Here is a 144,179-nt window from a genome sequence, read left to right as displayed (position 1 = left end):
CAGAGATGGTTTGCAACTCAGATGGTGGATACTCAAGCTGGAAGTGTGCCAAAAAGATTGGTGGGACCTTCCCCCGTAGTCTCGTTGCAAGTAGAGGGGATCTATAGCAAAGCTTTACTTGACACCAGGGCTCAAGTGACCTTGCTGTACAGAGATTTATATGAAAAACACTTGAAACACATTCCTTTGCGCAAGTTGGAAGAGTTGGAGATTTGGGGCCTTGGCACCCAGAAGTTCCCATATGCCCATCAAGGTAGCCTTTGACCCTTCCTTGGCCCTGAAAGACAGACTTAATACGTTGGCAGTGGTCTGTCCCTGACCTCCTGGGGCAAAACAAAACTTGTTTATAGGGACTAATAATGACCTGGTACGAATATTGCTTACCCCATTAGTCATCAGGGGTCCAGCTGTTGAAGTGGACCCACAGTTAAGGGAAGTCTTTCAAAGGGTGGGTCAAGAACAGAAGGACCCAGCCGAGGGGGATGGGTGGGAAAACTGTGGCGACTGGATACTCAGGAGCGAGTGTTGCAGCCTGGAGAAAGAACGTGTATGAAGGCTATTGTCAAGTTGTCCTCGGACCAACCGGAGCCATTTGTGATGCTGGAAGGAGACCCTCTGGGAGAAGATACGGGACTAGAATTGGTTCCGGAGATAGTACCCACCAAGACGCTGTTGAGAGCAGGGGGAAGAGTCCCAGTCAGTGTTCGCAACGTCACCGGGCAACCTGTCAGCCTGAAGCCTCGGATGGTGTTGGGGCGAGTGAGCGTTGCCACCCCAGTGACGTTGAAGGACTTGGTCCAGAAGGATGAAGAGGAAGGCCAAAATGAAGGTTCTAGAGTCTGACACCCTGCTATACCTTTCAAGTGGGGGGGGGGGGGGGGCGGATAAAGGGCCAGCTGGTCAGATGGGACGAGATCTTCTCGAAGAAGGACTTTGACGTGGGCTGTGCTAAGGAGTGCTCAACACCGAATTCGGTTGAGTGAAGATAAGCCCTTTCGAAAGAGGGCTCAGCGGATTCCTCTGAGTGACCTGGAGGATCTCTGGGAGCAATTAGCTGAAGTCTGAGGTCATCAGAATCTAGAAGCCCCTATGCCTCCCCATTGTGGTGGTAAGGAAGAAAAATGGGATCATTCGTATGTGCATTGACTACCAGACTTTGAACCGGCGAACCATCCCTGACCAGTATACAACTTGGATTGAAGATGCGTTGCAATGCCTACCTGGAGCCAAGTGGTTCAGTGTGCTGGATCTGAAGAGTGGGTACTATCAAATACCCATGCATCCAGACGACAAGAAAAGATAGCTTTTATCAGCCCGCTGGGTTTCTTCTAATTTGACTGCATACCCCAGGGACTCGCAGGTGCTCCTGCCACTTTCCAGAGGTTGGAGAATACAGTGGGTGATATGAACCCGATTGAGGTCCTTGGGTATCTGGATGATATTGTGTTCAGTAAGACGCTGGAGGAACATAAAACGCGACTTGAGAACGTTTTCAAGAGGCTGCATGCAGAAAGGTTGAAGTTATCCTTAGAGAAATGTCAGTTCCATCAGACTTCGGTCACCTACTTGGAGCATGTGGTTTCAGCAGACAGGGTGGCCACGCTATTACTATGATTTGACTCAAGTACGAAGTCAGGAACTTCCCTAGCTGACAAAAGAAGATGTGAGGAGGGACCAGTGGAAGGATCCTCTGTGTGCCTTAGTCAAGAGGGCATTGGTTGCAGGAGACTCCAAGATGCACCGAAATGAAAATTCTGGGCCATAACCAAAAATGCAGGATGCCCTTGGCCGAAAACCGAAAATGACTTTTTTCCCCCCAAATGATTTTAAAATAGATAGAACAGGGGCATACACCAAAAACAGGCAGCAACCTGTAGCTGCCACCCTGTCGCAGTATATGCACTGTGACGGGTTGGCAAGTGATTTAATTACCAATGGTATTTGTATTATGCAGCATGAGGGGGTAATGTATTGCCACTGCTGGTCACTGATTCATTAGTGACTAACCAATGGCAGTTAATTAACCCCTTTGTGCTGCATTAGTGCAACCAGTATCAGTGTTAAATTAACCAATTAACACTGGTTGCACTAATGCAGCACAAAGGTGAAACTGCCACTGGTCGGTCACTAATGCATCAGTGACCAGCAGTGGCAATACATTAACCCCCTCATGCTGCATAATACAAATACCATTGGTAAGCTTGCCTCAGCATCCCCCCTATCCCAAGGATGCAATCTCCTTACTCTCAGCTCCTCCTGTGTCCTTCCTTTTAAAATACCCGCCTCTGGCCGGCGGCCCACCTCCCTGTGATGTCACTACTAATACGATGTGCATAAATGAACACACCGGGCGGGCGAGCGGCCGCTAAAAGCTATAACTATGCGAGCCCTTCACTTCCCTGTCAGAGGAGATACCCACCTGATAGGGAAGTGAAGCACTCAGTTACAGCTATTAGCAGCCGCTCGCCCGCCCAGTGTGTTAGTTCATTCATGCACATCGTAGTAGTAGTGACATCACCGGGAGGCGGGCCGCCGGCCAGAGGCGGGTCTTTTGAAACCTGCACTGCGCCCACGGCGGCCATCTTTAATATCGGCATCTTTAACCATTTTCGGCCGAAATGGAAGAAGCCCATTTTCGGCCGAAAATTTCGGGTTGCCGAAATTTCGGTGCACCACTATCCAAAATATTGCTGAATAATCCAGATGAAGGTGCCAAAGTGGTTCACAAGGATTGGGACACCGCTTGAAGGACGGAATTGTGTATCAGATGTGTCCCATTGAAGAGCCTGAAGGAGTTCAGTTATTCTTACCGGAGAAGCATCGACTGACTGTATTGACAGCCCTCCACGATGATCATGGACATCTAGGACCAGACAGAACCTTTAAATTGGTCAGGGATCGATTTTACTGGCCTTTCACGAGAACGGAAATCGGAAGCTATTGCCATTCATGCATTCGGTGTATTCAGAGAAAAACGCTGCCTAGCAGAGCTGCCCCAATGTGCTATTTAAGAAGTAAAGGACCAATGGAGTTAGTGTGCATTTATTTCCTGTGTCTTGAACCTGACCTGGGTGGGGTAGTAATGTCCTGGTTGTGACCGATCATTTTACTAGATATGCTCAAGCTTTCCTGACCCAAGATCAGCAAGCTAGTACAGTTGCCAAGACTCTAGTGGAGTTACAGTTTACCCCAGCATATCCATTTGGATCAAGGCCGGGACTTTGAGAGCAAGATAAGACGACTCTGAATTGCCGATTATACAGAAATCCAGAACGACTCCATATCATCCTCAGGGAGATCTGCAGCTGGAACGGTTTAATCGTACTCAATTGAACATGTTGGGGACTTTACCTCTGGAGAAGTATTTATAGTATATTTCATAAAAATCTTTACGTTTGATACATGAATATATTCGCTTCATTATATACATTTACAGAAATCATACTGGACGACTTGCTGAGGCTGGGTTTTCCTCCCATGGAGATGACACCTATCCAACACTTCTGCTTTTCTACCCCACAAGCGCTTTGTATTGCTCCCTCAGTTCCCGGGCGAGACCGTTTGAGTACTTTCCTTCTTAGCGCCATGTGGCGACAGTCTGAACAAATCAGTAAGTAGACCACCAATTGTGATAGACATTGTCATGCTCTGGCGATGATATCAGACACTTTGATATTTTACATTTTTTATTTTTTGACAGACAAATGATTGCTTCTGCTCCTGACGAGTGTAGAAACACGAAACGCGTAGAGCATTACAAGACGCAATCTTCATCAATAATATTCAAATATCATTTATACATGTCTGTCTCAACCATTTTCTTACCGGTCTTTGGAATTCTGGTATTTAGATCATTTGACACACTGTATACTTTCAATATGTCTTGGTCAGACTGGCATCATTCATGTATGTTCTTACATTTTTACATGTTTTATATTGTCATGTGTTATATTCAATAAAATGGATATTTATTTTTACTTCCTTGACTCTGTTTTACAATCAGATTCAGTTAAATGCCTCACTCAAAGTCCCAACCCTCCTCTTCCTTTTTACCTCTGGAGAAGAAACATTGGTGTGATCACATTGCAGCCGTGGTCCATGCCTACAAAAGTACTGTGAATGACTCTACTGCATATTCCCCATATCGACTGATGTTTCGGAGAGCGGATCGATTGCCAGTGGACTTGGCTTTAGGGCTATCCCCAGATCATACTTCTCAGGCTTCCTATCGTGGCTATGGGGATAGACTCAGGAAGAACTTGAAGTTAGCTTATGAGAAAGCTTTAGAAGCATCTACTGCAAGGGAGCAACGCAAGAAGAATTTTAATCTTAAGGTGAGTTCAAGATCTGCAGCCTGGAGACCAAGTGTTGTTACAAAAGAGTGCCAGGTAAACAGAAGTTGGCTGACCGATGGCGTTCTCAACCTTATATCATCTGCAAAAGGTTGCCTGGATTACCAGTGTATCAGATTCGTCCTAAGGGCAAGATTTCTCCATTAAAGACTTGGCATCGAAATCACCTTCTGCCCATTTCGGATGCTATTTGAGTACAGACAGATCCTTGTCCTGATGTACCTCCCCCTCTTCATTTGCTATCCAAGACTCAACGGATGCCAGGGCGCCCTGTCTCAGAAGCCAGGGGAGGATTATAGGGACGAGGAAGAAATTACTCTTGACTGGTTAGTGTAGCCAGGATCCGACTACCAATGTAAATATGCAGACTTCTCATTGCTGGAATTGTTCCTGTGCCCCTTTAATGCAGATTTTAAATGGGATCATCAGCTGGCAGGATGTGGAAGATTGGGATTGTGGGAGCTGTAGTTTCTGGCAGAGAGCTGATCATTGTTTGGATTATGGAAGACACTATCTTCCCAGGAGGCAAAGGGGGAGCGGAGCATTATGGGAGAATTTCTAAAACTATCTGCCCCACAGCCTGAAAACTCTCTTGCTCCTGGGAGTGTGACTGACAGCAGCCTGCTGCCTAGTGCACGAGGCCTGACCCACTCGCAGAACTTCGCCTCAGCGGAGCAGATGCTGGTTGTTGTACTGTGGATGCTTTCGTTGTATCAGAGAAAGGCAGAGGAGGGAGAGGGTCAGTTGGTTGAACATCCTGAGGTTGCAGGGCGCAGCCTGATTCCAGACCCCGGAGCGTGGGAGATCATGTTGCCTGTTCCATAGGGCCCTCACGGACGGCCATCCAAGTTGGAGAGAGGGTGCCTATGCCTGGCTCAGACCGCAAGTATAACATCTCATCTTTACACTAACCGCAGACATCAACTCTTAGGATTACAATTTAACATCTGATCCTCTTGTTATTTTAAACCACAGTGGAAATGATCTATGAGCGCTAACTGCCAGTGAAGAACATAGCAAAGCCTTGCTAAAAGGGAGGGACATTGATGCACAGTAGTTCTTAAAGAGGCCACGTCCTAGTTATTGCGATATTGCTAATTAGGATACTGATGGTATAAATTAGCTTAGAGTTCTTTTTCAACCTGAGTATTGCCTTATTATCCTACTATCCTAGGAAATATTCATTATACTTTCAGAATATAGAACAGGAAAAATGGAAGTCGTCAAATAACTATTAGCAGCGCAATTCTTCAATCTATGCATGATGACCGTGTAATACTCAGTGTGCAAAAAAAAAAAAAAAAACACAAGTGTGATCATACATGACCTGTGGAAGTAGGACAGATAATAATGATTGTACAAGTACATATAGTACCTAATAATGTGCAAAATATACCATAATATAAAGTGTAGCAGCTTAAAGTGCAAAAAATGTCCAAACGTATATAAAGTGCAACAACTTATAGTGCAAATAATGTCCGAATACATAGAAAGTGCATCAACATGAGTAATGATTGCAAACAGCTTAAAGTCTCTTCAAGGTGCAACAGTGCATATATCCTTTTCACAGGTGCAAGGTGCTGTATGCCAAAAAATTAATAGTGATGGGGACACCCTCCATGTACAGGAAATTGGGAAGAATGCACACTCACCAGATATTGATGATTTCTAATGCCGTATGGCAAGAAAGATCAAATAAAGCTTAAAAGGGATCATCCAGATCTGTAATCCAGCCGTCCGTTGGTTCTATAGGATGATGTATGGGGACACAAGAGACGGAATCCTCATAGTGTAGTATGTTAAAAAGGTTCCAATATTTATTTAAAAGATTATAAAAGTAAAAATGGTGGTATAGTAGCAAATGCCAGTATAAAACTGGCTCAGACATTACCCAGGAAACCGCGCTGCTCCGAGACTTCCTGGTGCGGCGTGCGTTCCAGGCAAGGTACCACAACGAGGCTACGTGCGTTCCAGCATGACGCGTTTTGTCATTGGAAGTGATGTCTTCGGAAGCTGAGCACGCCGTCCTGTAACTCATATCCAAACAGAGATCCTCCCAGAGGAGAGCCATACACTATATTTCAGGGGTCGGGAACCTTTATTTAATATTCATATTCATGGGCCGCAGCTATACAGCGAGTACATGGAGCCGTGTGAAAGTGCCTGGAGTCCGGTCGGGAAGAGAGCAGAGCAGGCAGGTATGCAATGAGGCGGGAGTGGTGAAGCGCCTGCAGGCCTGCGAGTGATGGAGGCGAGTATAGGCCCTGAGAAAATGGCAGCCGGCCGCTGAAGGCCTCAGAAGTGGATGTGGGAGGCATCTCCCACAGGTTCCCGGGTGTCAGAGGTGAAGGAGATCCTGTGTCAGGGCACAGGGAGTGGATGGCAGGTCTCCTTACTGGGCGGTGATTGCCAAGGCCCTCAGATGCACAGCACACGAGCTGGCGGTGGTACCGCGAGTAGGCCGCAGGGTCCGTAGCGTGGCAATCCGGTCACCCAGAGACGAACTGAGGGTAGTGGTGGGTAGCCCACAAAGTGTACAGTCGATGGGTGCAGAAATCTCCTTGGCATCGGGCACAGCTACGTGGATGGCACTGGATTGATGGAAGACGAGGCGGAGCTCTGGGACTACACGTCAAGTGCAGCTCACATCCGGACATGCCCCCCATTATTAAAGATTTGTCTGCTAGCCAGATGCAGCCATCAAAAGAGCCACGTCTGGCTCGCAAGCCATAGGTTCCCTACCCCTGCCCTAGACGCTCCATACAAATAACCAATCGGATTAACCTTGCGGCAATATCAACATCCGTGCCCAATACGCCTCTCCACCTGGACAGGCTGGCAACTGTGGAGACCACCATCCAGTACAGGGGAAGGAAGGATTTCCCCTGTTGAAGCACCGTAGAGCAAAGCCACCATATCAGGGACCCACTTGTATCCCGACTCAACAGGATCAGATTGTCTAGAGATTGAGGATTCTTGTCCCACTTGGCAAGAACCTCTTTGCAAAGGTCTCGAGTGGAACTGTGCAAACTGAACCGCCACAAAGGTAGACACCATCAGGCACAGCACCCGCATGCAAGTCCTGAAAGATGACCAACTGCTGGACAACAGGAGCCAAATCGCATTCTGCAGCTTTTGGAGTCCCCCCCCCCCCCCACCGGAAGAAACACCCTGGCTGAAGCCAAGTCCAGAGTCAGACCCAGATAGTCCAACTTGGTGGACGGAACCAGAGCGGATTTTTGGAAGTTCAATTTCCAACCGAACTCCTGCAGAGTCCGTACAGTAATTTCCAGGTTGTCCTTTAGAGCAGTCGGAGACTGTATGCAGAAGAGGGCCTCAAGCCGTGGCCTAAATTTTTGAGGGGGCTCAGCCGCAAACAGCACAGATCCTTGGTCCGGCAGATGCCCAAGGGGGGAGTTGGGGGCCATTGAGGCTGCCCCCCCCCCCCATAGCTCCCAACTCAGCCGCATGGCCTAGTAGGCCACGATCTAAATATTTAGGACACCCGGCCGGTCAGGACGTGAGCCCCAGCGGATCCGACCACCTAGGGCAGCGGAGGGGGAAGGGGCTAAAAGACCCACAGTGACCGTTAAGAGGGGCTGGGGGGGGAGGGAGGGGAACCCAGGGATCCAACCGTCCCAGAAAGGGGACAACGTCTACCCCAAAAGACCACCAGGGGAGACACTACTTACCACACCATGGAACCGGGTGGGCAGACCACTGCACCTCGTGAGACTTAACTCGCAGGCCAGCCCCCGTCCAGTGAGGCTATGTTGCGGCTGACCTAGCGTATAGCTGAGGCCTGCGCGTACTCGCTGGCCGTACTGGGGAGATCTTCAGGATCTAGAATATCCAGCCCGTCACCCAGTCCAGTAGTTGATTGTAGTTCTCACAGAAACAGAAAATAAGGAGGAAAAAATGTAATTTAAAAAAAAAGGAAAAAATGCCAGGACCAGAGATCCCAGCAAGAACTAGGTCCTTACTCCTCACTAGGCAGAAAAAAAAAAAACTTAATGTCTATAGCAGAGTGTGGGAGTGAGTATATCCCCTGGGACTGCCCCATAGTCATGGTAAAGCTTTTTCCTATATAATAAAAAGCTGCGCTACTCATAAAAAGTGCTGCGACCACACAATATAAAATATTAATAGAAATAAAGTCCATAAAGTCTCTGAATCAAAATTCCAAAAATGATGAATTTGTATTCTTATTGTTTCACTGAGTGTGAACGAACATCCACTAGTGGTACAAGCTGCTTACCAGAGTATAAAATATTGTGCCAAATTCAATCCAGAGTCTCCAATGGATATCCCACAGCCAGGTCGAAACTTCAAAGTATCTCCAATTCTCAAACAATACAGTAGGTTCGGCAGGCATAAACCATGTACATATAAAAGAAAATGGTATGGAATCCCATAGTGTTAAACTGGTATAAATTGAATACTGCCAATTATGTATGAATTTAGTGAAATTTATCACACCAAAATATGAAACATTCAGTGTGTGACAAAGATGCCAAGTAATATCAACACCACCGATAATGTGATAACCGCCACCAGGTGCGCAAACTGCTTACCAGATGTATATTGATACCGCATAAGATATTAAGTTTGAACTCCAAAGGATAGAAACCTCCCCTGGAAGTACAGACTGCTTACCAGAAATAAACTTGTTTTATGCTAATAGAAATAATAAATATCCATCCAGATGTGCACTGGACTCCACACAGAAACAGTGACCGCCACCCTGATCCACAAACTGCTTACCAGAAGTAGAATAAGTAATGTCAAACGTAGAAATCAATTCACAAAAGGTCTCATGGACTCAGATATCCAGAGTAAGGGAAGACTCAAATATCTCCAAATGGTGTTAGTTCAAATCCCCAGTAAAGGCATCAGGTAACAGGATCATATAAATAAAGATATAAAATACCCCATAGCGTAAAACTGTAGGTTTATTTAAAACAAAAAGAAAGCCACTTACAAAACATCAAAGGAAGAGGCGCTTGAGAGCAAGTATGGCAAGCCACCAGCCGGTCGGCTCTTCTGCCCGTCCTCAGTCTGGTTCTGGAGACGTCAGCATGCCGCGACCAACGTACGTTTTGTCAGATATGACGTTTTCAAGGTACGGGCGGCGTGCTGATGACACCGCTTATGTACATATACAACAAGGATCCGCCCAGTGTGATTTCCGGGATCAACACCATCGGCCATGATTGAATAGGCATATCTTGGGATGACGCCCTTATATCCTTCCACTACCACTGCCGATAACTAATCAATCACAAAAATATTGAAAAATGTATAAATTTACAAAGACATTCAGACAAAGAAAATATCAAGAACTTTAATCTGTGGTCAATCTATAATATGCTCATATCTAAAATATTAACAAGCTGCTGACATGACTATGCAAAACCATATATTATGCTGTGCAAAGCCAGATATTAATATGTCAAGCTAAAGCATATAAATCCAGAGGTACTAGCAAGGCAAGAACTTAATCACCAATATTATATGCTAAAATAATTCATGAAATATCCGGCTAAGATCAACATGCAGGATCATATATCATATTTGTGCAAAGCCAGATATTATCACCTCAAGCTAAAGCACAACTAAGCTTTTTCCTGCCTAGTGTCCTATTCCTGTAGGGGGCAGCATAAACTATTGATTAAGACGATTCTGGAGCTGGGTCTATCAATGAACCAAAGAGAAAATGTATTAATGAATGTAAAACAGCATTCATTTGCGTCTTTTAGATCTGTCTGAAGTTCAGCTTTAGGCAACAGGACCCATCACTACTCATGTAAACTGTGCAGTCAATCATCAGGCTATAATAGGGGGTTGTAGACACAGACACCTTAACAAAAGGAAGGGATGTCCTTGACAGCTTTCTGGGTACTCTTTATGGCATAGAAGTTAAAATACACTAGATTACCAAAAGTATTGGGATTGCATATGAACTCAGGTACTGATGTTGGATGAGAAGGCCTGGCTCGCATTCTGCACTCTAATCCATCCCAAAGGTGTTCTAGCAGGTTGAGGTCAGGACACTGTGCAGGCCAGTCAAGTTCCTCCACCCCAAACTCCCTAATCCAGGTCTTTATGGACTGGTCAAAATAATTTGGTGGAGGGGATTATGGCGTGCGGTTGTTTTCCAGGGGTTGGGCTTGGTCTCTTAAAACCCACATATACCCAGTGAAGTGAACAGCTTCAGATTATACACAGATGAAACAAATATCCCTGCATAAGTTTTATTTGTATATCTACAGTCTTCACAATTTTTAAAAAGTGAGCATTGTTTTAGAATTAATTTTCCTGTTCCAGCACTGGTAGTGGAATCTTGGCATACACTGTGTGACAGCTGAGGGAAGGCACACACCCCCTTCACAGAGGAAGGAAGAAACATGCAGAGCTGTGCTGTAAATAGACCAGCTCTCTGCTAATCTATCTCCATGCACCCACCTCAACACAAATTTCCAGCTGCATTTATCTCCTGTGTCGGGGCAACTTGTCAGAAGTTATCATGCTGATAAGAGTAGCAGAAAGACACAGGACTTAAGGCTTTGGCGAGAAATAAGTAAACAGTACAGATATATGTGCCCAGGTCAAATTTCATGAATGGGGTTTACATCCATCCACTTAAGGCATCAGCATGCCAAGACATTTTGGACAATTTCATGCTCCCAACTTTGCGGTAATGGTTTGAGGTTGGCCCTTCCTGTTCCAACGAGCAAGGTCCATAAAAACATGGATGAGTTTGGGCTGAAGGAACTTGACCAGCCTGCAGGGGACAAAGTACATGTAGCAACAAGATCAGAAAAGCACTCATTCGAGACAAGAAAACAAGGGGAATGCAGAGGGCGGGGAAGTATGTCTTGGGCAAGTGCTTGGAGCCAAGAAAATTGCCGGTTATTGAACAGCTTTCTTCTTGTTATCTACAATGTCGGGCGACCGCAGGGAGAGGGGAGGCGCCCTGTGGCACCTTAACTAGGCTTACAAAAACAAACAAAAACATGGAAAAAAATTACTACATGTACTTTGTCCTCTGGTCAGAACAAGAAAAAAAAAAAAAAAAAAAAAAAAAAAAAAGATTACAAAAAAGAAAAAAAGTTAAAAAAAAAAAAAAATCCTGGTCGCCGGTCTATGTGGTGGCTATGGGGGGGGTGGGGTTTACGACCCAGCAGAGGTGCCGATTGGCTGCCTTCTGGGGCGTAACCTGGGCGCAGGTCATAGCGCTAGGACACCCCCACTTTCGTGATATCCTGGCTGTGATTGGTCCGGTCTCCAGCCTGTACCAATCATCATCCAGGACATCCGATTGCTGACCCCGCTGACATCACAATGGGGGCGGTGCCGATGCGTGTGTCAGTCACGCACCGTCATCGCCCGATCTCCTTCCCGCCGGACGGATGTGAAGAGCCAGAAGAGGAAGACAGAAGGAGAGGAGCAGCGCCGTCGTGGACGGTTCCCAGAATCCCGCCGCCGTCAGAAGAAGAGGACTCGAGGAGAGGAGCAGCGCCGTGGACGGTTCCCGGAATCCCGCCGCCGTCAGAAGAAGAGGACTCAAGGAGAGGAGCAGCGCCGTGGAAGTCTCGCAGGCAGCCCAGGAGGAGAGCAGGTAAGTGATTGAAGCCGACCTGTGACCTCACCTGTGCCATGCCTGTACCATCACCTGTGCCATGCCTGTACCATCACCTGTGCCATCACCTCAAAGTCACGCAATTTTTTTACCGCGTTTTTTGCCGCGAAGCAATACCCATTACATTTTTCTTTTTGCGCCCCCCCAAAAAATTTTGAGCACCAGCCGCCACTGCCTTTACATGCAAAATACATGGGCGTCTTTCACAGTTCTATTGTCCCAAAAGCAACAAGCATCTAAAACTCCACAAGCAACAACTTCAAACTTTTACACCCAATCTCTATTGAGGCATGTTGGCACTGCCACTCCATTCTCAGGAGATCAAAGTCCTTCAGCAGGCTTTTCTATACCCTTTGTTTCTTCCAAGCGTGTCAGCTGACAAATCTTGGGAGGATTTATTTCCCTATCAGGTCTGCTTTGTTGAGTATAACCAGCCTGTTAAAAAAAAAAAAAAAAAAGATCCCAGCATTAACACAAGTGGGTGGATGCAGGGATCTTCCCAGCTGTGCTCTTGTATTCTTACAGCTGTGACCCCCCCCCCCCCCAAAAAAAAAAGTACACTAATCAGTGCTGCAGTCATTGGTTGCACGCGCTGTACAAATGCTGGTTTTCCAGAAGGAACATTCAACAGAATCCAGTCGTTAGAGCATGTTCTGGTGGAACAGACAGGGGTACATACATAACGAAATCAGTATGTGTATACTCTGCTTTAGAGATCATGCTAAGGGATAGGGTGACACTTACATTAGTAGAAGGTTCTTCATCAAGTTTCTTTTTAAATGCAAAAGTTAATTTGGTTTGATTGGATATAGGTTGTATTGTTTTTCCACTAATCACAGTTTTAGTTTCACATCAGGTCCACTTGCTTGTTGACTAGTTGGTTCATGAAGTATTGAGGTTGCAGTTTGTGATTGAGTAATGGGGGGGCTATTTAGATGCATGTTGGTATTGTGTTTGTACTTGTTTGGCTTGGTAAAAAAAAAAAAAAAAAAAAACTAGTGCGGGCCTAAAATGTGATCATTTTTTCCGATTTTGTGCTGTGGGGCTTCTTTCATGAAACCACACAGTATTTTTGGGACACCTTTTGTTGTATGTGCATCTAAACCAGGGCTTGACAAATTTGCTTTGAATCTGGGAGCCAGCATTTTTTAACTAACAAAGCTTTATTTTCAATGACAAAACCCCTGCTCTTATGTAGCTCTGATGTGTATCATTACAGATGCACGTTACAGGTTCACACAGGAGGTACTGGTATGCGAAGGGGGGGGGGGGGGGGGAGACCTCCACAACTTTAGCTCTTGTGCAGGTAAGCAGCAGAGCTAAGTTTTTTTTGTTTTTTTAGATACCGTTGTAACGTTAGAAAACCATACCCTGTGAGAAATCCATACCCACGTCACTTCCTGTCAGGAACAGCTGAGCAGCGTAGCAGTGCGCATGCTCAAAGCCCCGGATACGTCATTGAACAGCGGAGGAGCTGACAAGTGCACATGCACGGAGGGTATGGATTTTTCATGGTAGTGTGTGTAACGTTACACTTGCGGCGGTTACATTAAAACAGCTGGGCTGCAACATGAGTCATCTCCGCTCCTATCCCCGATCTCTGCTAGTAAATGTAAAAGCGGCGGCGGGTCTATGAAATGTAAATGACGGAGATCTCGGCTCCGTGGTCTGCTTTTATATTTACTAGCCGAGATCAGGGAAGTGACAGGGATAGGAGCGGAGATGACTCGTGTTGCAGACGAGCTGTTTTAATGTAATCGCCGAAAGTGTAACGTTACACACACTACCGTGATAAATCCATACCCTCCGAGCATGCACTCTTGTCAGGCCCTCAGCTGTTCAATGACGTAGGTGCTGACATGGGTGCGCCGGAAGTGAAGAGGGCATGGTCTGCAAACACGACTACTGACTGGTGCAATCCGCCGAGCTGTCAGCATATTTTTGGATATTCTGCTACTTTGGCAGGAAGAGTGCACATCCGCTCCTCCCCCCTTTTGTTACATTGGAACCGTTGTCTGGTCTAACCTGGTCCGGTATTCACTATCCCCTGAGGACTTTTCTGCCGGGTCTTTGTCCGGGGTTAGGACTATCTCCCGGCTGTGTTTGCAGACCATGCCATCCATTGTCGGTCCATGATTATGCCCCAAATCTGAAAATAGTGAACCTTCATAGAGGTCACCAGTATCTATGGTCCCCGAAGAAGCCCATAGAGTCGGCGAAACATGTTGGACCTGGGTGACCCCACAACTCTAGGATACGGTTCATAACTATGCATTCACATATATTGCACATTGTTTGTCTCTGATGCATTGCATCTGTGTCTCTTAATATTTTTGTATACATGTATCAATAAAATTATAATATTTTAAACTGGTTTTCTATTTATCTATTTTATGCCAATTAACTCCTGCCTATAAAGTCCCAGGTTGGGCGTTTCCTCACGATACACAGTCCCACACGTCTTTAGGGATGTGGCAGGATCTTTCTTGGCTAATTGGCATCAAGTGTCGGCACCCAATACCTTTTACTGTAGTACAGTAATTAGAGGTTTAAATCGGGTGTGAGGAAGCAACACTGCCCGGTGATCTTTGACTTCTCCCATGTTGTTCAGGTAGATCTCCACCTCTTTAACTACTTGCCGACTGCTTACAGTAATCCTACTGTGGCAGTGTGGCTCCCCTGGGTCTAGCGATGTAGACCTATGTCGCTGGACTCCCAGTGATTCCGGCGCGCTCCCGCTGTGTTTAGACACAGCGGGAGTCGAGCCGGCGATTGCCGCCTCCCTTCCCAGATCGTCCTGGAAACTGTGAGAAGACCCGCCTGCTTATGTAAACAAAGCAGGCAGATCTTCTCAGTGATAGACAGGAGGAGATCACAGGATTCAGCATAGCTGAACCTGCGATCTGTCTGTCACAGAACCCCCCCCACACACGTCAGTAAGTATGAGGCATACATTTAACCCATTGATCATCCATAGGGTTAACCCCTTCCCTGCCAGTGTCATTACAGTAACCGTGCATATTTTTAGCACTGATTACTGTAGTAATGTTACTGGCCCCCCATAAGTGTCAAAAAGGTCAGTGAGGGGTCCGATCTGTCCGCCGCAATCCCGAAAAAAAAAAAAAAAAAAAAAAAAAAAAAAAAATCGCAGATCGCCACCATTACTACTAAAAAAAAAATAAAAATGACAAAATCTTTCCCGTAGTTTGTAACACCTTACCTTTTGCGCAAACCAATCAAAATAAGCTTATTGCGATTTTTTTACCAAAAATATGTAGCATAAAACAAATTGGCCTAAAATATTAAAAAATTTTGCTTTTTAAAACTTTTTTTTGGGAATGTTATATAGCAGAATGTGAAAAATATAGTTTTTTTCCAAAATTGTTGCTCTTTTTTGGTTTATAGCGCAAAAATGCAAAATAGGGCCTGGTCAGGAAGGGGGTAAAATCTTCCAGGGCTGAATTGGTTAAGGTTGCCTACCCCTGATCTATAGGGTCAGTCATGGCAGTCACACAGGCCAGAATTTAAACATGCCTGCTTTTGTTCATTTTTATTATATTGTGAACTGATGGGACTTTACAAAATAAAGACAGGGTCCTTTGTGCGGTCCTAAGCTCACGGGAAGTGATAAGGACATTGCATTTCAAAGAAGATTCAGTATTTTGCTGAAATATTCTTAGTTTGAAAAGTGAAAATAAATGCAACACCCCATCTAATGACTGGTAAGCTGAAATATACTAAATTTTCCCATCTTTTATTTAGATTTGCTTTAAAGTGTATCCATTGTCAAAATGCAAAATCATTAATTTTCACATTTTAATTATTTCTACTCAAAATAATATTAAAGGGCAACTCCCACTTGTGGGGGGAAAAAAAATACCAAATAAAGAAAAAATATAGCGTATACAATTGGGACACAAATTATATTGTAATTGAATGTTATTAAAAATTACCTTTCCTTTTCAATCTGCAGCTGTTGTAATTTTCTGGAAATACAATATGGCTACCTGGAGCTATTCTGTACACAGAATGTGTACTGACTACACCCCAGAAACATTTCCTGCTTGTGTGATTGGCTCACCAATTTTCCCAAAAGTCTGCCCAAGATACAAATCAGATTTCTGGCATCCCCTGCAACAAAAATGTCATTTTTGGTGAGTTAAGGCCCGTACACACGTAGCGATTGTCGGCCGTAAATATTCGGCCGCCGAACGATCGGCCGATTGTCGGCTTGTTAGTATGATGCTTCGGACAACCGACTGCGACTTTTCGGCTGAACAGAATCGGGTGTGCAGGCTATAAAATTTTTGTTGGCCGTCACCAGAACGGCCGATTGTTCGCCAGTCAGTACAGAATTCGGCCGACTAACAGCAGATGAGCAAGACTGGGCATACTCAGAAAAGAAAAAAACACAGGGAAAGTTAACCATCACATGACATCACTTCTGCAGTCGGCTGTTGTTGGCCAACAAAATTCGTGTGCAGTCTTTAGCACTTTTCAACCGACAGGACAGCACCATACTCTCAAGAGGAACACATCTAAAGGGATGCAGGCCCAGCAGATTCCCTCATTAGTGCTCTGCAGCTGCCACAGCTGACAGATAATTATGAAACCACTCCCATTTGATCCAATCAGCACAGAGGCACAAAATTTCTTCAGAATAACAAAAGGTAGGAATCCGCAACAAAGTTTGTTATAATCCTTGTAATATACATAGATCACCCAGAAGGGAATGTTTTTTTCTCAACAAAAGTGGAGTTACACTTTAACAAACTTGAAGTTTGTAAACTTACTCCTTGAACACCCCCACACATTTTCTTCCTGGAGTTCTGTGACACACTCACTATGCTCTGAGTAGACACTGCTGTGTCACACATTTCACAGAGCCTGCCTTCTGATTGACAGAGGTACTAATGGGAGGAGTTTCAGGAAGCAAATTTAAGTAAAGAATCACTGCTGGCAAGCAGCAAGGTACCATGGGATATGTAAACCACAGAGAAGCTGCAAAGCACACATGGATTTCAGGACGTTGTGGGAAGAGGTGGCCAGCAAACCGGCAGAACTCACAAAATGAAAGAAGATTTTCCAATTAACTTCTTCAGATCCGCGCTATAGCCGAAGTACGGCTACAGCGCGGACTCGAATTTCCGGGAGGCCGTCTTTAAACGGCCTCCCAGAAACAGGCTCCCCGCGCGCTCCCACGCGCGCACATCGGGGAAAATCTGTGTTGGCCGGAGTCTTTGCTAAAATAAATATATATTTGGGGGTTCTAAGTCATTTTCTAGCAAACAATACTGATTTTAACTTGTAAACTACATGTGTCAGAAATAGGCTTGGTCCTTAAAGCGGTAGTATCCCGCTTTTTGACACTTTTACCTACAGGTAAGCCTATAATAAGGCTTACCTGTAGGTATAATTAATATCTCCTAAACCGGCACGGTTTAGGAGATATTTGCAGTGCATGCAGCCGCTCACGCGAGCGGCGCATGCGCTCTGAAGGTCCGGGGGGACCTTCAGTTTTCCTAGCCAGCAGCTTGCCGGAAAATCACTCCCGCGCGCATGCGTGGGAGTGACGTTATCGCGGCTCCAGCCAATCACAGCGCCGGAGCCGCCGAACCCGGAAGAGACCGAGGGATCATGGCGGCGCCCGCAGCGATGTCCGGGGGTCCGTGTCGGGCTTCGTTCTAAGGTAAGTAATGCATAATGAGCTAGTATGCTATGCATACTAGCTCATTATGGCTTTGTCTTGCAGGTTTTTTTTTTTTTCATTTTCGGGTTTACAACCGCTTTAAGTGGTTAGAAAGTCTCCTGTGCATTTTCTGAGCACTGCGCACATCTCAGCAGTTTTGCTATTATAGCATCAGCCATGATATTCTGCTTCCTGTGACAAGTGGCTTCTACACACTCCCCACAGGGGGGGGCTCGCTCGCTCAGCACCGCCCACTTTACAGAATGTCTCAGGTTATTTTCAATTAATGCAAGGTGTATTCTGACTGGAGGGGCAATGGGATGTAATAATAAAGGTAGGGGTCACCAGCGCTATGGATTAAGTGATAAAACTAATAGATAGAAATTCAAGATAAATTAATATAAATAGGTGTTAGCTGCCACCAACCAACCCCTGGACACCAAGGGTTAAAATGAGAAAAAAAAAAAAAAAAAAAAAAAGAGAGAAAAAGTTGGTAAAGGCGCTACCTATGAATAGATGCTAAAATGTTTCTGAAAAAATAAAGTCACCAAAATATACTAAAAACCGATATCGGGATTGTAAAGTGCATTAGTGTAACTAAATCATAAAAAACAAGGGGGTTGTTGGGTCGCACAGTCCCCCAATAAAGTGCTCAATAAATGATATGCCGTGAGGAAACCGGTGTGCAAATAAGCAATAAATTTAAACAAGAGTGCACAAGTGATAATACATTTTATTTTAAAAGTTATATATACTCTATAAAGTGTGGGTGATGAAATTAAGGTGCAATATATAGAGGTAAATTCAAATAAATAAATCTTGAGTGTATTTCTTTAAGAAAATATTGATAAATGGTGGGCAAAACAAATAAATAGTTCTAGAAAAGGGAGAGGTTCTTCCCTGAGGGCCAGTTCATACTCTTGCGAGTGCGGCGATCGCATGTAATACGGAGCGCACTGCTCCTACATTACATGCGATCGGATGTGCGGATGCAAATTCAGCCATACACTTTGTATGGCTGAAATTCGCACTGCACCCACACAAAAGACGCACATGACCCTTTTTTCCAGCCGCATCAGGATCGCACAGTGGTTCACACTTGTGCGATCCGATCCTGTGCGAACTGTCAGATCGCACTGCGATATGCGATCAAACTGGGGGTGTCATTAACATTTCATTGACACCCCCTGCGTATCGCATATGGCAGTGTGAACTGCCCGATGTGCATTTGCGATGCGGGAACAGGCTGCAAATTTGCAGCCTTCCCGCATCGCACAAGTGTGAACCGGGACTGAAGGTGCTATGTGCAGTGTCCGTGATACGCCACCAATTTTCCAGTGAATGAAAAAGTATGAAGGGAAGGGGTCAAACCTGTGTTAGCCACTAGGTGTCACACTTCCTATACAACCTGGTAATGTGCGGTATTGGACAGGCTGAAGAATCAAGGGGTCCCCTCCGTTCTTAGTGAGCTGATGTAATGGCTGATAGTCCTCAATCAGTCTGTATGCTCAAAACAGAAAGAAACCCCCATGAAGTAGCATACAAAGCGATCAGATAGAAGCAGTATAGACTCACAGTATGGGCTTTTCACGATCAGTGTAACAGCCGGGAAGCTTCCGCATTCCACGGCTTAAAACTCCAAAACCGGAAGGGACGTTAGACTCCACCCTACGCATTTCGTAAAACCAATAAAAACCAGCAAAAGAAAATTAAAAACTTTAGATCAAATGTCACCGGTACTGAATACAGCATAAAAAGGACACCATCACGTGCACTAGCACGCACGTAACATACGTTATTGAATGCCCTTGCCGGATTCAAAATATAGGCAGGGCCACCCGACCCTTGTATATAAGAATAAGTGAACATATTAAAAATATAAAGAAAGGCTTTGACAAGCACACCTCTCCAGACACTTTAAAGAAGTACATTCCCAAAATCCCTCAGGATTGATTTTCTATGGAATAGACAAAATCAAGGGGGACTGGAGAGGAGGTAATAAGAAAAGGATGATATCTCGTAATGAAACGAAGTGGATATATTTGATGAAGCCTCTTCGTCCAGACGGGTTAAATGTGGACATAGACCTGAATTGTTTCATCACAGACTTCGAATATACCCAAAAACCTTCCCTTTTCTTATATCTTTTATATTTTTAAAGGGTTATATAATAATTTTTTATATATTTTTTATGTGTAACCCTTATTGTGATTAGAATACGAGTCTCTCTCCTCCTTTTTTGGATTTTATACACAGTTTATATTTTGATAGCAAGTTAATTCTTATATGCAACTCATTAGATCTGTGCCCTCTCCATATCCCACATAAATGAATGTTATTAACAATTTTCTACCCCTGACCTGTCCCTTTATGACTATTTTTAATCCCATAGTCTTCTGTTTTTCAGCACAATCCTTCTCATACAGCATCATCGATTCTTTTTCACATGCTAAGACGTTTTTTTCACATCCAAAAGATAATTTTATTGCGTATATACATCTTTTGATAATTTTTTAATTTTTAGCTTATGAATTCCTTGGCGATAGAACACCAAAAGGTGTCTTAAGTCCTGGAATTAAATATATTTGGATCCTTCTTCCTTATTTGCCTGTTTTTACCGTAGTTGATCTATCAATACAACACCATTTTATTTTTATTTATATTTTTGTATTTTCACAATCCTTCTCATCCAGCATCACTTTCTTGTATTCGTTTATTTAACAATACATGTTGAAGATACCTTACAGTACACACATATGTCACCCATAGAACATAAATAGGGAGTTTTACTCCTTTATAAAATAATTCCAGTTCGTTTGAAGCCCACACTTTCTGTGAGTTTTTTAGATCATTCCCCTTTAACTAATTTTTTATTAGGGCTTGCTGATACAATTTGCAACTGATAATGCGTTATTCTGACCTGTTTTATTTAAATTTTCAACACTATATATGTATTTTTGGGACATTTTTATGTGCATTTTTATCTAGTTTTTTAATGCTTTTACCACGCTGGTTCCCTCCTTTTATCATTTTTATTTTTTTTATATTTTACATTTCAATTTTATTCTTTACTAATTTTTATCTTTAATATTTTACAAATTTATATTTTCATATATTTTTCTCTTTTTATATACATTTTTTGAATAATAAAGATGGATTTTTTGTTTTCTTTTTTCTTTTTACTTTTACTCGCCGTTATGGGCTGATCGGAAATTATGATAAACAGCCGCTTATGTCCTGTACATGAGCTGTCATTGTAGTTAGAGGAGGAATATGGCCTCTGACTAGCTTTGTGTGAGCTCCAATATGGCGGTGGGGGAAGCAATTTGGTTGCTAGGACACAGGCTAGCTATTTAACAGCCGGGAGTACGCACAATTGAGGCCACTCCAGCAGACGTCCGATGACGAAACGCGTAGGGTGCAGTCTAACATCACATCCGGTTTTGGAGTTTGAGCCGTGGAACGCGGAAGCTTCCCGGCTGTTACACTGATCACGACCAGCCCATACTGTGAGTCTATACTGCTTCTATCTGATCGCTTTGTATATTTCTTCATGGTGGTTTCCTTCTGTTTTGAGCATACAGACTGATTGAGGACTATCAGCCATTACATCAGCTCACTAAGAATGGAGGGGACCCCTTGATTCTTCAGCCTGTCCAATACTGCACATTAACAGGTTGTATAGGAAGTGTGACACCTAGTGTATAACACAAGTTTGACCCCTTCCCTTCATACTTTTTCATTCACTGGAACATTGGTGGTGCATCACGGACACTGCACATAGCACCTTCAGGGAAGAACCTCTCCCTTTTCTAGAACTATTTATTTGTTTTGCCCACCATTTATCAATATTTTCTTAAAGAAATACACTCAAGATTTATTTATTTGAATTTACCTCTATATATTGCACCCTTATTTCATCACCCGCACTTTAGAGTATATATAACTTTTAAAATAAAATGTATTATCACTTGTGCACTCTTGTTTCAATTTATTGCTTATTTGCATACCGGTTTCCTCACGGCATATCATTTATTTAGCACTTTATTGGGGGACTGTGCGACCCAACAACCCCCTTGTTTTTTTATGATTTAGTTATTAAACTAATGCACTTCACGCCACTTTACAATCCCGATATCTGTTTTTAGTATATTTTAGTGACTTTATTTATTCAGCAACATTTTAGCATCTATTCATAGGTAGCGCCTTTTACCAACTATTCTCTTTTTTATATCTCAATGGGATGTAATACACCTCTCCAGAGAATGCCTTGTATCCATTGAAAAAAAAAAAATACAAGGCACTCTGAATGGCGGCTATGCCTGATCGAGCGACCCCCTGTGGTCAGTGATCAGAGAGGAGCAGGACCTTGAAGATCATTGCTATCACATTAGCAGAGCTGGATACTACGGTGATTGTCCGCTTCCCCAGTGTTTCCCCCGGTATGAAATATGCATACTCACATTAGTTCAATACTTTCGCAAACTAAATGTTACTTTTAAAAAGGTCTACATCTACTACATGACAAAGAGTTGACAGGGCACTATGGGTTATCTTCTACGTAGCCTTTTGATAAAGTCACTGTTGGGGACTCATTTTAGTCCTGTAAACAGCTGGATTTTTTCAGTGTAACTAAAAATTAATCATGTCAACACCATTAAAGAACAAAATTCCACCTGCTGGTCGAATAAAAGACCACATGGTATGAAAGCAGACCTTGCACCTAAGACATGAAGGTGCAGGATTGGGGGCCAACCTGAGGCATGAAGGGGGGGGGGGTGGCCGGAGATGTTGAGGCATGAGAACTGCAGCCTACCTGAGGTATGAAGGCGTGGGAACAGGCACCGACCTGAGATGGGAAGGGGAAGAAATGCAAGGCTGACCGCAGAGGTTTAGGCGTGGGATTCGGGGGCCGACCTGAGACTTGACATTGTAGGAATGGGGGGGGCAGCCTGAGATGTTAAGGCGTGGAAATTAGAGCAGACCAGAAACTTGGAAGTTGCAGGCACGGGGGCCAATCTGACATTGCAGAAATGGGGGCCAGCCTGGGATGTTGAGGTGTGGAAATTGGAGACGCCCTGAAACTTGGAATTGTGGGAACAGGGGCCGACCCAAGGCATTAAGGAACAGGGCCAAACCTGACATGTTGAGGCGTGAGAACCAGGGTCTGAGGCCTGATGTTAAGGAGTGGGAGCAGGGGCCGACCTCCGGAGTGAAGTGGCAGGAATGGGGGGCTGACCTGACATGTTGAGGCATGGGAATTGGGGCCAACCTGAGACTTGAAGAAGGAATGGGGGGCCAACTTGAGATGTTAGCATGGGAAATGGAGCGGACCTGAATCATGAAGGCGCAGGAACAGGGGCCAACCTAAATTGTTGAGATGTGAGAATTTGGGCCAACCTGAGACTAATGCCCTGTACACACGTTCCGATAATCAGATGACTTATCGTTCCCATTTTGTTGCATGATACCAACATCGAATTCAACAATGCGTACAAACCGTATGATTTTTGTCGTACGATTCTGGAAAAGCTTCCTGGTTGCTTAGCTATGTATCAGATGGTGCAAAATAAAAACAATGGCAGCCAGGCTTTTTCGGGGCTATTTTAGTGTTTCTGATCATGTGCGGTCTTTGTCGATCGACTTTTAGCGTACGCATACTGTACTGACAAAATGATTATCGTTCGAGATGTCGTATGACAGAAGTTTTCCTGTTTGTCCCTTCTAATTTTGTTGGACCAACTGTCGTGATCGGCTGTCGAAAGCTGTGTACTAACGATCAGATTATCGTGAGATCAGGTCGAAAGCGAGTTTTGACGTACGATTATCGGAACGTGTGTGGAGGAGCGAGAACAGGGGCCAACCTGAGGAATGAAGGAGTAGGAATGGAGGGTCGACCTGAAATGTTGAGGCATGGGAATCCTGAACAACTTGAGACTTAGGGCTCTTTCACACACTGTTGGACGGAGTCCGTTTTTCTCAGCGGGGGATCGAGCCGCCGATCCCCCGCTGAGCAGCAGGAGGACAGCTGTGTCTCCGCGCTGTGTGCGGAGACACAGCTGACAGTTCCCCATGCATCTCTATGGGGGAAATCGGATGTCAACAGACCGTCAGTCCGTTCTCACCAGATCCCATCCGAACCGCTGGACGGATGGAAAATAGGGTTTCCATCCGTCCAGATTTGACGGATCGGATGTCAGCGGACATGTCTCCGCTGACATCCGATGCCCCATAGGAATGCATGGGGGGACCGTTCAGATCCGCCAAAAAAACGGACAGGCGGATCTGAATGGTCCGCCTGTGTGAAAGGGGCCTTAGGCCCCTTTCACACATACGGTCCGTTCAGTTCTTCAGTTCAGTCACGTCAAAATGTATCATAGTTTTTCATCCGTTTTTCATCCGATCCGTTTTTTTGACGGATGAAAAATAGGGCATTCATCCGTTCAAAAAAACGGACGTTGATGGAAACGGATGAAAACGGAGGTTAACTGATGATCATCTATTGTCATCTATTTTTACATAGACATACATTGATGTCCGTTTTTTATCCGTCAACGGATAGATGAAAAACAGACAAACGGACAGCATGTGTGAAAGGGGCCTTAAAGTTGAGGTGCGGGAACGAAGGCAGATCTGAGGCATGAGGAGGCAGGAATGGGGGCCAACTTGGGATGTTGGTATGGGAATCCGGGCCAAAAATCACATCACTAAAAACATTACACAGGTTCTGGTGCTAATTTAATGCATGTGAGGCACAGAGTTTAATTACCACCTTAAAGCGGAGTTCCGGGCCTAAAAACGATTTTTTTTTTTTGTGCCCCTCCGCTAGGTAGACCTGACCTGAAAAGGAATTGGATAGTTATTTTTATTTTTTTTGTTTACTCACCTTTTTATTGAAGATCGTAAATACTCACCTCTGACTGCTTCCTCCCTCGGAGCCGCAGCTCACCCCGTCACTTCCTGCGCTGCGATGATTCCTGGGAGCTAAACGTCATCGCTCCCAGGAATCAATGCGCCGCACCGGCCCCGCTCGTCACTTCCGGGCGACGCCGCATTCCCCTGCTAAACAGCTTCTGGGCATGCCTGGGCAGTTTAGGAATGCGGCGCCGCGCGTGACGAGAGGGGCCGGTGCAGGCGCATTCTGGGAGAAGAAGACGCAGAAGAGGACCGCGCCGGCTTCAGCTGCCCACAAGAGAGATGGAAACGCTGTGGAAGAAATTTTCTACGCAAGTATTTCTTCTAAAAGGTAAGTGCGAACCGGGACAGATCAGAGGCTAGCCATTGTGGAATGTGCTAGCCCTGACTGTCCCGGGGGTATGTTCATCAAAAAATGACATCTGTGCCCGGAACTCCGCTTTAATCAGCCACAGAACCTGTGTGAGAATTCACGCTCCGTTTAAAAGAGGATGAGGTGGCAACCAAAACAGACAAGTTGCAGGAACGGGGACTGTTCTGAGACGTGAAGGCGCGGGAACTAGGGTTGCCACCTCATCCCTTTAAACCAGGATACATTAATTACACAGGTTCTTAGGCAAATATACCCATACGTTTAATTACCACCTTAATCAGCCACAGAACCTGTGTAATTAATGTGTGTCCTGGTTTAAAGGGATGAGGTGGCAATCCTAGGGTTAACGGGGGCCTGATGCTTTTAAAAATGACATTTGGATGTGGAAAAAGTTGCAGACCCCCCACATTTGTCGATCGCCAAAACCAGCTAGATCAGGAAAAAGTCATCTAATGCCCATCTGCCCCCACATCATGCAAGCAATGATAAAAATTAAAGTCCCCATCATGGGGACCCCAATCTCATGTGGCACCCAGTTAGAGCCCTATATAAATGAAGATTGATCCCATTTGCTCCCTACTACTCATAGTCTCGGTAACCTGAAGTAAACATTGAGGGGGATTAGGAAGATGAACACAACTCTCTGCTCACATGCACACGATGACACCTGCTGCACGCAAAATGCAATACCACAGAGAACATCTCACCTTGAGGTAAGGCTACAAAGCAGCCTAAACACAGCAATACTACATTGACACCCTCCAGGCGACGAGCCCTTCCAGCCTGTGCGTCCCCTTTATCTCCTCCAGCTGCTGCTTCTTCTTCCAGCTCCGCCTCCTTCCCGGCTCCTTGTGCTAAGCATGCGCTCTAGCCACATCCTACCTACCCCGCGCAGGCCTCCATCTTTGTTGTGGGCACATTCCCATAGTGTTTTCTGAATGACAACATTCTGTTCACTCGTACAGAGTATAGGCTTTTAGTTTCATTTTATGTGATATTTAAGTACTTGTATTGCGATACTCAATGTCTTTACTCGACTTATTATTAAGACTGATTTGACTCCTTCAATTCCAGCTATTTTTTCTACGAGCTTCGTTTGGCGGCAGCGGAGACTCTGTAGTATCCCAAGGATACAGACACAAGCAGAACTGCTCACATCCAATGAAAGGGAAGGGAAAAGGCTTAACCAATGAGGGGACAGGAGAGGGTATATCATCGAAACAGACACGTTCCCGGGGTTCCATCTAGTGGCCAGCAGGAGAAATGGCTTCCCCTTTGGCAATAGTGGGCACAGAATCCAGGTTAGTTTTATGTTCAAGAATGAACTAATGGCAAAACTTTTCCTGACAATTTGGAGTAAAGGAGGTTTTTTTCTGCCATTTGTGTGCTATTGGGGAGATTTCATGGTGAGGTAGTCTCTATTTGTTAGCAGGGTCACCAACAATAGTGCCCCATTTGTTACATAGTTACATAGTAGTTGAGGTTGAATAAAGACAACAGTCCATCCAGTTCAACCTGTGCAGGTGTGTGTGTGTGTCAGTCAGTGTTGCCAACCGCCCGTAGATTTACGGACAGCCCGTTAAAACAAGGCACTTTTCTCCTACCCGTAAATGCCCGTAGCAGGAGAAAAGTGCCAGTAAATCTACGGTGGCGGCGGCACGGTCAGAACTGTGCATACGCGGCGCGCAGTTCCGGAGATCCCCGTCGGACGAGTGCCACGGCCCGCCTCTGCCTCCACCCCCGACCCCGCATCCGCCCCCGAGTTATTTACGTCGGAGGAGTGCCACCCACGGCGCGCCTCTGCCTCCGCCTCTCCTCATTTAAGTTTTCCCGCCTGTGTCCCTGTGTGATGAAGCCGGCCCGGGACTGGAGGAGGAGTACGAGACAGACTACGAGTACATCTGGAGTGGACCGAACCTCGCCTGACCTGCTTCATTCGCTCACCGAGGGGGGCGATCGGCGTGAGCTATGGAGGGGGGTCACCGTCACCTACCTATGCGTGCGGGCTGAGCCGTGCTGCTGGGCACCATGCTGGCCACTGACCGACCGTCCGATCCGCCGCAGGTAAGTCAGACTCAGACTGAGCCGGCTCCTCTCATCTGGATGGAAGGGTGAGGGGGGGCACACACTGGCCCTGGCATCACGAGGAGTTGGAGAAGATGTTTCATGTAAGTATAACTTGTACTGCCTTGCAATGATATTAGGGGAGCTACTTACCTACCCGTGTAATATCAGGGGAGCTACCTACCGGGTAGGTAAGTAACTCCCCTGATATCACACAGGTAGGTAGATGGATGGGTAGGTCCTACCTCCCCCTGTACCATGTCCGCAGTGTCTGCCCACCTCCTGTACCATGTCCGCAGTGTCTGCCCACCCCCTTTACCATGTCCGCAGTGTCTGCCCACCCCCTTTACCATGTCCGCAGTGTCTGATCACCCCCTTTACCATGTCCGCAGTGTCTGATCACCCCCTTTACCATGTCCGCAGTGTCTGATCACCCCCTTTACCATGTCCGCAGTGTCTGATCACCCCCTTTACCATGTCCGCAGTGTCTGACCACCCCCTTTACCATGTCCGCAGTGTCTGATCACCTCCTTTACCATGTCCGCAGTGTCTGCCCACCCCCTTTACCATGTCCGCAGTGTCTGCCCACCTCCTGTACCATGTCCGCAGTGTCTGCCCACCTCCTGTACCATGTCCGCAGTGTCTGCCCACCTCCTGTACCATGTCCGCAGTGTCTGACCACCTCCTGTATCGTGTCTGACCACCTCCTGTACCATGTCCGCAGTGTCTGACCACCTCCTGTACCATGTCCGCAGTGTCTGACCACCTCCTGTACCATGTCTGACCAGAGTCTGCAGACTCTGATGTAAGGGGGAACTCTGTGCTGGCTGGGTTATGGTAACCCAACCTTCATGTAAATTTGAGAAATATGTTTTTTGACTTTTGTTTAACTTTAACACATTGCTAATAGCACTAGCTATATGTTTATAGTTAAAATATTGATATTTGCACGGTTTAGCACTGAAAATTGTTATTTTAGGTACTTTTTTCAGTGTCCGTAAAAAAATTGGTGCTGTCCTTAAATTTTGGACGTTCTGCCAGTAAATTTCCCTCCGGGTGGTTGGCAACACTGGTGTCAGTGACGTGATCATTTCCAAAAACCCTGGATGTTGTGATCTGTGAGATGCATGTCCAAGAGTCTTTTAAACATAGCCATACTCCCCGCAGCTACCACCAATTGTGGAAGAGAGTTCCACACTCTCACCACCCTTACAGTGAAGAACCCCTTACGCAGCTTAAGGTTAAACCGCTTCTCCTCTAATCTCATTGTGTGGCCACGTGTCTTCTTGCTCTCCTTGAGACAAAATAGTTTTCCTGGCACCTCCATGGCAGCATACCTGTGATAGAGCTCCGCCTCTACTCCGCCTTCAGGACTAGTGAATAGCTTAAAAGAAAGACGCCACCCTACTCCCAGCATTCTGCTTTTTTCCCCTCATACCTTCTTGACTGGGGAAGAGTTTGCAGTATGTCCTTACCTGCTGACCATCTGGCAGCTTCTGCTGGGTTAAGCCTCTCCCAAGCGCAGTCCCTGTACTCGGGCCGCTCTTAGCGCAAAAAAGTCTGGGAACCCCTTCTGTGGATCTTTTGGGGTATGCAGAGTTTCCTAATGAGGAATGCAGTCTGCCATAATTCTTTTGGATAAAGAGCTTTTTTGTGATTGGCATTGATGGCAGCAGCAGCAGGATCAGCATTCTTTGACTCCCCCTTGCTATCTTTCTTCAGGTATCTACATTTATTTTCCCTCCTCTCCAGGTGAGTTTGTGCCATTTTGTTGTATCCCTCCTTCCCCTCCATCTGCTTAATTTTTCCCTTTCTCTTTACCAGCCAGCCAGGTGTTCCATGGGGTGAAGATTTCCCTTCCTCCATTCATTCATTCATTCATTCATTCGATCATTTATTTGAAAAAAAAATATATATATATATATGTATGTGTTGTGGGAGATTAGCTCACAGGGATCACCTTTTCCAGGAAAGTAAGGCCAGCATGCAGGTCATCTCTTCAAAGTCTGGTGGGTTGCCAGCTTTAATCAGCAGAGGTTTGCAAATACAACAAAACAGTAAAATAAATCCTTGCCGTGCGGCGCTAAACTAAACAGCAGTTTTTCTCACTATACGGTGTGGGGCTGGTCCCCATCACCCACAAAAACACATGGTAAAGCAAACCTTTTCTTTTAAAGTCCAAACAGAGCTCCTCTCTCAGATTCCCTTCTGAGTCTCAGGCCAGAGTATTCCTGTGCTCTCTTCCTGTTCATTTAAAGTCCAGCTGAGCATGGTCTCAGGTGACCCACAATCTCCGGACCAGAACCTAGCCTGCCCCAGAGGCTGGAAAAACCCGGGCCGGATTCCGGTTTAGTCTCTTACTACCGAACGTATGCGAGGCGAGATATTGAGATATACCGATTATTGACTACCTCACCTAGCATACCATCACAATATATGTGTGTATGCGTGTGTATATATATATATATATATATATATATATATAATGAAACAAGCCTTCCCATTTTTAGTTTATAAAAAAAAAAAAAAAAACCAGCAAACACCTCTTCCCTATAAATTCTTATTAATCAGTCTGAGGCTTGCTCGTCAGGTTGTGTCGTTGACCAGGTACGTCTTTTTCTGGTATTTCTTAAAAAAAAAAAAAAAAGAGCATTAGAATATCCATTCCGATGGTGCCATGGTCACGTTGGCATCTGAGGTACTTTCAGACTGGCTTCCTAATATAGTGGAAGAAACAACGTCTCTCACAGCCCAGCCTCTTAACACCGTGCACGCGCAGAAGTCTTCATTGGCGGACGAAGCTTCAGAACTCTCCAGATCGCGATAGTTGGGTTCCCTCTCCTGGACAACAGGGAAGATGGTCCTTTCAAGCCGAGAGCCTAGTCTCGAACATCCTGGGGTTGAGAGGAGCATTCCTATCCTTAACCTCTCTAGCTCCTCACATCAAAGGCAAGAGAGTCCTACGACTGGGCAGCAGTCCCCTATATTCAAAAACAGGGCGGGACTCGGAGCAGGTCACTTCTGTCAGAAGTAGAACCGATCATGCTCTGGGCAGAGAGGAATCTCCAAGACCTCAGAGCAGTGTATCTCCCGGGCAGGGTAGACAATCAAGCGGACATTCTCTCCAGATCTTGTCTGGACAACAATGAATGGGCCCTGCATCCGCATGTATTTCATCAGATCGCCAATCACTGGCAATGTACTCAGGTGGATCTGTTCGCTACACCATGGAACACCAAACTTCCCATATTTATCTCCCATTTACACACCCCCAGGTGGAAGCAATGGATGCTCTGACATGCACCTGGGACTTAAGTAGGCCATAGACGATGCGAATATCGTCCGAAAATCGTAAATGCCATTGTTTTTGAACGATTTTCGTATCGTTAGTGTGGTATGTAAAACATGCGTTTTTCGTACGACTGCAAAAATTCACATATCCAACATGTTGGGTTTTTCTGCGAAAATTGTCCAAATTTCGTATCATTAGTGGTTGAGTCGTTCGATTCCACAGAACAACACACAACTGCGCATGATTCCGAAAAGAACGACCCGGAAGGTAAATAAAAAGAATATCAACACGGACGACTGTTCGTCAGAAAAACCGTAATACATCAAATATTATAGGTTCAAGCAAACTCTGCTAAGAGGCCAATATGTGTGCATGAAAAGTGTAAACACAAAAGTATATGTATTGCAAATTGACTTTTAACACCTTTTTATCAACAAACGGATCCACTGCATTGTTGTACAGCTGCAGAATAAATGGTAGAGCAAGTTTTCTTTATGCAGGATGTATATGTTCCAATATTGTTTGTCATTAATAACATATGGTTCTCCTAATTGTCATTTTAACAGTAGATTATTTTTAGGAGAATGTCCTTGTCTATAATACCATAAAGATCAATAGCTGTGTATACAGTTGATATCACATAATGCATGAAATAAAGACACTTGAAACCAATTTTTAAATAACCATCAATTTATTGATGAACAATAACCAAAAAGTGTAGTAGCTCATGTGCAGCACAGAAACATTTCCATATTTAGGATCTTAACAGCTTGTACAGATGTACATTAATATAGTAATTAAATATGTACATACAGCCCAAATTTAACAGTACAAAAGTACATAAACACAGTGACATAGTGCAATTGTATTTTTAATAAAGTGCAAGTCAGAGCAAGGGCCCTTTCACACAATCCAATGAGATTCGCCTGTCATGTTGTCAGGCGAACCTCATTGGAATGTTCCATGCATCCCCATAGGGCAGCGAATGTCAGTGGAAACATGTCCACTGACATCCGCTGCTATCCGACTCGATCAAAGCCTGACGGATGGAAATGATAATTTCCATCTGTCAGGCGGATCGGATGGATATGGCGAAAATGGACAGGTGGTCCATTATCATCAGATTCCCCAATAGAGAATGGTGGGGTTCTGACAGCTCTGTCTCCGCACACAGAGCAGAGAAAGAGCTGTCAGACACCTGCTCATAAGGTATTTGGGGGTGGACCCCCCTTTCAGCAGAATGGAGTACGTGGGTGCATGCGGACAGTGTGAATGGGCCCCTACTTTATAACAACCAGTTATGATTTTTAAAGTGCCATAACTAAACATGGTATAACAATTAAAATTTGGATTTTAATACTATTTAAACCTTTGCTAATTGGTCTATAACATCAGAAATCCTGCCTTGAAACTATTTCATTTTAGTGCAAACTTTCTCTATATCGGAATTTAGTTGCATTAAATCAGCAATCATGCAGTTTGCAGATGCAGATGTGAATGAAGAACTGCCAGCAGTAGACATTGTAAAGCTTATAAGAAAACAGGAAAAATCATAAAAATTACAGTAGAAACCTGTTCTAATGAGTATACGTTTATGTGACATTTAGTTATGTACCTGAACTGGTGACATTGCTGCTCCAATCACTGCCTTCAACTGGTGTGAGACATATCAGTGTTGTGTCAGTCGTCATTTCAGACTGTGCACTTGTCTGCTGTTCATTTCCCGCCTCTGCATGTGCCTTTCTGTAATGTCCTTTGAAATTTAAAAAATACATGTATTAAAATTCAAATACTATACATATATTTAAATGCAATCACACTATGCATTTTTTTTCTGTATAGAAGACAAAAATACACTATAGATAAGCTTAGAAAATTCAAATGATGCAAGCTGTGTAGTATGCACTCTCTGCATGCACATGTCACATGGCATATACAGAACATACACTCACACAGAAAAACCCAAGAACATCATACATTCTTGTTAAAAAGTTTATACTTACTTTTTGAAGAATTTTATTGATTTTCCTGAGCTGATGGGATTCTCTGGATTTTAAGTCAGACCAGCGTTTTCTCACTTGATCTTTAGTGCGTTCAACACCATGGTTTTTCTGTAGGACACGTATAACTTTCTCCAGAATTTGATCTTTTCTGACATTTTTTTTAGGGTAGACTTGCTTGCGACAGTCATAATCTTTCTTTTGAAGAATGTTCACCATGTCCACCATCTCCTCCAAAGACATGTTGGTGACTTTCTTCTTCCTGGGGCTTGTCACTATGGTTGTCTGGTGACCTTCTTCCACCTCCACGATTTGCTGCTCCTCATCTGTCACAGACCTTTCTCTATGAGAAGCTGCCATGTCTTGTTAATCTGCCATGAGTTCGCCAACAAGGCCCCGAAAGAAAGAAGAGGTGGGGCCTGTACATGATATATAACGCACGTGCGCATTGCACGAATATACAGCGACTGTTCGGAACGTAGGAAAGTATATTCGTGCAGAGAACGCTGAACACACATCCCTGAGGTAAGTTCAAACTGCTGACTCTCCAATGCATATTTTACTTGTTTAGAATGAAATAATGTGCTTTATGGTAATATATGGTTGTTTGTGACTGATAGAAGGTCCTTTTGCAGTATAGGAGGTGTTATAAAAGGATAACAATTAGACCTCACTCCTGTGCAAACTTTTATGAGTCACAATTCATGGCACATGGCTCATCCATTATATGAACAAACTGCATGAAAATTTCATCTTGTTAGTTCTAGTGTCTTCAGTATTATTTATTGTTCTTATTTTGTTATTATTAATGTTCAAAATCATTATGTGTTCTATTTTACGTATGTATAATAATGCTTTGTATTAGTAAAAAAAAAAAAAATATATATATATATATATATATATATATATATATATTTTGGTTTTTTTTTTAAAGGAGAATAATGCCTCTCACATTTCATCTACTGAGATCCTTCCCCAATTTATTGATAAATACAGAGAATTATCTTGCTTATGGGATGTGAAATCAAAGGATTATTCGAATAGATATAAGCGTGATGAGGCCATCAAAGAACTAAAGGAGCTATGTAAAGAGGTTTGCAAAGATCCAACTGACCTATATGTTAAGCACAAGATTGCTAACTTGCGCACCGTTTTTAAAAAGGAGTATAAAAAAATCCAAGCGTCTAAAAAATATGGAGCAGGGGCTGATGATGTCTATGTGCCACGTTTGTGGTACTTCAAAGACCTGATGTTTCTCACTGACACAGATGATCCAAGAGAGTCCCATTGCACTCTACCAGCAAGTGCTGCATCAGACTCCAGTTTAATATCTGAACCAGAAGCAGAGGAAATGTCACAGACTCAGACACTGACTCAGACACAGGTATATGAAAATTTTCGTTTATTTCACAATGCTTTTTCTTTGGGAGGGGGGGGGGGTTGGAGGGCCCAATGAAACAACTATAGGGTCAGGGGTCATTCTGCCTCATGGGACAGTCATAGTAGAATGTGTCAAAAACTAGAATAAAGAACACTCATATATTGTATATGATTTAATAAGTTTTTTCTATTTAGAGCAAGTAATTTCCAAAAAAAAAAATAATACAGATGATTATATGCGATCCTGCCATGCAACTGCACCACTACCCATAAAATAATCAGTGTAATTAATGCGATTTTGCCGTGCATTTGCAGTTGGTAGCCTAGGCCTTGCAGGAGCTAAATTTACGATGCCGTTGCTGTCATTTCGCAATCACCTAGCACAATTGTCCCACTGGTAAGGTCTTCCATATCAACTGCAGTTGATGGCATATATGACACAGTTGTGCGTCTTAAATAATTGTGTAGCATACAGCAGCACTCCACAATTATGTTAACCTTTTCCACTGTTACATTAATGGCGGTGTGGAAAATTCTGAATCTGCTGGCCATGATCCCAAATGCATTTTCTACCACCCTTCTCCCCTAGACAATCTATAATTAAATATTTTCTGGGGAGCTGTTAAATTGCGCAAGGGATATGGTTTCAAAAGGTGTTCATGTAAGGCAAATGCATCGTCCCCAATGAACACAAAATTAAGGCCCTCAACTGTCTCACTGGAAGATAAAAGATGCAACATTCCTTCTTTTAATCTATGCATAAATGGACTGCGCTCTATCACACCTCCATCGGAGTTTCTTCCATTTTTTTCAGGTAAATAAATTCATATTTGGCATTCACAATTGCCATTAGAATTATGCTGAAGAACCCTTTATAGTTGAAAAAAAAGGATCCTGAATGTGCTGGTGGTGTAATTCTCACATGTTTCCCATCAATTGCGCCACCACAATTGGGGAAATTCCACATGTCCTGGAATTCTTTTGCAAGTTCTTTCCATTCTTGAGAATTAGAAGGAAACTGTTGGCAAGATAGAAAAACATTAAAAAATGTTATAATGATAATTATTGATCATATTTTCATATTAATTATTTTCATTTCATATAGGATACACCAAGCCCAGTATCAGAGCAGCCAGGAACATCAACACAGAGAACTCAAAGAGGAAAGAAGAGAAATCTCAACTATGATACTGCCAGTTTGCTGAAGGATGCCTCATCTATCATGAAGCAGAAAGATGATGAATGTGATGCTGTGGGTCATCTTGTTGCACACAAATTACGCAGAATGTCCATGGACCAACGAGACATTTTTGAAGCTTCTGAAGCTGTAACATCTGCTCCACCTGTAACATCTGGCCAATATTGGCACCCAACTAATATGTCTCAATCACAGGGAAACCCAAGCTGGTCAGAGCGTCCTAAACCACATCAAGGTTCTTGGTTTCATGGCTCCCAATACACCAATCTGTAAAAAAACTTCTATATATGTTGTTCAATATTATTGCTTTTGTTTCGTGTATTTGTTCCTTTTTTATTGGTTATTGTTTAATAATATCTTTTCATAATGATGATTTTGAAATGGGTATGTATTGCTTTAAAAACTAGCATCTTTTTCAGACAACCGTGTACAGGAAGTTAAATATTATTTAATAAAATTGATGTACTCGCAAAATGATACTTATGTTTGCAGTAATATTATTAAAAATTACAGTTGTACTTTTTATAATTACCTTTAAATACTGTGGCTGCAGCACCTTCACTATGGCCTCACACGTCTCAGGTATGATTCTTCCCAATGATTGGGCAGAGATTCCAGTGGTGAACTTCAGGTCTTCATAAGTAGAGTTGAGCGGACACCTGGATGTCCGTGTTCGGCGGGTTCGGCCGAACTTGAAAAAAAAAGGCCCGGGTCCGTGTCCCGGACTTTTTCCGAACTTTACCCGGACACCGAACCCCATTGAAGTCAATGGGGACCCGAACTTTCAGGCACTAAAATGGCTCTAAAACACCAATGGAAAGGGCTAGCGTGCTGCAAATGGCAGCAAAATGTAGTTAAGAGCATGGCAAGTGCTCTGCAAACAAATGTGGATAGGGAAATAACTTAAAACAACAAAAAAAAAACAGAAAAATAAAACAATTTTCTTCATCTGTGAAGGACGAGGCCCATATGGAGTAGGAGGGAGGTTGAGGTGGCGGTGGATGTGTAGGTGGAAGCGGCGGTGGAGGGGGACGAGGTAGCCAACACTGCTTTTTTTTCAGTCATTTTAAATTAGGGTACACCCCAAAAGAGTGAGAAAGATCAAAAATATAACAATGGCTGGGTAAGGTCGGTATCCATCTCTATTCTGCACAAGGTACTGAAAAGTCCTGTGGGATCCATGCCTTGTTCATTTTAATGAACGTGAGCTTGTCCACATTGTCTCTGGACAGGCGGCTGCGCTTGTCTGTGATAACGCCCCCAGCCGTGCTAAATACACATTCAGATAATACACTGGCTGCAGGGCACGCCAGCACCTCCAAGGCGTAAAGGGCAAGCTCAGGCCATGTGCCCAATTTGGAGACCCAGCAGTTGAAGGGGGCAGACCCGTCATTCACTACATGTAGGCGTGTGCACACCTCCTGCTGCACCATGTTGGTGAAATGCTGCCTCCTGCTAAGACATTCCATATGAGCTGCTGGTGCTGCTGTTGTGGCGTGCTGACAAAGCTTTTCCACATTTCAGCCATGCTAACCCTGCCTTCTGAGGTGCTGGCGGTGCCCTGGTTGCGTTGGCGACCTCTTCCTCCTCCTCCTCCTCTGCCTTGGCCTTGTGCTTCCACTGTGGCCCCGCTGTCAGGTGGGAATGCCAGCAGCATCGCGTCTACCAGCGTGCGCTTGTACTCGCGCATCTTGTGAGTGAATTAAGGACGGTACGTTGTCCTTGTAACGGGGATCCAGCAGCGTGGCCACCCAGTAATCAGCACAAGTTAGAATGTGGGCAACTCGGCGGTCGTTGTGGAGACACTGCAGCATGTAATCGCTCATGTGTGCAAGGCTGCCCAGAGGCAACGAAAGGCTGTCCTCTGTGGGAGGTGTATCGTCTGTGTCCTCTGTCTCCCCCCAGCCACGCCCCAGTGATGGCCATGAGCTGGCCTGGGTGCCACCCTGCTGTGAATATGGTTCCATCTCCTCCTCCTCATCCTCCAGAACTGTGCCCCTGCTGGACAATTGTGTCCCTGGTGTTTGTGTGTGCAGAAACCCACCCTCGGAGCCACTTGCGAATGACTGCCCTGAAAGCCTTGGAAATGTTACCTCTTCATCCTCCTCCTCCTCCTCATCCTGTGCCACATCCTCTTCCATCATCGCCCGAATCGTTTTTTGAAGGAGGCATAGAAGTGGGATAGTTAAGCTGACAACTGCGTCATCGGCACTGGCCATGTTGGTGGAGTACTCAAAACAGCGCAACAAGGCACACAGGTCTCGCATGGAGGCCCAGTTATTGGTGGTGAAATGGTGCTGTTCCGCAGAGCGACTCACGCGTGCGTGCTGCAGCTGAAATTCCACTATGGCCTGCTGCTGCTCACACAGTCTTTCCAGCATGTGCAAGGTGGAGTTCCACCTTGTGGGCATGTCACATATGAGGCGGTGAGCCGGAAGGCTGAAGTTACGCTGCAGCGCTGACAGGCGAGCAGCAGCAGGGTGAGAACGCCGAAAGTGCGCACAGATGGCCCGCACTTTCTCCAGCAGCTCTGACATATCGGGGTAATTTTTTGGCAGCAACCACTCATTTGTCTGCTGTTCCATGCTCCTCCACAACTCCTGCGCAGGGTGTGTGGTTTTTCCCCCAAACAGGCAGGTTTTAAAACTGCCTGCTGTTGTTTACCCCTGGGTGTGCTGAAGTTGGTGGTGAAGGTGTTACGCTGACCGGATGAGAAGGCGGTAGAGGATGAGGAAGCGGAGTAGGAGGAGTTAGGAACAGGAGGCAAACTGAAGCGCCCTGCAATCCTCGGTGGTGGAAGGACATGCGCCAAATTGCTATCCGCCTCAGGCCCATCCGCCACTGCATTTACCCAGTGTGCCGTTAGGGAGATATAACGCCCCTGACCGTGCTTACTGGTCCATGTATCGGTAGTTAGGTGGACCTTGGCACAGATGCCTCGCTTCAGGCTCTGATTGCACAGGGTGCAAACCACTCGTGTCCTGTCATCAGCACATTTTCTGAAGAACTTCCACGCTAGAGAACTCCTTTGAGCTGGCTTTGGTGCGCTTGGTCCCTTGCTGCGTTGGGCAGTAGCAGGCGTGGTGTCTAGGGCACGGCCGTTCCGCTTCTGCACCCTGCTCCCTCTTCTGCTGTGCTGGTGGCTCTGTGCGACCACCGCCTCTTCCTCCAAACTACCCAGGTCACCTGCATGACCTTCATTCCATATGGGGTCGAGGACCTCATCGTCCTCCACATCATCTTCCACCCAGTCTTCACCCCTGCCCTCCTTGTCGGTCTCCACAATTCTGAGTGCCGCAGCAGTTGGCACCTGCGTTTCGTCATCATCGGAGACGTGCTGCGATGGTCCTTCCATGTACTGATCTTGAGAAATGAGTGGTTGGGCATCGCTGCACTCAATCTCTTCCACTTCTGGGGCAGGGCTAGGTGGATGGCCCTGGGAAACCCTGCTGACAGAGTCCTCAAAAAGAAGAAGAGACTGCTGCATGACTTGGGGCTCAGACTGCTTGCCTGATTTGCAAGGGGGTGAGGTGAAAGACGGTTGGACATCGGCTGCAGGTGCCAACTCTGACCTTTCTGCAGTAGACTGGGTGGGAGACAATGTGAAGGAACTGGAGGCACTATCAGCAGCAAACCAATCTACTATTGCCTCTACTTGTTCTGGCCTCATCACTTCTAGAGGCGCATGATGCCCTACCAAATACTGCTGCAGGTTCTGTCGCCTACTCACACTTGAGGAAGGTGTTTCACTTGTGCGTGTAGCTGGCACAGATCGACCACGTCCTCTCCTTGCAACAGGAGCTCTACCAGCAGCACCACGACCCAGGCCACGGCCCCTATTTGACGGTCTCCTCATATTTCTGTAATTTATGATCTTGCCCTAGAAAGGTGTTTATTGAATAGCGGAACAAAACAACAACAGTATCGCACGGGTGTATCTCACAGTCAAATATGCAAACTATGCCGCAATTTAATTTTTTTCACCCCAGAAGGGTGTATATTGAATAGCGGAATAGAAAAAAGGATATAAAACGGTGTATCTCACACGTACAAACACAGACTAGGCCCCGATTACAGTTTTTTGTACCCTAAAGGGAGGATGAGGAAGAGGAGTAGGAGGAGTTCGGAACAGGAGGCAAACTGAAGCGCCCTGCAATCCTCGGCGGTGGAAGGAGATGTGCCAAACAAATTTAAAAGGTGTATCTCACACGTACCGATACAGACTATGCCGTAATTTAATTTTTTACACTCCAAAAGGGTGTATATTGAATAGCGGAATAGGAAAAATTTTATAAAACGGTGTATCTCACACGTACAAACACAGACTAGGCCCCAATTACAATTTTTTGTACCCTAAAGGGAGGATGAGGATGAGGAGTAGGAGGAGTTCGGAACAGGAGGCAAACTGAAGCACCCTGCAATCCTCGGCGGTGGAAGATGCGCCCCAAAAATTGGAAAGGTGTATCTCACACGTACCGATAAAGACTATGCCGCAATTTAATTCTTTTTACCCCAAAGGGTGTAGATTGAATAGCGGAATAGAAAATATGATATCAAAAGGTGTATCTCACACGTACAAACCCAGACTAGGCCCCGATTACAATTTTTTGTACCCTAAAGGCAGGATGAGGAGTAGGAGGAGTTCGGAACAGGAGGCAAACTGAAGCACCCTGCAATCCTCGGCGGTGGAAGATGCGCCCCAAAAATTGGAAAGGTGTATCTCACACGTACCGATACAGACTAAAAATCAGCAGTGCAATTATTGATTCCGACCTCCACCTGACCACCACCCACCACTGTCCCCTGCTGATCTCACCACCCCCACAGATCTTATCCCTGATAGGATGGGGGGGAAGCAGATGCGGTGGGGAGGATGGCAAGCCCCATCACCACTGCCACTAATCTCCCCTCACCACCACCACTGCCACCGATTCCCACCCCCCTCACCACCACTGCCACCGATTCCCACCCCCCTCACCACCACTGCCACCGATTCCCACCCCCCTCACCACCACCACCACTGCCACCGATCCCAACCCCCTCACCACCACCCCTGATGCCACTGATCCCACCCCCCTCACCACCACCACCGATCCCACCACCCTGCTGCCACTTATCCCACCCCCCTCACCATCACCACCGCTTCCACTGATTCCACCCCCCTCACCACCACCCCTGCTTCCACTCATCCCACCCCCCTCATCATGTCTTCAACCTCTGACATGTCCTGTACCATGTCCGCACAGCCCCTGACATGTGCTGTACCATGTCAGCACAGCCTCTGACATCTCCTGTACCATGTCTGCACAGCCTCTGACATCTCCTGTACCATGTCCGCACAGCCTCTGACATCTCCTGTACCATGTCCGCACAGCCTCTGACATCTCCTGTACCATGTCCGCACAGCCTCTGACATCTCCTGTACCATGTCCGCACAGCCTCTGACATCTCCTGTACCATGTCCGCACAGCCTCTGACATCTCCTGTACCATGTCCGCACAGCCCCTGACATGTCCTGTACCATGTCCGCACAGCCCCTGACATGTCCTGTACCATGTCCGCACAGCCACTGACATCTCCTGTACCATGTCCGCACAGCCCCTGACATGTCCTGTACCATGTCCGCACCGCTCCTGACATGTCCTGTACCATGTCCGCACAGCCCCTGACATGTCCTGTACCATGTCCGCACAGCCCCTGACATGTCCTGTACCATGTCCGCACAGCCCCTGACATGTCCTGTACCATGTCCGCACAGCCCCTGACATGTCCTGTACCATGTCCGCACAGCCCCTGACATGTCCTGTACCATGTCCGCACAGCCTCTGACATCTCCTGTACCATGTCCGCACAGCCCCTGACATGTCCTGTACCATGTCCGCACAGCTCCTGACATGTCCTGAACCATGTCCGCACAGCCCCTGACATGTCCTGTACCATGTCCGCACAGCCTCTGACATGTCCTGTACCATGTCCGCACAGCCTCTGACATGTCCTGTACCATGTCCGCACAGCCTCTGACATCTCCTGTACCATGTCCGCACAGCCTCTGACATCTCCTGTACCATGTCCGCACAGCCTCTGACATGTCCTGTACCATGTCCGCACAGCCTATGACATCTCCTTTACCATGTCCGCACAGCCTCTGACATCTCCTGTACCATGTCTGCACAGCCTCTGACATCTCCTGTACCATGTCCGCACAGCTTATGACATCTCCTTTACCATGTCCGCACTTTTACCACTTTTAACTAAAATTTGCTCTTTTATATATAAAGCCCTATATGCTTTCATATCTATCTTATCTATGATAGTACACTCTTCAAATTTGCTTTAAAATGCATGGTTTTCCCTTTTATGAACAAGGAAATAATGGCGTTATGCTGTTGGGCCGGTATAATAATGCTATGGGGCTGGTATGACATTTTTTCCAGGGCTGAATTTTATTCCCAGTCCGGCCCTGCTGAGCTGTCATCGGCATCGCTGAGGTGAGGCACCCTGACACCCCCAGCTGACCCTCACATCCCATCTCACCCCCACCCCACACACACACACACACCCCATTTACCCTGCCCCAGTGCCCTGCCCACCCAGTAACCTCAAAACAGGAAATAGCCCCCAACACTGTCTGGCTGTCAGGTCCTGTGCTGGCTATGGCCTGTTGGTCCTGCTGAGAGCTGGCCATGGCCTGTGGATCCTGCTGGGAGCTGGCCATGGCCTGTGGATCCTGCTGGGAGCTGGCCATGGCCTGTGGCTCCTGCTGAGAGCTGGCCATGGCCTGTGGCTCCTGCTGAGAGCTGGCCATGGCCTGTGGCTCCTGCTGAGAGCTGGCCATAGCCTGTGGATCCTGCTGGGAGCTGGCCATGGCCTGTGGATCCTGCTGGGAGCTGGCCATGGCCTGTGGATCCTGCTGAGAGCTGGCCATGGCCTGTGGATCCTGCTGAGAGCTGGCCATGGCCTGTGGATCCTGCTGAGAGCTGGCCATGGCCTGTGGATCCTGCTGGAAGCTGGCCATGGCCTGTGGATCCTGCTGGAAGCTGGCCATGGCCTGTGGGTCCTGCTGGAAGCTGGCCATGGCCTGTGGGTCCTGCTGGAAGCTGGCCATGGCCTGTGGGTCCTGCTGGAAGCTGGCCATGGCCTGTGGGTCCTGCTGGCCATGGCCTGTGGGTCCTGCTGAGAGCTGGCCATGGCCTGTGGATCCTGCCTAGAGCTGGCCATGGCCTGTGGATCCTGCTGGAAGCTGGCCATGGCCTGTGGGTCCTGCTGACCATGGCCTGTGGGTCCTGCTGACCATGGCCTGTGGGTCCTGCTGACCATGGCCTGTGGGTCCTGCTGGCCATGGCCTGTTGGTCCTGCTGGGAGCTGGCCATGGCCTGTTGGTCCTGTTGAGAGCTGGCCATGGTCTGTGGATCCTGCTGGGAGCTGACCATGGCCTGTGGCTCCTGCTGGGAGCTGGCCATGGCCTGTGTATCCTGCTGGGAACTGGCCATGGCCTGTGGATCCTGCTGAGAGCTGGCCATGGCCTGTGGATCCTGCTGAGAGCTGGCCATGACCTGTGGATCCTGCTGAGAGCTGGCCATGGCCTGTGGATCCTGCTGGAAGCTGGCCATGGCCTGTGGGTCCTACTGACCATGGCCTGTGGGTCCTGCTGACCATGGCCTGTGGGTCCTGCTGACCATGGCCTGTGGGTCCTGCTGGCCATGGCCTGTGGGTCCTGCTGGCCATGGCCTGTGGGTCCTGCTGGCCATGGCCTGTTGGTCCTGCTGGAAGCTGGCCATGGCCTGTTGGTCCTGCTGAGAGCTGGCCATGGACTGTGGATCCTGCTGGAAGCTGGCCATGGCCTGTGGGTCCTGCTGGCCATGGCCTGTGGGTCCTGCTGGCCATGGCCCGTGGGTCCTGCTGGCCATGGCCTGTGGGTCCTGCTGGGAGCTGGCCATGGCCTATTGGTCCTGCTGGGAGCTGGCCATGGCTTGTAAATCCTGCTGGGAGCTGGCCATGGCTTGTAAATCCTGCTGGGAGCTGGCCATGGCCTGTGGATCCTGCTGGGAGATGGCCATGGCCTGTGGATCCTGCTGGGAGCTGGCCATTGCCTATGGGTCCTGCTGACCACTGAGTCCTGCTGGCCTGTAGGTACTGCTGGGAGCTGGCCATGGTTTTGGTGCTGCACCCCAAGCTGGGAGCTGGCCATGGCCAGCAGGACCCATAGGCCATGGCCAGTTTCCAGCAGGATCCACAGGCCATGGCCAGTTTCCAGCAGAACCTACAGGCCAGCAGCCAGCAGGACCCACAGGCCATGGCTAGCTCCCAGCAGAACTTACAGGCCAGCGGCCAGCAGGACCCACAGGCCATGGCTGGCTCCCAGAAAAACTTACAGGCCAGTGGCCGGCAGGACCAACTGGTGAGGCTACATTGATGGGCACTGATGAGGCTGAGCTAATGGGCACTGATCAGACTGCACTGATGGGCACTGGAGAGGCTCCATTGATGGACACTGCTGAGGCTGCATTGATGAGCACTGATGAGGCTGCTCTGATGGGCACTGGTGACGCTGCATTGATCCTTAGATCTCAGTGGTTCATGCTGGGACTTGAAGTCCATTAATTTTGGGAGGTATGATTTTCCAAAAAGTGAAGGACTGCAAGTTCCAGCATGAGCCCCTCAGAGCTAAGGACGTGACACCCCCTCCTAACTAGTGAAGGACTACAAGTCCCAACATGACCCCCTGAAATCTAAGAATGTAACCACCCCCCAAAAGTGAAGGACTACTAGTCCCAGCATGAGCCGATCAGAGCTGAGGACATAACAGCCCCCCCCCCCCCCAACTAGTCCCAGCATGAGCCCCTGAGAATTTAGAATGTGAACCCTTAGAGCTTGTGGGTTCATGCCGGGACTTGTAGTCATTCACTAGTTTGGGGGGGGGGGGTTAGGTCTTCAGCTCTGAAGGGTTCATACAGGGACTTGTCTGCACTGCTTGCACTTTAGTTCCTGAGGCCATGGTTTTAAATATTGTACTGTTTTTGTGCATTACAAATAAAATAAGTGCATATTTTTTCAAACTATAGTCTGGCCCCCTGTGTAAAAAGTTTGAGGACCCCTGGTGTAGATTGAATAGCGGAATAGAAAATATGATATCAAAAGGTGTATCTCACACGTACAAACCCAGACTAGGCCCCAATTACAATTTTTTGTACCCTAAAGGCAGGATGAGGAGTAGGAGGAGTAGGAGTTCAGAACAGGCAGGAGGCAAACTGAAGCACCCTGCAATCCTCGGCGGTGGAAGATGCGCCCCAAAAATTTGGAAGGTGTATCTCACACGTACCGATACAGACTATGCCGCAATTTAATTCTTTTTACCCCAAAGGGTGTCGATTGAATAGCGGAATAGAAAATATGATATCAAAAGGTGTATCTATCTCACACGTACAGACCCAGACTAGGCCCCAATTATTATTTTTTGTACCCTAAAGGCAGGATGAGGAGTAGGAGGAGTTCGGAACAGGCAGGAGGCAAACTGAAGCACCCTGCAATCCTCGGCGGTGGAAGATGCGCCCCAAAAATTTGGAAGGTATATCTCACGTACCGAAACAGACTATGCCGCAATTTAATTCTTTTTACCCCAAAGGGTGTAGATTGAATAGCGGAATAGAAAATATGATATAAAATTGGTGATTTTTCAATAGCACATGTGAACACAGCAGTGTCTTATGTTTTATGTCACGGTCAGTTCTGCAGCAGGCTATGAAGGGAAAAAAAAAGAAAATTCCCCTTTAAGTTTGTAATTTTTAAATAGATTAGTACAGACTATGCCACAATTTAATTTTTTTAACCCAAAAGGGTGTATATTGAATAGTGGAATAGAAAAAAGTGTATAAAATTGAAAATCACTCAATAGCATATGTGAACAACACAGCAGTGTCACGGTCAGTTCAGAGTCAGCAGCAAGCAGGCTATGAAGGGGGGGGGGGGGGGGGAATTCCCCTTTAACTTGTAGTAAAATATAGCTGATGAACGCTGCACACAACTGACTGATAAAAATAGATTTTTTTTCTCCCTCCTCCTCCTCCTCCTCAGTGGGCTCAAGTGAGGGCAAAAAGATTGTTCACTGCACCACCCCCCACACAGCAAAATCGATGTAGACTGTCCCTGCCTAATCTCTGCAGCCTGTCCCTAAAATGCTCAAAAAGATTGTTCACTGCACCACCCCCCACACAGCAAAATCGATGTAGACTGTCCCTGTCTAATCGCTCCAGCCTGTCCCTAAAATGCTCAAAAAGATCGTTCACTGCACCACCCCCCACACAGCAAAATCGATGTAGACTGTCCCTGCCTACACTCCGACCTGGCCCTGCATTCTTTTCTGACACAATACAATTTTTCACTGTCTGTCCCTAATCAGCAGCCAGCACGTATGATGTGTGCTCTCTCCCTAAACTACAGCAGAATGACGTGGCGCGCTGGGGCTCTCGAACTTATAAAGACATGGTCACATGCTTCAGATGGCCAATCACAGCTACTAATACATGGCTGGGATGGCTTAAGGCACACCAGTTAAACGCTTGTTGATTGGCTGTTGAAAGCCCGCCATTTAAAGCGCGCCATTACATACAAAACAGGAAATAAAATGACCGAACACGGATTTTAAACCCGAACATACAGTAAAGTTTTCGGGTCCGTGTTCGGGTAACAAAAATCCAATTATTCGGTACGAACACGAATAATACAGTCCGTGTTCGCTGAACACTATTCATAAGACCTGCCTGTTGCCAAAAAACACAGGGTTGCCATGAGCCTCTCCTCTGCACTAATAGATTTTTCTCATGCAGGTGTCCTTTTTGGTGATATGTGGCTGCACAAGAGATAATAGCATGTCAAAGGACTGCTGGGTCATCCGCAAATAATTACGGTAATCCTCAGGATTGTTTTCTCTGAGGTTTGTCAGCAAGTTGACATGGGAAAATTCCTCTCGTTGCATGAGCCAGTCTTTGGCCCACACTCTGCTCTTCCTTCTATTTCTCTTCTTTTTCTTCTCCTCCTCCAAAGCAATCAAGGCAATAACCATTGCTGCCATTTTCTGATTCCTATTATACCTCTTGAATGGCATTTTATTTCTCAGAATAGTCGTATGCTGTGACGAATGATTGTTCAGTTCGCAAATGACACGACCCGAGTTTTAACTGTAGGGGGAGTGCCCAGTGGAGGTGTGGTTAAAAGGTCAAGACAACATTGCATCACTTCCTATACTGGCAGAAGAAACTAGTGTTTGGTCGTACGATTTTCGGGTCACATTGATGGTACACTCGATGATGTACACGAGTGCCGCTTGCGTTTATCGCACGATAAATCGTATGAAATTCGAAACGTCTATGGCCTGCTTTACTAAAGCTGGAGCACTCATAATCTGGTGCAGCCATGAATGGTAGCCAATCCGCTTCTAACTTCAGCTTGTTCAGTAAGCCTCCGTTCACATTAGGTTGCTCCGACTTAGGGGGCGACCTGTGAAGTCGCGTACTTTGGCGCGACTTGCACGGACTTCACATAATGGAAGTCAATGCAAGTCGCCTCCAGGTTGCACCTAAGTAGTACAGGACCCTTTTTCTAAGTCGGAGCGACTTGTGTCGCTCCTATTAGAACGGCTCCTGTACTACACAATGGGAGCGTGAGGACCGCGACTTGTCAGGCTGACAAGTCGCGGTCCAAGTCGTACCAGTGTGAATGTGGTCTAAGGGTCCTTTCACACAGGCTTTCCGCCCAGCGGACTCAGTTTTGCTCAGCGGGGATCAATCTGCCGATCCCCGCTGAGCAGGTGGATGACAGGTCCGTCTCCGCTTACTTTGTTACTTTGTTACTTTGCAGAGGCAGACCTGTCAGATCCCAGCTCTCCTTTATGGGAGATCGGATGAAAACAGACCGCCAGTCCGCTTTCATCTGATCCGATCCTCCAGACGGATGGAAAATAGGGTTTCCATCCGTCTGGAATTCACGGACAGGATCGAATCGGATAGCAGCGGGTGTCAGCGGAGATGTCACCACTGACATCCGCTGCTCCATAGGGGTGCATGGCGCATCCGATCAGGTCCGCCTAAAAAACTGACAGGCGGACCTGATCGGAAAGCCCGCGTGAAAGGGGCCAAACACCATAGAAGCAGAGCTGCACCAGATGTTGCAAACTCCAGTTTTAGCAAATAACCCCCACAAAGCCTGTGGCTTAATTTAACAGAAGTCTATGCAAGTCACAATGAAATCGGTAACAAGTAGTGCAGAAAACTTTTTCATAATCGTTGCGACATGAGTCGCGGCAATATGAACGGTTCCATTGCTGGCAATGGAGTGCAACTTGTTATGCGATTTAGAAATGTCAAATCGCATGACAAGTCACACCAGTGTGAACGGGGGCTTATGCCTCGTACACACGCAACGATTATCGGCCGACTGATTGGCCCTGTCTTTTGTCCAAGTTGTGTTTTGTTGGTTGGAATGTGCCTAGACTGCACACAAATTTTCTCGGCCAACAAAAATCTACTTCAGAAGTGATGTCATGTGCTGGTTTACTTTCCGTGTGTTTTTTCTTCTCTGAGCATGCCCAGTCTTGCTCATCAGATATTTGTCTGCCGAAATCTGTACTGACTGACCGAAAATCAGCCGTTGTGTTGACGGCCAACAAAAATTTTATAGCCTGCACACCAGATTTTATTCGGCCGAAAAGTCGGAGTCGGTTGTCGAAAGCGTCATACTAACAAGCCGAAATTCGGCCGAAAATTCACGGCCAATAATCAATGCGTGTGTACGAGGCATTAGTTCTGTCTGCAAGAATCAACCGATTCTTCTAGTAGTTGGATAGGGCAATTTTTATTTCAATTAGGGTCTACACATCTGACCAAAATATGGACAATTAAAGGAGTAAAGAGAGTGACCGAGCAATTTGTTTCCAAAAAGAGAAACTGTCCTTATAAATAAAGAACAATTGAGAGCTGTGATGTACAAAGTCCTGCGTTTCATTTGGCTATCCTAGTTTTGTGTAGCCTGTACTATATAGGGTGGGGCAGGCAACATTTATGCAAGCCTCCTCCCTTCACCTGCTCATGGTCACGTGGCCGACTCTGGTTCTATGTGAGCGTGCAACATACACACAGGTTTTTCTAGTCTGTTTCCTCCCCATGTTTTGTCTATGAAAAATCGTGTTTTTTTTTTTTTTAACGCGGTTGATCTTGCTTGTGAAGAATATAGGGAAGTTAAGCCTGACCCTTCGCTAGATTAAGCAGCAAAATCAGAACATTTGTAGCCTCAAGCTTAGAGAAGAGAGTGCAGTTCTTTAAACACAGCTTCCTCTGTGGTGACATGTCCTGGAAAGGAAAATAGTTTTTTTTCCTGCTAGCTGGCTGCTTTAGGAAGCTTTCATTGACTCTCAGGACACTCCTACACACAAAGACTAATGCATTTCATTGTCTGCATTGTGATCCTGGCTGGTATTGTATGCTACACCAGCAGTGACTTTCCAAAGAATTATGTGGAACTTGAACTACAGCTGAAATCTAGCGGGAGACCCCCTTTAAACCCAAGATTTCTCTCTGTAACTATTGATGCAAGCCTTGCTTCTGAGCCAAAGTACATTGCTTTTCTTGGGTGAGTAGCCTTCTAATGTTCCTATGATGCCTTGACAAAGTTGCTAATTTGAATGTTATTGGATTTCCAAGGACAACGCCAGGTTCTGGTGAGGTTGCCCCTGAAAATTCTTATTCGTAACTATGTTTCTGGTTCTCTACACTTTTAAATGCACCATAAAAGTGTTTAATGCTTTGAATCACATATGTGTTCCATACTTATAAGGCATATCAAATGTACCATTTAAAGAGGAAGTAAACTCTTCCACAAATTTTTTATTTTTTTTCCCCCTGCAAAGGAAATGCATAATGTGCTAGTATGCATCACATACTAGCACATTATGTGACACTTCCCTGCAACGAAGCCCGTGTTGTCCCCCGCCGCTGGCCACATCCATGTTCACCCGTCTTCTTCCGGGTCTGCGGACTCTGGCAGTATTACTGGCCAGAGCCATGTGACGTCACTCCTGCGCGGGAGCCACCAGTCGCAGCACAGGGCTCTGAAGAAACGGCACGGGCGGCTGTTTCTTCAGAGCGCATGCGCAGATGATGTCATCGGCTGCATGCCCTGTAAATATCTCCTAAACGGTGCAAGTTTAGGAGATATTTACAGCACCTATAGGTAAGACTTAATATAGGCTTACCTATAGGTAAGTCATTAAAGTGGGGTTACAACCACTTTAATCAGTGCAGCACTATCTGTTAAAATAAGGTGACCAGATTTAAAAAAAAAATAAATCCGGGGTCACAATTTTTTTTTTTTTTTTATTGACAAATGGTAAACTATTTTATAAGCATATTTTCCTCAAATTATATATGCAGTTTATGGAATGATTGTATTATTATATATAGGTTATTTCACACATGAGAGGAAAAAAAATGATACTTCTTAGAATTTTTTGGGATAGGGCTATCAACTGTTAAGAAGATAACGTAGAGGATCTCTCTCTCCTCTCTCCTCTCTCCTCTCTCCTCTCTCCTCTCTCCTCTCTCTCTCCTCCACTGTCCAACAGGCTCACCTATTGGTCACAGTGGGGACACTCCCTCAGACCCAGTGAATCACACCTGGAAACATGTGACAGGCAACCTAATATATCAGGCTCCCCTGATAAGCAGCAGGAGCAATAGATGCTTTACCTAGCACCTACCCAACTAGGAGGGTGCTACATCCATCTTACAGTTCTACCCCCATAGGACAAAAATGAGCCATGACCCCATTGGCTCTGGGGCAGCCGCCCACTACAAAAATTCCTCCTGGAAAAATCCTTGGAGTATCCCACAAATTTGGAGAGGGGGAAAAGGGAAGAACAAATGTACATTCAATAAATTAAGGTGAAAAAATAGACATATCTCTCTGTACAGTATAATACATTTCATGTGCATTAATGCAATGCACCCCCCACCAAACAGAACTCTGGTGACTACATACATTATCCTAACTGACTAAACTACCTCCTTGGCAACCTGCAAAGGAAAACACATTAGCATTTTAGCATTTACAGCACAGAATTTTACACATTCCTTACTACAGTCGGTGAGAAGGCCCTCTCCGCAGAGGCACCCATCATCCCTAGCTACACGTCTTTGGCAGCAGGCTTGATACGGTGTTCAGGTGTACTCTTCAAAGGTGACCCTAAATCCTGTTACTAACTAGCTACCACAACTCTGCCCACCAGATCATGAAGACACACAAAGTCCTCTTCCAACAAGATCCTTGTTGCTGTAGCCTGAGCAACCTGTCCAACCTGTTGGGTTAGCAGTCTCTTCGGGTAGCCCCGCGCACTAGGACACCCCCCACCAAAGAGACTTTGGGTCACCACCCCCTCTCCTTAGGTGGTGCCCAGCAAAGTTCCATCGACAAGTCATTGGTCTGTCAAACCAGGGCATCTCATGGACAAGAGTCTTTCTGTAGAAAACCCTTATCTTCAGCCTGTGGCCCACTTACTCCACAGAGTGTTCTCTTAATTGCTGAACAAAAAGATCCTGGCCCAATGGATCTCCCCAATAGTGTCATTGCGGTAGGTTCAGCATCTCTTCTCTTAAAAGTTAGAGGGGCGGCCCTCTCTGATGAATCCACTTGTCAGTGGTATTTTTCTAGAATTCCTCAACCCTTCTTGTAAGGATAGAAGGGGAAAGGGTAATGGGAACAGAGCTTAAGCCCTAACCACAACCAAACTGAAACTTGCGCTGTATGCATCACAGCCAACAAAGCACAGGCTAGCCAGCCTTAATGAGATTCAACAGTCTCTTTTCAGCAGTAGAAATCTGGATGGGGGATTCACGTGTAGCACCACCCCCGCAGGAGCTGCTGATTAGATTATTGGGTCTACGTCCTGCCTTCCAACCCCTGAAATTGGCTCGAACCCTCCCTAGGCACAACTGACACGAAATGGGACTATAATACCAAATGGCTACAGGAGAACACAGTTCAGGATATATCACCCCAATAAGTAATAATAACTTGTTACCTTTCTCCAGCCGCAGTCCCTCTGGGTGACACAAGGTGCAACACACAGACTTTTGCTTAACCAAAGTAGCTTTACTGAGAGTTAAAGTACAAGTTGACTCCAAAAGACATCACAAGAGTCAACTAAGAAAGATAAAGTTATTGACACAATAATAAACAATATAATTAAGATAGCTATTTTTGTCTACTTATGCAACTAAAAGATAACTCATAGGCTTTCTTTTACCCAATTCAGGCTATACTTTACACACGTCTAGTCTCTTGTATCAGGTAGGCAGAACCTATTTGAATCCCATACACAGTTCCTTCCTTTTGGTTTGGAATCTTCGCTAGCAATCGTTGGTGCACAAGCTATTTGTAATCCAAAGGTAAGGATATATAGTCAAAAGGGGTGAGAAAAAAAAAGGTTACAATCACCCGCAATGTTACTGCGTAATTGGGCGTATTAAGACACCTTATGTACTTGTGTTTAAATGCTTAGTCTCCTGGAAGGTGCACTAGGCCGCTGAGTGTACTGCGTACTATCTGAAGTGTAGTTAGCACCGGCTAAAGTTACTTTCTTCCAAGCGAGAAACAGATTTGGGCATGTGCCCTGCTCACCAAACGGCCTCTTTCTTCCCGAGCTCTCCACCTCCGATTTCTGTCACCAGCCGCGCTTGTGGTTAGATGTGGGCAACACCAGTCTCTGCAGAGCATCAATGGGTTCTCTGGGAAGGCTCCTTTACTGAAGATGAAATGCTTCCACTCCGTCACTTCAGGCTCAGGCTTCAGGCCTAGTCCGCAGCATCAGCCCACAGCACTTGCTTCCTTCTAGCTGTTGTGTCAGGAGACAAGAGAGAGAGCCTGGCTCCTCCCTTCCTTTATAAAGCTTCCCCCAAAAGGCTGTGCGGTGAAGCAATGCACCCTGGTGTTCCAACTGAATTGTGGGTATCGTAGTATCTGATGAACATCACCAAGCTGCAGTGTGGCAGTTTGGCCACTAGAAACTTCTGATGAAAACCACCAAGCTGCAGTGTGGCAGTTTGGCCACTAGATGGAGCCGAGTTCCTTCAAAATGTTATACAGTCTACTAATAAACAATTGTAAATGGGAGGATGCCCGCTACACACTCCCCCCACTTTAGAAACTTTGGTCCCCAAAGATAACGACAGCATGTATCCTGTCACATACGTTGAAAAAAAAACAATTAACTCATGCACAACGGTAAACCATGTCCCTTATCAGAAGCAGAGTTCAAACCCAACAACTGCACATTAAAACACAGGGCCGACAGCGGAACCTCCCACCAATTGTTGGGGGAGGGAAGGTGGTTCTGTTCACAAACCCCCGACACTTGAGTGGCTTGTACAGATGTGCCTGGGGGTGAGCTAGGGTTGTCCTCCACTAAATCTGCAGTGGAAGAACTAGGCTGATCAAGAGTTCTCTTAGAAGTAAGGACAGCTTCTTCCGAGCATTTCCCCAATTGGTCGTAAGTTAGTCTTTTGGGTGGGTGAATGACTCTTCTTTCCCTCTGTTCTTTGGGAGTCACAATCTTAGAAGTGCTGGAACCAGCCGCTCTTGGGGATTCTTCAAGAGCTTCCTCCTCTAGTCCCAACGCATTGGACTCTGGGGTTTCAGAAGCAGTTAATTCTTCTTCAGAGAAAGGTGCAACCTCCTCCTCAGGATCTTCACCATCAGCTACTTCTTCTGTAAGCATGTGGAAAGGCACAAATTCAGGAGCTTCTGCCCGAAGTGTTCCTCTTTCAACCAGTTCGGATGAAGACAGGTACGCAGTCGTGGGTTCTGGTAACTGAGATGACCACATCCAATCAGGTACCTCCTCTTCATCTTCCAGATCTTCAATTGGAGAATCTCCATCCCTCACATCTGGAAATGCTGTTTGAGATCTGGTAACTGGCCTGTGCCCTTGAGACGTTGAAGGAACTTCATGTGAGACTGTGTCAGGAGGTAGGCGAACTGCTTCTGAGAGAGGTAATAGGTGGTTCCTATGCCAAGTCTTCAGTGGGCCCACTCTCCCTTCCGGCCTAATCTGATACACAGGAAGGTTTGGCAGCTGCTTACAGATGACATAGGGCTGGGATTTCCAACGGTCAGCCAACTTGTGTTTCCCAGGGATACCCAAGTTCCTCAACAACACTTTATCCCCTGGCTGCAAATCCTGGATCCTAACTTTCAGGTCAAAGTTTCTTTTATTTCTCAGCCCCCGTTGATCAGATGAGACTTGGGCTTTTTCGTAGGCCGTTTTTAGGCTCTTCCTCAACCGGTCCACATACCCCTTGTGAGATGCTGCTGAGGTGTGATCAGGTGATATGCCGAAAGCCAAGTCCACTGGCAGCCGAGCCTCCCGCCCGAACATTAATCGGTATGGGGAGTATCCTGTAACATCACTGACAGTACTATTGTAGGCATGTACGATGGCAGCTACATGTTTACTCCAGTGCTGTTTCTTTTCCGAGCTCAGGGTCCCCAACATGTTCAAAAGAGTCCGGTTAAACCGTTCAGGCTGAGCATCCCCTTGTGGGTGGTAGGGAGTAGTCCTAGTCTTTTGGATGCCTAACAAGTCTAGCAACTTCTTAATCAGCCGGCTTTCAAAGTCTCTTCCCTGATCTGAATGGAGGCGTTGCGGTAAACCATAGTGCACAAAGAACTTTTCCACTAATACTTTGGCCACTGTTGTGGCTTTCTGGTCTTTTGTTGGAAACGCCTGGGCGTATCTGGTGAAATGATCTGTTACCAGAAGGACATTCCCTTGACCACTCAAGTCAGGCTCCAGGCAAAGGAAATCAATGCACACCAGTTCCATAGGCCCCTGACTTTGCAGATGGCCCATTGGGGCTGCTTGACGTGGCAAAGTTTTCCTCTGGATGCAGCGAGCACAAGAACGACAGTATCCTTCAACTTCACCCCGCATACAGGGCCAGTAAAACCTGTCTCTCACAAGTTGGAAAGTCCTTTCAGGCCCCAGATGACCATGATTGTCATGGAGAGCAGCCAAGACTCCTTCCCTGAATTTAGCTGGTAGGAACAGTTGCCACTTCTCTTCCAGATCATCAGAGGGGCCCCTTCGGTAGACCACCCCTTGGCGTATCTGTAGCCGGTCCCATTCTTTATGCAACAATCGGGCTTCCCGAGGGGAGTCTGTTAGAAGCAGCTCAGGGCGCTGAGTCTCTATGGCCTTCAGCAAAAGTTTCCCCAAAGGGTCTTTTAACTGCTCCTTCCTCAAGTCCCCTTTCGATAGCCTAGGCAAACCTTCTTCTTCAACCTGGGTCACCCTGCAATAACACCTGGGTACTCCAGCAGCTGAGACCCCAATCTCTTCGGCTCTTGCTCCTCCACTGGATCGAAATTCCGTTCCCTGACATAGGGCGCGCACTCCCTCTGAGGTCAAGTGGGCCCATTCTTCAGTAGGATCGTTGGGGGCATGAGACCTTCTGGAGAGGGCGTCTGCATCCCTATTCCCAACACCTGGTCGGTATTTTAAACTGAACATAAAGCTAGAGAGAGCGGCTAGCCACCTATGTCCTGTAGCGTCCAGTTTGGCAGTGGTCAGCAGGTAGGTAAGTGGATTATTATCCGTTTTGACTATGAATTCTGCTCCATATAAGTAATCTTTCAGTTTGTCTACTACAGCCCACTTCAAGGCCAGGAATTCCAGCTTGTGTGTGGGGTAATTCCTCTCGGAAGGTATCAGACTTCTGCTCACATAAGCAACGGGCCGCAGGTGACCGTCATGCTCCTGGTACAACACCCCACCTAGCCCATCTCTGCTGGCATCGACATGTAGTTCGTAGGGTTTTGAGGGGTCTGCGTAGGCCAACACAGGGGCAGTGGTCAGGCTCTTCTTCAACTGAATGAAGGCTTCCTCACATTTCGAGGTCCACTGATCCTGAATAGATTCCTTGGGCTTTCTAGGCCCCATGGCGGGTTTCACTGGTTTGACTAGTTCTGGAACATCATCTTCCCCTTCGGTTTTGAGTAATTCATTGAGGGGTCGGGCAATTTTGGCAAACCCTTCCACAAATCTCCTGTAATAGGAGCAGAAACCCAGGAATGATCGGAGCTCAGTCACATTTGTGGGCCTCGGCCAGGAAGTAACAGCATCCAGCTTCTCTGGGTCGGTGGACACTCCTTCTGCAGACACAATGTGACCCAGGTAATGGACCGAGGACTGGTAAAACTGGCACTTCTCCGGAGAAAGTTTCAGGCCTTCTTCATATAACCTCTTTAGGACCTTTTCCAACCTCTCTTCATGCTCTTCTAGGGTTCTGCCGAACACAATAATATCATCCAAGTATACCAGTACCTCTATCAGGTTCATATCTCCAACAGTTCTCTCCATCAGTCTTTGGAAGGTGGCTGGGGCTCCTGACAACCCTTGAGGCATGCGGTTAAACTCAAAGAACCCCACGGGGGTGATGAAGGCTGTCTTCTCCCTATCCTCAGGGTTCATGGGGATCTGGTAGTATCCGCTCTTCAAGTCCATCACACTGAACCACTTGGCCCCTGACAAACTTTGTAAAGCGTCTTCAATCCGGGGGGTGGTATACTGGTCTGGAATAGTCCTTCTGTTCAGTGTTCGGTAGTCGATACAGAGCCTCAGGGACCCAGTTTTCTTCCGGACTACCACTATTGGAGAAGCGTACGGGCTCCTGGATTCTCGAATAATCCCTGTTCTCTTGAGTTCCCCCAACTGCTCCCGTAGATCTTCTAAGTCACCCAAGGGAACCCGTCGGACTCTCTCCCGAAAGGGTTTATCTTCAAGTAGGCGGATATTATGGGTGGCACTCTTTGCACACCCCACATCGAATTCATCTCTAGAGAATATTTCTTTCCATCGAATCAGTTGGGCCCTGGCTCTCTTCTTCCATTCCGGTGGGAGGGCCGTATTTCCAGAGCAGAGCTCCTCTATGGTGATTTCGCCCCCGTCTTCCCTCTTCAAATCTGATGGGGCAACTGGGGTGGCCGGGTTCACCTGGCCCAACAGCACCCTGGCCGGCACCTTCACCGGAGTAGTAGCAGTATTTCTGACACTCACCAAAACCTTCCCATGACTTTTCTGTAATGCCTTCAATGGGATCACTTCGGGGATCACTTCTATCCCTTTCTGTGCCTCCGATGGGCCTGATTCAAGAACCATGAAAGGGCCTGGCTGCTTCCAAGTGAGCTTGACAGAAGCCCTCAAGCAGGTCACCTCTCCCGGCTGCAACACCTTCTCTGTTTTATCCAGCTTCCAGATCTTTCCAACTCCTTCGGCAGGGGCCTTCTGTTCCAGACCTAGACGTTGATAGGCCTGCCTTAACATGGGATGAACTTTCAGAGTTGGGGCATCCTGTCCCTGGACTAGTTGTGTCAGCAATCGCCTGACTAGGTCAGTGTTGGTCCCTATAATGAGGGAACTCTTATTGGCCCCTGGTGGGCGAGGGCATACCACTGCTAAAGTATCGAAGGTTTCAGCTTTGCCGGCCAAGGAGGGGTCAAAAGTTAATTTGATTGGCAAATACCCGTCATAGGGAAAACTTTGTGTTCCAATACCCCATATCTCCAGGTCTTCCAGCCTCTGCAGGGGCAGATGTTTGAGGTGTCTATCGTAGAAATCCCTATACAGGAGAGTCACCTGGGCTCCTGTGTCCAGTAAAGCCTTTGTATAAATTCCTTCCACTTGGATTGAGACTACAGGGGAAGGCCCCACTAGCTTGACAGGAAATTCTTTTGGAGTAGCCCTTCTGCCGGGCTCAGCTACCTGCACCCGTACTCCTTTCCTTTTTGAGTTTCTACCGGGCCTCATCTCCTCCTGGGCCTGGTGTGCATTGATTTCCCGCCTCTTATCGGCCCAAGTCGTGGAATGAGAGGCATTTAAAGAGGGCCTTACTCCCTGACTGTGGCTCTTAAATTTAAGGGATCTCTTGGAGTCCATTAAAACTGTTGGGCGCCCGGTTGACTCCTTCACCGGAGCCCTCTGAAGTTTTCCGCCGGCTTGCGGTGTTTGAAGGCAGCCTCCTCTGGACTGGGACATACTCCTCTGACATGCCCTACCCCTCCACAATTGAAACAGGTTATCGGCCTCCTAGGTTTCTGTTCTGGTTCAACACTGGAACTAGGGTGTTTAGCAGGCTTCTCTTCTGTGTTTCTATTAGATAGAGCAGATGCCTGACTGTTCAGGATGGATACCATTTCTATTAGCTGTGACACCTGAGTCTTTAAGAGCTCAACTTGTGAGTCGCCTTCTTCCGCACTTATCACTCTAACTCGGGCGGTTGTTTCCCGTTCTTGGCTCTTCCTTTTGTTATCCAACATGACCTCTTCTTCCCGGACCATCCTGATCAGATCAGGGTACTCCAGGATGCCACCGTCCTGGCGAGTTCGCAACAGTATAGCAATAGGGTCCAGAGGTTGAGCTCCCCTCAGCACCTGTTGTGCTCGAGTCTCATCCACCTTCCGGGGATCCAACCCTTTTTTTAACAGAATCTGATGTATGATCCTATCCAGACGCCCGATGAATTCAGACAGTTTTTCTCCTTCCTTCTGGTAACAGTGCTCCAGTTGGTAAAGAAGTTCAGTAACCTTTTCTGTCCGGCCAAACACATCTTGTAGAATATCCAGATAGTCTTGTGCAGTACAATCCTTCTTGCTTAGCTTGAGGTTGCGTACGGCCTCCAATGCAGGCCCCTTCAAACTCTCTGTGATTCGCTGCTTCTTATGCTGTTCTGGTATCTCCCACTCCTCCAAGGCCTGAGTAGCGTTATCTAGCCACTCCTCGAATCCATCTTCCACTGAGGGTACAGGTTGCTTCCCAGAAAAAGTCCTGAGCTTCCTGTATCCAGCCATCAGATAGTTTGGAGGATCCTTGTTACATTTGGCTACTATTTCCCCCAGGACAGCGCATAGTTCTGAGCTAAGGGTAGTCAAAGGTGGTGCACTGAATCCCTCCTTTTTGGCACTTTCTTCTGTGCTCAGTCCCCCTGTAGTAGTGGGTATAGGGTCTTCCTCTTCACCTTCTGGATGTATCAGGAATAACTCTACTTGATCTATAGTTTTTATGCTGGTGCACTTGAAGTGATCTGGGACCCCCTTCTTCCATTCACACAATGCGTAGGTGTGTTGATTGGTGGTATCTGTCCTCATGTCCATCACCCAAAGTTTCCTGTCCTTGGAATATGTTCTCAGAACTGAGAGTAGTTGTTCCTCTGTCCAGTTCTCTCCCTTGATTCCAATCACCAGACCATGGCCGATAAGGACATTTTCTTCTCTGCACCACCGGGCTGCAGCGGCAGGGTCCATTTCTGTGCGAACAGCGATTTTTTCACTGAGAGGGAACTGTTGCAGGACCGTAGATATCCCGGACGAGCCCCCACGTGTAGCACCACCCCCGCAGGAGCTGCTGATTAGATTATTGGGTCTACGTCCTGCCTTCCAACCCCTGAAATTGGCTCGAACCCTCCCTAGGCACAACTGACACGAAATGGGACTATAATACCAAATGGCTACAGGAGAACACAGTTCAGGATATATCACCCCAATAAGTAATAATAACTTGTTACCTTTCTCCAGCCGCAGTCCCTCTGGGTGACACAAGGTGCAACACACAGACTTTTGCTTAACCAAAGTAGCTTTACTGAGAGTTAAAGTACAAGTTGACTCCAAAAGACATCACAAGAGTCAACTAAGAAAGATAAAGTTATTGACACAATAATAAACAATATAATTAAGATAGCTATTTTTGTCTACTTATGCAACTAAAAGATAACTCATAGGCTTTCTTTTACCCAATTCAGGCTATACTTTACACACGTCTAGTCTCTTGTATCAGGTAGGCAGAACCTATTTGAATCCCATACACAGTTCCTTCCTTTTGGTTTGGAATCTTCGCTAGCAATCGTTGGTGCACAAGCTATTTGTAATCCAAAGGTAAGGATATATAGTCAAAAGGGGTGAGAAAAAAAAAGGTTACAATCACCCGCAATGTTACTGCGTAATTGGGCGTATTAAGACACCTTATGTACTTGTGTTTAAATGCTTAGTCTCCTGGAAGGTGCACTAGGCCGCTGAGTGTACTGCGTACTATCTGAAGTGTAGTTAGCACCGGCTAAAGTTACTTTCTTCCAAGCGAGAAACAGATTTGGGCATGTGCCCTGCTCACCAAACGGCCTCTTTCTTCCCGAGCTCTCCACCTCCGATTTCTGTCACCAGCCGCGCTTGTGGTTAGATGTGGGCAACACCAGTCTCTGCAGAGCATCAATGGGTTCTCTGGGAAGGCTCCTTTACTGAAGATGAAATGCTTCCACTCCGTCACTTCAGGCTCAGGCTTCAGGCCTAGTCCGCAGCATCAGCCCACAGCACTTGCTTCCTTCTAGCTGTTGTGTCAGGAGACAAGAGAGAGAGCCTGGCTCCTCCCTTCCTTTATAAAGCTTCCCCCAAAAGGCTGTGCGGTGAAGCAATGCACCCTGGTGTTCCAACTGAATTGTGGGTATCGTAGTATCTGATGAACATCACCAAGCTGCAGTGTGGCAGTTTGGCCACTAGAAACTTCTGATGAAAACCACCAAGCTGCAGTGTGGCAGTTTGGCCACTAGATGGAGCCGAGTTCCTTCAAAATGTTATACAGTCTACTAATAAACAATTGTAAATGGGAGGATGCCCGCTACACACACAATTTTCCCCTCCTCATCTTGAACTATAACTAACCAAGCCTGGCCAGATCCATCTGGGCGGTGGACCTCTACCTGATTCACTGCGCCCTCACTGACAGGAAGGTCTTCCACAAGTCCAGCTTAGACTGATTACGATATGGTTTGGGGACAAAGAGAGAGACTCATACAGCCTCATCACACCATGCTTCTCTTCTGGCCTCTACCTCCAGCATGACCTCCCGTGGTGTATAGGGATAGTCATACCCATACTCTATGGCCACATTCCGCTGTATCCATCTTTGCATCCTGGAGAATCTGGGGAGGGTTTTCCGGTTACCTCTCCCAGATGGAGAATATAGGGTCAACTCTCTTTTGAGGAGGGAGGCATAGGCCTCATTTTGATCCCGGGCATAGTTTTGAGGTGGGGATAGATCTAGGACCCGATTAGCATAGGCCTCACAGAACCCTGCGATTCCTGGCGCACTGTCCTCGCAACACGGAATCCCTGGTCTCCTCATCAGGAACACTTGGATTGGCTGAACTGCTTCGGTCATTCTACCCCAGTCCCATTCCGTCTGTTCCTCTGATTTCCACACATCCAATCCTTCTCTAAGGATCTATACCAATGCTGCAAACTTGGAGACCCCACATCGATGACCCCGGCCTCTTCCTCACTGCTCACACTCACAGCCTTGGTCACCGCAGGCCATCTATTCTCCTCTGCCTTAATTGGAGCAGACTTGGTTAATGACACTGCAGTTTTCTGCACATCAGGTGGCCGCTCCCCGGCCCGCACTACCTGCATGCACACAGACCCGGAAGTTCGGGTTTCCCTCACTTTGCACACTATATCACTGGCAGATTGCATAGAGCCTAGTTCTGATAGCACTCTAAGGATTCCTCTTCCTCTGCCCAGAAAGGGTCCAGCTTCCGCAGCCGACAGGGCATGAGTGACCCCGGTCTCCCATGTTGCACTCACACTCAATCTTCTTGGCCGACCTTCATTCCTCTCTGCCCGCAGCAGCAGATTGCCGCAGTGCCCACACTGGCCCCAAACTTGCATCCACATGGTGACACTCAGACACTGACTATATACCAGGCCCAAGTGCTCCACGCCTCCTCCGGTGCACAATGCTAGTCTTCCATCGGGCACTAGTCGCACCCCTGTATCCCACAGGGTCAATGTCGGCTCTCTGGTCTGCTCCACAAGATCTCCGCCAACACGTGGGATAGCCACCGCGCTCCGGCTCATTCCGGTACTCGCCATCTTGCTCATCCACACACGTGTCTCCCTCTCAGCCCCAGCCAAAAGGGGCTGGATGACAAAAGCAGGAGGATGACAGCTCAGTCTCCAATCTGTGTGCAGAGACAGAGCTGTCCGAGCCCTGCTCTCCTCTATGGGAGATCGGATGAGAATGGACCGCCTGTCCGTTTTCCTCCTATCTTATCAAATCTGATCCTCCATACGGGTGGAAAATAGGGTTTCACAGACAGGATCAGATTGGATAGGAGCGGGTGTCAGCGGAAATGTCTCCGCTGACATTCGTTGCTCCATAGGGCTGCATGGAGCATCCGATCCGGTCCGCCATGAAAAACTGACAGGCAGACCTGCTCAGAAAGCCCGTGTGAAAAGGGCCTAACTATGGGCAAAGTGATAAAGGACATACTGTAGATAAGTCTGTTAAAAGAATGAACATGTCAGTTTTTGTTTTCCTGCATACCCCCGCAACACCTTTTTAATAACCTGTGTGTTTTTTGCAGTGAGCTGAAAAAAACAATGTAGCTTGGGCTAAGTTTTCCTGTGCTGCAGTACAGTGTGTTTATAGTGTGAATAAATTCTAAAAGTAGAAAATATCAGTTCTACTGGAAGGTTAAACATATAATGGGTGTAAAGTACGGGGGGGGGGGGGGGGGAACTGCGTCACCTGAACTTTTTTTTTCGAGCCTTTGTAGGCCAACCAAGAGTGAACGTAACAGCATGGTAAAATATTCTCCTTCAAAGCTGTTGTCAGAGTGGCCACAGCAGGATGGGAATGCAACAGGTTGGTCCTCATAACTAGAGTTAGAAAGCCCTTAGTTCTTGTAGTTCTTTGTCCTATGGGGGTAAAACTGTAAGATGGATGTAGCACCCTCCTAGTTGGGTAGGTGCTAGGTAAAGCATCTATTGCTCCTGCTGCTTATCAGGGGAGCCTGATATATTAGGTTGCCTGTCGCATGTTTCCAGGTGTGATTCACTGGGTCTGATGGAGTGTCCCCACTGCATCCAATGAGGGAGCTTGTTGGACATTGGAGGAAACCCAGCCAGTGACACATCAGGTTTTGACAGTCCCAGTGGGAGGGCACCACCGCAATGCATCCTAGGATTGATCATAAATACTGAGGGGACATGTGACAGGGCGTCTTTGGTGGGAAGCAGAGTCCCAGGAGGAGGTGGACAACTGTCTCTCCTCCTGCAGTGTGTGAGGAAGGTGGTCTTAGGCATTTGGCCTAGTGAACCAGGTGTGGAGCTGAGCTGCAGAAGATCCAGAGTAGCTGACAGTGGAGTTGCTGGTGGAGTCTCTCTGGAAAAACAGTTTCTGTGATTACAAGGTGTTTTGCCTAAGGGTCTGCCCAGGGGGACCACTCCAATGAAGTCAGGGAATCAAGGAGCCAGCTCACACAGAGAGAGAGTTACAGTAAAAGGGTGCCGTGTAGAGAACCCTGAAGAATAGGAACAAAGGGGGTGCCAGGAAGGGCCCTGAAGAGTGTTCTGCAGTACAGTACAACTTATCTAAAACAGTTCATTAACTACTACTTCACTGCTAGTGACAAGGTGAAGCAGCGGCCTTGCCGCACTCAGCAATATCCAGTGGTCTCGGCCAATTGTGCATAGTTAATTGTGCATAGTTAATTCAAGTTGGAGTATCCCACTCATTCCCTTCTCCTATCCAAGTTCTCAATAAAACCATAACCCCTAGACTGTTCCTTGACTGAGCCGAGCACTTTGAAGATGTTAAAATGTCATGTTGTTGCTAAGGGGAATCTGTAACCAGCAGCCCCCCCCAAGAAAATTATGATAGATTTTCTTTCATTTTGTCATCTTTGCAAATTTAGAAATAAATGTGTGCATATGTTTTCATGTCAGTAAGAATTTTAAAACCTGTATCATTTTCTCCTAGTTCTCAAAAGCTTATCACTTTAACAAGAGGCTTATCCCCTGCTTTCTTGAGGTTTGGAGGAACTAAATCAGATTTCCTGTTCTTCAATCCAGAAAAAAGTGCTTCAGAGGAGGAAAACATTTTCTGGGAAAAATCAACAAACCAAGGTGATCTAGGCTATGAAAAGGAATACATTTTTTCTTTTTTTTTTCTGTGATAAAATGTGTAGTTTAATGTAGCTAAGGCTTTTTCATACCTTTTGCAGTTTAGGTGCAGTGCATTAAAAAAAAAAAAGTCCTGCACACTGTATCTTTGATCTTTACGTCTAAACATGCATTCAATGATAACACACCTAAAACACGCCCAAAATGCAATGCACCAAAAAATGCACCACACAGATGTTAGCTGGCCCTAAGGTTACTACAACATGGTTGTGTTTGTTTTTAACCACTTTACCACTAGAGGATTTTGCTGTCTTAATTCTGGGCCACTTTTTGCGATTCGGCAAACTGACAATTGCGCGGCCGTGCGACGCCATACCCAAACTAAATTTGCGTCCTTTTTTTCCCACAAACAGAGCTTTCTTTTGGTGGTATTTGATCACCTGTGCGATTTTTACTTTTTGCGATATAAACAAAAAAAGAGCGTAAATTTTGAAAAAATAACAATATTTTTCACATTTTTTTATATGAAATTCCCCCCAAAAAAAATGTAAAAATCAAAAATTTTTAAAATTTTTGGCCAATTTGTTTTCTGCTACCTATGTTTGGTAAAAAAAAATCACAATAAGCATATTTTGATTGGTTTGCGCAAAAGTTATTGCGTTTACTAACTAAGGGAAAGATTTCTGTCATTTTTGGTGTTTTTTTTTAACGAGTAATGGCGGCAATCTGCGCTTTTTTTTTTTTTTTTGCGGGACTGCGACATTGTGGCGGACAGATCGGACCCTTGACTGACATTTTTGACACTTTTGGGGGTACCAGTGACATTACTACACTAATCAGTGCTATATATATATATGCACTGTTACTGTAAAAATGACACTGGCAGGGAAGGGGTTAATTTTATTGGAGAGGGAGGGGTTAATGTATGCCTGGTGCTTACTAACGTGTGTGGGGGGAGGTGACTGAGTGACGCAAGGACAGATCGCATGTTCAGCTATGCTGAACCCTGCAATCTGACCCTGCCTGTCACTTAGATCCGCCCACTTGTGTTTACACAAGCGGCGGATCTCCAAACTCGATTCCCCGACGATCAGGGAAGAGCAGTGGTGATCGCCGCTGCTCCTCCCCTGGCCCGACTCCCGCTGTGACTGAATACAGCGGGTGCGAGCCTCCGGCGGCGCGCGCGTGCCTCCGGCGGCGCGCGCGCGCCGCCGAGAGAGGGGAGTGTCTGGCGACGTAGGTCTACGGCGCCAGGCGATAACGAACCACTTTGCCGCAGTAGAGCTCGAGTGAGCAGACGGCAAGTGGTTAATTATGGGAGTTCAGAAACAAGTTATAGACTCATTATGTAGATCAGACATCTGCTGTTATAAGTGGGCACAACTGGAAAAAAAAAAAAAATAATCTACAGTATATGATGCAGCAATCCTTTACACATTAAAAAAAAAAAAAACAGTAAAAATTATTTTTCACATAACTATGAAAAACCCAAAGGTAGATAGGTGTATCTTTAAAGCGGAGTTCCAGCCTAACCGCACACTCACCTGTCCCACAGTCCAGCGATGCGCCGTCTTCTCCCTCTCTGCTCCGCGGCGCCGGCATCACTGATGTGGGTTGCGCTATGCGTCGTGATTGGCCGGCAATCTTCTGGGACCTCTGACATGTCCCAGAAGATTGCAGGGAGGGAGGGAGAGAGGAGAACTTCCGCTCAGGGCGCGGCGGCGCTCCGAGCGGAAGTGGGAGCGGGTACATGTCAAAACTAGGTACCCGCTCCCCCCCCCCCCCCCCCCAAAAAAATGACATGCCAAATGTGGCATGTCAGGGGGTTAGGACTATTTAAAGCGGAAGTTCCACTTTTGGGTGGAACTCCGCTTTAAAGTGGAAGTTAACCCTCCTATCGTTTTCTGCCAAGGAAGCTGCCATCTTGGCCTCTGTTTGATCTTCCACTGCCATGATGCTGCACATGTGATCAGTTATGACACCAGCCAATGAATGGTTTAACAGTTTGGTTGAGAGCACAACCAATGTGACAGTTAAATTTCCGACACATGCTGGGAATGTAACTGTTTTTTTTAAACTGTTAAATTGATGGGTTTTCTTCCACCTTAAGCTTTATTCACACCTTTTCATGCATGTATATTTACAGTAGAGGTCACCCTATGTGAACCAGGGATCAATCTAAATGGCACCCCAGTGTGAATATGCAATATAAAAAATTGCACCTGTCCCTCGCATTCACTGCACAGCCTAAGCCCCGGTTCACACTTGTGCGAGTGCCGGGTTCGCATGTAATGTCGGAGCGCACTGCTCCTTCATTACATGCGATCGGCTGTGCGGTGCGAGTTTAGCCATACACTTTGTATGGCTAAATTCGCACCGCAGCCACAGCAAACACGCACAGGGACCCTTTTTGGAAGCCGCATCAGGATCGGATCGCACAGCGGTTCACACTTGTGCGATCCGATCCTGTGCGAACTGCACGATCGCACTGCGATATGCGATCAAACTGGGAGTTTCGTTAAGATTACATTGACACCCCCAGCGTATCGCATATGGCAGTGTGAACTGCCGGGGGTGCGTGTGCGATGCGGGAACAGGCTGCGGATTCGCAGCCTTCCCGCACTCGCATAAGTGTGAACCGGGGCTAAATGAAGTGCAGATACATATATTTTTTATTTTATTTATTTATTTTTCTTTGCTTATTATAAAAATAAAAATTGCACAGGTGTTCAAATACCACCAAAAGGAAGCTCTATTTGTGGGGAAAAAAAGGACAAAGGTAAAAGTAACGCAGTGCCGAATCACAAAATAGGGCCTGGTCATTAAGAGGACAAATCCTCTTACTAGGATTTCCCCTGAGGTTACTAGGGGTTCCTTGAGCAATTTCTGCCTCATAGTTAAGAAACCACTCTCATAATTATCATTTTAGCTGAGGAAACTAGAGGGTGGAGGCTAGGCGAGTTGTTCTGCATACTCAGGGGAGCTAGGCCAATCCCCAGGCACTGGGCCTGGCAGGGTGGTTGGACTAGCCCTTAAGTATGGGTGAGTCATGCTGGCAAGGAAATTCGGGTGGAAGAGCGAGATGGAGTGCTGAGGAGTCTGTAGGTGGCCTTAAGGGGCCCTCTAGGTCTTGGGGGAGGCCCACAGGCTGGAGGCACGGGCTGGCTCAGGAAGGATCATGTCTGCAGTATGGTGTGATTGGGAGCAAGGAGAGGACAGTGAGTACATCACTACACTACCAAATGTAGTTGGCTTTCTGGAGGGACAGAGTTGTTGTTCATCCCTTCATCGTTGTCCTGTTGTCCTTCGAGATCTCCGGAGCAGCCAGGAGGGCTGGTAGGACCCTCTGTGTAGTGGAGCTGGGACCAGATCCACAGAGGGAGGGGATATACTCCTGCAAACAGTTACCTTAAGTTTGTTGTACTTTCCATAAGGACCAAGGGCCCTTAGTCTATAATGGACTTTTGCTATTAACCTACAAGGGATAGTGAGTTTGTACAGAAGGAAGCAGTTCAGGATTTTTGTGCAGAGGAAGATTGTCCCCACGTTTTTGCAGTGTTCCTCATCTGCTGGGAATCACATACACCCATTAACCCTATAAAAGTTGTTAGCCCCTAATAAAGAAAAAACAAGTTCGGGGACTGATTTCTTATGTCTGGCTGCAAGTGGAAAAATGCATGTTGCCTGAATGGGCAGGAATAGGAGAGTCGGCTATCAGCGGCCCCTACAGAGGTAGTGCTACAAATGCAATGCTAATGGAAAGCTGTTAAAGACTGTAGATATACAACAGGAGATGATTTAGGACTGCAGGCATAATGCAAGAGATGATCAGAGATCTGGAACATGCTATTGAGGTTGTTTGAGACTGTGGACATGCTGTAGGAAACCATCATAGACTGAAGACGCATTACATGAGACTGCCAGAGATCACTGCTTTTGCAACCTCTTTATAAATCAGTGCTTTCACATTTGTGCTTCCTACAGCCCTTTAAAAATGATTTGTTCCACATTTGATATTTCTTTCTGCTAGATCCATTCTAAAAGAGCAGAGAGGGTAGGAAAAAAAAGGTAATAAGAGAAATGGGGATGGAAAGTAAGGAAGCATGCCTGCTTCTTCTTTTTTTTTTTTTTTTTTAGTTAAAGTGGTTGCATACTAGCACATTATGTGAAACTTCCCTAAAACGAAACTGAGATGTCAGCACTGCAGCCACGTCCATCTTCACCCGCCATGCTTCTGGGTTGGCGGGCTCTGGCTTTGTGACTGGCCGGAGCCACAATGGCTCCTGGTCAGCGCGCTATGGTTATGTGCAACAAAGTCAGATACTAGCGTACTCATCTTCTGTGAGGTACTTACCCAAACTTGTTCCACGGAAGCTCAGTCCAGTTCGCATTCACGTTCCTGTGGGAAGGTGTTTTCCACGTCGCCCATGAGGGGTCAATTTTGACAATCTGGTAAACCCGTGGTTCGTTGGGCGGGACTGACTAATTTGTAAAGATGATTTTGCCATTACTGACGGTTCCTGACGAAGCAAATATTGATTAAATATCAAATTGTGAAACGCGTTGAACCCGGCATATGAAGTCTTTGCACATTAGTTATACAGTTTGTATTATGACCTTCTGGTCCACTTCAATGTATTAATGTTTGGATAACTTCAATAAAGCTTTATTATATTATTTTATTACATATGCTCATCATTAGGGACAACCCGATACCCTTCAAAGTCCTACAATATTAGGGCCACAACACTAGTGGGTCTGATGACCATACTACTAGATGTGCCCCTTTTTATTTCCTTTTACCATATCAATACCTGGATGTGGGTATGTAGGTTGTTCCTCTTAAGACTGATGCAGTAAATTACTTTACCTGTTGCGTGAGCTCTGTTCTCTGTATCATTACAGCGGGTCTTCACTGCATCGGAATACCACAAACCAAAAACGTTATTTAATTAATTTTTAATATTCAGAGCAAACTCCCCCATCAATCCATGTCATAATGCTTTATCTGAAAAACTTTGTCTGAAAAACTCCCCCTAGCATTTCTGGTTGGTAAAGGAAAATTATTCATGTAGCATTATTTCCTGCCCTTAGCTCAAGTATGCATGCAGGATGCATGCGGGACAGTTGGCTTAGCTGAGAAAACCCCTCCTCCCCTCCTGAAGACTCCTGGGATGTATGACATTATTTGCCTAGGCAAGAAACCAGGAAGTAACTGAAGAAATGAAAATAAAAAAGTTTAAAACAAGTGAAGAATATGATATACTTTCCTATCTATTTACTAGTTCTAGCAGCATGAGGATTGAAAATAATCAATGTTGATAGGGAGAGTGAAGTTCCACTTTAAGGACTTCAAACTACAGACAAGAAGGACTCTGGGTGTCAGGTAAGTGGCTCGAGGACACCTGGATTTAGGCTGGGTTTACACTTATGTGAATTGGATGCGGTTTTCCCCACATCCAATTCGCATGACAGGAGACTGTGACCGGCTCTCAATGGAGCCGGTATGCACATCTCCGGGGCAAGTGCTGAGCGCATTGTACAGGGGTCCTGTGCATCTTCGGCTCCGTTTCAGGTCCAAATTTAGAAAAAAATTTGGGCCCGATTCGTCCCTGAAACAGAGAACAGGGACGCACTGGACCCCTGCTGTGAGCCACATGCCAACCGAGTGTAAACCCAGCCTCAAGGTGTGTGTGTGTGTGTGTAAATACAGGGAATTTTTTATTTTTTTTTAAATTGTAAAATAAAGCCCCATTGACCATTCTTTTTTGAAGATTTTAGTTCCCTGGCTTTCATGCTGAAGATTTGGCTTAATTACTACTTGAAAAGCTACCTGAAACAAGTATAAAGAGAATGAATTTTGACACTCATTTATAATATGTTGTTTTTGGGTCTGTGACTAAAAAGTACTGAGACCTGGCATGGTTGGACATCTAGCATTTTCAAAAGGCCAGCAATGGCCGCCCCCAAACTTCATTCACCTACAATGCAAACCATCTATATAGGAAAAAAAGGTGCTAGCTCAGAACTAACATTTTTGTCCTAGGATTTGGAGAATGACAGCTTCTAGATTTTTAAAGCTTTCTAGCTTTTTAAAACCGTTGTTTTCCTTCATAAAATATCCTCTGTAAAATGAGAGCGCCGTTTTCGATCTTCCCAATATTGTTATGTATGTAGAATGTGGACTCTCCACTATGTGTGTGTGCGTGTACATGGAATGTGTTTTTTTATTGTGGAGCCTATATGGAAGCAATGTGAATGCATATTTGAAAACTTTTTAAAATGTACTTAACAGAGTGATTTGACAGAACAGCAAAACTCCTTGGCCCAGAAAGAAGCTATTTTAAAAAACCCGAAAAGAGAAGCTTAAAAACAATTTGCTCAAGGACTTACAAATGCATGGCAGAATGAGCAAAGAATGATGTATTTTTTTGTCGTTGTCTTTGTACCTTTCGTGAGAACTAAGCTTAAAACTGCTCCAACCTCCCTTCTAACTCCTATATGAACTACCCTGTAAAAGGAAGATGTGTACTGTATACTTGCCTATAATCAAGATGCTCTGGTCCACTCTTGTGATCTCCCCTGTGGCCAGTTTCAGGGGAGAGGAGAGAGCGCTGACATTGGATGGAATGCCTGTGCAGTGACCTCACCCATTGGCTTGCTATGGGAATCCATTGCTGGCAGTTCCTCCTCTACACTGAAGCAGCCACTGGAAGCTGATCATAGGACCAGAACGGCAAATATATATAGTCCATATTCCTTTGACATGGTAGTTGGTATAGGTGTTAAAAGGGGCTTGGAGCAGTTTTATGCTTGGTTTGTTCTAGACTTGAATTCACATATGTAATTATACATGTGAACAGCCAAATTTTCTCATTTACGTAGGCTTGGCTTCCTTCTTTACATGTGCTACACAATAGTTGTTTCACTGTTCTTCACAATGGGAAAAGTCAGCTGGCTCATTGAAAACCCCTATTTGGCTGATACCTCATCTCAACGGCTGACTGGAGTTAAAACCTATTTTCTTCTAGTATTTGAAGTACCCCTATGTTTAATGCAACAACAAAACAATGAACGAGCCAGAATTTACAAAATGTCAAAGAGGACTTTAGAAAGACATGCCAACGTACCATCTTCTAGCACTCGGCATGTGAACCATCGTGATTCAGACCTCAAATCAGATGTGGGTGGCAGCAGCTCCAAGAACTTTTATTTCTATGAAATCCACAGTCCAGGGCTAAACTCAGGAGCTGAATGAATCAGCACTCCAGAGGTGCGATTAAAAGCAGAACATTGTAAACAGAACTAGGAAGAAAGTGTCTGCATTGTGTTTACATAGTAAGTGTTGTGGTGTATGATGCCACTGCCCTTCCTTTTATTGCAGCTACAGTATATATTGTTAAGGCAGCCTATTCATTTTGAAATCATACTAAAAATAACCAATATTTTTTTTTCTATGTCGTGTGCTTAGTGGTGTGCTAAAGAGCGGGTGCTTTTTCACACTGTTATAGCTGTAGAACTATATACTTACTATTTTCTGACTAGCTCCATGGCCGCATACAAATGGGGTATGCTCTACCCTCACTCCTACCCCATAGGACCCCTCTCCCATAAATTTTGAGGCTGGTCCAGGTCATATGCTCTGTAACTAGCCTACTCAACTAGTGGGAGGGGTCCTATACTGTCATGGAGTTATTTGGGAAAGGAAAATTATGGTAAATATTTGATAACAACTTTATCTTTTCCTGACCAACTCCATGGCAGCATCCAGATGGGAAATCACCACCACCAAAAAGGGTGGGAAGCTGAAAAATTTTAAATTCAATCACAACTCTAGCTAACAAACTTTAAGGCCAAACATTAACAGAATAAGGATGGTAGCTTCACTCCACAGAGAGCCCTGAAGGTATTAACAGAATAAGGATGGTAGCTTCACTCCACAGAGAGCCCTGAAGGTATTAACAGAATAAGGATGGTAGCTTCACTCCACAGAGAGCCCTGAAGGTATTAACAGAATAAGGATGGTAGCTTCACTCCACAGAGAGCCCTGAAGGTATTAGTAAAGGAACACACCGTCACCCTACAATTACTTCCAGTGCCCCATGACAGGGAGCCCACGAAATAGACATGCTAGAGTCAACCCTTGAGGCATCTAGCCAAAAACATTATATTTAGTTTTGGTCAGGGAGTTATGGGAATCTTCTTTTTTATTTTTCAATGTGGGCACACGGTTACAAAAATACATTTTTAGAATAATGGGGAACGTTTACAACGGTCTGAAAAGAATTGTATTGCCATCTGTGCCTAAAACCTACAAGGCTTGAATTTCTAGAAAAAATGCTTCTGTTTTCAGCTAATGCTTGTTAAACTATTTTATCTTTTCAGCTAACAAATGTGAAGAACGCAAAGTCCCGCTTTCTGTGCAACATAAACTTCAAGCTCAATGGCCAATCCAAGAGCAAATCATACTTAAGGAAGAGTTTCTTAAAAAATACAAAAATTCTACAATAACAAGTAAGACCATATTGGCCATGCTTTCATTATTGGCATTTTAAATACTCTAGATGAAATAATGTTCACACAACACACCTTTTTATTTTAGAAGAAACTATTGATCTGTTGTACAGATTCGCAAACTGCTCTGGCTTGCATCTAATTTTTGGACTGAATGAATTACTAAGAAATACACATGATCAGTGGAATAGTTCCAATGCTAAACTACTTATGGATTACTGTGCTTCAAGGAAATATAACCTGTCATGGGAACTAGGAAATGGTAAGTGTAAAAAAAAAAATGCCTCTTGATAAACGATGTGTAAACTTGAAACCTGCTGTATGTAGCAGTGCACATATACTTGTTGTTTTACACTGAGACATTTTCTGTGCAACATCCTGTGTAACATCCTGTATATGTTAACAAAGTTGTTAAAGTGACACTAAACAATATCCTTATTCTACAAAATAATCTATACACTTGCTTTACTCAATAGTTCTGCAATATTTTGTTAATTAAATTGTTTCTTACTATGTTTTTCTGCCTTCTTGAAACATCCACTGTATGTTCCCGTACCTTTCCTTTTGCCCCTGACTTCCATTTAATTGGAATACGGTAAGCAGTATACGTTAGTTGTGGTCACATGAAAACAAGGGATGCATTAGGGTAAATAATGTTTAGGCTTTATAACCACTTTAATGCAGAACTTTACTCCTAACAACTTGATAAAAAATAATGTTCTTTCACCACTTGCCGACCGCTCACGTTGACCGTACTGCGGCAAAGTGGCTCGTTATCATCCTCCCCTTCCCCTCGACTCCTCCCCTTGTGGGCGGCGCGCGCGCGCCGCCGGAGGCTCGCTCCCGCTGTATTCAGTCACAGCGGGAGTCGGGCCAGGGGAAGAGAGGCGGTGATCACCGCCTCTCTTCCCCGATCGTCGGGGATCGAGTGTGGAAATCCGCCCGCTTGTGTAAACAAAGCGGGCGGATCTCCTAAGTGACAGGCAGGGACAGATTACAGGATTCAGCATAGCTGAACCTGCGATCTGTGCCTGTGTCACTCAGTCCCCTCCCCCCACACACGTTAGTAAGCACCAGGCATACATTAACCCCTTGATCACCAATAAAGGTTAACCCCTTCCCCGCCAGTGTCATTTTTACAGTAACAGTGCATATTTATAGCACTGATTACTGTAGTAATGTCACTGGTATCCCCAAAAGTGTAAAAAATGTCAGTCAAGGGTCCGATCTGTCCACCGCAATGTCGCAGTCCCGCAAAAAAAATCGCAGATCTCCGCCAGATCGCCGCCATTACTAGTTAAAAAAAACCCAATAAAAATGACATAAATTTCCCGTAGTTAGTAGCTGCGATAACTTTTGCGCAAACCAATCACAATACGCTTTATTGCGATTTTTTTTTTTACCAAAAATATGTAGCAGAAAACAAATTGGCCTACAATGTTAAAAAATTTGGATTTTTACTTTTTTTTTGGGGGGGGGGGGGGCTCATATAAAAAAAATGTGAAAAATATGTTTTTTCAAAATTGTCGCTCTTTTTTTTGTTTATAGCTCAAAAAGTAAAAATCACACAGGTGATCAAATACCACCAAAAGAAAGCTCTATTTGTGGGGAAAAAGGACATACATTTAATTTGAGTACAGCAAAGCACGACCGCGCAATTGTCCGTTAAAGTAACGCAGTGCCGAATCGCAAAATATTGCCTGGTCAGGAATGGGGTAAAATCTTCCGGTCTTAAAGCAGTTAAAAATAGGCTCATTGAGAATTTTTTTGTCAAAGACATGTAGCTAAATACATTTTGGCCTAAATATATCTCACAAATTGAATATATTGGATATTTTTTAACTGTCAAAGTAGAAAAATATTGTTATTTTTTCAAAATTTTTGCATTTTTTATTAATATTGCAAAAAATAAAAAGCGCAGAGGTGATCAAATACCACCAAAAGAAAGCTCTGTTTGTGGGAAAAAAAGGACGTAAATTTGGTTTAGGTACGGCGTTGCATGACCGCGCAATTGTCAGTTAAATTTGCACAGTGCCGAATCGCAAAAAGTGGCCTGGACGTAAGACAGCAAAATTCTCCGGTGGTAAAGTGGTTAACCACCTCAATACTGGGCACTTTTACCCCCTTCCTACCCAGGCCAATTTTCAGCTTTCAGCGCTTTCACACTTTGAATGAGAATTGCTCAGATCATGCAACACTGTATCCCAATGACATTTTTATATATATTTTTTTTCACACAAATAGAGCTTTCTTTTGGTGTTATTTATTTACCACTGGTGTTTTTATTTTTTGCGCTACAAATAAAAAAAAAAAAAAAGACAGAAAAGTCCTGAAAGTGTGTTTTTTCTTAGTTTCTGTTATAACATTTTGCAAATAAGTAATTTTTTTTGTCCTAAATTTTGACCAAAATTTCTACCGCTACATTTCTTTGGTAAAAATTAACCCAAGTCAGTGTATATTATTTTGGTCTGTATGAAAGTTATAGAGTCCAAAAGCTATGGTACCAATCATTGTAAATCACACCTAATGTACTGACGGCTTTCATCTAATTTCTTGAGGCCCTAACATGTCAAGACAGTACAAATATTCCCCAAATTACCCTTTTTGGAAAGTAGACATTCCAAGGTATTTAATAAGAGGCATGAAAGTTTTTTGAAATTGTAATTTTTTTTCCCCACAATTATTTGGAAAATTAAAGAAATAGATTTTTTTTTTTTCTGGTGCTAGAATTATTGCGATCGCTCTGACGTTTGGGGAGATACCTCACATGTGTAGTGCTATCGCGGTTAACGTATACATACGGGACCAACGTGTGCATTCGCCTTTGCATGCGGGGACGGGGGCGCTTTAAATTATTTATTTATTGGTGGGACACTGGTACACTAACAGATGTTTTTGTACACTGACAGAGGTTGATCGGCCACTGGCGGACACTGACAGATGATGTCACAATGGTTACAGATGTGATGAGATACTGACAGATGTTTTGTACACTGGCACAGATGTGATGGGACACAGACAGATGTTTTGTGCACTGGTACAGATGTTTATGGGGGCACTGTGTCAGATGTGTATGGGGACAGGGACTCTCGCGGTTGGTTCTGTGTGTGGGGGGGATCTGTGACAGCCCTGTGTGTAAAAAATCATCCTTACACACAGAGCTGTCAAAGACCTTGCAGATTCTCCCGCTCCGCACCCCCACTGAGCTCTCATTGAGTGAAGGCTGTGAATGGACACAAACGTCATTGATTGATTGGGAGGGCCAGTCACAGCGCCCGTTTCCCGATCCCATCTTGGCTGTGTCCTGTAATCACAGCCATCACAGGCTCGTACCACAGCGGGGACACATTCTGTGGGATGTTTTAGAATGCCCACTCAGACCGACAAAAGGCCCGACAGTGGCTGGGTGGGAGGAGGTAAACAAGGAAGATACATTCAACATTAATGATTATGCTACCAAAATGAGCGTGTGCTGTAAATTGCCTCTAGTTTTCTCTTGCTGGAGGCTGCCATTTTGCTGAAGCCCAGGGTCCCTGAACAGCAATAAATCACAAAACATAACTAAACCTATCTACTTAACGGTTTCAAAAGTCACATTTCTGGAACGCTAACTGTCATATTTGTTTGTGTCCTCAACCAAACTGTCAAACCATAAAGTGGTTGGTGTCATAACTGATCACATGTGCAGCAGCATGGCAGTTGCAGATCAAACAGAAGCAGCTTCCTTAGCTGTAAAGGATAGGAGAGTTTAATTCCTCAATAAGGCTGTCAGCAGATTGGCCTCTACAAACTCGATAGTGCCTAAAAAAAAATAGAGAGCAACTGAGCATGTGCAGAGCAGGGTAAGACCGTGTATTACTGGGTTTTAAAACTCATAGGCATTTAGTTTTAATGTTTTACGTAGCTATTCCTGCAAAAAGGGCCAGTTTGAAGTGATCTAGCAGGACCTAATTTTCTGAGTACTTAGGTTCCACTTTAGGTACTGTTTCCTTCCCTGAATTTCATCATATGGATGATGTAATTTGACTTTTAAGAAATCCAAACATTGTATTTCAGATTTAATATTGCAGTTTTAGGCTTTTGTTTGTTTGTTTGTTTTTTAGAGCCTAACAGTTTCAAGAAGAAGTCTGGACTGTATATTGATGGCTTTCAGCTTGGCATGGATTTCCTGAGTTTGCACAAGCTACTCAGCACATACCCCAGCTACAAAAATTCTGGAGTCTATGGTCCTGATATTGGCCAACCTAAAAAACAGTCTCAAAAGATGCTGACAAGGTAGCAATTATATATTTTTATTTAGATATTAATGGGGGCGATCATTACTATGCAACAGGGCAGCCGTTTGGCATGGGACCCAGAAGGCAGTAATGATCACTGTAGAGGTGGTTATTACTACAGTGATCCTTTACTTTCACAGGTATCCACCAGGTTTGGAATATGCATACTTGCATTGATCCAAGCTGAACCAATGTAACTATGCAACAAGAAACATACCTGGAATTCTACTTAAAGTGGAGTAAAGAAGGGTTAGAAAACTTTGCAATATATTAATCACTGCCCTCATTGGAAAGTTTCCCCACTTGACTGAGACCAATGATAAGGGAAAATCGTAAATGTGACAATTGTCAGCAGAGCAGGTTAGGGAAACGCCTGTCTGACAAGTGTTGGAATGGGATTTCCAATCCCTTTTAGGGATTTCCTTTATCTTTCTGCTTTCCTGGTAAGGACACAGACTACAAAAAAAAAAAAAATGACAAAAGCGCTAACCCTTCTTACGATATCCAAAAATAATTGACTGACAATCCAGAATAATTTGGTCATAAATTGTCAGATTTTTTTTTATTACACACTTCATTTGACATTACATTCTAACTGACGGGTGTGGGTGCAGATGTACGGCTCTGAACACAGACGGTGTTTATTTAGGGCCACTCGCCCACACCTGTCAGATTAGGACTTGCCATATGCTAGTGCAGGGTTAAAGCAAGCAGTGATAGTCTCCCCCCTTACTGCCTGTCAAATGCTGTCTGAGGAAAGATTGCACTTCAGAGAGCAAAGCATGTGTGAACAAGCCTTTTTTTTTCTCTTCTTCTTCTTTTAATGGTTCCTTTCTCTGCAACTGCACTGTACACGATTGAACAGGAAGTACTATGTACAGAGGCTATCTGTTCTCAAACTTAAACATAAAAACTGGAACCGATCCCCCTGTGGCTCCCCCTGCAGCACCTAAAAGCCAGTGGGAAGGAAAGGAGGAGGAGCTGACTGCACTTCAAGGGGAATCACAGGGGGATCGGTTTCAGGATAAGGCAGGAAGGCCAGCCCTTTTAATCAGGTGCCCAGCCCCCCCCCCCCTTGAAGATGATGCCCCGCTCCATACAGGGGGGCTGGCTGTACTGCCTTATCAGCAGCCCTGCCTCATCAGCAGCCCTGCCTCCTATATTCCTTCATGGCGAACTGACAGCTCTGTACATTTGCACTTTTGAAGCACCATCTGATAATGACCACCTGAGTGAATATATGTCTATATAGTCTTGGTATAGAACTGTGTTTTTTTTTTAATTTTATTTAACATTAAAGTGATTGGAAAGTCTAGTGGGGTTTTTTTTTTTTTTCAAATAACAAACATGTTATACTTACCTCCTCTATGCAGTTGGTTTTGCACAGAGCAGCCTGGATCCTCCTCTTCTCGGGTCCCTGGCTGGAGCTCCTGGCCCCTCCCTCATGTCAAGTGCCCCCACAGCAAACAGCTTGCTATAGCGGCAGCCGAGCTGCCGCCCAGTGTGTCCATTCAGACACGAAGCTGCAACTCAGCCCTGCCCCTTCTCTCTCCTGATTGGCTAACTGACTTGACAGCCGTGGGAGCCAATGGTGCAACGGCTGTGTCTCAGCCAATCAGGAGGGAGAGTTCCGGACAGCTGAGGGACTCGTGGACATCGCTGAAAAGAGATGGGGCTCAAGTAGGTATTAGGGGTCGCTTACTCATAAGGGTTATGAGTAAGCGACCTACAGAGTCGTGAAACATGTCAACCGTGTCCATGTCTGTTCGATGCACCGTTGTTTTTTATGAATGGGAATAAACACTTCAAGTTCATTTATCTCTGAGTGCGGTCACTTTTTCTCTTTGGAAGTTTGATCACTGGATGGCGGATCCGACCAGCACCTGGAGCCTCACCTGAGCGGCTTTCCCTGTGTTGTTTGAAGGTATTAGGGGTGCTGGGGGGCTGCTACACACAGAAGGCTTTTTATCTTAATGCATTAAGTTAAAAAAACCTTCTGACTTTACAACTCCTTTTAACACTGGACCACTGTGTACTCAGTGACAACAAATCAATGTGTCTCAGGGTTTTCTCATGAATTTTAAGTATCAGCATAACAAAAGAATAAACAATATATATTTTTTTCTTTGCAGCTTTTTAAAAAAAGGTGGTAAAGTCCTAAACTCAGTTACTTGGCACCAGTAAGTAGAAAGGTTACATTTGTTGTAAAGCATAATATTTTAATTTTTTTTTTTTTTTTTTTAATCATTTACTACACCTTATCCCTTAAATGTTCTGTAAATAGTCTGTGATACAGTGTTTGCAAAAATCCAAAAGCACAACCAAATAACAAAGAGCTAAATGCAAAATAACCACTTGGGATATAATGATTAATGCAATCCTCATAAACGATATACTATATACACTGCTCAAAAAAATTAAAGGAACACTTTTTAATCAATGTATAGCATCAAGTCAAGTAAACTCTTGGGATATTGATCTGGTCAGTTAAGTAGCAGAGGGGGTTGTTAAGTTTCAGTTGCTTTGGTGTTAATTAAATTAACAGGTGCACTAGATGGGCTACCTCCAAAACCGGAATGGTTTTACAGGTGGAGGCCATTAACTAACATTTTTTTTTCCCTACTCATCTTTTTTGACTGTTTTTCACATGTTTTGCATTTGACTAGGGTCAGTGTTCCTACTGGTAGCATGAGGTGATACCTGGAGCTTATAGAGGTTGCACAGGCAGTCCAGCACCTCCAGGATGGCATATCAATACGTCCCATTGCCAGAAGGTTTGCTGTGTCTTCCAGCACAGTCTTAAGAGCATGGAGGAGATTCCAGGAGAAAGGCAGTTACTCTAGGAGAGTTGCACAGGGCCATAGAAGGTCCCTATCCCATCAGCAGGACCGGTATCTGCTCCTTTGTGCAAGGAGGAAAAGGATGAGCACTGCCAGAGCTGTATAAAATGACCTCCAGCAGGCCACTGATGTGAATGTCTCTGACCAAACAATCAGAAACAGACTTCATGAGTGTAGCCTAGTGGGCCCTGTGCTCACTGCCCGGCACCATGGAGCTCGATTGGCAATTGCCTCTGAACACCAGAATTGGCAGGTCCGCCACTGGTGCCCTGTGTTTTTCACAGATGAGAGCAGGTTCACCCTAAGAACATGTGACAGACGGGAAAGGGTCTGGAAAAGCCATAAAGAACGCTATGCTGCCTGCAACATCATTCAGCATGACCGGTTTGCTGGAGGGTCAGTGATGATCTTGGGGAAGCATATCCATGGAGGGACGCACAGACCTCTACAGGCTAGACAGTGGCACCCAGACTGCCATTAAGTGTCTGGATGAAATCAGACCCTACGCCAGTGCAGTAAGTCCTTGGTTCTTCCTGGTGCAGGACAATGCCGGCCTTATGTTGCGAGAGTATGCATCCAGTTCCTGGAGGATGAAATAATTGATACCATTGAATAGCCCCCACTCTCGCCTGAGCTAAATCTAATAAAAGGCATCTGGGAAATTATGTTTTGGTGCATCGGACGCCGCCAGGTTGCACCTCAGACTGTTCAGGAGCTCAGTGATGCCCCAGTCCAGGAAATACCCCAGGACATCATTGGTCGTCACATTAGGAGCATGCCCCGACATTGTCAGGCATGCATACAAGCATGTGGGGGCCATACAAACTAGTGAGCATAATTTTGAGTTGCTGCAATGAAATTTCAGCGAAATGGACTAGCCTGCTGCATAATTTTTTCACTTCAATTTTTGGGGTGTCTTTGAATTCAGCCCTCTGTAGGCTGATAATTTTCATTTCCATCAAATGATTTGGCAGCCTTTCGAGTATACTGCCAACTCCTAAGTGCGTCATATAAGTTTGTGTGAAAGTGCAATGTGCTCCACTCTTCCAGGGTGTTAAACTACCATCACAGAATGTAGAATTCATGTTTTGTCTTCTCCATGCGACCTTTTCACCTATAGTTCCAGTTCTAAAATCCAGTGCCCAAAGAAAGCCTAGCTCTCACCTTTGCAGAAACGAACTAACATATTACTGGGGTATGTACCGCAGGGCTTGTTCTTATTCCAGGGGATGCAACAGGTGCCTGAAACAAACTTTTTACATTTTTTTTTACCTCCGCATAGCATTTAAAGGGAAGAGGCAATTTACCTTCGTATCTATCATGAGATGTTAATAAATGTGTTTAAAGAAGCACCAAGGAGATGTTCTCCTTCAAAAGGCACATGCAAGTGAAAGAGTTCTCTGTATATTCAGACAGGAGACTCATTTGGGTAATAAGTTGGACAGTATCCACTAAGCAGTCTACACAGTAGTGTAAAGCAGAAGGCAAATACCTAATATCAGTAACGATAGTGGTGAGTTTCTCTGACATATTCTTAGTCAATTCCTCTAAGCCAGGGTTTCTTAATCACGGTTCAATGGAACCCTAGGGTTTCCCTAGAGATTGTTAGGGGTCCCTTGAGCAATAAGCAATCTGCCTCTCCGATAAGTTCCCACTGACACTTTTGATCATTTTAGCTAAGGTAATTCTTCCCAACGACCACAAGTGTGAGGAGCATTCTTCCCACTGACTCACAATGATGAATCATGGGTTGTAGACAGTGTTGGGGTAGTTACTCAAAAAATGAAACTAGTTACTAGTTACTTCTGTAAATTGTAACGAGATTACTTTACTAGTTACTGCATTTGAAAAGTAACTTCACTACCTATTACTTTACTTTCCTCTTTCTTAATTGATCATGTAGAAGAAGATACATGACACTCTTTCTGCATAGAGTTTATTGTATAAACACAGGCTTTGGGAAACATGAGAACAAAACCTGAAAAAACAGAATAAAACATAAAGTGCAACAAAAAGTCATAAACTTCATCCCTCTCTATTCTTCGAAATAACGATTGTATCGTACGGCTTGGGTAACACAGGAAAGCGCGTTCCTATAGCCTAGTAAAGTAGTGTAGTTACCAATATTAGTATTGTAACTAGTTACATTACTTCGTTACCAAAAAAAGGAATGTAGTTACTGTAATCAGTTACTTTGTAACTAGTTACCCCCAACACTGGTTGTAGATATAGTGCCTTCTAGCAGGGGTTTCCTGAGATCAGAAACATATTTCAAGGGTTCCTCTGTGTTAAGACTGCTCCAAGGTGTGACAAAGTGACATGACCTCCATGTCCATTTGCACAGGACCTGCTAGTGAAAACAACTCTTTATCAACCTAATCCCTAACCCTTTCCAGCCGCGACAGTGACCCTTTAAATAGTTTTGACTGCCCGCGGGGCAGGATGGATCAGTGATCATGTGAGCACTGTCCGTGGTCAAGTGATCGGAAATTGGCCCCACCAGCTGTCAACCTGTAGCCCAGGTCAAGAGCTTTCTACACCTAAACAATGGTTGTCCAGCGACATGTGTGTGTGGGTGGTAAAGCCTATCCTTTTGCCGCCACACGTATGTGTTGGGTGGTTGTAAAGAGGTTAAACACTTTAACCACTTGCCGACCACCGCACGACTATCTACGTCGGCGGTCAGCTCCTCACAGGCAAACTGACGTAGGTCTATGTCGCTTGCTTGTGAGGGTCTAGGGAGCGAGCGCGCGCCCCCGGAGGCGCGCTCCCGCGTGGTCACGGACGCCCCCGCGCGTGTGACTGGCGGACCCGATGTCCGCCGGCCACTCTGCGATCGGCGGGGGAGAGGGAGAAAGTCAGGCGGCTTGTGTAAACAAGCTGCCTGTCATTCTCCCCTCTGTATGAGAGATGATCATACGGTTCTACTATGTAGAACCGTTGATCACTCTGCATACAGCTGAAGCCACAGCCAATCACAGTAGAAAGCACGCCCCTAGGGACACACACAGCCCCTCCCTCTCAAATAAAGTTAACCTCTTCACTACCAGTGTATTTTTACAGTAACAGTGCATATATATAGCACTGATTACTGTAGTAATGTCACTGGTAACCCCAAAAGTGTCAAAAATGTCAGTCAAGGGTCCGATCTGTCCGCCGCAGTGTCGCAGTACCGCAAAAAAAATCGCAGATCGCCGCCATTACGCGTTAAAAACAACAAAAATGACAAAAATCTTTCCCTTTGTTAGTAAATGCAATAACTTTTGCGCAAACCAATCAAAATACGCTTTTTTTTTTTTTTTACCAAACATAGGTAGCATAAAACAAATTGGCCGAAAATGTTAAATTTTGATTTTTACATTATTTTGGGGGGGGGGGGGGAATTTCATATAAAAAAAAAGTGAAAAATATTGCTATTTTTGCAAAATTTACGCTCTTTTTTTTTGTTTATAGCGCATGATCAAAAAATCGCACAGGTGATCAAATGCCACCAAAAGAAAGCTCTGTTTGTGGGAAAAAAGGACGCCAAATTCGTTTAGGTACAGCGTTGCATGACCGTGCAATTGTCCGTTAAAGTCACGCAGTGCCGAATCGCAAAATACCCCCTGGTCGTTTAGCAGCCAAATCCTCCGGGGCTTAAGTGGTTAAAATGTATGTTCAGCCAATATTTTTCTAGTTTTGGGTAGAGTGAGGAAGGATTTGAACTTTTGTCAGGTTTTTACTACTATCCAGGGCTCTGTTAGAGAAATGTTTCCCCAATACCTGTCCTGCTAACCACATTTTACCAGTCAGGAAGTGAAGGAAAATCTAGAACAGCAACCAAGAACAGAAATAAAATGCTTTTCCCTAGAACAGTAGGGGAAAGCTAGAACCCCTTTCAGATTTTTATGTTGGTCAGTGTCACTGCCAGTTTTTTTCTTCATTTCCTGTCTGGTAAAACTGTTAGCAGGACAGGAAATGAGAGTAAATCTTTCTAGCTGAGCCCCGGGTAGAAGTAATAACCGGACAATGGTTCCAAATCTTCCTAATCTATCCAAAACTAGAAAAATTTTATTTTTTCCCTTGAAATTCACTTTAAAGATTTTTTTTTTTTTAATTGTATTCCCTATCTTTCACATGTGTGTTCTACTTGCTACTCTCTTAGAGAAGTTAGTCACTTTAGATATGCGTGTTCAATCCTCTTTGTAAACCACAACATGGTAGATGATTAATTTCATGTTTAGTTCTTAAACCGTTTCTTTTAAAAAACTGTGAACATAGAAGCTGCTTTACTTCCTAATTGCAATTGTTCATTATTTTTATTTTTAACTGTTAATAGCTATTATGTCGACGGACGAACTGCTTCTAAGAAAGATTTTCTCAGTCCACATATACTGGATTCTTTGGCTTCAGAGATAAAAACCGTATTCCAGGTAGGTAATAGGCCATTTCTGCAGTACCTCCCAAGCATTGAGTTATTTCTGATATTCAGCATTATACCAACAAACAGAATAAAAAACTTGTATAAGTGCGTGTGTGTGATTAAAATTAGCTTTTGTGAGGTACGTGTGTATGGCCAAACTGGCCAACTGGGTTCTAAACCCAAGAACTGAATGATCATATTACTCCTGATCACTCAGTTCTCAGTCTTCTCTGCCGATCAGGTATCTGGGTAATTCCCTTTAATATTGGTGGAATCCTTCCAGAGTTTGGAGTGGCTCTGTGACATCGGCTGACAGCAGACTTTAGCCCCCTATAAGCTGCCTGTGGATAACAGGGGAGCAAAAGTAAGACCAAATAACGTTGCCCCCTACTTCTGTTTTTAAAGATCCTTCTTCTGTGGATCACAGGAGTGCAGTTTGTTCTGCACTCCTGTGACCCATTTTCAGCAGACAGTGGGCTGAACCTGCTCTCTGCAACGAGCCGGTCCAGATTTGGGAAGGATCGCAAAAGTCAGGATCTGCCCACTTGCCTGGGCCAGCTCAGCCTTTCAGCAAGTCTTTGAGAGTCTGAGCAAGCTTCTCCTGCCCTTCCACAGCCCAGCGCTCCAGTGAGAGCTGGGAGGCAGAGCAAACAGTGGTGATGGACACCAGCGCTCTTCTCAGAGAGCTGTGAGAACCGAGTGGTCAGCAGTGTTTGATCGCTCAGCTCTCAGCTTTACAGCCGTCTAGGTACAGATGCAGCATGGGACTGATGCTACATCCACCTAGGTAAGTATAATTCTTAAAAAACAAAACGATTCCTATACTTATCTCTTAAAGCCATTTACATAGAAGTGTTTAATTTTTAATTCTTTAGACATTCTGTGTGGGCATTATGTTCACAGTACACTAAAATATATTAAATGCACATTTGCTTGTGCAAGGTTTCATGAAGAGCTCCCACAACATATTTTTTAATATGTCCATGTAATCCTTATATTTTGGTTTTCTAGCTCAGTTTGCCTTGATTCTAGTGAATTTCCTACATTGATATCTTTACAATTTATGTTACGTTTTACAAACTATGAGATTAGAGGATGTGTACGTCAGTGCTGAGCTGCTGTGTGTAACCAGGACAAGTGCATACTGTGCATAATTCTGTTTCCTGGATGACTTTGTGGTCAGGGTTGTTGCTGATTTCAGCTGTTGCTCTTTCTGAGTCAGTGTATTGTGTTGTGATGTTTTTTTTTTTTTTTTTTTTTTCTCAATAGTCAAGCTTCTGGTCAGATATGAGTAATAGAAAACCACATATGCTAGAGCCATTTGGGTGCCATAAGTGACGATTTCAGTAAATCTCTTTTATAATATACAGTGGTGGGGAAAATACCATATGTTTTTGGGCACATTTCATTTTAGGGAATTTACGCTTTTGCCATTAAATTAATTTTTCCTAAATCAAAATAATTTAGTTAGGAACAAGAAACAGTCCATAATGTTTTCAATGTTGTGTATGTGTGCTAAGAAAGTACAAAAATGTATTTGTATGTAAATACTAATACATCTTTGGCTAGCTATATGTAAATGTATGTTTCAACTGAGCTCTATATCGGATATTATTTTTTTTTTAACAAAGGGGAAAAAGACTCTTTAACAGGCTTTCTCAAATATTTTGGAGGAACCCTTGAAATAATTTTGTAGGCCCTGGGAACCCCTGCTAAAATTATACCTACAGCTCACAGTAGATTAGCATGATCAATATAGTGTAGAAAGCTTTACAGTGGAACGATTGGACTTCTCCGAAAAACATTTTCCGCAATCAGGACAGGAATACGATTTCTCACCCGTGTGCAATTTCTGGTGTCTAAAGTTTGGACTTCTCTGTGAAAGAATTCCCGCACTCAGGACAGGAATGCGGCTTCACTCCCATGTGAGACGTTCGATGTGCGACAAGTTTTGCATTGCGCACAAAACATTTCCCACACTCAAGGCCGCAAAATGGCTTTTCCCCCGTGTGAGATCTTTGATGCCTGGAAAGATGGGATGACTCTGAAAAACACTTTCCACACTTAAGGCAGGAATATGGCTTCTCCCCCGTGTAAGACCTTCAATGTTTAGTGAGATCTGCTTTATGTAGAAAACGTTTCCCGCACTCAGGGCAGGAATGTGGCTTCTCACCTGTATGAGATTTTTTTATGCACATAAAGACCAGATTTAAAACCAAAATATTTCCTGCACTCAGGACAGGGAAACCTCTTATCTGTTGGAAGGATGGCACCGCCCCTCAGTCTGCGGTTCCTCAGGATAAGAGGAATACGATGGTCCACCTACACTGTGTGGTGCCGGATGGACATTTGAGGTAGCCGGGTTTTCTCCTGGACTATACTGTGTGATGTCCTCATCTTCTACTTTACAGTCTGGAGACAAAGTGAGATAATCCTCTGAGGTTTTCCTCATCTCCCATCCATGTACTGTGCCGATCTTTTTCAATTTTGCTTGGTTCATAGAAGCGATTTCTGAAAATTTTACCTAGGTCCAAGTGGCAGCTGGAAAAGCTAAAATGCTAATCTTATTCATGCCAGGTACTGCTATCAGCTCCCCTCTGTAAACTGACCATGGTTTATCATGGCTGCGGAGCCAAGGTCATCCAGCGCTCAGGGCAAGGATGCCAAACTGTGACCCCCCCTTCCTTTAGGGTTAGGGTCAAGGCACCCCCCCAATCCCTGCAATAAAACATTGAGCCCAGGGCAACCTCCCTTCCTGCCCACCCCTTGTCCCGGCCCTGCTACTGTGCCCTGACACCGTGGTCAGTTTACGTGCCTCCGTCATCCGCAGCTCTCCTGTCCTCCTCTGTCCCCTCTCCCCCTCCCCTCCCTGCCTGTCTGCTTCTGTGTCAGAGCTCGCCCCCTCCCCCCCTGCTGCTGAAGTTACCTTTAATGGTCTATATAATCCTGTGCGTTTCGTGATGACAGGTGCTCCTGTCTCTGTGTTTTATAAAAAACAAAACACTGTCTATACCTGATTTTCAGGGCGAGGCTCACGTGACTGGCCGTCTCTCTTCTCCTCTTGTCCCGATTGATGTCAGCGGGGGAATCTCGGCCTGCCCGCTGCAGCTGTCAGAAGGGCAGAGGAGAGAGCTGGCCCGTCATGTGAGCGCCAGGTGGCGCTCTGAAATCAGGTATAGACTGCATTTTTTTTTTTTTTTTATAAAACACAGAGACAGGAGTGCCTGTCATTAGGAAACCCACAGGAATATATGAAGTTGTCAGTGGGTTAACAACCACTTTAAGCAACCCCAAGCAACCAAGAACTGCTTGTTACATATGAAAATACAAAATATTCATGTATGCAATGTTTGTGACTGAAAATTTTAATTTTTATTCGTTATTTCAGACTGTTCTAATTATAAAATGAAAATATATACAAAACTACTATCAACTTCTTTTAAGTAGGGGGAGGTGTCCTATACACAATTTACATCATTTTTCTTAAGCTGTACTAGAACAGAAGATATTTTAAAACTCTTCATCAGAGCAAGCAATGCTGGATTTACAAATTATTTAACAGTAATTTTTTCACAGTTTATATAATGCCATTCTTTTTTTGTCGGGTGTAGGGGGGCTTTACATTTGGTAGGTTATTAGAATAAGCCCTTTTTTTTTTTTTGCAAATAAAAAAAATATATATTTTCTCTTTTATATTATTGTTTAGATTGTTAATCAAACTGTTCCTGGAAAGGTAGTATGGTTGGGGGAAACCAGCTCTGCATATGGTGGTGGATGTCCTGGACTGTCAGATACTTACATTGATGGATTTATGTAAGTATAAAACTGACAAACCTCTTCAGCAACTTTTAGATTATTCTTACGAATGCAAATTAAAAATATAAATTTTTGATTTAACATATACAACAGTGGGATTGTCATGAATAAAGAGTACTAGGCTTAGTAAACATGATTTGGACAAAATTTCTAAGATGGGTTAGACATATGCAATAATTTCCTTACGATTTGAAATTCAGCTGAAATTTTTTTTATTCAGAGATTCGGATGTATATGAATTTTCAAATAACAGTAGTAACGAATTTCATTGAATCCATAATATATTATAACGAAACAAAATAACTTAATTAAATAACAAATTATTTTTGAAAATTACTTTGAACTTGAAATGGAAACATGTTGCAATACATACAGTAAAGTCTAAGAGCCCATTCACATTGAGGCGACACGACTTCGGGGGGCAACCTGTGAAGTCGCATGCACCGCTGTGCACCGCGACTTCGGCACGACTTGCAGAGACTTCACATAATGGAAGTCTATGCAAGTCGCTCCGAGGTCGCCCCAAAGTAGTACAGGACCCTTTTTCTAAGTCGGATCGACTTGTGTCGCTCCTATTAGAACGGGTCCTGTACTACTGAATGGACCGCGACTTGTCAGGCTGACAAGTCGCCTGACAAGTCGCGCTAATGTGAATGGGCTCTAAAAGTGAAATGGGATGATTCATACCTTGGCTGCTTTAAAGAATTGAAAAACATAGAATTTAAAAGATAGAGTAGAAAAAAATAGCATAGAATAGAAAAAAATTAAATAAAATTAATATAGCCGTCTTCCGAAATTTGAATCAATTGGAAAATAACGAATATGAATACACTAAATTAATGCGAATATATGAAACGAATTTAACCACTTGTTGACCAGCCGCTGCAGTTGTACAGTGGCAGGTTCCCACGAATCGATTTATCTGTACAGCGGAGCGCTGCTGTGGGCCCCGCCGGGCACCCGCAATCGCTTCCTGTGAAGAGAGAACGGCGGTCTGCTGTTGTAAACAACAGCCCTTGTGTTCCTGCTATTTAGGAACACAGATCTCTGTGTTGATATTACAAGCCTATTCCCCCCACAGTTAGAAAACACCCCCTAGGCTCATACTTAACCCTTTGATTGCCCCTGGGGTAACCCCTTCACTGCCAGTGTCAGTATTCCAGTAACAGTGCTAATTTTTAGCACGGATTGCTGTAGAAATGTCACTGGTCCCCCCCAAAAGTGTCAAAAATGTCAGGGGTCCGATCTGTCCACAGCAATGTCGCAGTCCGCTAAAAATCACTGATCGCCGCCATTACTAGTAAAAAAAGAAATAAAAATGACATAAATATTTTCCCTAGTTTGTAGACGCAATAACTGAGGCTATTAACTTTACTGGGTATATGAGAGGGTTTACAACCACTTTACACTTGTGTTGATTAGCTTGGTATAAGCGCTGCACATGCTTTGTAAAAGCTTGCTGTTCACACTGCTCTTATACCATTTCAGCTGTATCTGGATTGATCTCTTCAGCAATTAACAAATGGCCTTCCTTAAAAATATTCTATATCCAGTTACTATCATATATTTTCTTTGTTTCTCTGTACAGGTGGTTGGATAAGTTGGGAATGTCGGCTAAATTGGGAATTGATGTTGTGATGAGGCAGGCACTTTTTGGTGCAGGATCATACAATCTTGTGGATTCTGATTTTGAACCTTTGCCTGTGAGTTAAAAAAAAAATGTCTGTTCTATTGAATTAACCCACCTGAAATAGTGAAGTGAGTAAAGGGCCCATGTTGGACTTTGGGTTTGTATGGATGGCAACAGTTTGCCATTAGTTCAAGTTGCTTCTGAGATCATTCAGAATTCATTGTTGGGTGTGTTTTTGTCCTGAAGATGGACCTCCTTCTGACCTCCTTCTGACTTGCTTTAAGTGGGTTTTGCATTCCCATAGACATGTGTAATGGTGCAACACTTCTTAAAAACATAGGCGTCCGCAGGGGGTGTGCCAGGTGTGCCTGGGAACACCCTAATCACTATGTGCAGTGCCAATTCCCCCTACTGCCAACCCAGCCCCAGACCCAGCCCCCTTGTTTAAGGATGGAGAGCAGGGGAAGGGACTAAAAAAATATGTAATTAAAATGTAAATGAACACAGTGAACACACATGCTCACTGTGTCCATTCATAACTGAATGTAACTGATGAAATGAAACACATAACTGTGTTTTACTATGCTTCAGTTTGTGAATGAACAGGAAGCCACTCAGCACAGAGCACTTCCCTTTCATTCACTGTCCAGTGCAGCTGAGGCTGCAGAGAAAGGCATGTGTGTTTGAATTTTGGGGTGCACACCCTAATGCCATAGGCTATGCACACCTATGCTTAAAAACAATTGACAGTCGACACAAACCTTAAATCTTTTATAGCATTGCCATCGCTTCCAACACAAATGGCATAGAAAACATTGACTAGTATTTGTAAACAATTCCGATACAGAAAATGATCGGATAATGCCTAGACTTAAGGCTACATTGACATCTTGGCGTTGCTATTTACAGGCGTTATTTAGGCGTTTTTTCAAACTTTTTGGGGCTTTTTTCAGGCGTTTTTACAGGCATTTTTGTGCAGGCGTTTTTAGGTTGACAAGTGACCAATGGAAAAAAATAATAAAAACGCCTGTAATCTGTCCAAAAAGAAGCTCATGTACTTTTTTGAGCATTGGGCGTTTTACTTAAAATGTCTAAACGCTCAGATGTGAACAGGGGCCATTGAAATGAATAGGATTTGTCATGTTGGGCATTTTTTGAGCTGATCCTAGAGCAGAAAAACGCCCCAAAACGCCTACATGTGAACTTAGCCTAAGTAATGTGTTTCATGTACACTTATGAAATTAGGGCACATTTTACAATTCTTACTGGGATAATGACATTACTATATTATATATATATTTATTTATATATATATATATATATATATATATATATATATATATATATATATATATATATATAAAATGACTTTTGCATTAAGAATGCCTATTTTAATGCCTTTCACGCATATGCGGCTGTGGGTTCGTGCCTGGGGTGCAGTGTGCCCCTATTCACTGGTTCAGGTGCGAATCCGGTCTTTTTTGCCTGAATTTGCACCTGAATCAGAGCTAAAGATGCACAGGACCCTTTTTGAATGTGGACTGTGGCTGCCCCGGGACTGTGTAATCCGGCTCCATTGAGAGCCGGCTACACTCGCCTGTCAAGCGAATTGGATGCGGAAAACCCACATCCAATTCGCACATGTGTGAACCCAGCCTGAGGAATCAAAAAACTCCAGTTAGTGACTTCTCATATTGATGTCAGTCTGGTTCTCCTAAATTCTTCTGGTACCTTCCAGTAAGAAGAGATAATTGCACTAAAGAATCAACTGCCTGTGTACAAAGCCTTAAATATTTCACTTTTCTTGGGGTACTGGCATCTTGCACTACCTGCTTGCTGTTGGGGCATTGGCAAAAGGCCTCCCCCTAAAATGTGCACTTCTTTCCAGCTATTGCAACAATGGTGTCCCTGTTCTCTAATCAATTCTGTGTGGGGTAAAAAAAAAAAAAATAAGACCATAAATAATATATGCGTAAATATATATCCCCGTGCTAATATATGCTACCTTAAACTTCTCATGGAAATAATAAAAATATATAACACATTATAGAAAGCAGCTACCCCCTAACAGTGCTATTACTACTCTAAATGCAGAATAAAAATTAATAAAATAATAGTGAAGCGCTTTCAACTAAACACTCTAAAGTGACAAGTGCAATATTTCTACCAAAATATATATACACACAAATAGTTCATATGTGAATCCTGTAAACAATGTATATAAAGTGCCACAGTCAATGATATAAAAAAACTGTGCAAAAACAACTGTGCAAAAACACATTCATAGTCCGAATAGTCCCAAAGAATATATATATATCTGTGCAATCAAATGAGAAACATAAAAAAAATGAACTTCCTCGAATCCACAACATCTTCAGAAATACGCAGTGAGTGCCCTTCACTGTGGGTATTCGCTCACCTGATACTGTGAACCCCACTATAATATGGAGTCATATTTGTTTTAGAAGTAATGACTCAAATCCCTCCAACACAACAAGCACACACAAAAAAGTATTGCACTTGTAATCCATAAAATTAGACATAGCATAAACAGACAAAACACTGTTCTCTAAGATGGCATCCAAGCTCCGCCCAGTGTAAAAATGTCACTGCCCACATCATCACGCTGGGTGGGGCTTAAAAACCATCTTCGAGAACAGTGTTTTGTCTGTGTTTATGCCATGCCTGATTTTATTGATGTTATTATAAGTCCATTTATAATATGTTACTAAACCCAGAACCTGCATTCACTATATCTGGTTCCCCACAGTACACAGACCATGGAAATGCAATTATTTTACTAAATATAAACTGTTATACCTTTTTTCATCAGCTGTATATAGCAGTTAGAACAATCTTGTGACTTGTATCAGTGTGTGCTGAAAGATTGTAGGGAGGGGGGTGTTTTAATTTCTCCCCCGATTGTCCTATCAGGCTTCAAGACCCCTAACCCTCTGTCTATACATGTCTAGAAAGTGCTGATTGGCCCTGTGCTGATCACATGCCCCTTCCCAAGAAAAAAAAAAAAAAACTCTCTAGCAATACATACCTGACTCTATAGACTCTGTAAATATTAGGTTATTTTTGGAGTCTGTGGAAGGAGATGATCAGAGGAGACAGGATCACACAGCCTTTTTACACAATGCAGAGGATTAACCCCTTAGGTTCCAAACAAGCATGCTTTACTGCTTATACAGACTGATTTTACTGTTGTCCTCTCAGCATTGGAATAAGCTGCTTTGTCAGTGCAGGTGTTTGGAAGCTGGCAGTGGATTATAGGGGGGATGAGGCTGACAGAGGGTAGGTTGTTAGCAAGGTTGCACTGGGGTGCCAGGGGTGATGAGGATGACAGGGGGTAGTGTATTAGGAAGGTTGCAGTGGGGGGTCAGGTGTGATGAGGATGACAGGGGGTAGGTTGTTAGCAAGGTTGCAGTGGGGTGTGTGATGTGATGAGGATGATAGAGGGTAATGTGCTAGCAAGGTGGTGGTGGGGTGCCAGGTGTGATGAGGATGACAGGGGGTAGTGTTAGGTTACAGTGGGGTGCCAGGTGGGAGGATGACGATGACTGGGTAGGTTGTTAGCAAGGTTGCAGTGGGGTGCCACTTGTGATGAGGATGACAGGGTAATGTGTTAGCAAGGGGGCAGTGGGGTGCCAGGTAGGATAAGGATGATGGGGGGGTAAGGTGTTAGCAAGGTTACAGTGGGGTGTCAGGTGTGAGGAGGATGACAGGGGGTGGTGTTTTATCAAGGTTGCAGTGGGATGCCAGGTGGAATGACGATAGTGTTAGGTGGCAGTGAGGTGCCAGGTGTGATGAGGACGACAGGGGTAGTGTGTTAGCAAGGTAGCAGTGGGGTGCCAGGTGTGATGAGGATGACAGGGGGTAGGGTCTTAGCAAGGTTGTAGTGGGGTGGCAGGTGTGATGAGGATGACAGGGGTTAGGTTGTTAGCAAGGTTGCAGTGGGGTGTGTGATGTGATGAGCATGACAGGGGGTAGTGTGTTAGGAAGGTTGCAGTGGAGTGCCAGGTGGGATGAGGATGATAGGGGGGGTAGTGTGTTAGGTTGCAGTGGGATGCCAGGTGGAAGGATGATGAGAGTGAGTAGTGTTAGGTGGCAGTGAGGTGCCAGGTGTGATGAGGATGAAAGGGGGGAGAGAGAGAAAGAAAGAGGAACGGCACAGAAAGAGAAAGAAGAATCACAAATGTCACAATCACAAAAGAGCAGATACCGGTCCTGCTGATGGGTTAAGGACCTTCTGCGGCCCTGTCCAGCTCTCCTAGAGTAACTGCCTGTCTCCTGGAATCTCCTCCATGCTCTTGAGGCTGGGCTGGGAGACACAGCAAACCTTCTAGCATTGGCACCTATTGATGTGCCATCCTAGAAGAGTTGGACTGTCTGTGCAACCTCTACAGGGTCCAGGTATCGCCTCATGCTACCAGTAGTGACGATGATTCTAGCCAAATGCAAAACTAGTAAAAGACAGTCAGAAAGATGAGTAGGAAAAAAAAAATGTCAGTGGCATCCACCTGTAAAACCATTCCTGTTTTGAAGGTTGCCTCATTGTTGCCCATCTAGTGCACCTGTTAATTTCATTTAACACCAGAGCAGCTAAAACTGATCAACAACCCCCTCTGCTACTTAACTGACCAGATCAATATCCCAGGAGTTTAATTGACTTGATGCTATACTCTGATTTATAAGTGATCCTTTAATTTTGTTGAGCTGTGTGTGTGTGTTTGTGTGTGTACAGTGTATGTGTGTGTGTGTGTGTGTGTGTGTGTGTGTGTGTGTATGTATATATATATGTGTGTGTATATATATATATATATATATATATATATATATATATTGGTGATCGACCGATATCAGATTTTTAATGCCGATACCGATATTTTGGCCATTGAATATGGGTATTGGCCAATATTTTTGTACATTTTAAAAAAAATTTATTTTTTTATTTTTACACTTGACAGGTACTGTTGTGGAGAACCCCTGCTCTGCACTTAAAAGCATTCAAAACAGCCAAGTTTGGCTGTTTTGAATGCTGTATTTTTTTTTTAATCTGGCGCCGAATACCCGGAAGTAATTTCATGACATTACTTACGGGTTTTTACATGGAGACCCGATCAGAGCCAAATGCGGCTTTGATCGCATTTTCTCTTTGGCCGTCATGCAGGTAGGATGCCGGGTCTCCCGGTGTGGGACGGGAGACCCGGGAAAGCTGCGGGAGGGGGGACGGGGGGGGGGGGTCATTATTGCACTTGTCACTTCAGAGTGTTTAGCTGAAAGCGCTTCACTATTATTTTTATAATTTTGAATAAAAAATGCAGGTATATGCTACTTGGCATTTTACTTTACATATTATACAATTGATATGATTATTTTCAGTTGCTGGATTAAGACCTAAAACTTCCCTCTGGATACATCTAGGGCAGATAATTTTACAAAGTTGTGTTTTACGATTCTGCAATGTAAATAAAGTTCTACTATTACAAAAGAAATACAAAAGCTTGAGTCCAGTTTGTAAAAACAAAAATGAAGTCATCTGAAGGGGTGCATTTCTTGTCAAATGGTTCAGATTGTATACTGAATTTTTACATAAAGTTAGTGTATACAATTTCAAATATACAAAGTGATGACCACAAAAGGTAATTGTGCCTTGTATATTGCATAGACTGTTTGTTTCTACCCCTGCTGTAAATAAAATCGGAAAATAGAGGTCATCTTGGAATTCCATGAGCTATAGCATATAGCAAAGCATGTAGCTTTGTACGACTGTAAAGTGTCATAACAAACGTAGCAAAATAAAACAAAATTACATTCCTGTTTGAATGGTAAAAATAAAAAATACAATTAAAACTGAAGCAGGAAGGGTAGGGTGAGTTAATTGGGGATGATTACATTTTTAAATAAGGGTTTAAAATTTTTTTTTTAACAAAACTGATATATGCAGATCAAAAGACAATCAACATTTTGGCTATCCTATGTAACAAGCCTATGACACACCTGAAGTGTCATTTGATATTGATAAACTTATAACTTATAACTATATGATATGACACTGAATCCAGATACTCTATCCATTAAAACTGATAAAGTGGTCTGAGTAGTTCTAAAAACATCAAAGACAAGTGTGGACCTCCAGTCGGATCCTTCTATTTTGGATAGAGTGGGGACAGTTACGAAATGTACCTTTTCTCTATGTCCCAGTGACTGCACAGGAGAGGTAAAATCTCCCCACCAGGGACATGATCAGCATTAAACATTTAAGAGGGTCTAACTCTTTTCTCCATACTATTAACTGTATTTTGTATTTAATGTTACATAAAAAAACTTAGGTGGATTACAATTTGCATATTTAATGTGTAATGTGTACAATCTTTTATTAGGATTACTGGTTATCCCTGTTGTTTAAGAAACTGGTTGGATCTGTTGTTTTGAATACCAGCTTTAAAAATTCCAAGGACATACATGAACCGGAGATTCGTGTTTATGCCCATTGCACAAATGCTGACAAGTAAGTGAGTTTGTCTTTTGAAGTGTATGTCAGGAGAAAATATATGCAGTACATCCCTGCAATACATGCACATTCCCTATGTTTTTTATTACTTTAAAGACCCTGCAAATTGAGGAACACCAGTTGACCAGCTCAGTTCCAAAGTTCCGTTTGTAGGATGACAACACAGCATTTTTGTGGACTGTATGGTGTTAGCCCTGTCTAGTTGTCCTTTGCTAAACTACTCAAGCCCCGCTCACCCCATCCCTATATGGTTACCCCCCCCCCTTTTGTTCCTTTAGATCTAGAAAGTGTAAGGGAGAACAGCAATTACCACCATACAGAGCAGGGTTTTGGGATATTGGAGGATTGTTAGCTCAGTGGTAAAAGTGGTAGGGAGTCCATGCCGGTTCAAACTGAGGTTTTTAAAGATACATTAAATTAAGTTTTATAAAAAGTAATACAAAGGTACAAAAAAAGAAAACCCAAGTCAGAGAAAAAAAGAAACCTCTACCTAATACAGAGAAAAACCCCTGAGCGGTTTCTCAATGCTTCACAATTCACACCAGAGTAGTAGTACAGAAGATACACGAATACCATAAATTGTATCAAACAAAAGGTCATAATACAAAAAATAGAAATACAATTATTAACTATCTGGAGTCCGAGGCAAGGGTAAGGAGTTTAGAAAGCCAGCAGTCCCAAACAGCATTAAACAAGGCTTCTTCCGAAACTCATAGGTGAGTTTATAAAGTGGGAGGCTAACGTTTAATTAGTTGTAGCCACATGGGCATAGTAGGGACAGTGACACCTTTCCACAAAAGCAGGTGGGTCTTTTTAGTGTAAAAATATAGTATTTGCAGCAAGCGCTTCTCATACTTCGAAATGGACAGGTCTTCAAAAATACCAGGGAGATCATTTTTAGGATGGAAAATATTGAGTAGGCCCAGGGTTGAGGAGACAAAATTGTTGACCTCAGAAAAAAAGGCCTGAACAGTTGGGCAGGTGCAAAGGCAATGGAGGAAATTGGCCACATCTCCACAACCTCTGAAGCAGGAAGCAGCTGGGCGCATGCTCATTTTTGGTATATGTACAGGAGTAAACTAACTATGGTAGAACAGTTTAAGTTGGATGACCCTATTTTTAGAGAAGATGACTGAGGATTTATACATCCTTTCAAACTCATACCAGTCGGAGTCTGTAATGTGTAGGCCAAATTCTAGTCATTTGCATTGGGCCACCAAGTAACTATCATTAGAATCCTTTTAGGGCAGAATAATAGATACGGAGATCAATCCGTATCAGCTCTACGCAGTAGCTTTTTAAAAAGGAGTAACTTCTATGGGGCTGCACAGGAAGCCAAACTGCGCTTTAATGGCATTGCTGAGTTGGTGGTAAAAAAATAAATACAAATTGGAGGACCTTTTGGAGGACCACCTTTGCACATCAAAAAGAGTGCCTAGATCTGGAAGGGAGGGATTTGCCCACAGAGGAGAGTTAGGTGAAATCGACCATTGGAAAGGTATAATATGTTTTTGAATAAGGAAAAATAAGGAAAGAGTAGTGTTTAGCAAAGCTGTATCACAAAGAAGAGGGATCTGATGCCTGTAGACAAAATTGTGCAATGCCTCAAAATGAAGAAGCTATCCAAACTGCGGCTTGGGGTTTGTCGGACTACTTTTATCAAACAAAATCAAAGTTCCACAAAAACTGTTGCCCACACAGGGAATATTCATCATCAAAAACAAGGAACAAAAAAACCCCCCGCCAACTAGCTGCCTCAGCAGCACCAAGACTTAGGTCTTAACTTTTGGCTTTTAGCTGGTCCCTCAGATTGTCACACAGTACCTTACAGTGTTCATCCAGCTGCCCCAGCTCTCCCGGCCCTCTCAGACTTTTTTCAGTTCTCCTGGTTCTCTCAGCCTTCTCTGTTGCAACACCCTGCTGCATGGCCCACTCCCTGGCCTGGAGAACCCATAAGACTTTCAGACTCCCTTAGTCCCTGCACTTACCACCAGATGGTCTCCTGCAAAGCCTGGAGTTTGAGACTTTTTTTTTTTCTTTCTAAAACTTTAATATCTACAAACTCTGGAACCCACTCCCGAGAATACCAAAACCGGAGGAAGGTTAAAAAACCACCTTTCTCAATTCAGAATCTGTATTTTGGAGCCCCACACTCTGCATAATGTGCAAACCCTGTGTCTTATCCACTTCCTTTTTTTTACATTGAGATGGTCTTGCACTGTGAATGGCTGCTTCTACAGTAAACCCAATTGCCACCGCTCGGGAAAGCCCGTACACGCTCGGCTATTCTTGGGCAGACGGCACATGCGCGGTGACGTGTTGGCACCGGGCGGCGCCATTTTTAAATGCAAGGCCCCTCACCAAATGGTAAATGAGACCCCTCCGCAGCCCCTGCGTCTACTCAGGAGATGCTGTGCTGCGGGCATGGTATAGGAGAATCTCCTGCACCATGCCCGCAGCACTGCATTTTCTGTACTATGCCCGCAGCACTGCCTCTCCTGTACCATTTTTAACAGACCCAACGAGAGCAAGTACATTTTGTTAGGGTTTACATACCCTTTACATAACCCAGTCTAAAAAGTGTCTTGTATATGCATACGTTACTGTCTTTCAAATAATTCAGAAGTCAGAGTCAGAGATACAGCTAGGTGATGATGTAGCCCTGTATTGGATGGGTGACCTCTCTGACAAATAGAGATATTTGGAAGGTGATGGGCCAAGCCAGACAATACCAGGAAAAGTTGAGAATGGAGGTGACCTAATCTACCTTTATTGCTGGCCCTACAAATTATTTTACAAACAGTTGTTACCTGATTGTACATAGGGGACATTTTTTGACACACTTAACCTCCGTATTTTTTTTCGCAGTCTGAAATATAAAACGGGAGATGTTTCAGCATTTGCCATAAACCTGAGCAACCACACACAACAAATACAGCTACCGAGCTCTCTGTCTGAAAAGTACATAGATGAGTATCTGCTTCTACCTGGAGATGGAGGACTGTTCTCCAAGTAAGTCAAGGAAGCCATTCTATGCAAATAAAGTACATAATTTTAGTGTTGGCTTGAAATGTTTCTATTAAATGTGTTTACAAAAGTGTGTGTGTATACAATAGTTTCTAAAATTTACCCTAATTAAAATTGCTGTTATTAATTGTCTCTCTTCTTTAGAACTGTCATGCTGAATGGTGAAGTTTTGAGAATGGTGGATGACAAAACGTTGCCTACCTTAAATGGAAAGGAAAAAGCTCCTGGCTCTCCTCTTGTTCTCCCTTCTCTAAGTTTTGGGTTTTATGTTGTGAAAGATGCCAAGGCCAGTGCTTGCCTTTGATTTCCAAAGGGAACTACTCCAATCAGAACATCAGGAAAAAGTCTTTAAAAAGGAATGTTTAGCTAGCAGCATCATCAATTTCCAAATACACATGCTAAAGATCTTTGGCCTAGACTATATGCCGATGTATACAATGTGTCCTGTAGGAGAAATTTCACTATTGTTCATAGTAATCAGTTGGCTTTCAGTTTTTCTGTCAACAGTCTCCAAATAAAAGCCATTTTAAGCTTCTTTTAAAAATGTGGACCAGTTGCCTGTAAGGACGTGTGCTGCTTTTAGAACTTTGTCATAGACAACTGTCCCTTTTGAAAGGCTGTTAATGGCCGAACACTAAAAAGGGTTTTTCAATTACTGATTGCACAGCTGCTAAAGCAAATTTACAAAAATTAGCTTTTACTCCTCAGACTTGAGTAAACTGCTACAGGTTCTACATTGACATTGCTCTTTACACTGCTTTATTGAATAACATTGAAGTTGCCCTACTTCCCCTCTACCCAAAACCAAATATTTTTAGATAGGTCTTGTTAAATCTTATACTGTATTTCCACAGGGTAATAAAAATGTATGAGTTTTTTTTTTTTTTCTTCTCAGGTAAACATTTTTGCTGCTATGAATCCATATATATTTCAAGTGTTTCTAGTCAAAATCCTTTTTTTTTATTTTTTTTATTTATAACAGAATGGGGAAGGGTTAGACCCTCTGAAGTTTTTATTCCTGTCTGTGTCCAATATGGGGAGGTTCTATGTGTATATACTGGTAACCATTGTCCCAGAGAAACAAAGTGAGGAATCCTAAATTTCTTGCTGTTGGGTTATTGACCGAGCAAGAGGTAAAAGGAAAATCTCCAATTGGGCCACATGTTTCTGGGACAACTGCCTAAAGAGGAGAATTCACCTGACTTTGAGAGATTTCTTCTAATTTCCTTGGACAAGAAGAAGATATTTCCCATAGGTGCACAGACCTGAAGAACAAAAAAAACTGTCAGGGGTTTAACTCTCCACTAGTCTATAACTAAAAGGCTATACATACACTTAATGATCAGGTGATTTTCTGCTAAATGCAAATCCAATATCATATCTGAGAAATCTCCACTATGCAGTAAGTTACTGATTGTGGCATAATTACTGTTACGTTGATGTAAAAAATAAACTAGATTTTCTGTAATGTATATTTTTCATAAATGTAAAATGTGATATTTTTACAAAAAAGTAGTAGTTTTGATCAATAAAAATACTATAAAAAGAATATAATCACTGTATTAATTTCTGTACTATCACATAAATATATAAGGTAAAATATTAACATCAAAGCTTCTGTCATTTTAGAAAATATATATAAAGGCTAACCAGGCATTAAGACTGTATTCATGCTTGTGTTGCGATAAAGCACAGAAGCGCGCGGTATGCAACTTTGATCTTCACTTTGGAGAGCACCCCAATGCACCTCCATGGCAGTGCACTGTAACACACTGGTATGCTACGTTGCTAAAAATTGGGCATGTACCTTTTTGTGCATTTTGGCGTGTTAGATGGCTTAATAAAATGAATGCATGTTTACGCACTGAACAGAAGTAAATGAACCCCAAGAGGCCATACATACTACGAAAGGGAAGTAAAACAAATATACCTTTTTCTCCAAGATGTTAAGATTTGAATTAGTACATATTCTACTCAATATAGCCAAAGAGAAAATTGCTAGAGACCACTTTGGATAACAGTTTTGCTGTTTTCTTGTCCGTTTTCATAGGACCATATTGATATCTTTGTATTTAGCTCTCCTTTTCCAGCTAAGGCTTGGCACCAGCAATAGAGGAATAGAAACTTGTTTTAGTTGTAAAAGAAACACAAATTTTTGGAGAAAACCAACATTAACACATGAAGAAATTGAAATGATAGAGTTCCCAAGTCAAAACTGATCTTAAAAGAGAAGTATGGCTTTAAAAAAACAAACCTTTATTTTTGCTTTAGTGCACAGGTGTCAAACACAAGGCCCGTGGGCCGAATCTGGCCCTCCCGGACATTTTTTGTGGCCCTCACACCTCTCCTGTAGCTGCAGGAGAGCTCCAGTCCTCCTCTGGTCCTTCTGTACTCCTGTACTTTCTGCTTTCCAGCAATGCCTCCAGCTTTATCCTAACAGCAGCACAAGGTAAGGGGGGTGCACTGTGATGTAGGGAAGGGTGGGGGACTCAACTTCTGATGGTGGAGAGGCTCTTGACATCTTATGTAAGTGTAGGGGATGCTTTGGACATCTAGTATTACAGATACAACTGGCCCTTTTGAGGGTAATCATAATGCTGATGCGGCCCACAATAAAATTGGAGTTTGACACCCCTGCTTTAGTGGATAAAACCTCAATCTGATGCTGCATCTGTTCCCCACCAGCTCTGCAATGAGAATTGAGTGATCAAACACCACTGATCGCTCAGTTCTTCCCCTCTGCTCTGAGCAGAGAGCCGTGACTAAGTCAGCAGCTCTCTGCTCTCCCCTGCAGCACTCACTGGAGTGCTGGGCTGTGGAGGGGGAGGGAAGGGCTGCCTCAGGCTTTTGGCAGAAAGGCTGAGCCAGGTGCCGATCCAGACTTCTGGGTTGTTCCCGGCTATATCGTTCAGCTCTGTGATGTCAGCCGACAGCGGGATGAAGCCAACTATCAGGCAGAAAAATGGATCACAGGTTTGGCTATTCTTCTCCTTTAAGATCCCAGTGTTGCAAGTCCAGAAGGACTAATTGGTTAGCTACCAAATTTCCCAGCAAAATGAGAGGGGGCTAGAAGAGAAGTATTGAGACAAAAGCAGATCTCTCAATTGTTTAACGTTGGGTACCTTTTTTATTTTTTTTTTTAGTTTTCAATATCTTTTTATTAATTTCATGACATACCATTACAAGAACCAAGCAAAAAAAAACAAAACATATTCATAACCAAAAAAACATGGTGTTCCCAGAGTATACACATTGCATCACCCTTCACATACCCTAAATGTTTATTACCCCCCCCCCCCCCAATAAAAAAAAAAGGGGGGGGGAGAAAAACCCACAACGTTGGGTAAATTCTGGTCAAAATGAGGGCAGGGCCACTCACCCTGAGGGTGGGGGTACCTTTCGCCATGAACGTACTTACCAATGCCCAGGACCAGGTGGGGACTGCGAACTTGTGAAAGTCTAACGTTAAGGCATGTCCCTGACTTAGAGATGAGCTGTGTCACTGCTTGCAGTAATAAATGTACAGAGTTCCTCTGGAAGGTGCTGTCCTGTTTCGCTACACACTGTTGTCTGATGTAGGTTGCATTTATGAGGGACACTGCTGAGCCCCTGCCCCCTCCACCAGTCTTTTGTACCTCCTGTTACCTCCCTCCCAGTACCAGACTGGGGTCCTGCTGCGCACATAGCGCAGACCTAATGCGTGCGCTTGTGAACTCCTTCAATCTTGTACAACGTGACCAAGTCGTGGATGTCGGTAAAGTGGGTTCAGTCCTGGTTGATATAGAAAACCAAGCACTGGAGAGGAAGTCAGGGCATCGACCCCCCCCTCGCTACCGATGGACCAGTCACCTATACCAGGTACCATGCTTTTATGACTGACTGTAATGGACCTCACGGTAGTGCTTGGCTACCCATAACCACTGCATTCCTCTTGCTTGTCTTGTGGAGTAGACCTGTCAATAATGTTTTGCTTCATACCATACATGTCTTCACAGAGTCTATTGCAGTGTAATACAATAAACACAAGAGTAACTGTAATTGATTAAAAAAAAAATGCAAATGCTCACAGAACATGCACATGTAATTGGCTGCAAATCTTTACATGGTTGCTAGTAGTAATGGCCACTTGCTTCCAGGTGTAGCGCTACCTCTGTAGGGGCTGCTGGTGAATGTGGTAGTATACCACCCTGCACAGTCAGGCACACTGATTTTTCATTTGCTTCTAAGTCAAGAAACAGTCCTTGCAGCTTTGTTTTTTCTTTTTGTTTGTTTTTTTTATTAGGGAAATTGAACTTGTATAGGGAAGGGATAATATGGGATGTCCATTTGATCAGCAGAACGTGTGAGGGACTACAACTTTATACACTCCAGTATATACACACCCTTTCCTTTTCTACCTCAGCACAATCTTGATTGCAGAAAAATGACTCCGGGACCAGCTAGCACAAGTTTCAGATCCAGCACAGCTGGATCTGGACAAATGCCATTTTGCAGACAGGGACCGCGGGCAAAAAGATAGGACAACTAGCACCAAAGGCTTCTATCTATGGCTACTGCTCCCAGCATCACCTCTTCAGGCACTGCCAGCCCTCCTGTCTGCAGATGCCCCTTTCTCCTGCCCATGCCACCACAGTCCTCCTGACTGACTCTACATTTATCCCAGACTACTCCATTCCAGTCCTCTCAGGCATGCCTCCCAATCCTCCTGACTGTGTGTCACTCACTAGCCCTCTTGGTTGTTCCTTGTCCTCCTGGAGACTTGCCTGGCAGTGTTCTCCAGCTGTCCTTCCCTTGCTCCTGTGACTCCTGGCCAGGACACCTCTGTGTGTCTTGAAGAGGGTCCTGTCTGCGCCCAGGCCCAAGGTCACCCCCTCCCTAGACTGGGGAGCTCCCTCAGAGGCCACCAACAGCTTAACACTCCATCTCCAGCTTCCACCCAAACATTCTCCTCCCCAGCTGGGCTGACCCAGAGTATTTGAGGGGGCCTGCCCCCTGCCAACCCGGGTTCGGGATTAGTCAGGGCCTTCAGAATACTCCAGGCAGGTCCACCTTACCTCCCCTCCCATTCTTCTGGAAGTTTCCAGGAAGTTTGGGAAGTAGGGGGGAGGTCTCAGTGATGCTGCCTGTGAGTCATCCAGCTCTCACTGGATCTCTGCCCAAGCCAGGAAAAATACAAGATTGACTGCCAGCCAAGCCTGCACAAATGTACCTACACTAAACAAAAAAAAAAATTATATCTACACTTCTAGCACACTAGAGGGTGCTACATAGGCATCCCACAGACCTGCCCCCAAATGTAGTAGACAGACCGGATTGGCCCACTGATCTGATCCCCCAGGCAGTCTGAAGACCCCCTCTCAGCTTCAGCTTGACTCTGACATTAAATCTTACAGGAAGATCCCCTCTGGGTGTTACCTTGAATGTTCCTGCATATTTAGTGGTGATCCTATGGCTCCTCAATGAGCGCAAATCATCCAGGACTTCTTAAAGAGGGTGCTGCACTCTGTCAAAAGAGGCCCTGTCTGCAGACTCCTATCTACAGTATAAGCACTTCAGTCACTCAATTACTACGGGTGAGCTCACAGAATGTGCACATGTAACTGGCTGCGATTTTTCACACTGTTGCTAGTAGTAACAGCCACATGCATCCATGGGTCCCACTGACGAGCCCCCGAATGTAGCAGAAAGACAGGATTGATCCACCAATCTGATCCACAGGCAGTCTGAAGACCTTTCAGCTTTAGCCTAATTCTGACATCAATTCTCCCAGGAAGATCACCTCTGGGTGTTGCCTTGCATGTTCCTGTGACTTTAGGGGTGATCCTATGGCTCCTCACTGAGCGAGAATCATCCAGGACTTCTAAATGCTTCTCCAAAGCCCTAGAAGGTTTGACAGCATTTCCAGGCTCTCCTACTGGCTCTCCTACTGGCAAAGGACCCTGCTACTCTCTGCTCTCAGCCTCAAATACACCATTCAGCCACCTGCTGGCCATTCTTCTTGACCAGGGATTTGTTGAAGCTGTATCCAGGGCTAGCTCAGATTCTGCCCTCTATTCTCACTCTGTTTCCAGCAGGTTCTGGAAAGACAGAGGGAGACAGGCAAGCTTGTAGCTGCACAACTCAGAGTAGGCAAAACTCAATTAAGTCTCCACTTCTAACAGCAGAGCCAAAAACTAGGTTTTCCTCACTTCTAGCACCTGATCTAGGAGGGTGCTACACTTTGAGATGGGGAAATTTTTATTTTCCTTCTGTCCACAATATGCTGCCATTGCCATTTTCAGCTCTTAGGCTTAAGTTCACGCTAGGGGCAATAAAACCTGGTGGATGAGTTACAATTTTACTGCCCACTCAACTGCCTGCCTGAACCTGGGCAGGAAATGTAAACTATGCAAATCTATGAGACTTGCCTAAATACTTGTAAACGCACCTAAGCACTAGGGCGCTAGCGCTTGAGCATTATTTCAATATATATATATTCTGGCCAATGAAATTAATAAATGCCCAAAAGTGCTTGATGCGCCTAAAAGCACTTGCAAAAATGCAGCTTAGATGTGTTTTCGAAGCTACTTTTCTCTGGTCCGGAGAAGTGTCTACAAGAGCCCCAGTGTGCATGAGGCCTAAGGAAGCAGTCCCTAACCTTTTTGGTATCAGGGACCAGTTTCATGGGAGCCAATTTTCCCAGGGGCCAAGGGGTAGACTGGATATTCTGTCCTTAGCCCCCCCCCCCCTCACACCCCAACTCTCCTTTATAATTTACACAGTCCCCCTTTACATCACAGTTCTCCCATTAATGTAACTGGGACTGCACTGCAAAGGGGCATAGTGATGTAACGTGGGCTGCACTGTAAAGGGGCACTGTGATGTAACTAACGGGGATTGCACAGTAAAGGGGGACTGCACTTTAAAGGGTGTACTGTGATATAAAGGGGACTGCACTGTAAAGGGGCACTGTAATGATTACAGTGTCCCTTTACAGTGCAGTCCCCTTTATATCACAGTGTCCCTTGCAATTACAGCCCCCCCTGTCACAGTGCTCCTTTCAATCACAGCCCCCCCCCCTGTGACAGTGCCCCTTCACAGTCATGCTCCCCCCCCCTTCCCTCTCTCACTGCCCAATCATAGTGCCTCATTTCAGTCTGCCTGCCCTGCACAGTCCTACCTGTGGAAGGGTAGAGGCAGTTTTCTGACATATGTCTTCTCCCCAGTCCCCTGCCGCCGCCGCCGCCGATGTCAACCTGTCAGCGGGGCAGGGGGTGGGAGGAGCTGCAGGTCTGGACGGAGGGCTGGAGCTGATAAAACTTATCATGTTGACAAGTGGATGATTACCTGCTTGTTAATTTGAAAGACTCCCATTCTCCAGAGCAGATCTCCAACTCCTCCCACCCCTATCTTGCTGACAGGTTAACATTGCCGGCAAGGGGAGACCTAGGAGAAGATACACATGGGCTCAGTGACACAGCCGCATGGCAGGAGGTGAGCGGCAACCAACCACGGTCTGTGATAGCCCACAGGGACTGTGGTGGTTGCTAACCTCCCTCTGTGCTCGGGTTGCCACCTCATTCCTTTAAACCTAAACACACACGAATTATGAAGGTTCTGAGGCTAATTTAATGCAGATGAGGCACCAAGTGAGTTTAAATCAGAGTTTCAATCTAAAAATGGAGTGGGCACCGTCTGTTAGCTTAAAAACACCTACAAAAGAATTGGATAATTAATTTTTTTTTTTGTTTCACTTACCTTGTTTTTAATGAAAATATGCTTACCTACCTTCCTCTTCCTCCCTCTGCGGACACGGCGCACGGCGGTACTTCTTCCTTTGCATTGACTCCTGGGAGATGAGCGTTATCAATCCCAGGAGTCAATGCGCCTGCACCGTAGTCACTCGTCACTTCCGATGCATTTGCGTCATTCCCTGCTGAACAGCTTCTGGGCATGCCCAGAAGCTGTTCAGGGGTGACACGCCTGCCCCGGAAGTGACGAGTATGGCATTCTTGGACTCCGACGTCACTGAAGAGGACAAGAAGAGGACGCTCTGGCTTCAGCTGCCCACACCTGAGATGGCAGCGCTGGATAAGACATTTTCAAGGTAAGTATTTCTTCTTACAGGTAAGTGAAACAAGGGACAGTTCAGAGGCTATCGTTGCTTAAATGCACTAGCCCTGACTGTCCCGGGAGTATTTTTAGCTTAAAATAGTTTTTTTTTGCCCGGAACCCTGTTTTAATTTATCACCTTAAATCAGAGCTCCACCCAAAATGGAAAGTTCCGCTTTAAGGACTCGTTCCCCACTCCTCTTGCACAATTGTCACTTTTAAGGAGCAGGGGGGAGGGAAGCAGATACCTTATTTTGACAGTTCTCCTTCCTCCCCCTGGCAGTCTTCTGGGACACTGACGTATCCCAGAAGACTGCATCCACTATTCACAATGCGCAGTGCGACTCGCGCATGCGCAGTGGGCACCTGGCTGTGAAGCCGCAAGCTGTAACAACCGGGTGGCCATAGTGAAGACGCCAGTGTTGCCGAGGGAGGACAAAGGATGAAGACGGCTGGGGTGAGTGCACTGCTACATCCTGGGACAGGTGAGTGGCTGTTTTTTAAAAGACAGCAGCTACAGATTTCTTTTACAGGTGGCTCCTCTTTAATCAGCGACAGAACCCATTTAGCCCCTGCTCACGTTGACAAGATTTGACATGTAATTTGACAGGTCAAATCGCAGCCTATTGCTGGCATAAACCCACACAGATGTCTTTCAAGTTGCCACTGAAGTCAGACTGAAATGCAGCTTTGAAATCATACGAGTTTGAATGAGGTTGCACGATTTCAAAGCCGCGTTCAAGGTGAATGAGGGCCTAATATGTGTTTGGTTTTAAATGGGTGAGGTGGCAACCTTACGCTGTATGGTTCGGCCATCAACAGGCCACAGACCAGTACCGATCCACGGATCAGGGGTTGGGGACCCCTGGCCTAAGTAGTATGAGGGGCCCTCACAATGCCTCCTCACAGAGTGTCAAACGCCCTCAGAAAAGTAGAAATGGCTGCTGCACATGTGAATGAGCTCTCTACATTCACAAGGGCTTTTAGGGACATAAAGTGGATTCTTGCGGTTGGGATGAGAGGTGTATGCGAACAGTTGTGGCTGCCAACCCTGTATATAGCAATAACAGTCTGTCGCCAGGACCGCTGATGGGGGGGCGACCACCAGTCCTCCTGTAGGGGGCCGGGGCACACAGGGGGGCCCAACAGCATTGGGAATCGGTGCAATTGGGCGGAGGGGCAATTACAGAAGGAAGCCCTGTGCAGCTCTCTGCAGCAGCTGAAAGTCAGTTTCTCCCCCTCCTGCCAGCTTTCAGCTGCTGCAAGGGAAGACACAGACACAGGGCATTGTTCCTGTAATTGCTTCTCTGACACCAATCCCCCTCCCTGTTCTGCCTGCTCCTGATTCCCCTCCCCCCGTGTGCCCCCTTTTCACTGTGCCGACCCCCCTCCCCCCTTCCTCCTGCATCACTGCAGGCTTCCATGTCCTGTAAAAAAAATAGCAAATTGTAAAAAAAAAAAACAATTAAACATTATAATAAAAAAATTGTAAAATAAAATAATTGTAAACATTTTTCACTTTTAAGAAATGTAAAAAACAATTAAAAAGGGCTAATTCACACAGGTTCTCTGTTATGTTTGTGTCCGCTAATAATGATTTTAGTGTATTTGTAGTGAAAATATTGCCTTGACGTATTGGGGGGGGGGGGGTGGCTGCCAGGTAGGCTGTATGGGGCCCAGTGATTTCTAACAGCAGCCCTGGCCATTATGTTTGCATTTATCCATATATCCAGCGGTCACCTGCGGTTAGGAACAGATGACGGCCCCTGCATACAGGGTGGCTCATTCATTCCTCACCACAGCTAAACCACTGTATTTTATATACCAAAGATACAAACATCACAGTCTACACCAGCCTTTCTCCGCCTTTTCAACACAGAGGAACCCTTGAAATGAAAGCGGAGTTCCACCCATTTATTACGTTGAAATGTACGTAATCCCCTTTAAATATGTTTTTTCCAATGCAAACTATTTTTTTTCTTCTTTGTAAGGAAATACAGTTTTTCTTCTTTATTCATCTGCACTTACGGGTCCTGCTGCCTATAGGCGATTACGTCAGTCGGTGATTCGCAAGGGCTCCTGGGATAGAGGCTTCATGTATCCCAGCAGTCCTTGCGAATCGCCTACTGTCGAAATCTCACGTTATTTCCAGACCGGCAGCAGCTGTTCTCGGGGATGTATTGCATTCAGTCTGCGCTCTGCCCCGCCTCCTCTCAGTGAGCGGGGACTAAAAGCATTACATCCCATAGAGCTCGTGAGATTTTGTCACTAGGCAATTCGCAAGGGCTGCTGGGATACCTGACGCAGGCTATCACAGGAGCCCTTGCGAATCGCCTAGTGACGAAATCTCGCATTATTTCCAGACCGCCACCAGCTGTTCTCGGGGATGTATTGCATTCAGTCCGCCCTCAGCCCCGCCTCTGCCCCGTCTCCTCTCAGTGAGCGGGGACTGAAAGCATTACATTCCGTAGAGCTCACTGAAAGGAGGCAGGGCAGAGCGTGGACTGAATGCAATATATCCCTGAGAACAGCTGGTGGCGGTCTGGAAATAACGCGATATTTCGTCACTAGGAGATTTGCAAGGGCTGCTGGGATACATGGCGCCGCTATCCCAGGAGCCCTTGCGAATCGCCGAGTGACATAATTGCCTATAGGTAGCAGAACCCGGAAGTGTGGATGAATAAAGAAGAAAAATGGTATTTCCTTACAACAAAGAAAAAAAATAGTTTGCATTGGTAAAAAAATATTTAAAGGGGATTACGTACATCTCAACTTATTAAAATGGGTGGAACTCCGCTTGAATTTCTGGCCTCGGCCCTCGGGGAACCTGTGCTAAAAATGTAAAATCTACAACTCATAATACATTATGTGACAGTCAGTGGGAAGAATGCTCCTTACTCTTGTCATCATTGGGAAGAATTACCCCCTTACAGATATCTAAAAGGAGCAATGGTGTCATTGGGAACTTATCTGAGTGGCAGAAATTGCCCATTTCCCAAGGAACCCCTAGCAACCTCAGTAGGAACCCTAAGGTTCTGGTTGAGAAACCCTGCTCTACACATTTCTCAGCACAGCTCTTCTTGTCTTTTCTGCTGTTCCCTCTTTCCGCCACTAGATGGCGCTCATGGTGCGCTATGTGATTTCATTTCCATATTTGTTTCCAGAAACACGCCAGTTGCTAACTATCTCAGGCAAACGTCTGATATTATGTAAATTAATTCTACACTGACCCACTAGAACACTAACTGCCCCCTGCTGAAGAAACCGGCTGTAAAAAATTAGAAGCCAGGCGTGCACCTGAGAACTGGCCAGCTTTAGTGACCTCATCAAAAAGAGCCATTGTATACAAAGGTTGCTAGGGATGCCATGGTTACCATGGGAACCAAAATGGAAGGCAATACAAAAGCTGGCTGGTGCTGAAAGTGTGAGAGCTAGGTACACTTTATATACTGTTACAGATTATTGCATTATATTACAGATTATGATATGTGACAGTGCAATCTGTGGTCAGTAATGACCTACTGGTCATATTCCCTGTGTATTTGGAAGCTGCAATACATGTAATAAGAATTCTGCTTTCTATTTAGTTCTGATGAGACATGTCCACCCTGGATGGAGAGAGAAATGATTCAAAGCCTCGCCACCCTTGGTAAGTACACGTGCTATATACACATACAATTTCCTATATACTCCACAATGATGAAGGGGAGCCCAAAGAACAATCATAACATTGGTATTAAAAGAAGCTTCAAAAGGTGGAAAAGCCTAATTGGATGACATTTACTTGGCTATGTGCACTGCGAATCATAATGGTATTTTGTAACCTTTTCACTATTTTTAATCTCAGGGCTGCTGATCTTCTGCAGCTTCTTTCATCCACTTCCTCTCTCTATGCATTTTGCTCCAGTGTTGGCTGCGGATCATTGCTCTGGATTGGCTTCCTAAGGCTCCATTCACATCTAGGCATTGTTTTTTTTTACAGGCGTTTGTTTCTGGCATTTCTGCAGCGTTTTTGTGCAGGTGTTTTGAGTTAACAAGTGACCAATGAAAAACAGTAAGTGCCGGTTCACACATATGCGATGCGGGAGCCCTGCAAATCCACTGCGGGTTCCCGCATCACACTCGACTTGCAGGGAGCTCTCACTGCCATATGTGTATCGCTGGGGGTGTCAATACAAAGTTAACGACACCCCAGATCAGAAAAGTTCATATTCCCATCGCACACCTTCCTGGATATAGGCACATTTGTTGTGGGTGCTGAAGTGATCACCAGCTGGACACTGGATCTATCACAGGCACATACATATTCGCCAGCACACCCTGGATCTTGCAAAGCAGTCCGAAGAAACTCTTTAATGCAGAAATGGATTACATCAGGAACAGTGCAACATTTGGAGTCACGCAGGACCCCTTCGTCAGGCATGTGATGCATCCCCAGATCAGTTTGCATATCACAGTTCAAACTGTCAGTTTCGGACATGAATCGGATCGCATAGATGTGAACACTCATGCAATCCGATTCTGGTGCGGACCAAAAAAAGGGTCCTGTGCGACTTTGGTCCGAATGGGATGCAAATTTAGCCATACAATCTGTATGGCTTAATTCGCAACGCACAGACATCGCATGTGATTTGAACAGCAGTGCGCTCCGAATCACATGTGATGTCTGCCATCGCTGAAGTGGGAACCGGCACTAAAACACTTGTAATCTGCCAAAAAAGAGGCTCATGTACTTTTTTGAGCATCTGTCGTTTTGCTTAACCACTTAAGCCCTGGAAGATTTTACCCCCTTCCTGACCAGGGCCTATTTTGCGATTCGGCACTGCGTGACTTTAACGGACAATTGCGCGGTCTGTACCTAAACGAATTTGGCGTCCTTTTTTTCCCACAAACAGAGCTTTCTTTTGGTGGTATTTGATCACCTGTGCGATTTTTTGATCATGCACTATAAACAAAAAAATAGTGTCAATTTTGCAAAAATAACAATATTTTTCAAATTTTTTTATATGAAATTCTCAAAAAAAAGAAATGTAAAAATCAAAATTTTTTAACATTTTAGGCCAATTTTTTTTTTTTTACCATATGTTTGGTAAATAAAAATTGCAAAAAGCGTATTTTGATTGGTTTGCGCAAAAGTTATTGCGTTTACTAACAAAGGGAAAGATTTTTGTTGTTTTTTTTTTTAACGCGTAATGGCGGCGATCTGCGACATTGCGGCGGTCAGATCGGACCCTTGACTGACATTTTTGACACTTTTGGGGTTACCAGTGACATTACTACAGTAATCAGTGCTATACATATGCACTGTTACTGTAAAAATGACACTGGCAGTGAAGGGGTTAACTTTTTTTTGAGAGGGAGGGGTTAAGTGTGTCCCTAGGGTCGTGTTTATAACTGTGATTGGCTGTGGCTTGATGTGTAAGAACAGTGATCAACGGTCCTACATAGTAGAACCGTGTGATCACCATTCTTACACAGAGGAGACTGACAGGCGGCTTTGTTTACATTAGCCGCCTGCCTTTCTCTCGCTGTCACGGATGATCGCGAGTGCCCGGTGGACATCAGGTCCGCCGGGCACACGCGCGGGGGGTCCGTGACCAAGCGGGAGCGCGCATCCGGCGGTGCACGCTCGCTCCCAAAACCCTTACAGGCTAGCGACGTAGCCCTACGTCGCTCTGCCTGTGAGGGGCTGACTGCCGACGTAAATAGTCGTGCGGCAGTCGGCAAGTGGTTAAGGCGACAGAACGCTCAGATGTGAACAGGGGCCATTGAAACTAATTATATTTGTCTTGTTGGGTGTTTTTAGAGCTGAGACTTAGAGCAGAAAATCGCACACAAACGCCTAGATGTGAACAGAGCTTTACTGCAGTAATGTTGTAATGTGTGTTAGCAAAGCTGCCTATAGACTTCACAAGAGCTAGATGTGGCAAGGTGACTATGCAGGAGAACAACTTGTCACCCTCATGGCAGAATCACCAATGAAAGCTGCAGATTTGAAGATATTTAAAATGACTTTTGTAATGACATTCAGCTCTCATTCGCAATTTGACTTCGGCTTTGAAATCGTGAGACTTCATCTGAAATAGCATGATTTCATAGCCATGTGTCACTGCGACTTGGAAGACACCAATTTGAATGGTGCGATTGCCGGAAATAGGATACAACTTATCATGCAATTTGACCTGTCAAATCACATGACAAGTTGCTCCAATGCGAATGATGGCTAAAGTGGAACTAAACTCCCAGAAATACCTTCTCATTCCAGCGATGCAGAGGTTAAATCCCTCGCTGACCCATGGCAGCATCTTCTTTCCGGAGACTGGGTGCCGCATTTTGAGCCTTTTGATTTGTGGGGAATGATGTTATCATGCCAGAGTCAGAGTGTGCTAGAAATGCACATGGAGCTGCGCATGCGCAGCGCAGTGTATATTTATTAGAAGACTGTAATCACGTAGGTGAGTTTTTTTTTTTTTTTTTATAGCATGTCCTTTCTTCAATAAAGACCATTTCAATAGTAAAGCGGAGTTCCACTCAACAGTGGAGCTTCCGCTTTAAGGCCTCCTGACCCCCTAACATGCAACATTTGGCATGTCATTTTTTCTGGAGGGGAGCGGGTAGATTTGACAGGTACCCACTCCCACTTCGGCTTGGGCCGACTAGGCGGCTCAAGTGGAAGTACTCCTCTCCCCATCCCTCCCTGCAATATTCTGGGACACGTCACAGGTCCCAGAAGATTGCCCGTCCACTCAGGATGCGCAGCGTGACTCGCGCATGCGCAGTGCGCACCCAGCTGTGAAACTAGCAAACTGTCACAGCCGTGTGCCCACACTAGTGATGCTGGCGCCGTGGGGAGAAGAGGGAGAGAACCGAGGCTCCCGCTGGCCACATTGCTGGACCGTGGGACAGGTGAGTGTGTGTTTATTAAAAGTCAGCAGCTACAATTTTTTTGTTGCTGACCTTTAATAAACACAAAAACCAGTGGTACTCCACTTTAAGTTTAGTTCCAATTTAAAGCAGCCCTTCACCCTAAAGAAAAACATATTTTCCCGCCTTCTTCCCCCAAGATTTTTTTAAACTTTGTCTTTTTTTTCCTATTGTCTTTTATTGCTGCCTAGGCAAAAGTAATGTTTGCCCCCCAATTCTGAGAGCCCTCTGCCACTTCTGCGCATGCGCAGGTTTGCAACGCATGTGCAAAAATGGCACCAGTGTGGAAATTCCAACAGACTAAAAACTCCCTGTGCGTTTGCAGATGTACCACAGGGCTCTGCCAGGACCCGAAAGCCATACAGAGCTCTTTGGCACATCTGTGCCCTTGCCAGACTTAAAAACATGGCAGCACCGGAGAGGGGAGGAACAGGGTCGTGACTCATAAGACTGAAGTTCTTCTTTAACAGGTTAAAGCTTAATTTCATATTCCTGATATGTGCCTGCTGTAGCATGTACTTGTATGAGAAAGTCTCCTGTTCTCTTTGTATTGTTTCCTTTATGTGAAATCCCTGGTGATCCAGCCAGTCCTCTTGCTTTCCTATTAAAAACTTATCACACTAAGCAAGAAAACACGGCGTGGTCAGTTCTCTAGTTATGCTGGGAACTCAGTGTGTTCTCCTCCAATAATCAGACTTGTCCTGACACCCCCCCCCCGCTGCACAGACATTCACTGATAAGCTCATTGTGCTGCTGTTGCTTCTCCTCCCCCAGCTCTTAGGCAGCTGAGAACAGAGGGAATGTGATCACTTATAAAGAAAGAGAAAAAAGGTATTAATGTATTTTTATATATATATACAAAAATGTTTTGCCTATGATTTCTTTGGTGCGGCTTCGACGTGACTTGAAGCAGTTCCTGTGTAATCTTGAGGCCTATGGACCTCAAGTCGCATCAAAGTCAGACCAAAGTAGTGCAGGCACTATTTTGAAGTCGCTGCGACTTGAAGTCGCACAGATATGAACAATACTCATTGGAAATCATGGGGTACGACTTGTCATGTGACTTTGCAGGACAAGTCGCACAAGTGTGAACGGGGCCTAACATGTAAAGTAGATTCTAAATTCTGATATAAAACCTTCCTATCATTTTTTTTACAAGTAGTTAGCATCATTAGGAATTGTTTGAAAAATTATTAGGGGCTACAGGCTATAAATGCAATAATTTCAAGAGATGACACAAAAGAGGGTGCTTGGTAAACACAGTTTTTGTTTTTATGAAGGGCTAAATGCTTGTAATCAGTTGAGAAATGGCACCAAAAATTAGTGTATTTGTGTGGTGGGTAGTACAGGTGCCCAGCTATAGCCAGCTTGTGTGTAATCGCACATTGAGCAGGCACATGTGGTGGGGACATATGGGTGGTCCTGAAGAAATCTTTTGTGTTCTGCCGGAGGGGAGCCTTCCCTGCGGGCAGAACACAATGATCACTGCCGGCTGCTATAGCCGCCAGCAGTGATCACGTGCAAAAAATCTGACATGCTGATTGTACTGAAGTCGATTGATGGATCAACTTCAGCACAACCAGCCTGCCCATAGATCATGGGTGCTCAACCTGTGCCCCTTAAGCTGTTGAGGAACTACAAGTCCCAGGAGGCATTACAAGGCTGACAAGTACAAGCATGACTCCAAGAGACAGAAGCATGATGGGACTTTTAGTTTCTTGTTTCACTTGGAGGCCCACAGGTTGAGCACCCATGCCATGGCATAGATGGATCAAATCTCATTTGGCCCCATGGATGGATCTTACAGTGTATGTCAAGCTCAGTATTCATTCTCTGGGTCAAGAAGTGAAAAGCATTCTCTGCAATGAGACACACAGAGGAAAAAATACCATTCCCTGCTCTTTTAACAAATGCAGTTTTATTTTTTTTATTTTTTTTTTAACAGCCCTTTTGGGGGGGCTTTGGTGAAATATCAGGGGTCTAAACAGACCCCTGATGTCTCACTTTTGAGGGCAAAAAGAGATTGAGGACAAAGTCATCAACCTCCAGCCTGGCACAGAATGAGTGAACAGGAAGACCACTGCACAGTCTTCCTGTTCATGCACAAACTGATGCATAGTAAACACCGCTTACTATTAGTAAGCAGTGTTTACTATGCATCAGCTTGTGCATGAACAGGAAGACTGTGCAGTGGTCTTGCTTCAGTTTGTGAATGAACACAGTGAGTGTTTGGTACTGATCACTCACTGTGTTCATTCAGGAAGCGAAAGGGCCACTAAATGACATATTTACCGGGCCCTTCCTCTGCTCTCCATCCTGCACAAATCCACGCAGCAGCCTGCAAGAGAGGAGGAGAAGCTGGCAGCGTGGCGGGGAAGGGGCTGGGGGTTGGAATCAGGGGAACACACAGGGGGACCGGGCAGCAGAAGCAAGGGGAACCGGAATAGGGTTGGTGGGGGCATTTTTACTGCAACCGATCCTCTGTATTTTCCTCCTTCAGCAGCTGAATGCTGGCAGGCAGGGCCGCTGATAGGGGGGGACCACCAACCCTCTTGTAGGGGGCCCGAGCACACAGGAGGGCCCACACAGAGAGGGGGATTAGTGATGGACAACAAATACAGAAATCTTCCTCCAGCACCTGAATCTGATCTGTCCCTCTCCCTGCTATCAGCTTTTATCTGTTGAGAAAGAGACAATTGTCCCTCACTAATCCCCCTCCCTTGTGTGCCCCCCCCCCCCTCCCAGCACTTATCTCTGCTCAGGAGTTTATTTGTAAATTGTAACTTTGTTTCTCTCTCTCTGTCTCTCTGATCACTGAGCTCCAGCTGCAGAGCCTGTATATTTTTCTCATCTCATCTTCTTTTTCATTTAACATAGTTGTTTTTTTTTTTAGATTTAGCAGGAATTATTATGTTATATTTGTTTCTGATAATAGTGATTTTGTTGTAATTTTAGCTAAATATATAATATTTTCTTGGGGGGGGGGGGGCCCTGCCAGGTAGTCTGTACGGGGCCCCGCGATTTCTAACAGCAGCCCTGCTGGCAGGAGGGAGAGAAGGAGAAGCTGGCTTTCAGCTGCCACAAGAGAAAAATACAGGGGATCTATCCATCACCTGCCTGTGATTTACAGGTAGACCGCAATTGTGGGTTTTGCTGACCCACGGGCTATAGATAATATTTACAGGAAATTGCAGCTTCCTGTTTTACTGCTTCTTCAAGGATTCTCTCTTCAGTAGTGAAGTTAGCCGAACAGAGCATACTTCACCAGTGATATGCCACCCCCACCACACACCTTGTTAGAATGACATGTTGCAATCTGCTATTAAAATCTACTGAGCTTATGTGTAACTAGGAACTGGTAAACGCACAGGTTAGATCAATTCCAAATTCAGGGCCTTCAGAATCCTGGTGGCAGCTGCTAGGCAAACTACATTCCTTTGGACCTTAAAGAGGTTGTACACCGAGAAAAATTTTTTTTCTCTTCTTTACATCCTGAAAGAGAAACCCATAATGAGCTAGTATGCATCGCATAGTAGCTCATTATGAAATACTTACCTTAGAACGAGCCCCCGCCGTGCCGTCCGCTTACCTGTATGACGGGCGACATGTATAGTCGCCCGTCTTCCGGGATCGCGGCATCCGGCCATCTGATTGGCCGGAGCCGCAGTGACGTCACTCCCGCGCACGCGCGCGGGAGCCGACGGTCACGGCACGGGGCTCTGAAGGAACGGCACGATCTGCCGTTCCTTCAGAGCGCATGCGCCAGTGACGTCACTGGCTGCATTAAAGGTAAATATCTCCTAAACGGTACATGTTTAGGAGATATTTACAGTACCTATAGGTAAGCCTTAATATAGGCTTACCTATAGGTACAACTTCCTGAGGAGGGTTTACTTCCTCTTTAAGCCTGGTACATTCAACCTGAACTGAACGGAAAAAAAACAAAACTGAGAAGCTTGGGAGTAGCTCACTGTACTAACTATGTGATGTTAGTACAGCGATCCCCCCACTGAGCTATTGTGTTCTGACAGGGGGACGGACCCCCTGCCAGAAAACCAGGCAGTGATTGCAGCCAGTGGCTGATCAGATGACTGATTGGCTGCTGTTTTTCCAACATGCCCGTTCGACAGAAGCTGGACGTTCGGCTGGCTTCTGTTGGACCGGCTGCTGTATACACGGACCAAATGTCTGCAGGTTTCTTTTGAACTGGCCGATACGCCTCAATATTCGAGCCGTGTGTACCAGGCTTTAGGTCCATGATCTACATTGGCTGGGGGTCAACTGAGAGTATCTGTCGTGCCTCTATGCTATCATAGGAGGCTTGTCAACCCCGTAGGTACAGTAATGAATCAAGTAAAAATAAAATTGCAACAACAAAATCACAGGTAAAAACAAAATATAAAAACACACATGACACAAGGGTGTGCTGAAATACTAGGTAGCAGAATAATCTTGGGACTGTCATTTAAGTTTAAGCCCCCATTCACATTAGGTCGCTCCGACTTCGGGGGTGACCTGTGAAGTCGCGTGCACCGCGACTTCGGCACGACTTGCACGGACTTCATAACATGAATGTCTATGCAAGTTGCCTCCAGGTCGCCCTGAAGTAGTACAGGACCCTTTTTCTAAGTCGGAGTGACTTGTGTTGCTCCTATTAGAACCGGTCCTGTACTACTCAATGGACCGCGAGGGAACGCGACTTGCCAGGCTGACCAAGTCGCCTGACAAGTCGTATTAGTGTGAATCGGCTCTAACTCTAAAGTGATTTATTATGTAGTAATTGTATTGTAGTTTTTCACTGTTTTGCAAGTGCATGTGATTTTAGGGTAGATTGGTTTTAATTACCTTGACGCAGTCTCTTTTATATTTAATGGAAAAACTAAAGCTTGTACTGTGTGGACACATTTGTGTATTATTTATGAAAATACCAATTTTTTTAAACATTTGCATCGTTTTATTTACCTCCTGACTACCCTTTTTTCTGGATGATAAAAATTGTGACTCTTGGACATAACATGCAATTATATATATACACACAGTATAGTATTTTTCGTGTTTTTTTTTTCTTTCTAGGTATAAGGAAAGGCTTCAAAGAAAGTTTCTCAAAGAAACCAACCAAAAACTGAACTTATCTGGTGCCCTCAACTGCCAAAAATGGAAATTCTTGCCAAAGGGAGTGGATGATTTCCGAGATGGTTATCCGGCTCCTTCTGATGCTTCAAATGTTCTATCCTCGGGTGTACATCTTCCCATCCTGCAGAATCCAGAACATGACTCACAACTTGCCCAGAAGCCTAAAAAGTTCACCATAGAGCAGTCCTGTTACTCAAAACTGCTCCCACTACAGCAGGCACGCCGAGAATACATTGCTGAGATCGAATATGGCCTTACACAGCACCCACTGGCTCTTTACCCTCACTTAGAAGAAGGCATACCACCTGAAGTAAGAGCCACATTTAATTTCTCCATTCTTCTGTAAGTAGGCTGCTGTCAAGACCTGGTTACCTGTTGGTGGCACTGTGCTTCCCTGGATGGGAAGTTGCAGTTTTGGTGTCCGCCAGCAGGTGTCTCCCAGCAGGTTTCAGCAATCAGCACCACCTGGCCCCAGCTGCTGGGAGGGTACTTAAGCCTGTTTCCACTAACATGCCTTGTGTCCGTGCTCCTGCCTTGTGCCCTACATGTATCTGGTCATCTCCTATGCTGACAGCTGCTGGTGTATTTTAACCAGTGTTCTTGGCCGAATTGTGAAACTGCTGTACTGTTGGTCAATGATGTGGCTATGCTGCCTGACATGAGTGCCAGAATCACAAAACTGGCTGCACAGAAATACAACTCTTTAGCAGCTAAAAACATACATATGTAAATTAACAGTGCCAAGTTTTTTAATATAAACATAAATAAATCTCTAAATTGATATTGATTCATTTAAAGTAGAACAGTAGGCAAAAAAATAATTACTTTAGATAGAGAAATGAAGGGTTAATGGAGGGCACTTTTTTTTTCCCCATTGGGGAGATTTACTTTCACTTTCTGTCACATAGCCGAAACAGGAAGTTGGGGGAAATCCCTGCAAATTAAGGAAATTCTTTGCCCCCTCCCCCCTAAGGTTACCAGAACTAGTGTCCCGATTGAAGATTTCCCCTCAATTACTTTTTTGGGGGACAATCCAAACCTTTGGGATTTTCTTTACTTTCAATGATAATAGTAAACAGGAAAAATCAGAGGCATAACTAGAATCTTGCTTCTCCTGTGTACACATGGATAGGAGTGGGGGGCTAATAGAGGATCAAATCCCCTCCATTTTCCTCCTGCAGCTGCTGAATGCCGGCTAGAGGGAGAGGAAATGGGATGGCATGAGTGACAGCAGTGGTGGTAGGATGGGATCAGTGGTAGCGGTGGGATAGGATGGGTGGAAGCAGTGTGGGGGGAGGGGGGTTTGGGGTAGAATTAGTAGCAGCTTTGGTGGTGTGGGGATGGGATCAGTGGCAGCGGTGGTGGTGATGGGATGAGTGGCAGATGGGGTGGTGGGGGGATGAGATCAGTGGCAGCTGTGGTGGTGGGATGGGATGGGGTGGGATGAATGGCAGTGGTGGTGGTGGGATGGGATGGGATGGGATAGGATGAATGGCAGCAGTGTGTGGGGAAGGGGATCAGTGGTGATGGGATAGGATGAGTAGCAGTGGTGGTGGTGGGGGGTAATATGATCAGTGGTGGTGGAATGGGATAGGATGAGTGGCAGCAGTGGTAGGGGGGAGGTGTATGGGATCTGTGGTGGTGGAATAGGATGAGAAAGAATGAGTGGCAGCAGTGGTGGGAGGGGGGGATGGGATCAGCCCACTGTGTGTGTTTTGGGGATTGGATCATTGGTAGTGGTAGCAGTAGTGGGGGAATGGGATCGCCCCCTGGTGGTGGTGGTGGGGGGTTCGATCAGTCCACTGAGGGTGATGGCAGCTGTGGTGGTGGGATGGGATGGGATGGGGTGGGATGAGTGGCACTGGTGGTGGTGGGATAGGATGGGATAGGATGAGTGGCAGCAGTGTGTGGGGAGGGGTGGCGAATGGAATAAGTGGTGGTGGGATGGGATGGAATAGGATAGGATGAGTAGTGGTGGTGGTGGGGGTAATATGATCAGTGGTGGTGGAATGGGATAGGATGAGTGGCAGCAGTGGTAGGGGGGAGGTGGATGGGGTCAGTGGTGGTGGAATAGGATGAGAAAGAATGAGTGGTGGGAGGGGGGAATGGGATCAGCCCACTGAGTGTGTTTTGGGGATTGGATCATCGGTAGTGGTAGCAGTGGTGGGGGAATGGGATTGCCCCCTGGTGGTGGTGGTGGGGGGGGGGTGTTATCAGTCCACTGAGGGTGGGATCAGTCCGCTAATGGTGGTGGGGGAATGGGATCAATGGCAGCAGTGGTGGTGGTCGGAACGATATTTTTCTGTGCTTATGAAATGTCTAGCATAGTTCAGTTGCAAATATTTTAATTTTTTTTTTTTTTATGTAAAGCTATTCGAAGACATTGTGGAGATTCTTGACCCTGAGATGAGATTAAAGAGTCCTTCAGATTCTTATGAAGCTATCCTTGTGGATCAGGAGGATACCATCATCACTCCAGCAAAAGAACAGGAAACACAAAGTGTGAAATCACGTGAAACCAGCACAAGACTGTCAACTATGTAAGCATCATTGTCCGGTATAACAGAAGAATGACAGTTGTAAACTTCACTGTTAACTTAGTAGTAAACATAACGCAGTTAAGTAGGAGGAAAACACTATCCTTGGTCCTTGTGGTAATGATGTGCGTCTTGCCGTAGTGTTTGCCTATTACCATGGCAACATGGTGGAGAAGACGGAGGGAGAATTATGTGGGACAGCCACAACCTAACTTTCACGATGATAGGCAAATACAAAAAGCAAGAGTTTAAAAGATCAGTCCATCCAAAAGTGAAATGTTAGTTCCAGCAGAAGCCTAGCAGGCTGGACTTGCCCATGGCTTCTTTTATGACCTTGGTTCTCCAAAAGTGAACCCTCGAATCAGTGCCGGTTCCCGCATCGCACCAGAATTGCACAGTGGTTCACACTGAGATCTGCAAATCGCTGGGGGTGTCAATGTAAAGTTAATAACACCCCCAGATTGGTTCCCAGATCGCAGAGCAAACTCTGAAATGGTGCAGGAATTGGATCGCATAGGGGTGAAAACCCATGCGTTCCAAATCCAGTGCGAACCAAAAAAAGGGTCCTGCACCATTTTGTTGCGAATGTGTTGTGATTTCAGCCATACATTTTTCATGGCTGAAATCTCATCACACAGACATCAAATGTGATCTGCACAGCAACGTCTGTCTGGCATGGCACTAGTGTGAACTGACACTCAGACTACCTTTTGTGTTTTAGCATCGCCTATTGCATTTGTCATAATATATACCAAAGAAAAAATCGAACAGGGAGAATTGGAATAACTCATAGTAGCAAAGCAGGTGTATACCTGTCCTAGGAACTGATGCAAAGAGATCTCATTGATAGCGTGCCCAAGAGGTATAGAAAACTGTCAGTTGATTTAACCACTTCAGTACCGGACACTTTCACCCCCTACCTGCTCAAGCCAATTTTCAGCTTTTAGCGCTGTCGCACTTTGAATGACAATTGCACGGTCATGCAACACTGTACTCCTATTACATTTTTATCATTTTATTTCACACAAATAGTGCTTTCTTTTGGTGGTATTTAATCACCACTGGGTTTTCTTATTTTTTGCTAAACAACATTTTGCAAATAAAGAATCTTTCTTTATAAATTTAGGCCAAAATGTATTCTGCTACATGTCTTTGGTAAAAAAAAAAACCCAAATCAGTGTTTTTTTTTTTTTAGTCTGTAGGAAAGTTATAGTCTACAAACTATGGTATATATATCTGAAAATTGATCAATCCTGATGTACTGACGCCCTATATTATTTCTTGAGATCAAGTCTTTACAAATATCTCCAAAATTACCCTTTTTTTTTTTGGAAAGTAGACGGTCCAAGTTATTTCGTAAGAAGCATAGCGCATTTTTTGAAGTTAAAATATTTTGTCACAATATTTTGGAAAATTAAGAAATTAGAAAAAAAAACAAAACATTTTTTCACGAACTTTACTTATTGTCACCAGTGCAGTACATCATTACCATATAATGGGTGTGGTAGTGATCAGGGACACTGACAGTATGTAAAATAAATTAAATTAATTAATTAATAAAAAAAAAAATTTAAATTTTTTTTGTTTATAACTTTTTTTTTTTTTTTTTTAACACACTGTGACCAGAGCAATACAGTGTTACCATAGTAACTCTGAGAAAGTGATCAGGATATTTTTTTTTTTACACATTAGGATTGCTTATACAAGTGAGTTTTATTGGTAAAAGCAACCATTTTTACTAAATGAAACTGATTCATTCAGTGTGTTTTGTTGTGATTAGCTGTGATTGGCTCTGTCTGTGCCATGTGATTTCTGTGACCAATCACAGCTAGCAACACAATTGTACACAATGGATGGAATGAAAGGAAGCCATCAATTGTTTACAATTGTCATGTAATCTGCTGTGATTCCTCACAGCTATCACTCGGTACTGATAGTGGGCTGGTACACTGACCTGTGGACACAGCCAGTGACAGATTGCGCCGCAGCGCAGGCCCCGCAAGAGGCATATTCCGGGAGGACGTCAATGCTGTAGGCAATTTACAGCACACTCATTTTGGTGGCATAATTATTAATGTGAAATGTATGTTCTTTTGTTAAAGAACATTAATTGCTATCAAACTGTTATGTGTAAAGTTCCGCTTTAACCATCCAGTATCGAAAAAAAATTATTAGTTTGGAATGGACTTACACCCAAAGGAGTTGAATTTTAAGTGGTATGGTAGACAAGCCCCGAAAGATAAGAGTTTTTGAGAGTACATAAAGAGGCATACAATGTACTGCCAATATCTAAACATAACAGAAGGAAATGGCATGAACTGCTGGCTCATGTGTGTCCAATTAATTACCTCTGCCTTCCCCATCTTCTCCTTGGAGTATGCACACCCCACATATGGATAATCTATGGCAGTGGTTTCCAAACTTTTTTCAAAGAGGGCCAAATTTGATGAAGTGAACATGCTTGAGGGCCGACCATTTTGCCTGACATTCTTTGGACCATTAAAATTAAATGCAAATTAACAATTTTATGCAAAGTTTATTGCAAACGGCATACTTTTCATTTCGTCACATGGATGACAAATCTAAACAGGTGTTATGCCAGTTATCATGGAGAGATGGAGAGATCGCTGTTATACTAGCGCCAAATTTATTTGTGTTTTTTAGTGCTCCCTTATCAGGCTAAAGCCTCGTACACACGATCAGATTATCGAACGATCTTGGGTCCGATTTTTGTTGCATGTTTGTCTGATATCGAAAGTGAAGAGGTTACTTTAAATTCCCGTACGACAGAATTCAACTTCAGAAGTGATGTCATGTGTTGAATTGTTTTGTATGTGTTCTTTCGTTTGTGAGCATGCCTAGTCTTGCTATAATGATTTTTTTCCAACGATAACTGTACTAATTAAAGGAAAATCGGACGTATGATAAAAATTATATAGCCTGCACATCCAGATTTTGTCGTCCAAAAATTCGTTATCGGCTGTTGAAAGCACTATACTAACAATCCGAAAATCGGCAGATCGTTCGTCGGATGAAATTTTACTTCCGATTTTCGGATCGTGTGTACGGGCCTTAAGTCTGAGGCCATATTGAGCAAGGGATATAAAGCTGGTGGGGATGGGTGGTGGATGTTAACATTTAGTGTATTCACAAGCAACATGGGTGTTGAAAGATCCAGAGATCCCAGTGGTCCTGAGCAGCGCTCTGGGATTCACAGGGGCCACAACAATAGATTTTTCCAAATTATCTGTGGGGCCATATTAAAGCGGCCTGGGGGCCGCAAATGGCCCACGGGCCGGACTTTGGACATGCCTGATCTATGGAATGTCATACAATATAGGAACTACCCACCCCTACTCAGGTTAGACAGTCCAAACTATGTTTTCTTCTAAAAAAATACATACAGCATTATATTAACAATGATACATTATGTGTTTGTTTCGGCATCTCATTTATTAACACTACCTTTCCAAACATTTTAAAAGCTTCGTAAGACAGATCATGTTCTACAAAAGGCAGTACTTGTCTCCCCACCCCCCTCCTTCTTTGGGGCTGTGGGCAATGTCATATACTCTCTGCAATCTCGTGATACATTTCTGATGAACTACCATAGTAAACACAGGTTTGTTAAACTCGTAACTTCTACCTAATTCTTAGGAAGACAATATTGTATTTTATTTATTTATTTTGAGTCAATAAAACATAAAATTGTAATCATATTTATTGCTAAATGTAAGAATTTGTATTTACAATCCATATGCTACCAATAAATCAAGCTAAATATATTTACTCCATCTATTTCTGTTTCAGCATAGTGAGATTTGATGCTGTTTGAATCTCATATTTACAGGAGTGAACAGTCTAGACTCAAAAATCCATATACTTGGATAGCCAAGCAAGAGGGGCATGTAAAGGAGGAGAAAAGATCTAAGAATCCAAGACCATCGACACCAGCATTAGATGAAAGTGTCAAGCATGTGACTAAGGACTTCTGTGACTGGGTGACATCTTTGGCAAGTGTGCAATACTTGAAACCTAGCATCTCTCACATGTTAATTTGTTTCAATGAGCGCCTTTAATTTTAACTGTAGCATAATGTTTGCTAGGCAGTGCAGTGCAGTGCTCCTCAACATTTTTTCAGTCAAGGCACCCTTTAAAATTCCACACAATTTTGAGGTACCCCATTCTAAAATGTAATTACTAAACTAATAGTTTTGCATAATGTAGCAACTTCCACACACGTAGGACACCCAACATTAGCAGTGATTTATTCTTCCAAAGCAAATACACCTTTGCACACTGGTACTGATTACTATTCCAATGTTTCTCTTCTCCCTCAGTTTTTCTCCCTCACTCAGCAAATGTGATCGCGGTGCTGAAGGAGAGGGGCAGGTGCCTGACATCCTCCCTATCAACCGATGACCTAATTGGTTGTTAGGACACTGGCGTCTGGAAGGCTTTAATGGTGCACAATGAAAACCTGTGACTTTGTATAACTAAAGGCAGGCTTGATCCACCCGCTGGCTTGTATACAGTTTTTGGGCAATGTCTAGCTATTTGCCGAGCACCCCTGAAGACACCTGAAGGCTGATCTAGAGTTTATAGGCACTCGTATTCAGGCTGAAAAAGGCTGATCTAGAGTTTATGGGCACTTGTATTAAAACATGTAAACTCCTGAAACCAGGCCAAGCTAAGAAGCCTTTTTGTATTTTTTTTCCCATCAACTGCCAAGAAAAAGAAAATATTCAAGCAGCTGGTGGTGTATTTGCCTGGGTTCTCTAGAAATATTAAGATAATTAAAAATGTTTAATGGAGGTTTTTCACTTTCAGCCAGAATTTGGCAAATGGTGGATCTTTCAATGCTGACTTTTGGGGTCCTCTCTGCTTTTATCCTTGCCATGCAGCTGTTTGGTATAAGCTAAGCAGCTCTAGTGTTATAAATCATTTTCTGATTTTTTTCTTTTTTTTTTGTAGCAGTGTGGCACAGCTCAAGCAAGGAAATCCAATAAAAATAAAGAAATATCTAAGGCCAGATTATTTGTTACCATGCCGGCATACCTATTACATTATATCTCTGAATGCCACAAGCAAGGAGAGAACTTTCTGTCCTCAAGCAGATTGCTCAAATGCCAGGACCTGCTGTAATGCTTGGCAGACAGTCACAATATATTAAGTGTATTTGAGACTTCCTGTTTTTGCATAAAAGGACAGATGATGTCTGCCCACAAACAGATTTTTCAACAGGTTGCAAAGTCACTGTGTGTGTTAATGAGCATCTCCATTAATGGAGGTGCTCACTATAATTCCCTATTGAGGTTACACACAGCCTGATTATTCAAGTAATTTGAAATGATTTTACTTGTAACTTTGGCCACTCTAATGCAATAAGAAAAACAAGTTATCAGATTTTAATGTTTATGGCTGGATACAATAAGGCAGTGATTGTATATATGAATACACGGTGGTAAGTGACCTGATAAGCTTGCGCAACCAGAAAAACTGGATAGATTGTATCCATCGTTCTTGCAGTTACAATGCGGATCTGTGTTTTATACAAAGGGCTTTTTAGCTTCCCATTTGCATCTTTTCTGTTAACTGCCAAATGAAGCTGAGGTTTGGAATAAACAAGACTATTTATTACAATATAGTATTTATTATATATGTATACACACGCGCACACACACACAGATGTATTACAGCTTACCGAGTCTTAGTTGTGGCTGCATTTGTTTCCTTTTTTTAACTTAATTTTAACCTGTTATTTATTAGCTTCCTTTAACAGATCAAGCTGTCCAGCAAAAGTGACAGAGGGATGAGACAAACCATTTAACACTGACAGTGGTCAGCTTTTATTTATTTATGTAAAACCTTTATTCCAAAAGGAAAAAAAAAAACTGTTGCTTTTACTTTTTAAAAAGTGTTACCTGGAGTTTGGCTTTAATTTGTTGGTCTAGTCCAGGGAAATGCAAACTGCTGCCCTCCAGAGGTTGCAGGACTACAAGTCCCATGGGTCATAGCAAGACTCTGACAGCCACCAACATGACACCTAGAGGCAGAGGCATGATGGGACTTGTAGTTTTGCAACAGATGGAGGGCCACAGTTTGCATATCCCTTGTCTAGTCTATCTAAATCTGCTAGTCCATCTAACACTACCCTCCCCCCAGAATGACAGTGCTGCTGTCCAAAGGCACCCCTGCAGTGCTGCTTCTGTACTGGAGTGGAGACACCATAAGGCATAAGTACATAAGAAATGAGTACACCAAATGGACTTGTCACTCTCTCTCTTGGGATGTTAAAGAACCCTAAGAAGGATTGATGAAATCCACATAAGGTGCGAGAAGTGAATCCAGATGGGACGCCGCCGGTGCGTGTGCCGGCTGTAACATACAAGTGCCACAGGCAGCGCGGCTTCCGGAGGTGACCTCACGCCGTCGCTAGGCAACCAAGCCCAGAGCAGGAGCCAACATGGAACTCAAGCTTGCCTTGTTGCCATGACTACATGTTTTGCGTGCATGCTCTTTGTCAAGGACTTGCCCAGCGACTGCGTGACGTTACCCCTCGAAGACGTGATGCCTGTGGCACTTGTATGGCGTCCCATCCAGATTCACTTCTCGCCCCTTATGTGGATTTCATTCATCCTTCTTAGGCTTCTTTAACATCCCAAGAGAGAGAGTGACAACAAGTCCATTTGGTGTACTCACACGGGACCTTGTCAACGTCCTCGCTGGCCACCAGGACCACATGTTAACCACTTGTACTTTGGTATATATTTAGTGCTGTGTTAATTATTAAAAATAGCTTGCATAAATAAAGAACTAAAAGATAATTCTATAACATTTAAAGTGACATTAAATCCTCAGTTTTTTTAAGCACATGGTTCGTTTCCCATCAATTCACCTGATTTAATCACTTACTGAGCATTCAGATTGTAGGTGGGGTGCAGTGCGTTGTGGCGGCAATGATACACTTAGTCTCAGTGCAATGAAAGAACTTGTACTGAAATATTGCAGAGGCAGTTCACAAATAACTAGGTGGGAAGGCAACCCAATCGGGAACACTCACAGTTCCAACATGTAGAGAGCAGGATCCAGCCAAACTGACAGCGCCTGTAGAAAGATGTAGAATGTGGCCTGGCCAACTTGTGCCCAAGCAGGCAGATGTCTAGAGAAGTTGTGAGGTCTATACTTTCCCTTCTCATTAGGAACCTTTCTCTGATGCTAATTCTGTCCCTAGCAGGCGGGGTACCTGTTCCTACTCTGCACACTTGCAAAGAGCCAGGGCCTTAACCACTTGCTAATCGTATTATAGCCAAATGAGGGCTACAGCATAAACGGCTAGTTCTGGGAGGCCGCCGTACGATGGCCTCCCATGATCGCGTCCACCGCGTGCCCGCTGCTAGGCGCGGGAGGCACGATCTGTGATAAAAGTGTCCGGAGGACACTGCTGAACACAGATCAGGGTAAAGAGCCAATCAGTGTCTCTTTATCACATGATCAGCTGTGTCCAATCACAGCTGATCACAGATGTAAATAGAAGCCCGTTATCGGCACTCCTTTCCTCATGCTGATATGCATTAAGAGAGGATAAGAGAGCCAATAACTGGCTTCTCTAAAAGGGACATCTACACTGATAATCTGGGCACTGATTATCAGTGTCCTGATTATCAGTGCAGTCCAAACAATGCCCACCAGTGCTGCCAATCAGTGCCTCCTCATCAGTGCGCCTACTAGTGCCCATCAGTGCCGCCTTATTTAGCAAAAAATAAAAAAAACAGTGGTGATTAAAAACCACTAAAAGAAATCTTTATTTGTGTGAAAAAAATGATCAAAATTTTGTTTGGGTACAATGTTGCATGACCGCGCAAATGTCATTCAAAATGCGACAGCGCTGAAAGCTGAAAATTGGCCTGGGCAGGAAGGGGGTAAAAGTGCCCAGTAGGCAAGTGGTTAAAAAGGCTCTGCCTAACCCACGATGGCTGCCAAAGTCACATGGGGCGGCAGCATCCAGTGGGATAGCTTTCCCAGTGACCCAGAAAACCATAGAGGAACCACGTTCCTCCTGACTTCCTTTCTAACTGCAGTGCCACTGCGGAAGAGCACCACCTGGAGTGGAGAAAGTAGACTGCATCTGCCTACACTCCCCCCTCCCCCTTTTTAACAGATGCTGTCCTCTGCATCACAAATAATGAAAGCAACAATAACAGTGGTAAAAACACAATCAATTTAAGACAGAACAGTCAACAATTTCAGACAACATAGTCAGAATATCTGGCAGTGAGTCGCCCACAATTATACTGTAAAGGGTGCTGGTTTTCTTGATTCTCTGGTTTTCTTGATTCTCTGTAGAGTCACTTGGCAAAGGTTCATCTGCAGGTAGTGACTCAGGGACCTCAGGTGGCAGGGGATCAGACATGCTTCTATTTTCTCTCCACCTGAGCCAAAGGTTGAGTCCTCGAATGCGTCGGTACAGTCTGTGGTACTGAATGGGGTCGACAGGCCTTCTGAGCTTCTGACTCCAAAGTTGTTGGGCTCGGGGCTAAGAGAGGCTGGAGACTTGAGTACGAGGGGTGGCAGGAACAAGTCAGTTGGGGTGAAGGTGCTAGGGCCTCCTCTTTGAAGTATGCAGTTTCAAATGTCTTGGTCGCTGCTACTGTCACATCCATTTCTTCCTGTTTCTGAGCAAAAGCAAATGCACCCAGCAGTGCATTATGGAAGTAGGTGGCGGGTTGTACCATAACTTTCTCTTGCAAAGCCCTTCGGACTGGGCCAGCCTTCAGGCCCACTATGAACTGATCCCTTAGTATGTGGCCTGAGTCAGTGATGTCAGCGCAGCCGCACACATTATTCTTCTCCAGGTGTCTCCACAGGTTCTACATGACTACCGCATAATGAATGAGATTCTTGTTCTCCTGCTGTTTCCTTAGGAAGAACCTTCACCTCAGCTCTGGGAGCAGTATCTTCTCCCCAAACAGGCCCTCCAAGTGTTATACAATCTGTTCTAAGGTTACTCACTCTTGTTCTGGCAGCGCTATCACCATGTGATGGGTGTCATTCTTTTGGGTGTTAATAGCCAGCTCCGCCACCAGCCAGGCTGGAACCTGATACAGGCACCTGGCACTCTCCAGTCTCTTCTCTCACTCTGCCAAGGGAATGTTAGATCCATTGAACTTCAGTATTATGGCTAAGACTGATCCCAGCAAAGCCATGCTGAAGCCCAAACCTCCTTTGCACCCGCTGCAAGGGACATATCCCGCTGACTGCCACCAGAGTGATGCAGTGGCAATGATACACTAAGTCCCAGTGCAATGAAAGAACTTGTATTGAAAAAATGCAGAGATAGGTCAAAAATAACCCAGTGGGTGGGAAGGCAGTTCAAACGGCACAGAGAGCAGAATTCAGCCAAACTGACAGCGTCTGTGGAGAGGGTAAGAATGTGGCCTAGCTGTCTTGTGCCCAATAGGCAGATGTCCAGAGAAGTTGTGAGCCCTACGCTTTCCCTTCTTGTCAGGAACTTTTCCCTGACTCTAGTTTTGTCCCTATCAGGCAGGGTACCTGTCCCTACTCTACAAACTCACAAAAATGAGTGCCAAACCTGGGAGCCAGGGCCTTAAAAACTCAAGATGGCTGCCAGAGTCACATGGGGGGGCAGCATCCAATGGGATAGTTTCCCCAGTGACCCAGGGAACCATAGCGGAACCATGTCCATCCTAAATTTCTCTCCAACTGCAGTGCTGCTGTCCAAAAGCCCCAACTGCAATGGAGAAAGAGGGGCTGCACCTGCCTACAAGCTTCTTTATCTTTTAATCCTTGTCAAGTTTCAGTTTAAGCTGGTGCTATTAACTCTTACCTGTGAAGACCGGAAGTTCAGGAAACAGCACTGAGAAGGCAAGAGCCAGTTGCATTGAAAGTTGTAAACTGCCAGAGCTGGAGTAAGGGTCCTTTCACATGGGCGTTCCGTTTTTTTCATCCGTTCAGTCACTTTTTTTTTGAACGGACACGGATGTCACTTTTTAGGGTCCATATGTCTGTTTTTCCTCCATCCGTTTGTGGATGAAAAACGGACATAATGTATGTCTATGGGCTAGCGGACATTAGCGGATGGATGGAGGAAAAACGCACATACGGAACGCCCGTGTGAAAGGACCCTAATACTTTTACCAAATAGTTTCCTGGAGACTGTTTATTTTATTGAATGCAATGTGTTAAAACCACTTAAGCCCCGGAGGATTTGGCTGCTAAACGACCAGGGGGTATTTTGCGATTCGGCACTGTGTGACTTTAACGGACAATTGCGCGGTCGTGCGACGCTGTACCTAAACGAATTTGGCGTCCTTTTTGTCCCACAAACAGAGCTTTCTTTTGGTGGTATTTGATCACCTGTGCGATTTTTTGATCATGCGCTATAAACAAAAAAAGAGCGTCAATTTTGCAAAAATAGCAATATTTTTCACATTTTTTTATATGAAATTCCCCCCAAAAAAAATGTAAAAATCAAAATTTTTTAACATTTTCGGCCAATTTGTTTTATGCTACATATGTTTGGTAAAAAAAATCGCAAAAAGCGTATTTTGATTGGTTTGCGCAAAAGTTATCGCGTTTACTAACAAAGGGAAAGATTTTTGTCATTTTTGTTGTTTTTTTTTTAAAGCATAATGGCGGCGATCTGCGATTTTTTTTTTGCGGGACTGCGACATTGGGGCGAACAGATCAGACCCTTGACTGACATTTTTGACACTTTTGGGGTTACCAGTGACATTTCTACAGTAATCAGTGCTATACATATGCACTGTTACTGTAAAAATACACTGGTAGTGAAGGGTTAACTTTATTTGGGAGGGAGGGGCTGTGTGTGTCCCTAGGGGCGTGCTTTCTACTGTGATTGGCTGTGGCTTGAGCTGTAAGGACACTGATCAACGGATCTACATAGTAGATCCGTGTGATCAGTGTCTTTACACCGAGGAGAATGACAGGCAGCTTGTTTACACAAGCCGCCTGACTTTCTCCCTCTCCCCCGCCGATCGCAGAGTGGCCGGCGGACATCGGGTCCGCCGGTCACACGCGCGGGGGGGGGTCCGTGACCGCGCGGGAGCGCGCCGGCGGCGGCGCGCGCTCGCTCCCCAGACCCTCCCAGGCTAGTGACGTACTGATACGTCACTCTGCCTGTGAGGGGCTGACCGCCGCAGTATATAGTCGTGCGGCGGTCGGCAAGCGGTTAAGTTAAACAAATGCTAAGGGTTTCATATAACTTTATTTCTTAACTGTTAGCAAGAAAATATTGGGTTGAACTAACCTTTGTATTCCTATTAGGGAGGAGAAAACTGCAGTGTCAATGAAGCCACCGTCTTCAGCCTTTTTGCCAGTGGATATGACACAAAGCCTACCCTCAGCGTCCCGATCCATGTGGTAGAGTTGAACAATGTACCTGCAGAATTAAGAATGTCTGTGGGTGTTTCGCCTCAACAAGAAATTAGGAATACTTCACCCTCAAGGATAAGAGAGTGTAAGGTAGGATCAAAATGTCAAATGTGTGTCACTTCCAAGAATAAGCCCTAAGCAGAAACATGACATCCAAAAATGACTGGGGCTCATAAACCCAGTTTTGCCCTTTATGTATGTATGTATGGGGTTCATGTTGCTCTATTTTCAGTAGCCTCTTATAAACAACAGCACAACTCTAAGAGCCCATTCACACCAGCTGCAATTGAATGCATTTATAAATGCACCCCATCTGTATAGGCAGTCCAAAATCCAGGGTATCCTATGGGCATAATTCACCCTAGTGCAGTGCAGTGAAAAAAGGGTACAGCATACTGTGTTTTTCTGCATTCAAACACACTGCAATGCATCACCGTGCACATAGAAGCCTAAGGAAAGAGAAGAAGGAAGTGACCTCACAGGACAAATGCAGATAGAAAAACACGCATCGACTGCATGTAAATGCACATAAAAACGTGCATTAAATGCATGAAGTTCACGCATATGTGCAAGCAAAAAACACGCAGTAGATGTGCAGTTTTTAGTGTGAATGGGCCCTGACACAATATTACTTTTTATCAGTAGGTGTGCTAAAGGTGATAATATAAATACCCAGCTCCCAGTTTGAAAAGAAACACATGCTGCTAAAATATTTAAAACCATGTATGGGCTAGCTGGTTTTACACATAAATCAATCTATTTTTTATTCCCAAATGATTGGTGCAACTACCTATTGCCGACAATCATTTTATTCTTCCAACGGGGAAGGCTCCCCGCTGGCAGAATACAATAGCGCTGCTATTGTGGATGATAGATTCCCCCATCCAACCTAAATGTGTGGTTGAACAAAACTGCAGTTGGTTGAACAAAACAAAATGTATAACGTATTGTCTGCCTAACATTCCATTCTCCAAAAAATACTGTTGTCCAAGGGTGTGTCTTTTACTCTCCCAAAGATCGAGCCAACCCTAGAACAGGAAAAGCCTAAAACAAATGCAGCCACCACATCTAAGGCAGGGTTAATTTCGTCGACTAAAACGTTTTAGTCGACTAAATTAACACAATTCTAGTCGACTAAAATACGACTAAAACTAAAACAATTCAGATGACTAAAATACGACTAAAACTAAAATGGCATTTTAGTCATAAGACTATAACTAAAACTAAATAAAAAATTGACATCATCAAAATTAACACTCCTCTGCTGGCCATTTCTATATTGGCAACACAATTCCATCCAGAGCATGTAATAATAGCACATTAAAGTTTAAACATGTATTGCACCACCGCATACGCATACGTAAGGAGCATCTACTAAGCTGCTGAAAACTAAACAATTAAGAAAAAGGCTTTTCTTATATTTTTCCCTAATATTTAACGTTGGTAATATATTCAGGTAATATGTGCAATGACATTACAGCCAATGGAGTTTACAGCAGTGTTAATTTCGTCAACGAAAACGTTTTCGTCACCGGCATTTTTCAACTGACGAAAATGAGACGCAAAGTATAGCACATTTTCGTCAAATGACGACAACTATGACGAAAATCAAATCCGTACGAAGGAAAACTAAACGAGAATGTGAGGCAGGGCCGTTTACCCAACTTCCGGTTTTCACGGAGCTCCGCCTGTGTGGCGTCTGGCGTGGCGCGCCCCGTGACGTCCGACGTGAGGAGTGGACTACTACAAGAGAATCGACTCGAGACCAGTCACCTGACCTCACCAGAGCACTGCAGCTGCAGCACTACAGCCAGATGCGCCAGGCCCGCTATTACTGCCTCCCTGAGTCCCCTCAGACCACTCACCAGTCACCACTGGCATCCGATTCTGCCATCCATCCAGGAATGTGTACATGCATATAGGCCGCTGAGGCCCGCCCGGCCCATCCTGTTCAACAACTTCAGTTCAGAGTCAGACCAGAGACCCTTAAACCTGAGACCCCCATCCAGCACTCTGAGCAGCACTGTGTGCACTCACTGCACTGACTGCAGGCAGCAGCATTACAGGCCTCCTCTCTGACCTGACCATGACCATTTAGATGACTAAAATCAGTTTTAGTTGACTAAAATGTAGGACGTTTTAGTTGACTAAAATGTACTGGAGTTTTAGTCGACTAAATACGACTAAAACTAAAACACTTGCAGAAGACTAAAATGGGACCAAAACTAAAATGCCATTTTAGTCCTAAGACTAAGACTAAAACTAAATTGAAATTTGCTGCCAAAATTAACACTGATCTAAGGATTGGTAAACTGCAATATATTACATTTATGTTCTTGGGTTTGGATACGTGCTTGTTCTGTTTTGTGTCTGCCTTACGCATATAATGAAGTAAGACATGATTCTGACTTGTTTTATTTCTCAGGAGACCACATACAACCCAAGCTGGGTAAAGCCTAGATATGGAGCTTGGTACTTGGATCCTAAAACGTGGAAGGAACAAAAAGCCAATGAACCATTAAAAGACCCAGCATTGGAAAATAATGAAAATGGCATTCACTCAAAAACCAAGCTCAGCCAAAAGGTACCTTGCTAAAAAGAAGCACAATCATTATATCCACATGCAGCTGGATTAAAACAAACCTGAGATGGGAAAGTGTAATTTTGCAAATATTAATGCATTTAAAGTTTATTTATTCAGTGTTTTGGGTTTGCTTGGCAGCAATGGTGACAACACAGATCCATATGGGCAGGTCAACTCTTTCAGCATACAGCACCCTACCAGTACATTTTTGGGATGTTAGATTGACAAAGATTATTATTATTATTATTATACAGGATTTATATAGCGCCAACAGTTTGCGCAGCGCTTTACAATGTGAAGGAAGACAATACAGTTACAATACAGTTCAAAACAGGAGGAACTAGAGGGCCCTGCTCGTTAGAGCTTACAATCTAGAAGGGAGAGTCAAGTTAAACAAAAGGCAATAACCGTGGGGGATGGGTTGATGGAGAAAAGGAGGTACATTTGTTAGGGGTTGGTAGGATAGGCTTCTCTGAAAAGGAGGGTTTTCAGAGATCGCCTAAAAGCTAATAGAGTGGGAGATAATCGGACAGATAAGGGTAAGGAGTTCCATAGGATTGGAGAGGCTCTGGAAAAGTCCTGGAGGCAAACATGGGAGGAGGTGACGAGGGTGCTAGAGAGCAGGAGGTTTTGAGAGGAACGAAGAGAGCGATTAGGTTGGTATTTTGAGATGAGGCTGGTGATGTAGCTGGGGGCTAGGCTGTGGATTGCTTTGTAAGATGTTGTAAGTATTTTGAATTTAATTCGTTGGGTGAGCGGAAGCCAGTGGAGGGCTTGACAGAGAGGAGCAGTGGACACTGAACGATTGGTTGGTGTGGACGAGTCTGGCGGCAGCATTCATGATGGATTGAAGGGGGGATAACCTGTGTAGAGGTAAGCCAATGAGAAGGGAATTGCAGTAGTCGAGGCGCGAGATTACCAGGGAGTGAACTAGGAGTTTTGTTGTGTCTTTGGTTAGAAAGGGGCGTATTTTGGAGATGTTGTGGAGGCTGAGGCGGCAAGATTTGGACAGCGATTGGATGTGGGGTTTGAAGGAGAGTTCAGAGTCCAGGACAACACCTAAGACCTTGGCATGCGGGGATGGGCTGATAGTAATGCCATTGATATTGACGGAGAAATCAGGGGAAGGGGCAAGCGGTGGAGGAAAAATTATAAGCTCGGTTTTGGATGGATTGAGTTTGAGGAAGTGGTGTGACATCCAGACCGATATATCTGATAGTAAATACAAAGATAAATCAGATTCTGTATGGAGTGGAGACAGGAACTGAACAGAAACTTTTTTTTTTTTTTTAATTGTGTAGTCTTGTTGTGCGTTACTAAATGCAGGCTATGCCTCAAAAAATGTGGATTTTGATAGCAATCGGTTTATTTACTTTTAGGACGAAGAATTGCTGCAGCTTCATGGAACTTCTGCTTTTAAAGAATTTATTGAGAAGAAAGGTTACAGAAGACCAGAGGTGAGGTGTACTTTTTTTTTTTGTTATGACCTGAGCAGTAATCCTTCATAATTAAAATGTGCTGGATTTCAAATTTTCACAGCCCAATGTTTCCGAGGGAAAGTGCTCCAAAATACAATAAAGGCTGCAGCTAATATGTTAATGCCCTAGTAACCTTTTTCTGTATCATTGTTACCTAAAGCAGACCATTGCTAGCAGACCATATCATCTATTTTTTTTGAATCAAAAGAAAAGTTTATTGAGAAAATCGCAGATTGAAACATACAAAACACAGCCAAAAAAATTAGCAAAGAAGGCACAAAGTGGATTACAGATCTCAGCCAGGGAGTACAAATGCGTCAGAGAATACAGGATATTAAAGAAAAAACATACACCCCATCTAGCTAGGCACCCAGAGCCAGGCATAGAGAGCAACAATTCAGAGGCGAGTCTCACGGTGATCAAAGCAACAAATGTTCTAGTATCAGGTCCGTGGGAGCCACATATCATCTATTTACACATGCCTATAACTGTACAAAATCCTGTCACTGTTGCTGTTTGGGCAATTTCCTCTCACTTCGGGGGTTGATTTACTAAAGGCAAATAGATTGTACACTTTGAAAAGTGCAGTTGCACTCTGCTAGTGCAGTTGTTCTAGAGCAGGGGTGTCAAACTCAATTTCATTGGGGGCCACATCAGCACTATGGTTGCCCTTAAAGGGCCAGTTATATCTGTAAGGTTAGATGTCCAGAGCACCCCACGCCCCCCTTACATGAGATGTCAAGAGCCCCCCACCATCATAAGCCAAGAGTCACCCTCCCTTGCTTACATCACAATTCAGCCCCTTACCTGGTTCTACTGCCAGGAAGAAGATTCGGGTTGATCTGTGAAGAAGAAAGTGCAAGGTCTGGAGGACGACCAGAGGAGGGCTGGAGTCCGCTTACAGAGTCTGCTCAATGCTGGGACCAGGAGAGGCAAAGACAAGGTGGTGTTTTGGCTGCACAGAGAGGTGCAGGATCTGTAGGAGGAGTTCTGCCTTCCTCTCTGCTGCAGACTGCTGAGAAAGGGGTGGGCAAAGACTAGCCTTTCTACAGCAGCACAGAGAGGCACAGGATCTGGCAAAGGAGTTCTGTCCTCTGCTGACGACTACTGAGACAAGGTAGGGGCAGAGACAAGGGGGGGGGAGAAACAAGGGGGGTGCCGCAGCTGCAGGAGAGGTGCTAGGGCCACTTGAAATGGCCTGGGGGGCCGCATTCGGCCCGCGGGCCTTGCGTTTGACACCTGTGCTCTAGAGCTTAGTAAATGAGGTAAAGCTTGACTGCAAAGAATACCCAATCATGTGCAAAGAAAATTATAAAAACAGCATTTTTACTTGAACATGATTGGATGATGGAAGTTCGGAGAGAGAAACTGCTCTTGCAGAATGCAACTGCACTTTGCAAAGTGCACAATATATTTGCCTGTAGTAAATCAACCCCTTCCTGTCCATTTAATGAGAATCAGAACAACAGGAAGGTACAGAAAATCTCCCTACTTATCATCTATTCCAAATTAAATGGATGTCAGACACAACAAAAAGAGGAGAAATCCCCACAATATGAGCACAGAAATAGGAACACATTCTTTAGTAGAGTCTAGTACATTTTCTCAGCAGGGACACAGCTTTGTAAACCTGACAGAATCTCATAGCATGATGTGCAGTTCTCTTTAGATGCAACCCTAAAAACCTAACTTGATTGAATATCTGGCATGCAATGACTGCAATGGATTATGTGTAAACTAACTTTGGCTATTTCAGAGATCATAAGGGAAGAAGAATGCCATTTTACCTTATGGTGGAATAAAGCAACAACATTTACATTTGTAGGCTTAACATTACACCTAAACATCAAATTTATTCTCTGATACTTGAGATTCCAAAAGCTTAGCTGACAGGAATTACTTGGAAATGTGCAGTCAATTTCAACTACTTTCAAGTCTCAAGGAATTGCAAATACAATATGGAGGATGAGGTTGGTGTACTGTGCATAGCTTTCAACTGTCCCTGATTTTGAGGGACTGTCCCTGATTTGGAACAAGGTCCCTCTGTCCCTCTTTCCTCCTCTTTTGTCCCTCATTTTGGTCTGATCTATATAGTTTTATATAAAATGCACTATTTATCTTTCAAAACGTGTTTTACAGTGCTAAACCTTTCATCCAATTTCAAATTAGCTGCATTTGTAAATTTCAAAAGCCAACATAAAGAAATAGTAGTGGTAAAAAATGCACTTGTGGGTTTACCTAATGAGTTTTTTGTATAATTCTCCTTTAAGGGGGAGTGGCAGGGGGGTGTGTCCTATGCCTACATACTTTTGCTAATAGGTGTCCCTCGTTCCCATCTCAAAAAGTTGGAGGTATGACTGTGAGATCCTTTGGCATCAACTTGTAAGTGGTCAGAGTAAAAAGCTTTTGGGAAAGGCATTTTAACGTGTCCAAACATTTTTTCCCCTAACAAACCTCCATAAACGAAGTCTGTGGGCACCTGATCAGCCTGAAAGTGTCCAGATTATGTCGCATATATAGAAACTTTAAAGTGGTTGCAAAGGATTTTTTCTTTTTTTTTTTTAAATAACAAACATGTCTATATTTACCTGCTTTGTGTAATGGAATTGCACAGAATGGCCCGGTCCTCCTCTTCTTGGATCTCCTGCCCCTCCTCTCTTGCTGGTGCCCCCAATAGAAAACTGATTCCCATGGGGGCACTCGAGCGGACTCCCTCCCAAGCCCTGCTGCTGCATCCACTGACACAGGCAGTGGGACTCAGCCCTGCCCCCCACTCCCTCATTGCTGCAGTTGATTGCCCCCTGCTCCCTCATCGCTGCAGTTGATTGACAGGAGCAAGAGCCAATGGCTCCCACTGCTATCGATCTGCCCAGGGGGTAAGGACAAACCCAGCAGAGCTGCAGGTCCCATGCACAGCTCTGGATCGCGATGGAGTTTAGGTAAGTATTAGAGGGGGTAAAGGGGCAAGTCTGTGACACAGAAGGTTTTTTTTACCTTAATGCATAGAGTGCAATAAAGAAGACCTTTAGCCAAAAATAATTTTTTGCTTTGGATAGAGTAAGAGTAAGGGAAGTTACTCTGTCAGATTTTTTTTTCCGCTATCTGTGTCCCACTGCAGAGATTTCCCTTCACTTCCTGTTCTATAGCCAAGTGGGCTGTGAGAGGAAACGCCTACAAATTAAGGAAATTCCTTGAGGGCCCCCAGGTCATCAGAACTAGTGTCCCATTGGAAGATTTCCCCTCTATTAATTTTCTGGGGACAACCCAAAATTTGCCATTTTCTTTTACTTTTTCTTTTAATGATAATGGTAAACAGGACAAATGGAGAGGGTAAATCTCCTTAACAGGTGCACAGACTGCGAAAAAACTGAGAGGGGTTCTAATCCCTCTCCACTCTATCCAAAACCAAAAAAAGTTTTGCCTTTAGTTATACATTAAGGTAAAAAAAATGAGGCTTTAGAACCACTTTAAATTGGGTTTTTTCTTCTCGAAATCCTCAAAGTTTAGTAAATAATTTTAGCAAATTTTATTTCAGATTCCTACGTATTGCATTATTTATATATAGTAGAATGTATATATAATTGTCAGTCTAGAGCAGTGTTTCTCAACCTTTTTTTAGTCAAGGCACCCATTAAAACGTATGGACAGTCTCGAAGCACCCCATTCTAAAATGTAAAAATAGTTTTATATAGCACAGCAGAATCCACACACGTAGGACACCTAGCGTTAGAGGTGATTTATTCTTCCAAAGCGAATACACTTTTGTAAACTGATACTGACTAGCATTCCAATGTTTCTATTCTCCCTCAGTTTTTCTCCATCACTCAGCAAAGATGCCCTCAATGCTGATGGAGAGAGGCACAGGAGGGTCAATCAACGATGCTTTGCAAGCCACTGACATCCTCCTTATTAACTGGTCATGCCATTAGTCATTAGGATGCTGACGGCTAGAAGGTTGTAATGGTGCACAATGAAAACCTGTGGCTTTGTGTAACTAAAAGGCAGCTTTATTCAACCGCCAGCTTGTGTACAATTTTTGGGCAATCTTTAGGCATTTTGCCAAGTCACCCCTGTATAAACCTCAAGGCACCCTGGTTGAAAAAGGCTGGTCTAGAGCACTTGCCATTTTTTTTTCTAGCGAAAAGTATTATAATCTGCATTGACATGTTTAGCCCTATATTTGTATGGTAGGATAACTTAGGTTTGGTATTTCTGTAGATGAGCGCACCCTTTGTGTATACTTTCTATAACTCCTGGTTAACTAGAACATTTTCCATTTCAATGTGTTTTTAATAAAGAGAATGCGCATTAAGAATGAGTACATGTACAGAAATAGGGAGAGTATAATACCCTTGGCAAGCCAAACCAGTGACATAAACCGCCGCAAGGCCAGGAGATAGGTAACAATATAGTAAGGCCCATGGGAAGCTAAACCACAATACAGGTACAGCAACCTAGGTGAAACCAGAGTTTCGAGCTCTGCCTAACGAACAAAGGTTAAAAAATGGGGAGGAGCGACAGTCAACAATGAATGCCCTATAGTAGGCCTATAGGTGATGTCACTGCCCAGTCATTCTAGCCACTGCCGGTGCTCTCTTCTCTCCCCTGAAGCCGGCCACTGAGGGGATCATGTGACTGGATCAAAGCACCCTGAGGATAGGTAAGAATATGCATTTTCCTTTTTCAGGGTAGTTAGAATAGGAGTTAAAAGGTGGGTGGGAGCTGTTTTAAGCTTAGTTAGTTCTAAAGATATATAAAGTCCACATGCAGCACTTAAACTAAAAGCCAGGTGAAAAAACAGTCCAAATATTTAAGAGAATGGGATTCCTCCATCGACTTCCGTGCGTAGAAAAAGCACACCACACCACCGTGAAGTAATAATATCTCCTTAACAGGGGTAGGAAAAATTGGGCAGTGAATCATGGATGTCTCAAAACCGCACTAAAAGGACTGGTTCAACACTCTAGCAGGCCATTACGGAGCTCATTGGATGATAGGTAGAGAGGAGCTGGTCCAAGCTGGATGACCATAGACATTCCCCACTTAACCTCACCAAACACAGGAAGCCACAGTAAAGCTGTTGTGTGCTGGGTATGGAATGACTTCAAGGAATCCTCAGATATTCTTGATCTGAACCAGAACTTAGTTCTAGCCTGGACTTCTAAATTAAAGCAATGTACAGTAATGCACAACATAACGTGAATGCATTAAAGGCACCACAACTGACCTCAGTGGTTTCAATGGGCCCATGTCATGTTTTTTTCAGAACAGAATATATTTTTTTTTCTTTCAGTTTCTCAACAAAATATTGTGTAAGAATGATGCTGTGCCCTCCAGAAGAGAAATTCCAACAGAATCCAGGGACATATCTACAGCAGGGAACACTTGGTACCGGTCCGGCTCAGCATCCACCCACGAAGAAAGCATAATAAACTGACTATGATCTTTCACTCACATCTGCAGTTTTTGGTTTGAATATTAACTTGTTTTAGGGTTATTGGACGACATGAATACACACATACTTAACCATACTGAAAGGTGTAAAGTACAAGGGCAACTACCGTGGAATGTCAACATTATAAATAAGCAGTGCAACCATAAATGTTACTGAAATATTTGTAATGCATTACTGACATCAAAGTTTGCAAAAATAAAGAGCTGTCTTGAACAGTTTAACATGCAATTTCTCACTTATAGCTGAACTAGAACCCAAAGTTATCTTTGCAGGGTGTCTCACAGCAAGGCTTGAATGCACGTTTTTGTCTAGGGGAACATTAAAAAGCCTTAACCCTCACTCCCGCAGGCTTCCTCCCCTCCATGCAAACATCATTCCTGCTTTGTAAGCAGGGATGCCAAGGGCCTGCCCAGACCCTGAAGTATCCATAAGAAATGGAGCCTGCCAAGTGCTGGGAGTGAGGAATAGGGAGGTTAAGGGTGTTTTCAAATAATGCAGCACCCCTTTCACAGCAGCAGAAGATCCAACATGGGGGGTTAAAATAGAGAAGATCAAAAAGCTTTAAAGTAGAATTCTATGCAAGATCTAACTACTCCTAAACATGCTCCCTCCACATTCCTAACTATTAACCACTTGCCGACCGTATACTGTATATATACGTCGGCAAGCTGGCTCTCCCAGGCAAAACCACGTATCGGTACGTCATTTGCCTGGGTGGAGCTAGGGGGAAAGCGTGCGCCGGCGGCGTCGCGCTCCCGTTCCCGATCGTCGATGTGTGTCAGGAGGCTCCGATTGCCGCCTGACACTCTCAATCTCTCCCCGCTGACAGAGAAGGACAGTCGGCTGATGTAAACACACCCGTCCGTCCTCCTCCCTCGGATGATCACAGAGACCATGTGATCCTGCTTTATAGGATCGCATGTCTCTGTGTTCATCTCACAAGCCCAACCCCACCCCCCACAGTTAGAATCACTCCCCTAGGCTTACATTTAACCCCTTGATCACCAACAATGTTAACCCCTTCCTTGCCAGTGTCATTATTACAGTAACAGTGCATATTTGTAGCACTGATTACTGTAGTAATGTCACTGGTACCCCCAAAAGTGTCATAAATGTCAGGGGTCCGATCTGTTCGCTGCAATGTCGCAGTCCTGCAAAAAAATCGCAGATTGCTGCCATTACTAGTAAAAAAAAAAAAAACAATAAAAATTACATAAATCTTTCCCGTAGTTAGTAAACGCGATAACTTTTGCGCAAATCAATCAAAATACGCTTATTGCTATTTTTTTTTACCAAAAATATGTAGCAGAAAACAAATTGGCCTAAAATGTTAAAACAGTTTGATTTTAAATTTTTTTTTTTGGGGAATGTTATATAGCAGAATGTAAAAAATATATATTTTTTTTGCAAAATTGTCGCTCTTTATTTGTTTATAGCGCAAAAAATAAAAATCGCACATATGATCAAATACCACCAAAGGAAAGCTCTATTTGTGGGAAAAAAAAGGACACCAATTTTATTTAGGTACAGCGTCGCACGACCGCGCAATTATTCGTTAAATTAACGCAGTGCCGAATCGCAAAATAGGGCGTGGTCATAAAGGTGGAAAATCCTCCGGTCTGAAAGTGGTTAAAAATAACCTGTGTAAGAAAAATCTGTACACTTACCTATTTTCAGGCTCCTTCAGTCATGTCACATGGTGTCCCCTATGTCAGCCAGCGGCGACTGCATTGGCGGGAGAGAGCACCTGGTAATGGCTGGTAATGCTTGGGAGCAGTGGCGGCATCCTATGGCCCTTCTGTTTTTGGTGCTTCCTCTTCTCCCCAGCAGCAGCCGCTGGCTGACTGGGGGGAGCCATATCACGTGACCATACTGCAGCAACCTGAAAATAGGGTAAGAGCAGAGATCTTTCTTACACAGGTTAGTCCAAATAGGTGTTAAGAGGGGGAGGGAGCATTTTTATAAAATAGTTAGGTTTTGCATGGAATTCTACTTCAATACTTTGAGTCATAGACCTAGAACAAATATACAGATCAGGCATTCTGACTTCACGCTTACTTCAGTTGTTGTCTGCTTGTTCCAGAACAGTATTAAAAAAAAAAAGTCAGAGGCAGCCAGACACCTAGTATTTTCAAAAATTTAGCAATAGTAGGTTACTTCTATCAAGTACCTGGTTAAAGGACGAAGTAAAAAGAAGGCTTCTCTTACACCTCTGGTTCTAACACCCCTGGAATGGCAGAAAGGAGATGAGAGGGCACAGAGTACCATGGCTGCTAAATGTCCAATCTTGAGATAAAGTAAAATTCTCTGGAGGTGGCTTGGCTGCAAGGTGCTCTGGGAGACAGGCACCAAGAAGTAGGATGTCGCAGAACAGGGCTGCTGAGTAGTCACTGCGGAAAACAGGATCTAGATTGGATCAACAGCTGGTATGAACACAGGAGCAGATCAGAAACTGCATAGTTGGAGGATAAGCTTAAGTCAACAAGCATGGAAACCGGCAGTAAGAAGAATAGCAGGCAAGGTTCTGGTCAGAAGGCAGGCCGCAATCACGCAAGGGAATCTATAAAGAGGAGACAAGCTATAGTCAGATACTAGCTGGGTCAGCAACAGAGAGAGGTGAGGTAGAAGCAGGTCCGAA

The 144,179-nt window shown here is 44.6% G+C and overlaps 3 protein-coding genes across 4 annotated transcripts in view; 2 read left to right on the top strand and 1 right to left on the bottom strand.

The window, feature by feature from the left end:
• The window catches only part of KLHL8 (kelch like family member 8), a 191,314-nt gene extending 165,489 nt beyond the window's left edge, over positions 1–25,825 (bottom strand). The window contains exon 1 of the mRNA XM_082260853.1: positions 25,679–25,825. The gene's annotated coding sequence lies outside the window, so the exon portion shown is untranslated. The remainder of the gene's footprint in view (positions 1–25,678) is intronic.
• Positions 25,826–48,077: 22,252 nt separating this feature from the next.
• On the top strand, positions 48,078–98,273 carry HPSE (heparanase). Its single transcript, XM_082260795.1, has 12 exons — positions 48,078–48,525; positions 62,756–62,901; positions 71,284–71,412; positions 71,501–71,674; positions 75,516–75,687; positions 77,822–77,869; positions 82,848–82,941; positions 86,638–86,744; positions 88,336–88,450; positions 94,767–94,894; positions 97,766–97,909; positions 98,069–98,273. Exons 1-12 carry the CDS (start codon positions 48,335–48,337, stop codon positions 98,226–98,228), a joined length of 1,608 nt encoding a protein of 535 aa, XP_082116921.1. The 5' UTR covers positions 48,078–48,334; the 3' UTR covers positions 98,229–98,273.
• An 11,235-nt stretch (positions 98,274–109,508) lies between these two features.
• LOC309544650 (protein FAM47E-like) lies at positions 109,509–141,739 on the top strand. 2 transcript variants are annotated; one of them, XM_082243559.1, is made up of 8 exons: positions 109,509–109,664; positions 118,013–118,382; positions 120,443–120,612; positions 124,460–124,622; positions 131,917–132,114; positions 134,450–134,608; positions 135,988–136,065; positions 141,380–141,739. In XM_082243559.1, the coding sequence occupies exons 1-8, from the start codon at positions 109,615–109,617 to the stop codon at positions 141,521–141,523; spliced, it is 1,332 nt and encodes a 443-aa protein (XP_082099685.1). In that variant the 5' UTR covers positions 109,509–109,614; the 3' UTR covers positions 141,524–141,739. The 2 variants fall into 2 exon arrangements, with proteins under 2 accessions (XP_082099685.1, XP_082099684.1); XM_082243558.1 differs by having other exon boundaries at positions 109,510–109,664; positions 124,460–124,626; positions 131,921–132,114.
• Positions 141,740–144,179: the final 2,440 nt, after the last annotated feature.

The sequence above is a fragment of the Pelophylax lessonae genome (assembly GCF_965119305.1).
Source record: "Pelophylax lessonae genome assembly, chromosome: 1".
Taxonomy (NCBI): Eukaryota; Metazoa; Chordata; class Amphibia; order Anura; family Ranidae; genus Pelophylax; species Pelophylax lessonae.
Note: the sequence above shows the minus strand (reverse complement) of the source record. Positions and strands in the feature narration are given on the sequence as shown.

What these genes read in the sequence shown, in the direction of transcription:
- HPSE (XM_082260795.1), top strand. Translation starts at nt 48,335, where the DNA reads ATGCATTTCATTGTCTGCATTGTGATCCTGGCTGGTATTGTATGCTAC. An exon ending in GTCATGGGAACTAGGAAATG is followed by an intron (nt 71,675 to 75,515) that starts GTAAGTGTAAAA and finishes TTTGTTTTTTAG; the next exon opens with AGCCTAACAGTTTCAAGAAG. An exon ending in AACTCAGTTACTTGGCACCA is followed by an intron (nt 77,870 to 82,847) that starts GTAAGTAGAAAG and finishes AACTGTTAATAG; the next exon opens with CTATTATGTCGACGGACGAA.
- LOC309544650 (XM_082243559.1), top strand. Translation starts at nt 109,615, where the DNA reads ATGTCCACCCTGGATGGAGAGAGAAATGATTCAAAGCCTCGCCACCCT. An exon ending in CAAGGATAAGAGAGTGTAAG is followed by an intron (nt 132,115 to 134,449) that starts GTAGGATCAAAA and finishes TTTATTTCTCAG; the next exon opens with GAGACCACATACAACCCAAG. An exon ending in AAGGTTACAGAAGACCAGAG is followed by an intron (nt 136,066 to 141,379) that starts GTGAGGTGTACT and finishes TTTTTCTTTCAG; the next exon opens with TTTCTCAACAAAATATTGTG.